Source organism: Mytilus californianus, unplaced genomic scaffold (genome assembly GCF_021869535.1).
Source record: "Mytilus californianus isolate M0D057914Y unplaced genomic scaffold, xbMytCali1.0.p SCAF_3, whole genome shotgun sequence".
NCBI classification, from domain to species: domain Eukaryota; kingdom Metazoa; phylum Mollusca; class Bivalvia; order Mytilida; family Mytilidae; genus Mytilus; species Mytilus californianus.
The window spans coordinates 97,844,553-97,988,731 of NW_026262679.1; the positions used below are offsets into that span (position 1 = coordinate 97,844,553).

Below are 144,179 nucleotides of genomic sequence, written 5' to 3' on the forward strand. Positions count from 1 at the left end.
CTATAAGGTAAATGGGCGGCACGTGTACATCCTGTCATGTGCATTAAGTATTTGCCACTTGACATGAAAAAAAAATAAGAGAATGAGTTTTACAAACAAATAATTATTGTTCCGGGAAACAATGCCTAGGTAAATTGGCCCGTCCTGGATATGCATGAAAAATTTGCCGTTGGATATGAAGCGAACAACAATCCCCGGTACTCTGGGGTCAATTGTATTTGTTATCCTTGTTCACTCTGTTCGTAAATGCTGATTTAACTGAAAACTTTACCAAATTTTGTCAGAGATAAATAAAACCAATGGCTCTTGAGCACTTGGCAATACTTTTCACGTCTATTTCTTAAAATTGAAATAAAGAAAAATTGTCATTTCGACTTTTAAAAATCTAAATTTTAAATTTTAGTATATACACCTATAAAAGTCGATTCATATTAACATAGAAAATAGCGTTTTAAACGAAAACAAAATAAAAAAAACCATGTCTACTGGAACAACTTTTATTCACTTATGTTGATCGAATGAGTGGATCGATCTGTTTGTGTGGACGGGAGAATGCCAGGAATAATATTTCAAAACCAGTTACAAGGGAAGAGGAAATGTAATATATTATGTCCCAAACATTCCCCAAGGCTATAATAGCGTAAATCCATGTTGCCAAACCAATCGAGTAACTTTTATATTTATACAGAGACATATATAATATTTAGGAATCTCTTGTATCATAAGCATTAAATGAATTTTAAAAAGTTTTTATTTGATTTAAACTCGACAAAAATTTCATTTGATACTCATATCTAACCACACAATAAAAACAGTTCTACTATATGGCTCTGAAATATGGAGAGAATTCCTAGTTCAGAAAACCCTGAAAAAATTTATCATGAAAAATTTGGAAATTTGAAACTAAAGAACATTCATCTAAAATTCTGTCAACATGCATTAAGAGTTGGACCAAAGAATGGTTTGAGGAAAACCAGGTTAAATCCACCATTTTCTACATAAGAAAATGCCTGTACCAAGTCAGGAATATGACAGTTGTTTTCCATTCGTTTGATGTGGTTGAGCTTTTGATTTTGTCAATTGTTAAGGGACTTTCCGTTTTGAATTTTTCGGCGTTCGGAATTTTTGTTGTATTTATTTTTACTGTTGCTTTATTTATAATATGATTTAATTTTGTTAAGGGAGTTGCCATTTGATATAGGGGGGGGGGGGGGGGGGGCTAGGATGAAAAATTTTGTCCTGCATTTCTTTTTAGTTGTAAACTCTGTCCTGCCTTTTTATTGTTCACTCTATTCGGTCCCGCCTTTTTTTTTAATTTATCCTGGCTTTTTGACATAAATTGTCATTCTGCCTTTTTTTTTACTCAAAACTCCTGTCCTGCCTATTTTTTTCAAATTTCATCCTAGCCCCACCATAAAAATCAAATGGTAGCATTTAAGACTACACTGGATATTTGTAATAGAACTAAAAACAAGAACGAAGTAAAATGATTATGTAATGATAATAATCAAGATAACACATTTATAAGCGTGTTTTCTTCTTTTATTTTGATTGCTGTACTGAACAAATAATAAAAAGGAACAGAAATAATTATAGCTGATTAATGCCAAGGTCAATATTGTTCGGTGAACTCGATAGAATATAATTGGGCTCTCGAATCTATTTATAAATCAAAATTCTCCTATTTTGGAGGTAACCACGTGTTTCTGTTTTGACAGTTGACCGAACAGGTGATATGGTTTAGAGTTACATTTATCAGGTGAAATTGAATTAAAATGTCGCACATTTTAAGGAGGGCGATACACTTGACACACAAATCATCATTTAAAAGAGGAACACGACTTAATTTTGCTTTTAGGTGCGTGTCAACACTTGACATTAGTGGTGTATATCCTCCAATTGCAACTCCTTTCAATTCAGATGAATCGATTGCATACGACAAACTAGAGAGGAACTTGCAGCAATGGAACACGATTCCTTTCAAAGGTATGCTTTGTGTCAATCAGGGATCGACCCTCGTCGGGCCCTAATAATCCGCTGTCCCTGTTTTTTTTTTATCATAGCCTATGACATAGGGGTCACAGGTTTACCAACTGACCCATTTCTTGAAGATTACTTATCACTATTCAATGCAATATTTTCAAGGCCACACAATAAACTACATGCTGATTAAAAGGAGTACTCTACTATGGCAGCTAATGCAAGGTCTCACTGATCCCAATAAATACAAGTATCCACATCAAACCCTGGCTAAATTCATAGACATATATATATGTATCTGCTAAACTCATTTAATCGCTTTTAACCTCCACAAGTTTTTATAGCTGGAAAATTATGTGTACACTAGACCTGCACAACCACAACAAACATTGCTGGGTTTGATTTAGACTGTCATAATAACACTGGCTACAAAGTGTTTAATGACCAGGGGCGTAGCTGCCGTTAGGCACTTTAGGCACATGCCTACACATAATTTTTTTTCACAAATATTTTTTTTATTAGAAAAAATAATAAACAGGATATCTGTAGATGCATGTTGAGTCGTCAAAACTCTTTGATTATCGAATAACATTTGTACACTAGTCGATCATTCTTAGTGAATCAGTGGAGTATTGGAACTGTATGTCATTATATTCCACCTTATATAGAAGCTATAAACTAGAACTTTAATTGGTGCAGATCATTTCACTTCTATCAACAAATACTTGAATGAACCTCAACTTAGATAAATGATTTTTTTTTTATTAGTTGTTGTTGGCCCAAGTTCAATCTGATGCCTAGTGTAGAGAGAATGCCACCCTCTCTGCACGTTAAGAAAATTGCAACAACTCTTTGAGGGGATCATAGGTCGTCTACTGAAAGGCAAATTTCTGTTCCTATCCAGTAAACCCTCATTTTCCAATGCATGGCATTTCCAAATTTCCAGACCTTCATCCTGAAAGACCCATATTTGTTTTAGTCCTGAACATGCATGAATTATTTGCCGCTGGACGTTTAGCAATCAATCAATCAATCAACTAGCTTTCAGTAACTTCAAGTACTCTCAGATCACCATGTAATGACCATAATTATTCAAATTCCTAAGCAGGTAGGGATTTTACAGTACAGGATAAAAGGAAATATGAATTCCGATTGTACTGCTGGTTAATTCATCAGTCAGATGTAATTATAGAATTATGTTTATTCTTTCAACATTTTTTTCATGTATATTATCATGATAAAATAACCAGTAAATTTTATGTTTTTTTTTGTACACAAAATTTTGCACTAAAATGCTGAAAACCGTTTTCCGTTGGGTGGCTTCACACCCTTGAACCCCCTACCAGGGCTCACACCTGGACCTACTGGGGCCCTTAAGCAGCCCCTTGACCCCCTGCTGCAATTTGTGCCTACAGTTTATTGGATACCTAGCAACGCCCCTGATGACCAGATTTTAAACAAACAGCAATTCCATTTGAAAGCTTGAATGAAACACTGATTTTATCTGTATAAGTTTGACATACTTTAGAAAATGATTTAACCTGAGACTACTATACATGTGTTAAAGCAGTCTCATATTGAACTATCAGGGATTGAATATTGAACTTAATCTATTTTCCTCCAACACTTCATTTGTTGGAAAATAAAATTAGTCTTCCTTTAATTATCAATATAGCTAAAAAAATACGTATACTTTTATGCAGAAAAAAATAGGGTAGGTACATATAGGTAGGTAAATTTGTTTATTTTTCATGGACCGTAGGGACTGTTCTGGACTTGAACAGTGCTTAACCAAACATGTCCTTAAATGTGTTGGGGTAGGCATGGAAATTTAGGATATGTATCATTACAGGAGTCATGAAACAGAACTACCATTTTTGTTTGCCTTACAAAGTTGAAGTTGTTTGTTATTATATATTTTCATTTTCTACATGTGTTAAATGCATTTACAAGGGATTATAATTATAAGTTTACTAGGAAAACATAATGGATCATGTTTAATAAGGAATGAATAGATTATTTAAGGATAGACATTCCAGTATGTGTCTTTTTGTTTTTTTTTGCAGGATATGTGGTGCAGGGGTCAAATGGAGAATATGCATACCTGACCCCAGAGGAAAGAGTAGAATTGATGAAGAAAGTTGTTCAGTGGGTAGGAGACAAAAAACTGATCATTGCAGGTTCAGGATGTGAATGTAAGTGCTGAAAACCTTTACTAAGTTACTGTAGATAAAAGTAAGTCTGCAGTATGTTAAGTTTTAACTTGATAGAATTGACCATTTAAATCTGTACAGTTTTAAAAAGTAGAAGATGTGTATTATATTATATCTGATTTTGTTCATTGAGTTATCATTATGCTGTTTAATTTCTAAACATTAAAGAGAAATATGAATACCAGTAAACTGAAATTAATCTATGTTTCATGTTCTCTTGAACTGAAAACAGAAGGTTTGCACATCTATGCAGGACTATAAATGTATCTTTTTACTGTGAAAACAGATCTCTTCTCATCACACTGAAAAGGCATGACATCTTTAATTCTGTATTGTGTTGTAGAGATGTAGTTTTTTTCTCACAGAAAATTAATTTAAAATGGTTTAAACTTAGTAAGTTCAGTGTTTTATTCAACTTATCTAAATATGTATCTTTGAGAAATTTATAATGCATAATTTGTGTCCTTGCTCGAGTCTTTCATCATAAAGAGACACTTTGTACTTTCACTATTCTGACCATAAATACAATTTACCAACTTGTGTGTAAAGTTGTGTTTACACTATGATTATCTTTAATTTTAGCAACAAGAGATACGATATCTATGACACAGAAGATGGCAGATGTTGGAGCTCAGGCAGCCTTAGTTGTTACACCATGTTATTATAAAGGAGGCATGAATAATACAGCTCTTATTAACCATTACACAAAAGTAGGATTCTTCTTAAATTTAAAACAAGTACTGTGGATTCATTATTATTCGTTGGATACCAATTTTAGTGGATTTCGTGGGTACAGGTGAACCACGAAATTAAATGTTCAACGAAAAACAAATTTTCTATAGGCTTGTATGCAGATTTCGGCAAAAACCACAAAATTAAATATCCACGAACATGCAAGTTTTCCTTAATCCACGAAAATTGGTACCCACGAAAATAAATGAATCCACAGTACAGGGACTAAACTTGGGAATATCAAGCTGGGAGCCCAGACCAGATATTTCATAATTAGTTTCTATATGTTCAACTGAAATTTACCTGAAAGTTTAGGGGCCCAGCTCAAAATCTAGGAGCCATGGGCGACTGGGCTCCCTTTAAGTTTTGTCCCTGCAGTAGGACAGTCTTTTATTCAGATGATAAAAGTATGATTTTATTAAGAAACATTATACATGGCAATCTTCCATAGATATAGCAGCACTCAACTCACTCCAGTGATCATGGTTTTAAGTCCACCTTTTATTCTTAATGTTGTATTGTCAACTTTATTTCTTTAAAAATATATTTGCAAGAACCATGTTTCTTGGAAGCTGGTACATGTGCTCTATGTATCACATAATTAAATACATACAGTCCCTGCTTTGTTTTTGTATTTCAGTATTTGTGTGTATTCATATTAAAAAAAAGTCCTGATTAGATTTGAGGAAACTTGTATTTGAGGATTAAATCTGTAATTCTGTTAAGCTAATTCAGTTCAGCTGGTGCATGCATCTATGAGGGTAGGAATGCCCTTTACTGTCAGGCTTCAAACGGCCATTTTCGGCTACCGTTAGCGTCAAATTGGTCAAAATATCCTTATCTTGGTTTGCAGAGGTCACAAATAATTATCTTTACCGTTATTTTTTGAAAAAATTTAACGTGATTCGTCAAAATCAGTCGATTTTTTTATCGTCTTAAAGAAAGTGTACATTTTATCGTCATGCATCAAAAATTACTGTTAACGTTGTTTGGCAAGATTTTTACCGTTATTCCTCATGAAGGTACCCCCATTACAACCCTCATCTATGTATCACATACATGTACATAAATACATGCAGCCCCTATTTTGTTTTTGTTTTTAGTGTATGTGTGCAATTCATATTCAAAGAAAGTCCTGATTAGATTTGAGGACCGTTGTATTTGAGGATTAAATTTGTAATTCTGTGAAACTAATTTAGAATAACTCTTAAGTATCATAGGGTTTTGAGCATATTTTGTAAATTTCTAAACAAACTACAGCATAAATACCAGCTGAAATGGGAGATAACTCTTACAAAATATGTTACTTGAAAAGACCTGGAATGGCAAATAGTAAGATTTTTACAAATGACCTTGTTTTTCATGTTTGTCAGTATAATAAGATTCTTCATTATTTAGAAGAATATAATTAGCTAAGCAAAACATAAATAGTATGTGTGTTGAGTGTTTTCTTCTTAAGAACAATAGGGTAGGTAGAAATTGAAATTTATTTGGCTCAATTTTTCACCATAAGTATATAGGAAGACTTGCAATTTTCAGTTTTTGTCACAATTCACAGCAAAAGTGCCCTTTTAAAAATAAATGTATGCATTTTCATGCATGATAGAATAGGGTTGGTAGGGAAACATTCAACACGAGTATTTTATATTTTGGCCTTAGTATTATCTCATTAGATACAATGTTCATGTTGTGATCAATAGTATTTAAAAGAAAAGCACCTTACACATCTTATTATAGCTTTAAAAACAACATTTGATATCAATGAATTGAGATTTTACTAGTGAACACTGATAAAGTCCCAAAATTTCATTTAAAATCTGTTATCCATTTAGTTTCAGGCAGCAGATCTCGGTCTAATTTTAGTTTATTGTAAGTATTCCTGGGAAATGGCACTCGTTCTTGGGAGCGGGACAAATGCCACTGCACAAAAACCCCTCTAGCACAAAATATCCCAGTTCCAGCACATTAACCATTGTAACTAAAATTGGTTAGATTTCTGAAACAGGGAAGATAATTTAAAGCAAAAAAGAAACCCTAGACATTGAACTAAGGAACACCTAGCAGAATTTACATATGCCACCAGAATTTATTTCTAAATTATATTGTCCCTATTGGATATGGCAATGGTCTCTGTCCATCCCAAACACATCTATACTCAGAGAGCATTGGACATGAAGCTTTCATACTTGGTCTGATTATCTGTCATTACCATGCTAGATTGTCATTTTGATTTGATAATATTTACAGGAGTTATTGGGCTTTCACCATTTTTTATGGATTCTAACAATAACACTTCATGAATGCAACTCCTTTTACACCATTTGACAGATACTTGGTAGAATTGTTTGCTATCTTGTGTATTATGGACCATATTATATTATGATTTTGATTTGACCATTTTTTATTAGAGTGGTGGGATTTTTACCATATTTTGACTAATGTGCTGCAATGACATAGTGTGACACACAATTTTAATTCCTACTTTATACAGCCCAGGGGACATTTCGCTACAGCCTAGCAAACTTGATATTCTTGATTTAGGTAGCAGATACCAGTCCAATACCAGTTATATTGTACAGTGTGCCAGGAAACACAGCGATAGACTTGGCCCCAGAAGTTATCATTAAATTATCAGAGCATAAAAACATTATTGGATTAAAAGACAGTGGAGGAGATGTAAGATATCTGTTTTATGATATGCTCACATAACAAAATCTAAAGTACAGCTGAAACAGTCTGAAGTCTTCCTTGCTGACGGAGTTTCAAGCTTATTTTAATAAAATTACTTAATATATAAACTGAAAACTCAGCTTTCTTTACATTTTAATTGCATTATGTTTTTATTATTGGAGAAATCTAAATGTCCAGCATGATCAATTGAATCTCATAAAAATAAACCTGACAAACTCTATTACATACTATTACATGGCTATTTGTGTAATTTGAGTAAGCCGTAAATTATCAAATAATAACCTAATCTGCACAGAATAAAATGACTACTTTCACCACATCTGGAAATTTAATTGGTAAGCTGCAAACTTATTTTAGACAATATACAATTATGGCCCGTTGAAAAGGTGAATATCCAAAATTGTCAACACGAGAAGGTTATTTCACTGAGGGCGCAGCCCGAAGTGAAATAACTTTTAAGGGTTGACAATTTTGGATATTCATCGCTTCTAAGGGGCCACAATTGTTTTATTATACCGAACTAACAGTGGAAGGGCGTTTTGAATCATTGTAAAAGCACTTACCCATACTTGAGTCAGTAACAAACACAAGTTGACGTTCAAAAATACATGTAATTTGTGTCTTAGAATTCTCGTATGTACAACAAAGGTAGATTCTTTTTGTAAAATATTGATGGCCCTGAAAAGGACCGTTATTAGAGATATCATCGGCACAAGATGCACGTCAAAAGCCTTATTTCCTCTTCTCTCGATCAATGGGCTTCCTGTAACTTGAATGTTGCCATTTTGTTTATTTACGTCTGTGACGTCATTTTCATGAGTACAAATCAACAAACTAAAAAGGTTATTCGCCGGAGAATAATAGGGTTATTCAACACTGGTGTAAATTTTTAGGGTTATTCGTTCTTCCTTGCAATTGAATGAAAATTAACTGAATTATTCCATGTCACGTGATAACGTTTTACCCAATAGAATTGTTTGAAATATATGTAAGGTATAATAATAGAAGATGTTTTTTATAGCGATGATAGATGTAAATATGTTTTATGATTTAATTTCTTTTCTATAATAGCTTTTTGAGAATGTATAAATATACTAGTTCTTTTTTAATTCATCTCTCATAAATCTTTTTAGAATGGCATTAATATTTTAAAAAGTTTACTTTTACAATGTGCAATGTTAATACTGTATTATTGATGGTGAGAGGTTAATAAATTATTACTGTATTGGTAAGCTGTCAATTGAGTCAGAAGAAACATCTTATAAACCTGTAATATTGCAAATTCAGAAAATCACATGTTTAGTTAAATCAGTGTTGATGACATTTAAATAAACACATTTGACTGAATGAGAAAAAATGAAATTATTATTAAATATTTATTTTTTGCGGTCATATATTGGTATCAAGTCGTCGTCTGCGTCGTCCGAAGACATTTGGTTTCTGGACAATAACTTAAGTTTAAGTGTATGGATCTCTATGAAATTTAAGCAAAAGGTTCAATACCACAAAAGGAAAGTTGGGATTGTTTTTGGGGATGATGGTCCCAACCGTTTAGGAATTAGGGGCCAAAAAGGGGCCAAAACTAGCATTTAGCTAGTTTCAGGACAATAACTTGTTATAAGTATTTTGATTGCTCTGAAATTGTACCGCAAGGTTCAATACCACAAGTAGAAGGTTGGGATTCATTTTGGGGGTAATTGCCCAAACCATTCAGGAATTAGGGGCCAAAAAGGGTCTAAAACAAGCATTTTTCTAGTTTTTAGACAATAACTTGTGTTTAGGTGTATGGATGTGTCTTAATTTGTACCACATTTTACAAAAAGAAAATTTCTTCAAAATTTTTTTTTTTGGAAAGGGGGGGGGGGGGGGGTGTAAAAAAAAATTTGGGGCAATATTTTTTCCTCAAAAGAAAATTCTCTTCAAATATTTTTTTGGGAGGGGGGGGTAAAAAAAATTTGGGGGAGGTCAATTTTTTTCATCAAGATTTAAGAAATTGTCAGTTTTCCAAAGAAAAATATTGGGGGTCACAATTTATTTTGATAATTCTTTGTATATAGTCTGAAAACAGATTTACTAAATATTGCGCAACAGCACAGTGTATTGCACAACAGCAAGAAATCTTCAATTGAATATAAGTTCAAATCATACAACCAATTTCAAGTTCTTTGACACATTTATTCTGTGTCAGAAACCTATAATGTGTCAAATATTTAATTACAATCCAAATTTAGACCTGTATCAAGCTTGAATATTGTGTCCATTTTTGCCCCAACTGTTCAGGGTTGGACCTCTGCGGTCGTATCCAGCTGCGCTGCAGTTTATTTACACTGTAATCACAGAGTTATATTTTTTAAATTCTGTTTTGAATTTAAAAAAACCTAAGAATTGAATGCTTCTTTTTGAACTGCAAAGAGAAGAATTCAATTACATAAAATGATAAAACTAGGAAATAATGTGTTGAATCAAGCTTTTAAGTCTTAAATATTCCTATGCATTGTCAACATACATTTGTCTTTAATATTTCTATGCTTTGTCAACATATAGTTGTCTTAAATATTCCTATGCATTGTCAATATATATATGTTTCTCCTAACAGAAGTTTCTCTGGAAACTTTGTTATAGATAGGGATGTCAACGAGTACTCGAGTACTCGAGTATCGCTCGGTAATACCGAGTATGGAATACCAAAATAATACTCGACTTATCGGTTTCCTGTTAGAATGTTGTTGCCTTCTTAAAGAAAAAAATATTTTTATTAAGAGCACCTCCCGGGAAATTAAATTTTAATCAAAATTACAATATGTTGCGAATATTTGCGCTTAATTGTCTTTTAACATTTCTCCGAAAAGAGGTAGGCTATAACCAAGCGCACCTTTTCAAGGCTTACACTTTTAGCTAATCGTGTCTTAGTCATTCCAACTTTGAACCGTCAGAGCAAATATTTTCATCAGCAGGACTGTTAGTTATACATAACAAAGTTGAGAAATCGACTCATCCCAGAAAAATTTGATAAGATAATATTTCTAAATAAGGACAAATTCTTTGATCCCTGTGTCGACCCGCAGAAAATGGTTAAAGGCATCAGTAAGTTCTAATCATCACCCTTTTGTTGATCATTAAATGTGTTTCTGTACGATTCCCAAATACTTTTGTTTGAGTAATCATTTTCCTATAAATGTTTATTAATTAATTGATTAGATTATTACCAGTTTACATAATTAGTACATGTTGTAAATGAGCTATTAATTATGGAATAAACTTCCTGGGACTATCATCTAGTCCTAGATAATAATGTTGAGGGTTTTACGTCCATAAGACAACGACCCACAATACGTAAAATGGGTATAATTTTGTGTTTCTATTTTGTAGATGTTTTTCCGAGCGAGTACTCTAGTATCGCTCGATAAGTCCAACGAGTACTCGATTAGTTTATCTTCACGGAATTGACATCCCTAGTTATAAACAATGTGAAAATATCTGTTCCTGTTGGAACTCTTTATTCTCTCAGGAACATTAGTACTGTAACATTTTTTCCAGTGGAAATATTACAGGGTATATTTTCCTTTAGGAACTTCTATCATAAAGGAACTTATATTCCATGACAGTTCTATTGTCACACAAAGCATGGAAAGTCATGTATGCTGAACTTTTTAATACCACATGCTTGCTGCCTACTAATCAAAATGATGGAACCTTACATCTATAATGTAATTATTTTGGTTTAGATTTGGTATCACTATTATTACAAGTAAATCTTTAACATGGTGTTTCAGATAGGTAAATTAGGGTCATTAGTGTTTGCTACACAGAAGAATGATTTCCAGATATTAGCAGGATCAGCCAGTTTCTTGTTTCCAGCTTATGCAGTCGGTAGGTTATTAATGGAATAATTTTAGCAGCATCGACTTTATCTCTGCTTGTCACTTCTATACACATATTTTGAATGGAGAGGTGGAGTTCATGTTTAACAGCAACCAAACAACACAGTGATTTCAGGAAATTAAAGATGAATATGTTTGAGGCATATTTTAATGTTTGTTTTCTTCATTATATACACTTGTACACATATTTTTTATTGTTGAAAGCCTTGTGTTATCATTTTTTTTGGTTTTGGGATTGCTGTTTCATTGCATGAGCATTTCTTTATCTTTATGCCTGGGACATTCGTGAAGTATTTCATACTGGTGTACACATTAATTTACATTTAAAAACAGAACTGAAAGAACTGAAATTATCTCTTTCATTAATCTTTCTGTTGAGGGGGAGGGTAAAAGAATTAGGATTTAACCTTTAGACTTGACTTAAAAAATTATGCTTTCTGTTATCAAGACCTACACTATTTTAAAAAATTTATTTCATGAATTAAATGTAGGACTTCTTTTCAGTTACTCATTTGAAAAAAAGGTAAAAGGGCTATTCGTGAAATTCTTGTGTATTGCATGTCCTTCAATGTTATATGTCACATGAACTTTTATTACTAATAAGCCTAACTTGAGACAAAAAGTATCAACAAATACTGATTACCAGCATGAATAATTTTACAATCTATTGTCAAGTAATTTTTGTTTTTACAACCCAATATGGCATAGATACCAAAAAAAGGTATATAAAACTAAAAAAGGGGAATGCCAGTTCAAGAAAGTTCCACTAAACCATTTTGATAGTTTTGAGATGAAAAATCCTTAGAAATATTTCATATTGATCATGTTTAATGCAGCTTCAATAATTTTTGTTATTTTTTAACTGTTAACAGGTTGTGTAGGTGGAGTGTTAGGTTTAGCTAATGTCCTAGGAAAAGCTTGTTGTGACGTAGAACAGTTGTATAAAGATGGTAAAATGGAGGAGGCTAAACAACTACAGCACAGACTCATAGCACCTAACATGGCTGTAAGTGGGCAGTATCCTATTAGAGCCAACTAGGAGATCCAATCAAAATAAAGCAAGCCAGATATTAACCTCATTTATATTATTAACTGTAGGCATTCATGCCAATCAAGGCAACAACTTGCAGTCTAATGCTAAGCATTTTTTTTGTGACTTCACTTGAAAATATTTTTAAAAGTATTACTTAGATAAGTTTCTGTAACCTGGCAGTGCATTCTGTTAATTGTGGAATGTCAATGAGTTTGTGACAAACCCACCAATAAGGAAATAAGAAAATGTGTTATTCCTATACTTGACCTTCGTACCTCAGCAATTGAACTCACAACAAAGAGGTAATACATGATATCCATGTATATTTTCATCAAACATAGGGAAGTTTTCAGTAAGTTTGAATTGTACTTTTTCATGATTATTCTTCAGATGAATACTTGAGACTTATTTAAGATAACAAACATAATTTATGCCTTTATAATCTTAAAGTTAGAGAAAATATCTAGCTGGAATAAAAACGCAAATTAAAGCACAAAATTGCATCTTAAAAACAGTTGAAAGCACTGTAAGGTCTATATCTCTTTTCACGAGATAGTTTGATTGATTGGTAATTCTACTGTATAACAGGAAGAAAAGGGGTCAGTGATGCTTTTTTCAACAATACAAGTCATGAAAAATAGACATTCAAAGGTCAATGTACTTTATTACAACTTCAACTAATACTTTTACCAGTTAAATTTGAAAAATGTCCTTATCTTCTGAATCAAAGGAGATGTGGGTAATATATGTCAATGCGATAGCAACGAAACTAAAAAAAGACAAAATTAATTTTCTCAATGTCTATGAATGTTGTTTTTTTTTTATCAACCCTTATAAACCATACCAGTGTATTGCATAGCTGAGCTAATCTTGGGAGTTTTTTTTCCATTGTTAAATTTACAAATTATTCCACCATCACTTGGCGTCCGTTGTTGTTGTAGTCGTCGTCTGTCCGGTGTTAACTATTTCAAACATCTTCTCCTCTGAAACTACTCAACCAATTCCAACCAAACTTAAGCTGAATGATCCTTAGGGGGTATCTAGAATAACGTTTGTGTTTTATTTTCTGTTTCGTCAAAAAACATGGCCCCCATGGCTAAAAATAGAACATAGGGGTAAAATGCAGTTTTTGGCTTATATCTCAAAAACTAAAGCATTTAAAGCAAATCAGACGAGAAGTTTAAGTATTCATTAGGTCAAGGTCTACCTGCCCTGAAATTATTAGCAAAATAGGGTATCTGATTTTTAGGTTATTGCCCCTTAATTGATGATTTTAAGGAAATTTTGCAGTTAGCGGTTATTATCTTGATATTATTATAGATAAAGATTAACTGGAAACAGCAAAAATAATCAGCAAAGTAAGATCTACAAATAAGTTTACATGACCAAAATTGTCAACTGACCCTTTAAGGAGTTATTGCCCTTTAAAGACAATTTTTCACAATTTGTTCATCTAGTTTGCTTACTTTAAAAAATCTTCTCCTTTGAAACTGCTGAATATCAGAGTATCTAGTATCAATTTTTAGCTCACCTGGCCCGAAGGGCCAAGTGAGCTTTTCTTATCACTTGGCGTCCTTCGTCCGTCGTACGTCGTCAGCGTGGTGGTCGTCGTCGTCGTCCGTCGTCGTTAGCTTTTTACAAAAATCTTCTCCTCTGAAACCACTGAGCCAAATTTAACCAAACTTGGCCACAATCATCATTAGGGTATCTAGTTTTAAAAATGTGTCCGATGACCCCGCCAACCAACCAAGATGGCCGCCATGGCTAAAAATAGAACATAGGGGTAAAATGTAGATTTTGGCTTATATCTCTGAAACCAAAGCATTTAGAGTAAATCTGACTTACGGTAAAACTGATAATCAGGTCAAGATCTATCTGCCCTGAAATTTTCAGACAAATCTGACAACCTGTTGTTGGGTTGCTGCCCCTGAATTGGTAATTTTAAGGAAATTTTGCAGTTTTTATACGACCGCAAAAAAATTTTTGTGGTCGTATATTGGTATGACGTTGGCGTCGTCGTCGTCGTCCGGCGTCGTCCGAAGACACATTGGTTTTCGCACTCTAACTTTAGTTTAAGTGAATGGATCTCTATGAAATTTTACCACAAGGTTCAATACCACAAAAGGAAGGTTGGGATTGATTTTGGGGGTTTTGGTACCAACAGTAAAGGAATTAGGGGCCAAAAATAAGCATTTTTGTAACTTCCAGACATAACTTGTGTGTTAGTGTATGGATCTCTCTGACATTGCACCACAAGGTTCCATATCACAAAAGGAATGCTGGTATTGATTTTGGGGGTAATTGCCTCAAAATTTTAGGAATTAGGGGCCAAAAAAGGGGCAAAAAACAAGCATTTTTCTAGTTTCATGACAATTACTTATGTGTAAGTGTATGGATCTTTCCGAAATTGTACTACAAGGTTCCATATCACAAAGGGAAAGCTGAAATTGAGTTTGGGGGTAATTGCCCTAAACATTTAGGAATAAAGGGCCAAAAAGGGGCCAAAAATAAGCATTTTTGTAACTTCCAGACATAACTTGTGTGTTAGTGTATGGATCTCTCTGACATTGCACCACAAGGTTCCATATCACAAAAGGAATGCTGGGATTGATTTTGGGGGTAATTGCCTCAAAATTTTAGGAATTAGGGGCCAAAAAAGGGGCAAAAAACAAGCATTTTTCTAGTTTCATGACAATAACTTGTGTGTAAGTGTATGGATCTTTCTGAAATTGTACTACAAGGTTCCATATCACAAAGGGAAAGCTGGAATTGAGTTTGGGGGTAATTGCCGAAAACGTTTAGGAATTGGGGGCCAAAAATAAGCATTTTTCTAGTTTCCAGACAATAACTTGTGTTCAAGTGTATGGATCTCTCTGAAATTGTACTGCAAGGTACCATACTACAAAGGGAAGGCTGGGATTGATGATGGGGGTAATTGCCTCAATATTTTAGGAATAAGGGGCCAAAAAGGGACAAAAAACAAGCATTTTTCTAGTTTCAGGACAATAACTTGTGTGTAAGTGTATGGATCTTTCTGAAATTGTACTACAAGGTTCCATATCACAAAGGGAAAGCTGGGTTTGAGTTTGGGGGTAATTGCCCTAAATGTTTAGGAATTTGGGGCCAAAAAGGGGCCAAAAAAGCACATTTTTCTAGTTTCCAGACAATAACTTGTGTTCAAGTGTATGGATCTCTCTGAAATTGTACTGCAAGGTACCATTCCACAAAGGGAAGGCTGGGATTGAGTTTGGGGGTGATGAATCATAAGGGGGTTCAAAAAATTTGGGGGGGGGGGGGGGTGATTTTTTTTTTTTCTTTTTTTTTTCTTTTAAAATTTTCCATTTTAAGTTTGTTATTTCTGATTTATATTTAAAAGCAAATAATAATGATATGGTAGGAGATACACACCAAACAGGATGTGTAAATTATTATATAATAAGTATTGTGCAATAGCAAGAAATTTTCAATTGCGCAGTATTGCACAATAGCAAGAAATCTTCAATTGCACAGTATTGCGCAATAGCAAGAAATCTTCAATTGCACAGTATTGCGCAATAGCAAGAAATATCCAATAGCACAATATTGCGCAATAGCAAGAAATTGTCAATTGTACAGTATTGCGCAATAGCAAGAAATATTTAATTGCACAGTATTGTGCAAAAGAAGATACTTCGTATAAATTGCTTATTTCTTGACCAATTTCAATGGGGTTTTATTCTTGAATTCTTGGGTTTCTTTAATATGCTGAATCTAACCGTGTATTTAGTTTTTGGATTTTGGGCCCCGTTTTTAAATTGGTCCACATTGAGGTCCAAAGGGTCCAAAATTAAACTTTGTTTGATTTCATCAAAAATTGAATTATTGGGGTTCTTTGATATGCCGAATCTAACCATGTATTTAATTCTTAATTTTTGGTTCCGTTTTCAAATTGGTCTACATTAAGGTCCAAAGGGTCCAAAATTAAACTTAGTTTGATTTTAACAAAAATTGAATTCTTAGGGTTCTTTGATATGCTGAATCTAAACATGTATTTAGATTTTTGATTATGGGCCTAGTTTTCAAGTTGGTCCAAATCGGGGTCCAAAATTAAACTTTGTTTGATTTCAACAAAAATTGAATATATGGGGTTCTTTGATATGGTGAATCTAACCATATATTTAGATTTTTAATTTATGGCCCGGTTATCAACTTTGTCCACATTGAGGTCAAAAGGGTCCAAAATTAAACTTTGTTTGATTTCATCAAAAATTGAATTCTTGGGGTTCTTTGATATGCTGAATCTAACCATGTATTTAGATTTTGGATATTGGACCATAATAGGTGAATGTCCAATTTAAAATTTTTAAGTTCTTAGACCACATTCATTCTGTGTCAGAAACCTATGCTGTGTCAAATATTTAATCACAATCCAAATGCAAAGCTGTATCAAGCTTGAATGTTGTGTCCATACTTGCCCCAACTGTTCAGGGTTCGACCTCTGCGGTCGTATCAAGCTGCGCCCTGCAGAGCATTTTATTGGTTATTATCTTGAATATTATTATAGATAGAGATAAACTGTAAACAGCAATAATGTTCAGCAAAGTAAGATCTACAAATAAGTTGTCATGACCAAAATTGTCAGTCGACCCCTTTAGGAGTTATTGCCCTTAATAGTCAATTTTTAACAATTTTTTGTAAATTTTTGTAATCTTTTACAAAAATCTTCTTCTCTGAAACTACTGAGACAAATTTAACCATACTTGACCATTATCATTATTAGGGTATCTAGTTTAAAAAATTTGTCCAATGACCCCGCCTTTGAACCATCATGGCTGACTTGGTTAAAAATAGAATATAGGGGTAAAATGCAGTTTTTGGTTTATATCTCTGAAACTAAAGCATTTAGAGCAAATCTGACAGGTGGCAAAAATGTTCATCAGATTTAGATTTATCTGCCCTGAAATTTTCAGATGAATCCGACAACTCGTTGTTGGGTTGCTGCCCCTGAGTTAGTAATTTTTTATAAAAATTTTGCAGTTTTTTGTTATTATCTTAGATATCATTATAATATCTAATATCTAATACTATTAATTATGATTTTAACCTTATTTTACATGATTTCCAAAGCATCAGTAAATACAGGTGAGCGACACAGGCTCTTGAGAGCCTCTAGTTTATTTTATTTCCTTGTACTTCAAGAAACATAGCCACTATGGCTAAAATGGAACATAGGGGTAAAATACATTTTTTTGCTTTTGAAGAAAATATGACAGATAAAAAGAACATTTAAATGGCATTTTTAAGCCACTCATTAATATATATTGAAAAGCAAAAATAATCATTGATGAAAGATTTAAGCAAAAAATTACAGGTGAGCGATTCGGGCTCTTGAGAGCCTCTTGTTTTATGCACTATCATTATAAAATATTTAATGAATATTTCAGGTTACCAAAAGATTTGGAGTTCCAGGGTTAAAGGTTGCTATGGAATGGTTTGGTTACTATGGAGGTCCCACAAGGTCACCTTTACAACCAATAGGACAATCAGACATTGACATAATAAGAAATGTTTTCAAAACAAATGGATTTTTAGACTGATTTAAATATTTTTATAGCATTATAAATATAAAGGAAACTATATTTCAATATGGGTGATAAATATGATTGCATTTACTGTTAAATGGTGATTATGATTGCATTTGCTGGCAGAAGGTGATTATTCTGATTGCATTTATACTGTCAAATGGTGGCTAACATGTTTGTATTTTACTGTTATATAGTGATTATGTTAGAAGATGATAAAAGTGATTGCATTTACTGTTAGGTGATTATCGTGATTGCATTTACTGTTAGAAGGTGATTATTCTGATTGCATTTACCGTCAAATGGTGATTATCATGATTGCATTTGCACTTACGAAGAAATGATTGTCTTTAATGGAATATGATTGCATTTACTGTAAACAGAAAAAAATATGGAAGTGGTATTTTATCAGATATTCTGCAAGTCCATACAGAACCAGTTATAGATATCTAATCCAGAAATGTTGAATACATTTCCCCCTTATTTATGAATACTGAGGTTACAGAATATGTATTTATATTTGATACTAAACTATAAAAGATTTCATAATAAATTTATCAAATTATACACCATGTTTTATTTTATTAGAAAGGGATAGAATGACAAATGGAATTTGTGAAATGTGCATTACATACAATATATATAATTCTGCACATCCTTGCATTTAACTTGGACGTCCCTTTATCTTTAAGTTTAGTTTTAAATAGCCATGTTTTGCATCCAAATTCTGACATGAACATCTGGGCATATTCTAACACATTTCTTACTTTCTTTTTTAATTAAAAAAATACATTTTATTTAAGGTAAGGTCAAAACTAAGTTCAACTGTACTTTCTATCATATTCAAATACAAAGTGGTGCTTTACTCAATGCTTTGAAGGATATTAACAATAATTGGATTTAGTTTCAAACCACTAGAGGTTGTGTCACAAAGAAGGTTTGAATGTCTGTATCAAGTTCAAGGTAACAAATATATCTTAACAGTTGTGTCTGAGGATATTAATGATACTCAATATTATTGTTGCTAACTACCTAATGGCGGCCATATGGCCTTCAACAATGAGCAAAGCCCACACTGTATAGTAAGATTTAATAGGCCCTGGCATCGACAAAATGAGAACCATTCAAAAGAGAAAACCAATAGTCTGATTTATGCTAGTAGAGAGAGAATTCTAATTCATCTCTGTGAAACTATCTGTTTGAGATGTGCCTGAGTCAATTGCAGAGTCCGACTCATAATCGGGAAGAAGAAACCATCACTCGGACTAAGATACATTTCCATTACAGTATTTCTCAGCAGCAGGTAGGTTTTAGTTCCACTTCCTGTTAAACAAATACATATACAAACCTTAAATGTTAAGTACCAAGCATCATCCATGTACGCTATACATTTTCAGGTCAACTGCTATTTCACTTTTTGCTTGTAGTTTATATGTAATGTTCATACTATGTAAAACTTTGGTCAATTTCTTTTTCTCAGCAACTACACTTCCGACTTTTTTTTCAGACCAATTTGATATTTATTTAGAACAAAACTGACTATGGGTGAGGTATTCTGTGTAACAGGGAAGGGAGATAACAACAAGTTATAATTACTTATAAATAAATACAACAATAACAGAACAACTTTATTGTTATTTGATTATATATATAAATTAATCTACAAAGTATATATCAAAGTATATAACTAAAGATCTAAAAAAACAGTCCTAAAGATACAATTGCACTTTATGATTTATATAACAAATACAAGCATTGTGCCTAATAATATCTGAACAATAAATGGTTAAATTAAATGTGGTAGCAGAAGATATATAAGGCCAAGAAAACTTTATTGGCATGTATTTGGAATTTGAAGATGTAAAGAACAAAAATAAACTTTTGTGACATCATATAAAGTTCTGCCACAGAAAATTCTAGAAAGTTATTTGAACTTGCTGAAATAAAATTTATTTTTAATAATAAAATGCAATTTTTACTTATTTCCTCTTATTTGTTGAAATATCTTTTAAAAAAGTTAAGTAATTGCCTTAATGTTTTTTAAAATCCAACACGATGTGCTATGGTCCACTCCCATGAGTTTATTGTCAACCATAATAAAACAATGAAGTAGTCAAAAAAATGAGCATAATTACAAATTTTGAGGTTTAAGTATGGTTATTTTAATTTTTCAAACAATGAGATATCACAGATTATCAAGCTATGGAGTATTGTATGTGTTAGATAAACTGAAAGCAGGAAGTAAATTATAATTCTGAGAGAAACATGTGTATCCAGCTCTGAAGTATAACAGCACAGCCACATGACAAAAACAATCTCCAAAAGCACCATTTATTAACAACTTTTTTTCTATCTTGTTTAACCCTGCTTAATTCCATGTATTAACAGTAACAATTTCACTCAAAAAATGGTGGTACAAGGACCTGGACCAAAAAGGGCATGTTCATATTTTACTCTTGATTTATATGTAATTTCTAACTTCAAATTGTAAACAATTTCAGAAGAAAAGGTGCATTCTACCACTAAAAGGGTAAAAGAGGATAGTAGTAATACTCACCAAAAGCAGGTGAAGACATAGCTGTGGCCAATCAAATTTGAAGGGGAACCATTTAAATTTCTTGTACAATTACAACAGTAATGTTTTAGACTTTAAAATTGCCATACTTCAAATGGAACATTTATATTACATTTGTACTACTTTGTGAAAAAAATAAAAAAATTAATAAAATAACATATATGCATAGTGAAACTGTCCCATAACAATATCTTCAAAGAAAGACCCCATAAAATATCACAAAATATGAAAATATATTCAAAAAGTTAGATTGTGTATATCAAATATATTTAACAAACACATAACATTATTCGTTGTCATGCCACATATTTCCTCTAAAACAATCATTCAAAAATTCATAAAATAGTAAAAACCAATGCCATGTTTCACAAGAATATTAAAAGCTTTTAATATCAAGAATGCCAATTGCAATACAACAGATAGGGATACTTGTGATTTCATTTTATTCAATGTACAGAAAATACAAGTTTAATATTTTTTGACTAGTTTTCTAAATAAATGTTCAATAAAATCTAAATAGATTTTTTATAGAGTAAATTAAAAACAATTATTATATCATATTAACTGAACCTTATGTATTTAAATAAGGTAATAAGATATACATGTATGTGTAAACAAATTTGATCTGACTTTTGAGAAATATTTTAATAACAGATTTGATTTCTGCAAGTAGTATTTGATGTAACTTTTGATTCAGAATTATTTTGTTTTCTATTAAAAAAGAAAAGAAACATATAAAAATAAATTATCTTATTTAATAAGCAACAAACATTATGTTATAACATTATGTTCAATCGTACCTACATTCCGACAGTGCACATTGATCTTCCAGATTCATTTAAACGAAATATGTACAGTTTACACATAGACTTGTTACATGAGGACAAGTTGATAGGAACAAAATTGAAATACTAAATTTCAATAGATAAGGTCTTTATTTTTTGACCCAGATGGAAAAAAATAAAAGATAAAAATGATAAAAACAATCAATACATAAGCTCAATGCTAACACAAAGTAAGTAGGTAGTTATATACAGATGTGGATCTAGGATTTTGAAAATAGGGGGCTCAGGCCCCCAAACTAGGCAACGTTTGGAGTGAAACAGGTATAGGTTTGCTTTAACCATAAATATAGTTCCCTAATGGGAGGCCCGGGCACCCTGCCACCCCCCCTTATATCTGCCTCTGATGCATGAAAATTTAAGAACTTCAATAATACAATATAAGACTGAACCCCTTTTTAAAAAATCTAGATCCATGGCCTGTACTTAACTATTAAGCAGTCAATCTTTTATAATTAAAAATATATTCCAAATGTATGTTCATTTAAAGGAATACATAAATTTACAATCATAAAGGATCTAGAACAATTCAATCAGTCTATTAAGAGACATATAATACAAGAGATTCTCAACAGGACAAAATATCATAAAATCTCTTGTATTATATGTCTCTGGTCTAATGGTACCATAAGTATAACATCTCACATGAATGATCAACAGCAATTTTTTTTTAAGTAAAACCACATTGTCGTTACAACTAATTGAATAACACAATAGCTGCTTTTCAAATTCACTGTTGTGTTTTACCCATCACAGCACTTGTACCACTTATAACATTTCAAAAGTTCAAACCAAGGTGATTCAGACATTATCATCAATTGCCAATAATCTTCCCAGAAATGTCCCCCTGAAAAAGAAAAATGTACACAATTTAGTTTCTAATCAAATATATATGATTTGTTGAATTTAGCATCAGGGCTTCTACAATAAGTTTGAGCTAGATGGACCTTTTTTTTTCTAACTGTGTTTAACCTCTTTTATTTTTGTAACTTAAGGCAATTGAGCCAGTCAAGGTAACATTGAAAGGCCATCAAAGGTAAGGAATTTGAAAACAGATATTTCATATGTTTATGTTTGTTCCGTTCACTGTCAGTAACTTGTATATTTATATGGATCGGTTAAATATCAGTGATACGTTTGAAGTTTGGATCATCAAAGGACTTAAGTGTGTACTACTAGGAACAACAAAATTATTTATTTTATAAAAATTATTTCTGTACTCCATGTATACCTTACAACAAAATTATTTTTATTTACCTGTGTATGTTATTTTATATGGCGGCATTTTGTCTAAGGTTATGGTTGTCTTTCTGATATTGTTTTACATCTAACCCCCTTGTTTTATTAATTTTGTATTTACATTGTCATATATCAAATTTATTCGTTCAGTGTATGTTCACTTGTTTTTGTTAATATGTCTTTTGATTGAGTTAAGCCATTTCAATTGATATTTTATAGTGTGTCTTTCTATGTTGTGATGTTACACTATTGTTTCAGGTAGGGTGAAGATTGGCGCCTATTAAAACGTTTAAACCCGCTGCATTTGTTTGCACCTGTCCTAAGTCAGGAACCTGATGGTTTGTTGATGTGGTTCATAAGTGTTTCTCGTTTCTCGTTTTTAATATAGATTAGACCGTTGGTTTTCCTATTTGAATGGTTTTACACTAGTCATTTTTGGGGCCCTTTATAGCTTGCTGTTCGGTGTGAGCCAAGGCTCCGTGTTGAAGGCCGTACTTTGACCTATAATGGTTTACTTTTACAAATTGTGACTTGGATGGAGAGTTGTCTCATTGGCACTCATACCACATCTTCTTATATCTATATACTCAATATTAATGCAATAACTTTCTAACGGGAAAGTTAACTGGCACATGTTATCCTTATACCGGATGTTGACTTGACAGCGATAAACCTCGGAACAGAGACAGAATATGTAAAATCCATGTATGACATGTATATTTCTTTCAAACACCTAAAGCTTTGTACCTTTTCATGTTTCTTCAAATAAATACTTTGGAGAAATGTACAATTAGTTAAGCAAGTTATTCCTATATTTTGAAAACCTTTTGAATGAATATTTAAAGTTTCACAAATATGCCAGTATATATGCAAGTTACCATACATGATAATATTTTTTTGGTAATACTTACAGGTAGTGAGTAGATGAACAGGAATAACAGGAGAAGAATCAAGACTAGGACAATGAAACCGATGATCCACCATTTGTAATTACGCCAAATAATATGCTTAAAAGATTTCCATGGTGACGCTAACCAAAAGAAGGAAGTTTCTGGACGTCTGTAAAATAAATTAATGATAAAAGTAATAACTTGCATCTGACATTTTTTATCCATGCAAAAATCATAGTTGCTGCTTGAAATAAAGTTTGATAAAATTCATATTTTTTCAAGTTTCAGCTGTTTAGCTATTGAATGCTTTCATTTCCTTTATTAACTGAATAATTTGTTTTTTACAATTGATATTTGTAACTACAACAATGATGCTGACTGATAATTTCTTCCATCTTTCAGTGAATATATCAGTCTTTAAGTGTGTACATTTAAGTCAACAAAGTTTTTAAGTGTGTAAATTTAGGTCAACAAAGTCTTTAAGTGTGTACATTTAAGTTAACAAAGTTTTTAAATGTTTACATTATTTAAGTCAACAAAGTCTTTAAGTGTGTACATTTAAGTCAACACAGTTTTTAAGTGTTTATATTTAGGTCAACAAAGTAGAAGTGTGTACATTTAAGTCAACAAAGTCATTAAGTATGTACATTTAAGTCAACAAAGTACACAAATGAACTGGACAAACAAAATTACCACACTTGATTGTATGTTTATTGTTAAACGACAACTTACTTTGGTGGATCCAGATGAGGATTCATGTTTGGTTCCTCCTGACCTTGACCTGATGGTCTCTCCTCTGCTTCTGCTTTTGTTACTAACTCTAATTCCATTTCTATTTTTCCCTGAAATTAAAAAAAAGTCATAAATGCTGTGCATCTACTTCTTACAATTTTATTTATTTTCAGCAAATTACAAGTATAATAGCTTAAGATTTATCAATATCTATTTCAAATTTTAAGTGAACCTGAGCATTATCTTAGTTAAATGAAAATATCAAATAATAAATTATGTATAAAAGTATGCGGTTAATACTAATCTTTACTATTGATTTTTGAAGCCGAAACAAAAAATAGTAGCTTCCTACTTCCTGAAAAATCTTTTGCATGACAGATCCTTGTACTAAATAGAACAGGGAATTATTAACAATGCTATAACACATGAGATAGCCCTAGGTTTTTAGTGTTGAATCTGTTGTTTTTAAAATCCTTTGAAATCTGTATGTTAAGTAGATTTTTTATTGTATTTTCTCATGTTTTTTGTCTGTCCTGACTACTCGACAGCTCTCCCTGTATCTTTTTATTTTATAAGACCTGTCCTTTCAGTTATTTTTACAACCTGCAAATTCACTAGACCTAGAATTTTCTTCTTTATGTAAATTCCCTATTGACCAGTTTTCTATTGTAATTTCATACTTATTGTAAATACTCTCCATCTTGTCTTTTCAAAGTAATTTTCTACTTGCTGTAAATTACCTCACACCTGTCATTTCACATTTATTTTATATGCAATGAAAATTAATATAAAAATGACTGTCATAGTGATTCTTACTGTTCCCTTACTGTCTTCTCAGTAATTTTCTTTGAATTGTTAGTACCCTCCAACTTGTCTTTTATAGTAACTTTCTAAATACTATAAACGTCTGCTAGCTTGTCTTTTATAGTAGTTTTACACTTACTGTAAGTTCCCTTTGACCTGTCTTTTCACCGTTTTCTCCCACCTGTTCGCCATAAACAGGCCAGTAACCTTTGAGACGTTTTTGGTCAAACAATGAAACTAGTTCCACTTGTGGGTTAAAGTCTGGAAGTCTGTCTAACAGACACTTGGAACTGGACTTTGCTGGTTTAGGCATTGCATTCAAGTTAAGAGATAATGTTCCTGTAATTTAATCAAAATTTATTTAGCAACTGTAAAAGATGCCAACACATATCAAGATGAAAACACATTGTTATTTTTTTCAAATTTAGATATATTGTGCAATAAATGATATATTACCAAAGATTTCAATGAAAATATATGTCACCAAGTTATTGGTCCTAAAAAATAGGATAATTTAATGAAATAATCTGTCTGGACCCCAGAAAAAAAAACAATAAAAAGAGTGATGTGATGAAATCACCATTTAGATTATGATGTTCACACCAAAGCAATCATTTGTTCATAGTGACATATTGTTTTCATATCATACTTATAGCCAAATAAATGTGCTAGTTATTATTTCCTCTTCAACTTGTAATTAAGTCCTCCATGTCTCTTTTGTTTAAGTTTTCAACAGAAATTGTTGTAAATTGTTAGATAATTTCCCTAACTACACGCAACGCAAATATTTTTTATTGTATTATCAATTTGATGCAAATAAAAACAAACCCTAAGACCATATAATAAACAGCTGTGTCAAGTGCATAAGATACGTCTTGTCACATTGTCACATGCATATTGAAATTGTTCAAGAACAAAATGGAATTTTGCTGAAGGTTTTTACTCAGAACTCAGTGAAATGACCCTGCAGAAGGAGGATATTCTTATTCATATCAAAATTGCCTTAAATTTGATGGTTGAAATGGAAAATGCTCAAAATAAGAGTTTACTTTAACCAATCCAAAAACCAATACATATTTAAAAGTAAATCGATCCAAGCATACTCAAGTAAGTGTGAGACATGTACAAATATTGCCTTAAATCTGACACTTAAAAGTCGCATAACCCTGGAATGAAAAATATTTTTTTTGTTTTAAAAATTCCTAACAATTATGTGAAGCTTTAGGTAAGTCAATCTTTGAATAATTGATTTAGTGGGAGACATGTGAAGCTTTATGTAAGTCAATCTTTGAATAATTGATTTAGTGGGAGACATGTGAAGCTTTAGGTAAGTCAATCTTTGAATAATTGAGTTAGTGGGAGACATGTGAAGCTTTAGGTAAGTCAATCTTTGAATAATTGAGTTAGTGGGAGACATGGGAAAAACTAACATAAACCTGAAGGCTCAAGTTACATAACTCTGAATTGACAAACCTGAACTTTTCAAATTCAAAAGGAAGCTGTATACTTTTACCAATCCGAACAACAGCAAGTGAAAATTGCATTAAAACTGTTTGTTATAAAGTCCTTGAACTAGGATGACCCATTAAGCACATCTTTTAATTAAAAGGTAGCTTTCTTCCATAAATTGCAATATTTCAAACATGTTTCATGCAATTTCATCAAAGTATATGATGTGTGGACTGACAAACAGACAACTGTATATCATAACACATCTGGTCTATGACTGGTGTATGATTAATAATGCATCAATTTTTATGTGGCTTACCTAAGAAGTCATCTGGATTAAAGATATCATTGTCCCAGATTTGCATCATTATAATGGGTTGAAGATGTTGTACTGTCTCATCTAAACTCCAGAAATGTTCCTGAAAAAAATATATAATGAAGATTTATTTTCCAAAAACAGATGAAAAACTAAAATGCAGGCTCTAAACAGATATTTTAAAATAAAGTAATCTTCCCTTGACCAGTTTTAACATTAACCACAAGAACTAAATTTTGACAACAAAAACCAATTTGATATACGTTACAAATAGGTATGTACTTTGTTTTGTAAAAGTAATGTACCTTTTTCTTGATAACCATTGTCTGTTCTTCAGGGATAAACTCAAATGGGAAGACAAATCTCCAGTTGAAGTTTCCCTCCCCATCTAACGATCTGTAATACAAACAAAAGTATCTTTAAATTGATGACAATTTTTATTTTACTGAATGTTGTAGCAAAACTATTTTTGTGAAAACCGAAGGTTCCAGTTTTGTCTAACACATCATATTTTTTTATGTTTCTTTTGTATGATCTTAAAATCATATAATAACTGTTTTAATGCATTAGATATGCATTACTACGAATGATGTTGTAAGTGCTGCCTTTGGCAAACTATCTAAAAATATATATGTTTTCTTTTGTAAAAATGTTTTTGAAGTACAAAATTATAAACTTGCATACTGTGGATTCATTTATTTTGATGGGTACCAATTTTTGTGGATTAAGGAAAAATTGTATTTTCATTGATACTGGTTTTCGTGACAAGCTTATAGAAAATGTTTTTTTTTTATTTAACATTTAAATTCATGGTTTATTGATACCTTAGTAAATCCATAGTAAGTAAAGAAAATGTATTAAAATATGTGCCATCCATTTTCCCTGAACTGGTATACATTATTGTTTAGGGTCCAGCTAAAGCCTGCCCCAAGTGCAGGATTTTCTTTCTGTTTTTGAAGACCCATTGTGGCCTTGGAGTGTTTTCTGCTGAATGGTCGGGTTGTTGTCACTTTGACACATTCCGTTTCTATTCTCAATTTTATATCACAAAATACTTCTTTACAAGCTGGTTTGCAGTTTTATCTGCTAGTATAAATTTCATACTAACCTGTAATGAACATCTGTTTTCTGTTTCTCATCGATTCCAGAAACCCAGCCTTTGACGTAAATATCACTCATAGATTCTCCCACCAGGGATGTCTCATCAAGTTTTACATCTACTGTGTTCCATATAATACATCTTAGGACATATCTAAAGAAGTAAATTAATCAATAAGACTTTGCCTTTTTAAAAATATGAGAATCAACAAGATTGCCACAGTGTAGCCAATGACCCCACCTATATACTCAAATTTTCCATATCACTTATATTTACAAGGGATATAACTCCTATAAAAAAAATGTTCAGTCTTTGGTTTTCTATGTTATGTTTGGTGTACTGTTTTTTTTTCTGCCTTTTTCTTTTTTATCCACGGCGTTGTTTCTAAGGAACATTACTCCAACAAACAAATATATCAGGTATGGATTTTTAAACTCATTCAAATAATTGTTAATGGAAACCTGACATAAATTCAATCAAAATCTTGTAAGAACTTAATTCAATCAAAATCTTGTAAGAACTTAAGAACTTAATGTGGGTTGGTGGGACATCAGTATTTCAATATCTAAAAGCATCAATAGTTATCTTTTTGTTTTTGTAGTTCTTCTATTTGAGAGTTTTGTTTCCCTTTAACTAATAAAATGTACTGTAAGTTGACTTCATCTCAAACGATAGGAAACCCAAAAGCTCGTCTCTCCTGGCCTAAGTAAGAATATCACTATCATGCAAGATAGTTATGTCTATCTGTTTGTTGCAGTCACTAAATCATTGCATATATCTTCGAAATGTACTACATTATTCTTTTTCTGTCCCATTTATCAATGTTTGACCATCCTTTCGAAATAAGGTCTGCCAAAATTCTGATAATAAAAAGGCAGATTGTATTTATCCATCATTGTAAAAGGCCAATATATTGTGCAAGAGGTTCAAATGAAATGAATTTCTTACTCTTTTGCTCTACGAGGCTCTATCTTGAATGGTGGACCAGGTGGTCCAAGTGAGGTAGGAAATATGTCAACAAACATCTGTATTCGTCCCTGAAAATTAATTGACACATAAGTTTTGTCATATATTTAGAATTAATATGGTTTTTTTTCTTCACAAATAAACTTGATATACTGTTGTCGACTAAGAATCTGAATATATATGTGCATAATCAGAATCAACAACAGTATATTTTCAAGTCATTAATTTCATGTACAATATTACAATGTATTTATATGAGTAATTCTCTCCTTACATAGTTTTTAACCATGTTGTATTGGATTCAGCCATGCTCTGCAGTTATTGTGTTCTTTATCTGTATACTATTAGATTTCACTATATTGAGCACTACTATATTCAATGTGTTCTTTACCTGTTCAACATTTATTTGGTTACCAACATATTGGTCTAGTTAGCAGTTACATCTTCCTCACCTTCTAAGAGAAGTTTTATTTCAGTGTGTTCCTAAACCATCAATAAATCTATGATATAATTGAACAGTGTTGTAGGTTCTTAGAGAAGTTTTATTTCAGTGTGTTCCTAAACCATCAATAAATCTATGATATAATTGAACAGTGTTGTAGGTTCTTAGAGAAATTTTATTTCAGTGTGTTCCTGACCCACTAATAAATCTATGATATTGAACAGTGTTGTAGGTTCTTAGAGAAATTTTATTTCAGTGAGCTCCTAAACCATCAATAAATTCATGTTACAATTGAACAGTTTTGTAGTTACAATATATGTATTATCTGAGAACATGAAATTGGACTGGCTTAAAAGTGGATCCATTGTGTTCCTTACTTGTTCAATGTTAGGCTGGACTGGATTAAACAGTGGTCTAGATTCAATGTGTTCCTTGACAATTGGGAATGTATTCAGTACGTGAAGAGCTAGTCTTTCATCCATTGGTCCATCATTTGGATAATCTCTCTTTGATCTGTTTTGGCTTTCTACAATAAATAGTTATTGGTTGAACACAAAATTCAAAATTTAGGTTAGAGTGACCTAATTATCCCTGTAAAAAATGCTTTGTTCTGTAAGATATCTCATCTTGAGAAATAATATGCTTATATATTATACATGAAGGATGCAGTGTATAACAAATCGTATAAGTCAGAGTCATAAATATAAATTTGTATAAGGTCCTTATTCACAAGGTAGCTATCTCTTGAAAGAAATAGAAGTTTTCACCCAATTTAACTACTGTGGATTCATTTATTTTCGTGGGTAGAGAAAAAAAGACGTTTTCGTGGTATACGTAAATTCGTGGATCGCTGATTACAAAAAAAAAAAATCAGATATGTAATTCGTGGATTTCTTTTTGATTTTGGAGATCATATAACCTCCTTGGTTTCATCAATAATAAAACAAACAAAAAAGAAGGAATTCATTGAAAAAGTTTTGAATTGTCAAAATCCTCGCTTGGTCATTCTAGGTTAAAGTGTTCATTGAAAACTTCTATTACAATAATGGACAGAGACAACTAATTATTTGTTTGTTTTACAATTTATAAATTCTTGTCGGAATTTTATAAGGCATTCAAAACTCTATGATTGAAAGCTCATTTCCCTAATCACGATATAATTAACAGTCATATAAGTAAAAGGTGTGAAAATAAATGTTCCTGTCATAAACAAAATTACCTACGGGCAATATCCCCGTACTTAATCCTATTGATTTTTTATCACCAGTAAACCAAACTATGACACGGTAATTAACAACTTGCAGTTATTTTCAATGAACAGTTTTAATCAATTTCAAAAAGTAAATTATTACCGATATTCGATATATTTATTATTGATTTAATCAAAATACTTGTATCTTCTTTCAATAAAAACACATGTTATGTTACAATGTTTATCGCTAGTCAACACTATACTAGAACAGCATAACATAACCGGAAATAAACATCCGACTCCATACACATTTCTCGGGACTATTCTTCGTTGAATTCTTAAATTCGTGGTTCGCTGTGACCCACGAAACCCACGAAAATTGGTATACCACGAATAAAAATGAATCCACAGTATGCTTATTTTGATTAATAAAGTTTGTTGTGTTCTGTTCAATTGCTATTTACACAAAACTTTTATTCATATAAAATTAAATACATGATCTTACACCATACATTACCATACTAGACATATAAGCTCACACCTACTACATCACTTACGGGATTATATACAGTTAACTCTCGTTGTCTCAAACTCGGTTGACTCGAAATTTCGGATGAGTCGAAGTTTTCTCGTGGTCCCGAACTTTGTTCCATATAAATATATGTATTTCGACTCCTGATGAGTCGAAATTTCGGTTGAGTCGAACTAAATTTACGGTCCCAAGGTTAACAAAAGCATTCAAAATTCATTATTTATCTCGAACTAATACACATATGTCAAAACATGACCTCCGGGATTTAAGTGGATTGAAGAGTTAATCTGACAATACACGTGTAATTAAATTTCCGGTCACTGACCAAGGTATTGATTTATGACATTCTATTTCCACGAGTGTTTACCTAAGATTATCTTTTATCACCATGATAAATAATTAGTGATACATTGTTTAAGTTTATGAAAAATTATTTAAAATGTTTACAAAAAAAATTAATTAAATTAATCGTGATTTACACTGATGAGCTTGGATGTGTATAAAGTGGGGATTAAGACTTCCGTTGGTGATCACATAAAAACTACTCAATCAGCGTCTTTTATCTTTTAGTATTTTTTCTTTAAAAGAAAGATTGAGATAAAAGAAAATAAAAATAAATCTAAATTTCTAAAATCTCTTGTATCCGAGAATAAACAATTTTGTCAAATTTAAATGACTTAAATAACGCTAAGATCGATTGGAAATTACTCTCTCGGATAAAAGCCACAGGAAAAAATTGTAACTGTTCAAAGAAATAATTAAATAAGTGAAAACAATGTTATTATAATAATGAAAGACCATAACATACAAATCCATCGATATGAGACCAGTATATCGATCCCATTCCCATATTCATCTGGATTTATTTTAGCTCTACCAAGGTAAGCAAGAGTTGTGTCCCTTGGTCTGTCAAACTTCCGGTTTTCGTTTGAGTGGAACTACGGGTATCTCAAAATATTTCTCTGGTCCGACTGACTTCGAGATAACGAGAGTCGACTGTATATAATATATATATATGTTACCTACAATTGTAACTGTAATTCTGGGCTTAAACACTATGCATGTAGTAATTTGCTTTCAAAATGGCACACTTTTAAAAAGGTTGGTATAGGGTTACCAAAAGTTCTTTTTAGTGGATGTGATCAGTCCTCAAACTTACAATCAAATACAAAGTAAAGGGTAACAAATTATCAAAGTTCATAAATGATCAACAAAATTATAAGTGGTAAGGTCACAAGATATGGAGATGATCATTTTTGGATCATTACAAGTCTCTCCTGAAGTAATAAATCCTTGTTTATTTGCTGTGACAGACATAACCAGAAAGTTCTCTAAGATGTGTTTATTTATATCTTACTTACCAAAATCAGCGATATTGTAAACCTTGCTGCCTACTTTAACACTGTTGTTTCCATAAAACAATGGTCCTATTATATTGTTCTTTTTACAGTACATCTCCAGAATCTCCTTTGGCTTCTGACTGTCACGCCACTGATTTATACCAGCTCTGCAAGAGAACACAGGACAATGGTAAAATATAGATTATCTATTTACTTTTATTTAAAATAACTTTCATATAAAATTAAAAAATTTCCAATAAAATGGGACCTCTTTTTTACAGTATTTTTTACATGTTTTTAAATTGATTTCTCTGATAATCATACACATTGAATCCCAAATGAATACTTCAATTACCAGAAAAAGTTTTTCAAGACAAAAGTTTTAATTCAGTAACTATCAATATAAAGACTCTTGAAGTTTTTTAAGTCCAATATATACTGCACTGCATGACATTTATGTATCTGAACCATATGCTTCTGATGGTCATAGCTAAGAACATTTCAATGGTAAATATAAAATTTTCATTCTTTCACTGACCCAATACTGTAGCAATGTTATCTAAAGCTCTCTTGGAAATTGGCCAAAAAAAAAAGAATTGAAATTTATAGCAGTCCTGTTGTTACCTTTGTACTTTCATCCTAGTCTTTTTAGTATTAACCCTACTACCTTACGAATCCATAAAAATTAAAATGTCAAAAAATAGAAGAATATATTATTGGTAAACAAAGGGAGTAAATTTGGACCTCATTCAAACATCTTTCTTATATTTTAAGCGTTCGGGAGAACAGCTGATAAAAAATTTGATCACATTAATAGTACACTTACATCGAGTAAGTCTGAGGTATACCACATGTTGCCCTCTGCTTGGACAGATATCTGTTTTCAAGGTCAATAACTGTCTCACCAATCAAATCATCGCTACTAATGATGTCATAATCCTTTAATCGAATAGTCAGATCCTTCATCACTGGTAATACAGCATTTAACTCAAACATTCTGAAATAAATAAACATTTTGAAAAAAAAATTAACATTAACCCTATCTAGTGTGTGTTAATTAAACGTTATGCCATAAGTTCAATCAAAATCGAAACTCAAGTACTTTTTACAGAAACTTTGAAAAATTTTCAAGTTATACATGAACATTAAACACTATTCAACCTTCAATATTGGACCAAAAAATAGATTTTGGTGCAATATCAACTTAAAAGAAGCTCGTCATGTACCAGTTAAGTCTTGAATTTTTTCAAATACCAAAAGCTCCCAGGAGTTTAAATCCCTTAGGGCAAGTTTTACTATGAATGACCTAAAGACTATTCAGGTCGAGTCTGCTAAAAAATTATATAAGATTTATAACAAGAATGTGTCCATAGTACACGGATGCCCCACTTGCACTATCATTTTCTAGGTCCATTGGACTGTGAAATTGGGGTCAAAATTCTAATTTGGCTGTAAAATTAGAAAGAACATGTGTACTAAGTTTCAAGTTGATTAGACTTCAACTTCATCAAAAACTACCTTGACCAAAAACTTAAACCTAAAGCGGGACAGACCGACGAACGGATGAACGTACAAACGGACTCACAGACCGAAAAACATAATGCCTCTAAGTGGGGCATTAAAATAGCCTTTACAGGTTAATGTTAACAAAGGGTTCAATCATCAATGCTATATTTATAAGTTTTTATCATGTGGTCTATGCTATTTTATAATAATTCTGCTGAGAAACAATAAGTATCAACAATAAAAACTGTTATCACAGAGATATGTCTCGCCTTTTTGTAATTTTGATAATGCAAATGTTGAAATTAAAATGGCAATACTTTAACATGTAAGTTATGCAAATATTCAAAGTTGATGAACCATGACTGAAGGTACATGGCTAAACAATCTCCATGGAATGAGATGTGCCAATGCTAATACAACTGCATACCAAATACCATTGACTTATTATAAGTGGTTCCCTTTAAACAAACCTAAACACAAACATTAACTTGTAAACTATGTAAAAGTTTCAAGGTCAATGAACCATGATCAGGGGTGGGGCTATATAATCTCCATGGAAACAATACTTGCAAATGCCAATAAATTTGCATACCAAATATCATTGACTTAACATTAGCAGTTCATCTTAAACTGATCTAATCACAAACTAATACATGTTAACTAAGCAAAAGTTTCAAAGTTAATAGACTGTGACTGAGGGGGCGGGGCCAAATATTCTCCAGGGAAATGAGATGTGCTAATGCTTATACAACTGAACACCAATTAACATTGGCCTACCACTAATGGTTCCCCTTGAACTGACTTAATCACAAACTAATACATGTTAACTTAGCAAAATTTTCAAAGTCTATAGACCATGACTAAGGGGGCAGAGCCAAATAATCTCCATGGAAATGAGATATGCCAATGCTTATACAACTGCATACCAAATATCATTGACCTACCATAAGTGGTTCCCCATAAATTGACCTAATCACAAACTAATACATGCAAACTATGAAAAGTTTCAAAGTCAAAAGACCTTGACTGAGGGGGCGGGGCCAAATAATCTCCATGGTAATGAGATGTGCCAATGCTAATACAACTGCATACCAAATATCATTGACCTACCACTAGTGGTTCACCATGAACTAGACCTAATCACAAATTAATACATTGTTGAAGCCGCCGCCGTCGCCGCTGGAAACAGCATACCTATGTCTCGCTTTTTGACTCCGTCAAGGAGAGACAAAAACTATACATTATATGCAACCACAGAAGTTCAGCAAACCCTTTTGGTAAACAAGCCACCTTAAGACTACTTCACAACAGAAAAAACTCCTGATTCATTTCATAAATAATTGTGTTATCAATCATACCTCCCAAAGACAGGATCTGTGGTATTTGGTACATAATCATCTCTGTCGTTTATCTTCTTTTTACCAAGCTCAATTTCTATATATGGATCAGCCTAAAATGGAAGAGAAAAATCTACTTTTATGATATATATAAAAAATACTGAAATATTTTTATTAGATATATACTTTCTGCTTTTGATTTCACCAATTCAAAGGAAAAGTTCTAATCGCATTGTTTAAGAAATAGTAATTTCTGAATCAACAGCCTTTAAATCCATGGATGAGTTGCTATGCATTCCAGACAACCTCTGGCTGTTTTAAATGGCATGTTACTTATTTATCAAGCATGTTAATCTTCTTAATAGAGTGCTTGGCCAAACTATATTTGCTCCTACACTTAATTACTGCATGATTCAGCATAGAAGGGACAAGTATCCAGCAGGAGATCAAATCCATCCATGACTTTTTGCACTCTAGTCTTTTAAAGCATGCACATTATCACAAAATCCACCAAAGTGGGCTTAAATATTGGAAATCATATCTGACACAGTGCAATATTTAGTTTGGAATTTCAGTTTATTCCTCCTATAATGCTTGTTCCATGGTAGAATCATACGCGAAATGAAGCATAATATCAAAAGGGAGAAAACTTTACATACCTTTCCATTACTGTCAGCTGGTTGTAAATCACTGCCGTTGATAACATAGATTCTGATGGTACACTCCTCAGGGTCTGGCTGTGGTAGAGTACTAAACATCTTCTTTGGTATTGGTTCATTAGGGTCTGGGGGAAGTGGATACACCCTAAATCCTCCCTTAAAACAATAACAAAGTTAATCTGATACCAGTAAGAGAAAAAGTAAAGAAAATCACAAATATTAATAATTTATTTCCCCTTCCTTTTGCTTCTGTTTATATAGTAGAGACTGTTTTGAAAGACCACCAATAAAAGAGTTTTTTTTTTAAGTTTATGTCTCAAAACACAGGTTTATGTGATATGAAGTATAAGGATTCTCTAAAGTGATCTCTATATAAAAGACATGTTTTAATGTTTTATACTTTTTTCACTTACAAACACCAAACTAGCGGGTGTAAAGAGCCTGTGTCGCTCACCTGCATCTTCAACGATTGCCACTTTTTTGTAAAAATCATGAAAGGGGAATAACACTATTAAGAGTTTACTGACAATTTCAGCTATGTTGACATATTTGCTGATCTTATCCTGCTGATCATTTTTCTTTTTTAAAGTTTCTATATATTTGTAGGACTCAAATCTATGGCGGGTTCCAAATCTATGGCAGATTCCTAATCTATGGCAAATGTGACGTTACAAACGTCAAACAAATCAAATCTATGGCAGATTTTTGTTTTCTCCAAATCTATGGCAGATCTTTAAATTGCGTAATTATCTGGGGAAAAAAGTAACATAAATGTCACAATTGAATATTGCCATATTAAATCGTCGCCGACGCTAACGATGGTGGAACCTATAGATTTGAGCACCATTTCAGATGAAGGTATTTCCCTCGACGACAATTTGCAGATGGTTTAAAGGAAGATTTGGCCTATTATCTGGATGAAGGACAAAATGTGCTGTACCTGCTGAAACCCGCGTTGAATAAGGGTACCGCTGTTTTCAGTACCGGATATTTTAGAAAAGAGAGTTATAGTAAATATTTTACTGTCTACGGCTGGCAAAGTTTATAAAGTGAAAGATGAAATTACCGGATTCCAATTTGATTTAAATCGTCATTAAATAAAAAAAGATGTATTAACGATGAAAACAAATTTATGTGAAAATTCAAACTGTTCATTTGTATTTATTTCTTTAATATAAAAAAACTGCCTTCTTGTTTGTTAAGAGACTTACTAGTTGGTTTAATGAATGGGTTAAACAGGTACCATGCACAGATAAGAAAACGTTTATTTCAATCTTGAAGTCTGTATTAAGGTATATGAATTCATCATTTACGAAATTTGTTGGTTGCCATCACGATTTGGTTGACCATTATGGAATGTTTATAGACATGCTCCCGTACATTTCCACTTGTTTAAGACAAGTCATTGGTCATATGTACTGCATTGTTTTCCATTTGCACAAAATTTGCCGTAGATTTGGAAACAACAAAAACCCCCATAGATTAGGAAATTACAAAACTTGCCATAGATTCGGATTATAAAAAATCTGCCATAGATTTGGGATGACATGACGTCACATTTGCCATAGATTAGGAATCTGCCATAGATTTGGAACCCGCCATAGATTTGAGTCCTACATATTTATTATAGTTTTCAAGATAATAGGCAAAAAAACGGAAAAAAAATGTTAAAAATTATCATGCAAGGGCATAAACTCCAATAAAGAGTCAACTGAAGATTTCAACATGAAGCTTATTTGTAGATTTTGTCTTGCTGATCATTTCTGCTTTTTAAGGTTTCTATTTATCTATTATAGTTTTCAAGATAATTAGCAAAAAAGATACAAATTTTGAAAAATCGTCATTAAAGGGCAATAACTTCAATAAGGTATCAACTAACAGTTTCCATCATGTTGACCTATTTGTAGATCTTGTCTTGCTGATCATTTTTGTTATTTAAAGTTTCTTTCCATCTATTATTATTTTCGAGATAATGGGCACAAATGCAAAAAATTTGTAAAATTCATCGTTTTAAGAGCAATTACTCCTATAAGAAGTTGTCTGACAGTATTGATGTCAATAGACATTTGGTAGATCTTATCATTCTGAACATCTTAACCCTGTCAGATTTTCTCTATCTTTAACAGTTTCAAGATAATAGCCAAACATTGCATTTTACCCCTATGTTCTAATTTTAGCCATGTCAATCATGTTGGACGGCAAGCTGGGTCAGCGGACACATTTTTTAAACTAGATACCCCAATGATATTCAGGCCAAATTTGTTTTTAATTGGCCCAGTAGTTTCAGAAGAGAAGATTTTTGTAAAAGCTAATGGATGCAGATGACGACGGAAGATGATGACGGGGGCCAGGTGAGCTAAAAAAAACTAAAAAACATAGAATGATGTATGCACTGTTTGTTTCTTTTTAATCAGTAAAAAAAATTCCAAACATTCAAAACTATATGATTTCATGAGAATAAGACTAACAATTTACTTTGTAATTTATCTAGCCTAATTATAATTATAATAACAAATGATTTATACCTTCAATTCTCCTACAATATTGCATTCTTCATCTTCCTCATCTTTCCCTCGACTAAAGTCAAAAGAATGACAGAAATCTGCAAAATCTCCATGCCCTTCAGCTTTCTCCAACTCTGTGTCATAAATCTGGAACAAAAATAATTTAAACAGTAATAAAAAACTGGATAGTTTATCTAGCAATGTTTGCAGTTAACATAATACTTTAAAGTAAACAAGTAGAATTGTGAGCTATTGCTTACTAATGATACCCCAACCTTATGTATTTGGTAAACATAAAGTTGAGGAACAATGAATCTGAAAACACATTGCATGGTAGATTTTTTTAAACTGGTTTATGTTGTTTTTTCAAAGTTCCAAACCTCTGTACTGCTTGGGCCAGACAGAGAAGAGTAGCCTACATCTCCAGAATTACTATTTTTATCCAATTTTAATTTTCAAAGTTTGGATTTGGGCTGAAACTGCTCCTTTAACCCCAGGAAGAAACTAATGAATAACCTTAGGTAGTAATACACAGTTAGGAGTGTGGTTTCGCATTTTGGTCCCTGTGGATTTTTCAAATATGAAAGTTATTGTGCAATAAAATTCATTTTTAGACAGTTGAGTACTAATTTAGCCTTCAAAGGTGGTTTATAAGAACATCAAGAGTATTTTTTACATGTTTTATGGGCTATTTTCTGTTTGACTGTCCGTATTTTCATAGCTAGACCGGCCGTAGGTCCAGAAATTAATGTAATATTTACAAACACTTTGTTTCTACACGATGTTTTCGACAAAATTTTAACTACTGGATATCAAATTCTATGGAAGATACTGATTACAAACGTATGCACATGTATGACACAAACAGTAAGCTTAATTTGTAAGAAAGCAAGGAAAAAGGGATGGTAAAATTTATGAGAGTAAATTTTTAAATTTTTTCCTAACTGTGTATTGCTACCTTAGGTTGAGGGAACATATATGAATTATGTCAATATCAAACAGATAACCAATCAAATTTTGGAGAGCCATTGAAGCCAAACAACATATTTTGAGTACAGGCCATAATATTACAACCCCTACATGGTAATGGTTATGATCTCTGTTCTTGTAAAATGTCATTGTTTTATTATACGTTCAGCCATTGTCTTGTCTTTGGCAAATTGGACACTGGGAGGATTACTTAGAGTAAAAATTTGCCATTCAATAGGTGACCAATTGACATCACTGAGGAGGTTTCACAATAATTAATAGAGCTTAAAATTAATACTGTTAACATAAGTAGAACTCGTTGATATCGATAAATGTCACATCTTGTTTGTGAAACTACATATGCCTAAGAAATCACATGACAATAACTAGTAAAGTTTTCCTACTAATACAGTCATTGGTTGTCTGACAATGTTACCTTGATTTTATCCATGCCTTTCTTAAGGTATTTAGCACATTTGTCCTTGTTTTTAGGGTCACCAGAGGCATAGTATTTAGACCACCAATCAAGGTCAGCTTCTGCTTCTGCAGCCTCAGCCTGAAATGACAAATATTTCTAATTATAAAACTAAACATTAAACTGTTCTGTAAATGTAACATTGTCAGCAGAGTTAACCAAACATTCAGGTAAGCTGCCAGAACACACAATTTTAAAACATTGCAGCAGGTCGGAATCCAGTTGACCAAGTGTGATGTTGACATCAATATTAAATAATAAAACAAGATCCCAGATTTTAAACAATAAATGTCTTCGAATATGACGACAATATTGACAACATTATATTATGAAGATAATTATCACATATTTTTTACAAATGATGAAATGATTATTAAAAAATAAGAATTGATGACTTCTATGTATGAATAAATGACAAAAAATAGCACAAATGACTTTTGGTAATGTTAAATCATCATAGCAAGAGTTATCTTGGGTTATAATAACCAGGATAGAATATATTTTTCACCATAATCAATGATAAGTACCAATAGCTAAACTGCTACTAAAATCACAAAGCACCTCTATATACATGTGGTACAGTTACCTCATTGAATAACCTTTTAAAGATTTAAAACAAAAGGATTACTGCAAACCAACTTATTTTGCGGATACTTAATTTCGTGTTTAGCACTTTCTAGTTCACTCCACAGCGATTTAATTTTGCTATTTTCAAATTTACTTGATGTAGTTAAATAAGGAAAGATAAGTTTTACATAGTCACGAAATAAATCACATGCGAAAATTAGTTGGTTTACAGTAGTTAGTGCATGTTATTAGGTGCTCTTTAAATTTAATTTATCAAAAAAATCTTTCTTTCCCCCCCCCCCCATAAATTTAATGGATAAGAGAATTTATTGTTTTATTGCAAAAAGATTGTACCACATGTATGTTGCAAATTATTGACTGACCAGTCTATTGAATTTTCACAGGTTAAATATTCAGTTCAGGGGGGAAACTTGCAATAATCATTAGCTATCCAGAATGAAGCATAACCACACCACAAACATAACTATCCAAAACTACATGTAGTACTAACAAAAGCAGGTTAATAAATCATGTCAAGTAATAATTAATAAGACATGTGAAAACAACTACTAGTGCTGAAATATTAATATTCCAAACAAACATGAACCTCTATCCAGACTGCCTGAGATGGTGGCAATTCTTCCAAAGTATAGGATACATCATCGAGCAAGGGTTGCTTCAAACAAAACAAAATAAAAATTGATATCCATTTTCAAACCATGCAGGAAATTTTCAACAAAAATTAAGTCATTTTGAATAGGTTAATGACCTGTCTACTGAAATGCCATGCAATTACATGCTACAAAGAGATATGGCTACTTTCTCTGTATTTCTTCAACACAGAGTCATAAAATAGAAAGGTTATGAAACCTAGACTAGAAAATTTAATAGTTTAAATCATAAACTTGAAAATTTTTTCCTTCATTTTTACAATTAATTCTGAAATCTAAATACTTTCTTTATAGAAATAGATTTAAGGACATCTGGAGCCAAAATGAAATAATTGGAAACTAAAAAATACATGGCCTTATTTAGATTGAATTTTTTTATATCCATTTCTTCTCATTTTGCATATTAAAATTTTTTTAAATCTAATAAAAATATAGTTTTTATAGTTTAATCAAGTTTTCAGAAATATTTCATAAAGTTGCATAACCATAGAAAACCTATGTCAAACTATGGGTACAATTTGAATTTCAGTAAAAATTCAAGGTCTTTTCCAAAATGACCTTTAAAAAATAGATATATAATTATCCTTAAGGTACGATATTTTTGAAGATTTTGTGTGTTTAGCTATCTCACTGCTTTCTTATGTAATAGGCAATTGATGGGAAAGAAAAATTAACAACTTAAACATAAAAAATAAAAAGGACATGTTTTCCTCAGCACCTGCCATTCTGATAAGAAAAAAAATCAAATAATTTTAAACCAATTTCCCACTTTGTACATGCTGTCACCTTTCTATCTCTGTAAATCGTAGTAGGCAGTTTAGACTGCACAACCTCTCTAGCTTTAGCCAATATCCCCTGTTAGTACAAATATTACAAACTATTGTTAGTAGATAACATTGTTAAAAGTCAGCTTTACATCAAACATGCATAATTTTATTAATACATTCTATATTTTATACCCCTTTTGAAAAAGGGAAGAGCGAAGAGTAAGGAGGAACATTGTATTACATAACTGTGGAGAAGCTATTTGTAGGCGATTCAAACCCATAATGCTACAAAACTAATATCATTAAAGGGAAATTTCACGATTTTTTACTTATCATCTTATTATGTTCATAATAACACAAAAAACACATTCACCAAGTTTTATCTAAATATGAACACTAATAAAGTAGAAAATGGGAAATTATCAATTTCATTTATTGGAATTGACCAGTCTATTGTGACGTACTTTTAAACTGTGGCATGCCGGGAGTGGAAATAATATCAATTAAAGTCTTGTTCGCTAATCATTTAATAAGGCAATTTAAAGCGCAACTATGACTGTTTTACACATCTAATAACCAACTCATAATAAAAACAAGAGGCTGTCAGAGCGACAGCAAACCAGATTTTTTAACATTTATTTGTGTCCTGGCAGTTTTCAATATCACAAGGACCATAACTTCTGAACGGTGAAAGTGAAAGTCATCAATATTGAACTTGACCTCTATTTTGTCATCAGTAACAACATATTAAAATTTGAAAAGCTTTGGTTAAATGGTTCATGAGTTACAGCACGGACATGACTGGAAACACCATTTTTCAATCTTTCAAGAACCATAACTCCTGAACGGTGAAAGTTAAATCATCAATATCATACTTGACCTCCATTTTGTCATCAGTAGCAACATATTAAAATTTGAAAAGCTTTGGTTGAACGGTTCATGAGTAAATGCACAGACACTGTTTGGCAGCCGCCTGCCTGTATGACCGCCCGCCCGCCCACTGTACATCCCCAAATCAATAAATAAAGGCAACATTAGTATACCGCTGTTCAATAGTCATAAATCGATTTAACTGAAACAAATCCGGGTCACAAACCAACACCGAGGGAAACATTTCAACTATAGGAGGAAAACAACGGAACAACATAAACACTGAACTGCTACAAAAACAAATGCCAACATACATAGAAACGGACTATTTGATAACAACCGATTTTTACTTCATAAATCCGGTTAATAATAAAACGAACAGCCGTGCAACTTTTTAAATTCTTACAGTAACGGCAGATATATATTTTATGGATTTCTAATATGCTTATAGTAATAAAAGTGAATCGTACAATGATATTTTTTTGTAAAATCTTTTTTTCAACAGATATGTCAAACAGATGACAATGAATGTGTGTTTTCTGACCTTTTAATTCAGTCAAGCAAAAATTTCCAAGCTAGGACTGTGTAAATACAATAGTATACTCTGAAAATACCTCGTTAAGGCGTGGTTAAATTACAAGTAATCAAAAGATTAGCATTCTGTAAATCTATTCTTTTGATCTTCACTCGAGGGTATATTAGCCTCCAGGGTTCACCGTTCCAGGTGTGAATAACATCTCATAATGATGATAAGAGAGAAGTGTGAGTTTGAGACAAAAGTTTAAGAATAAATTCAATCATTTGGGATAGGTAGATGGTGACAAAATACCTGGATCGCCATGGTATATTTTTTATATTTTGCATAAGCTATTTAAAAAAAAAGTATTAAATAAATTATGCAAGATGGATATTTTATTGTGATAATAAAATACTGAATTAATCTATATTGAATAATTCTATAAATAAAAATGGCCCCAAAAAGGAGTATAAAAACTAAGTTTAACTGTTTTAAATAAACTGTACACGCTCAATTTGATATTTGTATGATTTCATTATTCATATCTTGTATATTAATTACTTTCAGCGTCGGAAAGTTGTACATAGGATGTATATTACATCTGGCAGCATTTGGTATGGCATAATTCATAAATTTTACCTGTGCACACGTGATTCACTCAGCAGAGAAGCGATCATGCATGGATACCCGTTATGTAATCATATGCCCCCCAGGAATTCGCTAGAATACCCGAATGTGTAACTTTGACATGACCTCTGTCATTAATTTATTTAGCCACACCGATTATCAAATAAGAAAAGAACCCAGAATGAATAAATATATTACATGGAAAGTTGTTTAACCAGAAACACATCAACATCATATTGATATGGAATGAAACTCCAGTATGCAAAGCTTGTTTTTGGTACTTTGTGGTATTTAGATATCACATGATTATTTGTATCCAGATGCTTCCAAGATGGCGACATGTCTAAAATTGATAGTCGGATTTAAAAATCCGATTTGATCACTTATTTAGGAGAATAAAACATTAATATTAATGCAAATATGTATATTTATATCGAATAAACATAATAATATCAAATTTAATTTTTTTGCAAAGTTTCCCTTTAATGCTAATTATTCCACATGATTAAGTTCTGTGTGTCTAATTTGTTACTTCTTTTAAATTGATAAACATTGTTATAAAAATTATGTACACACACTTTTAATGATACTGAAATTTATTTATGCATATTTTTTTCTAATAAAATTATAAAAAAAATAATACCAAAAACCAACACCAAAATAAGTTGAAGCAAATTTTCGGGTATTATTACCAGTTGTGTTAATTGGAATAAAATTGTTTCCAGCATTGAATTACACATATGTATAAAATGATTTTATATCAAAATGGTAAATATTCATAAAAAAGGCAAAATGAGGAGAATCCAAATTCCAAATAATACAATATAAAGCAACATTATAAAGGTTACCATTTCAAATTGTACAACAATATCACCCAATGCCAATGGGTTATCCTTGTTAGCATAAATAAAATAAGGCAATTTATCATCACTTTTTTCAAGTTATAATATAACCTCTATTGAATCAAAGTAGTTCATAGAAACAATATAAATTATAATTGAAATATAATTCACATGATTTTCATAAATACTAACTAATGACACAACCTCCAAATAAAGTAAGAGGGATATAGATAAACTGAAATTTTGATGACATAACCAGCCGGTCAACAGGTATCATGTACTGTAAATTCAAAAATTTGTGCATGTGTGTATTATTGAGATTGTTGAATAATGGACACAAATGAGAGATTAATTATTCCGATTTCATGAGATGCTGAATACCAAAAGTGTTATCGACATTTAAATGTGAGTTTTAATTTTTGTCAAACCTATCCCATCACAATTTTCGTAAAAATAAAAACATCGTAAAAATTTCTGAATTTACAATATGACTTACGCCATCAGGTCTCAATCATCTTAATCATTTAGAGTTTATCTTTATTACAAGGGGAGATAATTTTGATATATCTTAGTGGGGTATAAAAATAAGACATATCTGTCAATACTCTGTAAGTCTATAGAAGTTAAAATCATGTGGCTAGAATAGTGTTGAAAGAATTTAATAATATGGTAATTGGACTGCCAACATTTTCTATCTTATGCAAATGAATATGAAAAGTTAGATGTTTAGGATGAAACATTGATTTAATAAAATGTATTATCCATTAAACACCTACTAAATATACATTGATATTTGACACATAACTACCTGTGTATGTCAGCTAATGATTTTAAACCTGTACTGGTTTTTTTTTTCAACCACTAGTATTTTTTATGACATTTTGTGGATATTCTCTTAACCAGGACCATTCCCTTCATCTGAGTATCACTAAAATGTCAGGTATGTCCTTCACATGCTCCAAATCAATCTGACAATTCCCTTACCCCTGGACCTAGGTCCTTACCACTATACAGTAACATATTCTTACTATCTTGGTAATCTACTAATCCCAAAAATCATGTACCTGTCCTGTCTCCAATAGTACAGATTTCTCTAGCACATACTCTCCATCTCTTATATCATTCTCCTCACTCAAATACCTATACAGCCCTGGTCAAAGTCCCAACCCCCCTTTTTCATTATGAATCAGATCCCTTACCTGTCCTTTCTCCCCACTGTCTGGCATTTCTACCACGTGTTCCCCACCACTTGGGCCATTTACTGGTACTATTGCTCCTGTAAAATAAATAAAATAAAGGTTGATAAAAGTACTATATATGACCAATTCAGAATACAACATATACATAAAATCAATTAATAAAAAGTATTAAATTTGCATTTTTTTAATGAAGTAATGTTGAAAAAAAAATAATAATAAAATAGTTCAATATTACAGCATAGATCAGAAATATGTTTTCAATTTATTTTTCTTGCAATACATCAATTCTCTTATAAAGAGATACATGTATTTACAAAAAAATGTCAGGTTTTGAAACACGATTTGCTATAATGGAAGTCAGGTAAATTAAAATCTTTGGCTTTTGATATCACTATTAATCCTGCCCATCATATCAGGGATAAACTTCTTATGATCCAACTCCGAGGTTGACAAGAATATAGAGAAAGTGTCACCTGGACTTTTCCCAACTAGCACTAAAACTCATGCTAAAGAGGAATATTCATTTGGTGTAAAACAAAATGTGATGGAAAAAATACTTCTCTGCGAGGAACAACTCTCTAATCAGTATTTGTCAAACTGCTTCTTTTTTCAATTTTTCACTTTTTGCTAGACATCTCAATTTTTTTCTTACAGACCAATCAAAAATAAATTGCAGGAATAAACTTGTCCAAATAAAATGAAGGAAAGAAAGAAAAAAAGTGTCACAGGTTTCAAGAGATTAAAAAACAAGAAGCCAGAAGTACATCAACTTTTTTTAGACATTGAAGAAAATTCAATGCTTGGTTAGTATAATAAATATTCAAAGTATTGTCATAAAGTAAATAACTGCCTAGCAGATCTGAAGATTGCTTACACAGTAAAAGTCAACAAATACTGCATATAAGAGGGTGTAAAAACCAGCATTACACAAACTAAGTTGATACTGTAAATTCAGCAATTGTTAAAACATTTAACTTTTACAGAATTATATTTCATGCAGCATTTCCAAAAGTTGAATTTTTCTTATCCCTGATCTTTGTCTGTTGATCAACAATTTTCACATACAAAATTACATGTATTGAACTGAAGTTATCTTTAGAACCACCTTTTTGTTCTAATAGTTCATTCTCAATATAACACTGGTAAATATTTTAAACATGCAGTGTACCATGCTAATCTAATGACACTTTGAAGGGAAGTAAAGAAGCAAACCCATTCGCTCTACACTAAAACTTTTGCACTACCACTAATTAAGTCAGAAATTAAGCATTTCATAACATAATTTATTTAGTCAAGTATTTCTTTGTTCTTTGTTGGTCCTGCACTGTAGTTCAGATTACACAAAAGTATATGAATTCTTGCGCAATTTTCAATTCCTATTTCTGATATAAGATAAACAACCATCACATAAGTAATTAAAATAATTAAACAAAATACACTAAAAATAAAAATCATATGTAATTTTATAAATATCTGGTAATTCATTATATGTAATATATTGGAATGCCTCCTATAAGGCAAATCAACACAAATGATGTCATGTTTGCCCCTATAAACTATAAAATTTAAAGACTGTTACAAGTCCTAATCTAAAAGTACATATTCCAGCTGTGTAGAAGTAAGATATTAGTAGAATAGTAGTGACAAATAAATAACTATTTTATTTAGTAATGAATTCATTAGTAATTGAGTAAAGAAGCCATTCATTAGTACATGTTATTAAGTAAAGAAGCCATTCATTAGTAATTGAGTAAAGAAGCCATTAGTAATTGAGTAATGCAGAGTTAAGTAGTTCAGCACAAAAAGAATCAGTAATTTAGCAGTTAATATGTTTTAGTCATTAGCAGTAAGATTTTAGCCGATTTTATTTTTACTTTGTGAGGAGGAGGATTGCACTCGGCTCACTGCCTCGTCTAATAGCTGAACATAATCTGCATGGGATTGGGTTTCCCCTGTAAAAAGGAAAGAAGACAAATTTCAGAATTTATTGAGATTTTCGTGAGCTTTACTAAGCATAACTAATTTTTGAAGGGATTAATGCAAACAAATTTTTAAGTATTAGTCAGAAATCTAGAGTAGGTATTTAGTACAATTGTATTATATACCTTGTGAATTTCATATACATGTAAAGTAGAGCATTCAGTTGCATACCAAATTCAGTTAATTTACCAGAGGTAATAAAAAGCAGGATATCAGCTAGATATAAGTAAGAAAACAAGGATATATGGAGTATATGCCCATGAGACAGCAACCCAAGGACTACATAAACTGAAAACTCATTAAGAGGTCAACATATGATCTTAAAAAACAAGAGTGCACACGCTGAAATGTCTCGCCTTCTTTACTGACCATTGATTTTATGTTGATAGTCCTAAATATAAAACTTTACTAAAAGTATCACATAAACTTGACATGATCCAAGAAAATGAGGTCAAGGTCAGATAAACCAAACTGGAAATACATGTACACCTTACAATCATTTAAAACACCAAATATAGATGACCTATTGCTTATAGTATCTAAGAAACAAACTTAACCATAAAAACTTAACATTGACCAATGAACCATGAAAATGAGGTCAAGGTCAGATGATACCTGCCAGACAGACATATACACCTTACAATCATTCCATACAACAAATATAGTTGACCTATTGGTTATAGTTTAAGAAAAACAGACCAAAACACAAAAACTAAACACTGAGCAATGAACCGTGAAAATGAGGTCACAGTCAAATAAAACATGCCAGACTGACATGTACATTGTAAAATATTTCCATACACCAAATATAGTTGACCTATTGCATAAAGTATTAGAAAAAAAGACCAAAACATAAAAACTTAACTTTAACCACTGAACCATGAAAATGAGGTCAAGGTCAGATGACACCTGCCAGTTGGACATGTACACCTTACAATCATTCCATACACCAAATATAGAAGACCTGTTGCTTATAGTATCTGATATATGGACTTGACCACGAAAACTTAACCTTGTTCACTGATCCATGAAATGAGGTGGAGTTCAGATGAAAACTGGCTGACCGGCATGAGGACCTTGCAAGGTACGCACATATTAAATATAGTTATCCTATTACTCATAATAAGAGAGAAATTAACATTACAAAAAAATCTTCATTTTTTTTTCAAGTAGTTACTGAACCATAGACGGAAACTTCATAACATAAGGCATCTATATACAAAGTATGAAGCCGCCGCCGGATCACTTTCCCTATGTCAAGCTTTCTGCGACAAAAGTCGCAGGCTCGAAAAAACCCAGAGTATATACATTATGTAAAATTCCAAATTGTCCCCAATTTAGAAAAAAAATTAATAAATTTATCAGAGACTATCAAAGACCTGCCTCCAATACTAAATAGTCTTCTTTGATTATAGGGCCCCTAGTCCCATGAGCTTCTTTATTTACTTTCATTCAAAAACTATCAACCTCTCATAAAATCACCTCAATACATAAAACAGGGTACCCCTAAAGTAAAAGAAGGCCCCAAATACACCATGTAAATAATTTATAAAAACACGTCTAATTCATTAGAAACAATCCTCTTCTCACTAGCTTTAATTCTACAGAGAAACACATGCAAAGATACAATGTAGTGTTAAAATGACATTAAAACATTAAAATGTTAAAAAGTATATAATAAAACAATCTAATTAAAATTCAGATCCTGTGACCACACTACACTTACAAGGAACGGACAACACTGTTCTATTTTCTGTTCCAGTGATTATTACAACAGCCAATAAAATTTCTACCTTCAAATTTTTGAGGGTGTGTATGATAAAGACAAAACCTGAGGATCCTCAAAGGTCTTTAAAACAGAAAGTAGACTGAAGCGTTGTCAGATCCTTGTAAGTGTAGTGTGGACATTGGATCTGTAGTTTAATCAGATTGGTAATAAACTCTCATTTGGATAAATAGGCTATAGATTTTTGCCAAGCACAAGTGATCATCTATTTGTGTAAACTTTCCCATAGAGTGTAAAGATACACATGTGTGTAAACATGACAAAGACTAGATACAACAATGACAACAAAATTATACAAGTAAACATGAACTTGTAAGATCTTGGATTATACTTCAAAATGAGATTCTGCTGTGTAGTTATCTTCAAGAAAGGTTAAGATATCAGATGCTAAATAATCCAAGACTGTCAGAAGCTATATAATGTGGCAATTTCACATGATTTCATGTTATGTTCAAATTAAATCTTTAAACTGAATTTCACCTAAAATGAGTAATAACCTGAAACTAAGGGGAAAGTTTTCATGCAAGTTTTTAGTTTATATTTTCATGAAACTTTTTTTTAACTTTTTTGCATAGTATTCTGGTCTGCAAAGAACACCATAAAAATAATTTTATCAAATAGTCATGAAAACTTAATTTGAAATCTATGTGAAAGTCATGTTAAATTTATATTAAATAATTTGAGTTATATTTGACAGTGTAAACCATTTTCTAAAATCTTTTTTATCTCAGCTGAGAAATGATTTATCCAGTTTGTTTTTAAAGGAATGAAGTTGTTTAAACTAATCATTACAATAATCTTGTATACTGTACTCCATTAACACAATTATTTTCATTTTATTTAATGAAAATTATATATGAATGTCTCTATTAAAGTAATAACCTAAGATTGCAATAAAAATGTCTGTCGTATAACACTAGCTATTTACTGTGAATTCATTATTATTCATGTTTTTTTTATTATGAGGGTATTCAGAAAATATTACAATGACTTAAAGTGTTCGAAAATAAAAAGCAATAAATGGGGAATGTGTCCATGGGACACAGATGATGCCACCGCTTGCATATCATATAAAGTTATAAAGGGACATAACTAAAGAACGGTAAAAGTGACGCTACCCAAATTTGTACTTGATCTGAGTTTTGTGGTAATAGGTATAGTGTATAAGTTTCATAACATTTGGTTGAGGCAAACTTTAGTTAGAGAACGGAAACGAAAAATTCAGCAATTTTTCCATATGTAAAGGGGCATAACTCTAGAACAGTAAAAGTGACGCCACCAAAATTCAAACTTGATCTGTATTTTTTGGTAATAAGCATTGTGTATAAGTTTCATAACATTTGGTTCAGGTAAACTTAAGTTGGAGAACAGAAACAAAAAATTCAGCAATTTTTCCATTTGTAAACAAGCATAACTCTGGAACTGTTAAAGTAACATCACCAAAATTCAAACTTGATCTGTATTATGTGGTAATAAGCATTGTGTATAAGTTTCATAACATTTGGTAGAGGCAAACTAAAGTTAGAGAACGGAAACAAAAATTCAGCAATTTTTCCATTTATAAAGGGGCATAACTATAGAACGGTTAAAGTGACACCACCAAAATTCAAACTTGATCTGTGTTTTGAGGTAATAAGTATTGGGTATAACTTTCATAACATTTGGTAGAGGCAAACTCAAGTTAGAGAACGGAAACCAACTTTGGGACGTACAGACGTACGGACGGACATACAGACGGACAAGGGTAAAACTTAATGCCCCGTCCATGGCGGGGGCATAAAAAAGAAATACGAGTGGGATTTCGTAATTTTTCTTCTACTTCATGAAAATAAAGTAGATATTAGAGAGAATCTCATTTCAATCTAAAAGACCCAAAGCAATTATGGATACATGACTTAATTCCACAGAAAATCAGAATTTATAAATAGGGATAAGCAAAAGTGTATTTCAATAATGCAACCCTTTCCTATCTATAAATGTATTAAACTGAAAATAAATTTGAATAGCAGCCTGCATAAGCCTTGTCCTTGCAATTTGTATTTTTTATTAGAATGTCCAAGGTTACCTTGAACTTCCCTCTGTTCCTCCTCGCCAGGCATGATGGGATTACAACGGAAGGCCTCCAATGATTTAATTACATGTATACCGACAGTTGGCTTTCTTCCAAATTCACGATGATCTTTGATTCTTACATTCATAGGTGGCATGTACAGTTCTTCTCTTGGTAACATCTGGAAAATTATATATATTTACATCATAATTTTAAACATACATAATCAATATACTTTCTGTTTCTTCTATCATGTCGCTCCAAGATCCTGCAACAAACTAATCCACGTCTTTGTAATACTGAATACATTAGATCTTTCTTTTTCTGCATCATAAAACATTTCTCCAAATATTTGATGTTTCAGGTTCTCAGCAGGTGCAGATACAGGATTTGAAGTAAGTCATGAGAATTAGAAATTAGAGGACTTTATTTTGACACAAAATTAGCTGTAATTTACACTTTATTAGATGTTCAGACATCATGGCTTTCCATTCCTAAATCGCTTTGGCTCATCTATATGCACAGATCTCACATATGTTTTTTAATGATAAACTTACCACATCAAAGAATAGAATTGGTTCTTCAAAGTTTGGATTCTTTTTGGTATTTTTTATGATCTTTGATTCCAAAACATGTCCTCCACATTCAAACTCAATACTAGGGGAAGTCACTGATGAAAGCTGGAACTTCTTCATGTTTCTGACACCCCAGCATAGAACCTAAAATGGAAAGTAATTGTAGAAACCAATATTATACCCTGAAAACAAACGATTGCCATTAAGGAAATTTCAAACAGACCTGTAACTTATATGAACCATTTTACTTTTACAAAAGTGTTTTAAGTGGGGTATATTTGACTTATATTTAAATAGAAAAGAATGTATGTAAACTTAATTATCTTGATGAAAAATACTACCTCAATCAATAAAAATATATATATTGATGTGTTTGAATTTGCTGCAAGCTTTTAAAAGTGAGGCGAAAGATACCAAAGGGACATTCAAACTCATAAGTCGAAAATATACTGACAATGCCATGGCTAAAAAAGAAAAAGACAAACAAAGGTGGGAGGCACTATAGTTTGATGTTTGGTATATTTAAAGTTCAAGTTTGAGTTTGAATTTTTTTCTTAGTCACTTAATTTATTTGCGTTATGAAAATCTGGAATAAAATATAGTATTAAACAAACCTCAATACCAGTTCTCTGCATGACTGGTCTGATACCATTAGGGACAAGGTATAGCTGTCCTTTCTTTGGTGGCAAGAATGGCAAGTCTGCTCCATTTAACTACAAAGATTTAACCTTCATCAATTTTTTTATCCTTCTATAAATAATATTTTCCAGCAAATATAGATAGTCATTTTTGTGTCTAGTTAACAGATCCTAATTGAAATTTCAGAATTTTTAAAAATCCTGTTTTATGAATGATTGTGGTGGGTTTAACTTTATTTCAATGAAGAGTTAATTCTTTCATTTTCTTGGCTAATATTCAAAACAAACCATGATGGTTTGAATATACTGCGCATTATTTCATTTTCATGGGTACCAATTTTCATAGACATAGGAAAAACCACTTTTCCCTGGATATTTTATTTTGTGGATTCAACATATACTGCACGTAAGCCTATAGGAGATTTTTATTTATTTAATAAGTGATTTCATTGTTCACATTAACTTATGAAACCTATGAATATGGTACCCCACAGATAATAATGCATCAACAGTATTGCTTACCAGTTGTACTACAATTAAATTCAAAAGGTCAAAGTTTTTGTTAAAAGTACATGTCATAAGTTTTTGTTTAAAGTACATGTAATAAGTTTTTGTTAAAAGTACATGTAATAAGTTTTTGTTAAAGTACATGTAATAATTTTCTTTCATAAGATCACATATTATCAGTTACAATTGATTATCAATAAATAATCAGTATTATCCATTGAAGATAAGTGGATAACCCTGCAAAAAAAGAGAATTAAAAGCACAAATCATAAATTGAAGTACCATTTTCTTTTTACATACTTCTGCCAATTTAAGAGGGTAGGAATGCCCTTTATCGTCAAGCGTCAAACGTACGTTTTTTGCTACTGTTATCATCAAATGAGCCTTATTTTTTTATTGCATTCGTCAAATCTTATTCTGTAGCTACCCTTAGCATCAAATGGAGTAAAAATATTTATCGTTAACATTATTTTAACAAATATTTTACCGTCATTTGTCATGTGGGGTACCCCATTCCTACCCTCATCTATATGTAGTGCAAAAGAGAGGAATCCACACAAGCAGTTGTCTGAAGCAATCACATCTTTACATAAAGGTGACCTTCAAATCATGATTACAGTCAACCATTCCAGAATCTAAAGGATTAAGGGTAATTTCACTGAGTAGACCAACATGAAAATATCATCATCTCATTGAGTATATATCATGGGTTTATGATGTTTTCAATCAATTACAACTTTTTGTTGCTCTGTGAAAACATCATTAAAGGAAGAAATAGATTCTGAAATAGCAAATTAAAGGACACTTGCTGAGGAAATTGATTTTCCCACATGAATAATAACTTTAAATAAGCATATACAAATTTTCATACTCCAGTATACATTCAGCCTCACTGCAAAGTTTTCACAGCAAAAACAGAATACACACAAATCATCCAAGTAGGAAAACAAATAGTACATTCTAGTTCATTAAATAAATTACTTTTTTAATTTGCATAAAGTTTGTAGACATTTACCTTAACATCAAACATATAAAGCAAATTGCCTTAACTATCTAAATAAGTTTTTTTATTTTGCTGATTTTTTTCAAATATAAACATGATTTTACTGTTAATATATCATATCATCTATACCTCTAAAAATATATAAATAGAACAAGAATGTGTCAATAGTATACAGATGCCTCACTCGCATTATCATTTTCTATGTTTAGTGGACCGTGAAATTGGGGTAAAAACTCTAATTTGGCATTAAAATAAGAAAGATCATATCATAGGGAACGTGTGTACTAAGTTTCAAGTTGATTGGACTTCAACTTCATCAAAAACTATCTTTACCAAAAACTTTAACCTGAAGCGGGACAGTTGGACGGACGGACGGACGGACAAACAGACGCACAGACCAGAAAACATAATGCCCCTATACTATCGTAGGTGGGGCATAAAAAAGGTGGGAAAGATTAGATTCATTTCCCAAGATAAACAGAATAAGAAGAGGAATATGTACAACACCTGTACAAAGCCTATAATAATAAAAATAGTAAATTCTCACCTCCTTTGAAAGTCAAAAATAAGAAAAATATACATATTGATTTAAACAAACAAATGAAATATTGTATAGTATGTATGCACAAATTTACAACCATTTCTCAAATAAAGTTATTCACTTATTTTTATGCTTAAGATAGAAGGATTGAAATACAAAGAACAACATAATGTTATAACAACCTATAAACCAAATCATCATTTTACAACTTTTTTTTGAAAATGACTAATAAAATTTCTTCTTTCTTTTATACAAGGCACAGCATGGAAACAGTTAAACATTTCAACCAAAGAATCCTTCAGCTATTTTTGAAAATGAAAAAAGACATTTCTCTTTTAAGCATCATTTTGGCAAATTCACATCATTTAAATGACAGTTTTTCCCATGAAGGTTTTAGGAATTTTGACCCCATAGCTTTGATATTGAATATGATTCACCTACTGATCATAGGAACCATTACTATTTGCCTTTTTTTGGCCAAAATTAACAAGAGGTAAGCTCTGCAAGGTCTACATGGTTTTTCCTTAACAATATCAGGTGACCTTCACCATCTACCTTTGACCATGCTACTATTTCTGGTTAATCTTTTCTCATGGGTTATCATTTAACCCATTCTTATGAAAATTGATCGTAAGAAGCAAGCTTTATAGTATCAACCATATTTTTAGACAATACTATGTATAGCTACCAGATGACCCTTATGTTTTAGGATGTCTGAACTTATTACATATATTTGATCTTCCACTTACACAGAAATCATTTCATTCAGTCAGGTAAAGATTGAATGTGCATATATGATAATCTTGTTTGTGTTGAGGTAAGTCTGAATCAAGGGTCGGAAAACGGTCATATTTGCCAGTCATGACCTTAACTGGAAGCTATTTGTCCTAAACGGCAGATTGGGATTTAGGACAAATTTTATTTTTTTACAGAAATAATTTCGGTCATTTCATTGAGATCGGGTTTACTAATCGCCATTTTACACTTGTTTTTGTTTTGTAATCCCTTTCCTGTAATAAAACTGCCACTCCAGTATAGTATGATAATCCTGAGGGCCCTCCTAATAACTATGTTAATGCCTGCAGGAAATATTGGCTTATGATCGCTAATCACTTTTTACCTGTGTTTTAAATTCACACCTGACATTGACCACAAGCTCACAACTAATTTAATCATAAAGAAATTAAAATTCCATGACAAATGCCTTCATTATTTAATTACTTTTCAGCAAAGACATTTGTCAATTCTGATTTCAATATTAACACTTAATTTAATTTACGTAGAAAAAAGTAATTTTTCACGAGTTACATGTGCTTTATTTACTGTGTAATATGCATGCGTGCATATTGTCTTCAGTAGATGAGACACTTAATCGTAAAATGCAAAATGATTTCATGGTAAATTATACGAATGCAGCTATTATCTGTAATATTCAAACACTTTTAAAGGTAATAAAATAAAAAAATCGGTGATTTCCTGTCAATTTGATAAACAAAACGAATCCCAGAAATGAATCCGGAATTACTCGTACTTTAAGTATTGTCTCAAAACTTCCGGTTTTAATTTCGTCTTCAAAATTGAAAGAAACGTTAGAGATGTCTGAGAAATTTACCATTTTGAGTCATTAAAATCATTTCAATTTTAAACTGTTGCCTTCCCTAAACTGTTCTTGAATGTTTTTAGAAAAATGGTAAGAAATTTCATGAAGTAAATGCGATGAAACAGTTGATGCTATGCGTGATTTCGACAATTTGAAAAAAGGGCACCAACTTTAAAGTCATCTCAAAATGACCGAAATTGTGTGAAAAAATTTCCGGATCCTTGGTCTGAATTACTGAAAAAACATGTTCCTTTATTCCTTATGAAACTTCATTGCAAGGGGGATGACGTGTTCATCAAAGCTGAGTTTACAATTTATGAAATCAGTTATTTAAATCGCCTTCAAAATCTGTAGCAATCTATCAAAGACTATAAAAGTAGGAAAAACAGTAAGTTTCTTTAAAAAAAACCATCAACAAATGAAGATTCATATTTTGTTGCTGCTTTGTTCTAATTAATTCACAATTTTTTCTGATTATACATTATACACATTTATCATCTATACCTCTAAAAAAATTATAAATAGCAAAACAGGTTTGGTAAATTTTGTTTCATTTTTAACAAGAGTGCACATGCTGAAATGTCTCGCCTTCTTTACTAATCATTGATATTATGTTGATAGTCCTAAATATAAAGCTTTATTACAACTGTCACATAAACTTATTATTAACCAAGTAAACTAAACATTGACCAATGAACCATGAAAATGAGGTCAAGGTCAGATGAACCATGCTAGGCAGGAATGTACAGCTAACAATTCTTCCATACAACAAATATAGTTGACCTATTGCTTTTAGTTTAAGAAAAACAGACCAAAACACAAAAACTTAACACTGAGCGATGAAACTTGAAAATGAGGTCAAGGTCAAATAAAACCTGCGTGACTGACAAATAGATCATAAAATATTTCCATACACCAAATATAGTTGAACTATTGCATATAGTATTAGAAAAAAAGACCAAAACTCAAAAACTTAACTTTGACCACTGAACCATGAAAATGAGGTCAAGGTCAGATGACAGCTGCTAGCTAGACATGTACACCTTACAATCATTCCATACACCAAATATAGTAGACCTATTGCATACAGTATAAGAAAAACAGACCAAAACACAAAAACTTAACTATAACCACTGAACCATGAAAATGAGGGCAAGGTCAGATGACACCTGCTAGTTGGACATGTACACCTTACAGTCCTTCCATACACCAAATATACTAGACCTATTGCTTATAGTATCTGAGATATGGACTTGACCACCAAAACTTAACCTTGTTCACTGATCCATGAAATGAGGTCGAGGTCAAGTGAAAACTGTCTGACGGGCATGAGGACCTTGCAAGGTACGCACATACCAAATATAGTTATCCTATTACTTATAATAAGAGAGAATTTAACATTACAAAAAATCTTAACTTTTTTTTCAAGTAGTCACTGAACCATGAAAATGAGGTCAAGGACATTGGACATGTGACTGACGGAAACTTCGTAACATGAGGCATCCATATACAAAGTATGAAGCATCCAGACCTTCCACCTTCTAAAATATAAAGCTTTTAAGAAGTTAGCTAACGCCGCCTGATCACTATCCCTATGTCGAGCTTTCTGCGACAAAAGTCGCAGGCTCGACAAAAAAACCATCAACAAATGAAGATTCATATTTTGTTGCTGCTTTGTTCTAATTAATTCACAATTTTTTCTGATTATACATTATACACATTTATCATCTATACCTCTAAAAAAATTATAAATAGCAAAACAGGTTTGGTAAATTTTGTTTCATTTTTAACAAGAGTGCACATGCTGAAATGTCTCGCCTTCTTTACTAATCATTGATATTATGTTGATAGTCCTAAATATAAAGCTTTATTACAACTGTCACATAAACTTATTATTAACCAAGTAAACTAAACATTGACCAATGAACCATGAAAATGAGGTCAAGGTCAGATGAACCATGCTAGGCAGGAATGTACAGCTAACAATTCTTCCATACAACAAATATAGTTGACCTATTGCTTTTAGTTTAAGAAAAACAGACCAAAACACAAAAACTTAACACTGAGCGATGAAACTTGAAAATGAGGTCAAGGTCAAATAAAACCTGCGTGACTGACAAATAGATCATAAAATATTTCCATACACCAAATATAGTTGAACTATTGCATATAGTATTAGAAAAAAATACCAAAACTCAAAAACTTAACTTTGACCACTGAACCATGAAAATGAGGTCAAGGTCAGATGACAGCTGCTAGCTAGACATGTACACCTTACAATCATTCCATACACCAAATATAGTAGACCTATTGCATACAGTATAAGAAAAACAGACCAAAACACAAAAACTTAACTATAACCACTGAACCATGAAAATGAGGTCAAGGTCAGATGACACCTGCCAGTTGGACATGTACACCTTACAGTCCTTCCATACACCGAATATACTAGACCTATTGCTTATAGTATCTGAGATATGGACTTGACCACCAAAACTTAACCTTGTTCACTGATCCATGAAATGAGGTCGAGGTCAAGTGAAAACTGTCTGACGGGCATGAGGACCTTGCAAGGTACGCACATACCAAATATAGTTATCCTATTACTTATAATAAGAGAGAAATTAACATTACAAAAAATCTTAACTTTTTTTTCAAGTAGTCATTGAACCATGAAAATGAGGTCAAGGACATTGGACATGTGACTGACGGAAACTTCGTAACATGAGGCATCCATATACAAAGTATGAAGCATCCAGACCTTCCACCTTCTAAAATATAAAGCTTTTAAGAAGTTAGCTAACGCCGCCTGATCACTATCCCTATGTCGAGCTTTCTGCGACAAAAGTCGCAGGCTCGACAAAAAAACCATCAACAAATGAAGATTCATATTTTGTTGCTGCTTTGTTCTAATTAATTCACAATTTTTTCTGATTATACATTATACACATTTATCATCTATACCTCTAAAAAAATTATAAATAGCAAAACAGGTTTGGTAAATTTTGTTTCATTTTTAACAAGAGTGCACATGCTGAAATGTCTCGCCTTCTTTACTAATCATTGATATTATGTTGATAGTCCTAAATATAAAGCTTTATTACAACTGTCACATAAACTTATTATTAACCAAGTAAACTAAACATTGACCAATGAACCATGAAAATGAGGTCAAGGTCAGATGAACCATGCTAGGCAGGAATGTACAGCTAACAATTCTTCCATACAACAAATATAGTTGACCTATTGCTTTTAGTTTAAGAAAAACAGACCAAAACACAAAAACTTAACACTGAGCGATGAAACTTGAAAATGAGGTCAAGGTCAAATAAAACCTGCGTGACTGACAAATAGATCATAAAATATTTCCATACACCAAATATAGTTGAACTATTGCATATAGTATTAGAAAAAAAGACCAAAACTCAAAAACTTAACTTTGACCACTGAACCATGAAAATGAGGTCAAGGTCAGATGACAGCTGCTAGCTAGACATGTACACCTTACAATCATTCCATACACCAAATATAGTAGACCTATTGCATACAGTAAAAGAAAAACAGACCAAAACACAAAAACCTAACTATAACCACTGAACCATGAAAATGAGGTCAAGGTCAGATGACACCTGCCAGTTGGACATGTACACCTTACAGTCCTTCCATACACCGAATATACTAGACCTATTGCTTATAGTATCTGAGATATGGACTTGACCACCAAAACTTAACCTTGTTCACTGATCCATGAAATGAGGTCGAGGTCAAGTGAAAACTGTCTGACGGGCATGAGGACCTTGCAAGGTACGCACATACCAAATATAGTTATCCTATTACTTATAATAAGAGAGAAATTAACATTACAAAAAATCTTAACTTTTTTTTCAAGTAGTCACTGAACCATGAAAATGAGGTCAAGGACATTGGACATGTGACTGACGGAAACTTCGTAACATGAGGCATCCATATACAAAGTATGAAGCATCCAGACCTTCCACCTTCTAAAATATAAAGCTTTTAAGAAGTTAGCTAACGCCGCCTGATCACTATCCCTATGTCGAGCTTTCTGCGACAAAAGTCGCAGGCTCGACAAAAAAAACCATCAACAAATGAAGATTCATATTTTGTTGCTGCTTTGTTCTAATTAATTCACAATTTTTTCTGATTATACATTATACACATTTATCATCTATACCTCTAAAAAAATTATAAATAGCAAAACAGGTTTGGTAAATTTTGTTTCATTTTTAACAAGAGTGCACATGCTGAAATGTCTCGCCTTCTTTACTAATCATTGATATTATGTTGATAGTCCTAAATATAAAGCTTTATTACAACTGTCACATAAACTTATTATTAACCAAGTAAACTAAACATTGACCAATGAACCATGAAAATGAGGTCAAGGTCAGATGAACCATGCTAGGCAGGAATGTACAGCTAACAATTCTTCCATACAACAAATATAGTTGACCTATTGCTTTTAGTTTAAGAAAAACAGACCAAAACACAAAAACTTAACACTGAGCGATGAAACTTGAAAATGAGGTCAAGGTCAAATAAAACCTGCTAACTGACAAATAGATCATAAAATATTTCCATACACCAAATATAGTTGAACTATTGCATATAGTATTAGAAAAAAAGACCAAAACTCAAAAACTTAACTTTGACCACTGAACCATGAAAATGAGGTCAAGGTCAGATGACAGCTGCTAGCTAGACATGTACACCTTACAATCATTCCATACACCAAATATAGTAGACCTATTGCATACAGTATAAGAAAAACAGACCAAAACACAAAAACTTAACTATAACCACTGAACCATGAAAATGAGGTCAAGGTCAGATGACACCTGCCAGTTGGACATGTACACCTTACAGTCCTTCCATACACCGAATATACTAGACCTATTGCTTATAGTATCTGAGATATGGACTTGACCACCAAAACTTAACCTTGTTCACTGATCCATGAAATGAGGTCGAGGTCAAGTGAAAACTGTCTGACGGGCATGAGGACCTTGCAAGGTACGCACATACCAAATATAGTTATCCTATTACTTATAATAAGAGAGAATTTAACATTACAAAAAATCTTAACTTTTTTTTCAAGTAGTCATTGAACCATGAAAATGAGGTCAAGGACATTGGACATGTGACTGACGGAAACTTCGTAACATGAGGCATCCATATACAAAGTATGAAGCATCCAGACCTTCCACCTTCTAAAATATAAAGCTTTTAAGAAGTTAGCTAACGCCGCCTGATCACTATCCCTATGTCGAGCTTTCTGCGACAAAAGTCGCAGGCTCGACAAAAATAAACAGAATAAGGAAAAAGAATGTGTACAACACCTGTACAAAGCCTACAACAACAAAAATAGTAAATTCTCACCTCCTTTGAAAGTCATTAAGAAGAAAAAAAATGCATATTGATTCAAACAAACAAATAAAATATTGTTTAATCAGTATCATAGTCGACTATCAAAGTCGAAATTCCAAATGAAGTTTTACTATTGAAGTCAGAGCATCATGACCCTAAATAATCCCCCACATAGACATCCTGGCTTAGGGCCTGCCCTTTATCCAAGAAACAAATGAGGACACATATAAGTATCTGCATGCTTAAAAATAGAAATTTTCATACAGAAGTTTTAGAAAAAAGAAATATTTGTGGTTGAATGTGCTTTTCTCCTTTAAAAAAAAAAAAAAAAAGATTTATTTCAGATAAAAATAATTGTGTTAAAATATCAGAATGATTCATATACTTTGATAAAAGTAACTTAGTCTACAGCAAATACCAAAATTTGCAATGAAGAAAACAAAAATACAGTCAAGCCTGTATATAAAGATCACCCCTAGTACCAGAGAAAATTAACCTTATAACATAGGTGGCCTTCAAATTTAGAAACAAAATACATAGGTATTACTACAAAGGGACAAGAAGAGGTTAGCCTGACAAGACAGGTTTTTGATTAAAAGAGGTGATCTTTATAGCAGGTTTGACTGTACAACAGATTATTATAAAAACATGACCAGAATTTATTATGTTATAATTATTTTATGTTAAACAAGCATAAATAAGAAAAATTTCTGATACAAAAATACGGGAAAATATACTGTTTTTTTTTTTTTTATTAAGTTTGATAAAAAAAAAACTTTTAAGATTAACAGATCAATTTTCAATACAAGATATGGAATTTACAGGTTGAAAACTCTTCCGAATTAAAGAATTTAAAAGTCTTTACTGGTGTATCATGTGAGAATTAAAGTAAATTTAGATTATAGTTAACTACAAAACTGCTACAATGCAAAACTTCAACCATGAAGTTAAATTATAATATCAAACATGATGCAAACTACTTGGTACTAACCGACTCTGATTCAGATGTACTACTTTGTTTGGTTGGGGCCTATTGAATATGCATTTAACAGTATTTTAATCAAATGATAGAAATTATTGAGCAGATATTTTCTGTTCTGTAAGAAATTATTTTTAATGGTCAAACTTCATTATCATATAAAAAAAATAAAACTATTTTTTATTATTATAGTTATTATTAGAAATCATTTGGTCTATGAATGATTTATTGCATGCCCATTTTAGTAAATAAAAAAATATATACTATGAAACTATTTGTCTATCAATGCTTTATTATATGCCCATTTTAGTAAATACCAAGTTATATACTATTATGTTCATAATATATTTCATCAATAAATTATGTTTTTTTTTCTGAAGTTTTACAACAAACTGTACTTTCTCTTACCAAGAATAATTCAAAAGCTGCCAGAAGTTCTCCTCCATGGTCATTGTTACGTTTTATTTCGTACCACTGTAACACTGGCATGCGAGCATCTGCAGGATCAAGTTTGACCATTGGTTGTGCCACACATCTTCCCAAAAATTCATTTGCCCCCTGAAATAGAGTTTCAAAATATAAGGACTTTATATTAAAATGAATATTCAAAACTTATTTCCTTGAAATGTGCAAATGATCAAAGGCCGCAGTGATTGTGATAAAATATAATGACAGGAGGTGACTAACTTAAATGTCTTGCCAGCTGCAATATTGGATTTTGTTAAATGCTTAGAACTAAAGAACGAGTAAACTCACTGGTCAAATAAAATCTGTTCAGTACACATGTTCAAGTACATGTATTCAATATACATGAATAAAATTGAGAATGGAAACGGGGAATGTTTCAAAGAGACAACAACTCGACCAAGGAGTAGAAAACAGCTGAAGGCCACAATGAGTCTTCAACAAAGGGAGAAAATCTTGCACCTGGAGGAGGGCTTTAGCTGGCCCCTAAACATAAATGTATACTAGTATAGAGAAAATGGATGTCACACTAAACTCCGAAACATATAAATGAACCATAATTAAAAAAACATACAAGTCTTAACAAAGACCAGAGGTTCCTTACTTGGGACAGGCGCAAAAATGCAGCGGAGATCTCAACCCTCCCCTATACCTCTAGCCAATGTAAAATAAATAAACACACAGCAATACGCACAGTAAAACTCAGTTTAAAAGAAGTCAATAGTCCGATGTTAGAATAGGTAACAGAAGAAACTAAGCAAAATGACAATGACAAAATAAATTAACAAAGGACTACTAGCAGTTACTGAAATGCCAGCTCCAGACCTCAATTAAACTGATTGAAAGATTATGTCTTCATCATATGAAAATCAAGCACAATCCCTCCTGTTAGGGGTTTAGTATAAGAATACTTTCAAACTATCATGTATAAATTCTGAGCTACTAACTTTATCCACAAAATTGAATGACAGGTAGAAATGAGATCAAGGTCAAATGATATGTCAGACAAACATATACTCTTTGCAACAAAACCACATACCAAATACAGTTGCACTGTTGTCATGCACTGAAAAACAAACCTGACTCTGAAATACTTTTCCTGATAACTCGTTTGCTTTGAAGTCAAAGCCATATGAAATATGTAAGATTTATTAAAATATATAATTTTAGAATATACATGTATACATATGTACTTACAAATTTATCATGATCATATATCTCTATAGTAATATTTGGTGGCTGAGCCTCAATTACTCTAGGATCTCCATAAATATCAAGTTCTTCAAATATCAGTGTTTGATCCCAGCACGGACAAAGAGACTTTTTCACTTGTTCAGTTACCATACTGTTAGTCAGGAATGATACTCTTGCATAGGGATCTGTTTTAAATAGAAATTAATATGAATAAACATGATGTATATTATTAAACAGATGAACTATAAATAGCATTTACAAGGAAGTTTTGCTTCTTGCTATTGGACTGTTAACAAAAGTGGACCAGCCTCATACAACAAGATATGCAAATTTATTCCATTTACCATATGCTTAATCTATTCCAAATTAGCTTGTGGTAAATTTATTGGAATATGTCATGCTAAGATAAGCTTAATTTGATTTGCAATATACCTGTACAAAAATAAATAATTCATTGGATCCATTTATATTTAACATATGCTGAAACAGCCTTTCAGCATGTTAGTAAGCTAGATTCCTATACTTCATAGACACGAAAAATATAAGCTGCTTAAACAAAACAAAATTAAGATACTGGAATGATTTTTTATTGGAAATTTTCAGTTAGTAAATTGTGCAACTTTGGCAATTGTTATTTCTTTTGATGCTCACAAACAATCTATTTGGTTTCCACCAAATTATTTTTGACTTGACTATACCTGATTGCTATCCGAAAACATGAGTTAGACTTACACGAACTAATATCATGCATTTATATTTTATACATTGTTCATTATGAAAACCTAGTTACCTGATAATCCTGTATCATCTCCTGCCAGGAGGTCTCGGGCCTGGTATATATAACATCTCAACTGGTACTTGTATGGTTCTATAATTAAGGCAATTTATATTTAAGGTAATCCATATCATATAAAGTCACACATTACTGCTTTCAAGTTTTTTTTAGATGTCTCCAGAAACTCACTAAGTCTTTTAGATTCATCTTTTTGTTTTGTATTTGCATAATGTTTTCTTGTTTGGATATATCTTTACTTATGTGATTAAACTCACCAATGCTGAATTTTGCTACTTCATTGGCTAAGTGTGATCAAATGACCAAGCTCTATTTAACATCATTCTGTTTTCCCCAAAATAGAATGGACCAGTAAAATTGTGCTGATTTTTTTCAAGAATTCAATGCCAATCAATTTTTTTAAAATCTACTCAAACTATTTTATAAACCTTAGGAAAAACTATTCACAGTTTGCTTTAACCATCATTAATTTTAAACCATTAAACCTTTACAATTTGAAAGCAATGGAGATGTAATCACAGTGATATACCATTCCGCTGTTGCATGATTTTCTACCCTCCTCTTTAGCACTAAAACCTTAAGAAATGAGCACTTTGTTAATACATTTACACAAAGAGTCGCATAATCAAATATGTAGTACAATGTACAAGTGATCTCTTGATACACTTACTATCAAATGTTAGAAACATCCTAGGTGCTGTAAGGTTGGATTCAATATTCTCCTTGTCGTCTTCATCCTACAACAATACAGTACAATTTGTTTATTCCAAGTCCTTCAGAGGGGCGATGTCAAAGATACAATCATAATTGAGCTATATCAACATATACATACTAAACTGTACAAAGAATACAATGTATATAACCAGTGTTATACTTATAATAATAATATAGACAATTTTAAATGTTCAGTTTCCTGGGTTGTGTAGTGCACAAGGGAAGCTAAATTTTGATTAGATTGATTGCTTAGCTTGAATAGACAATTCTCCATGTGTCTACCAGTAAACCAGCAAAGCAAGCAGTTCAAATATATACACTGGTATATACAAAATACTCAAAGGATTTATCATGGAACACTACATGCCCACAAAGATTTTTTTGTTTTCAAGTGTTCTGTGTTTTTGTCTGTTTTTTCTATTGTCTGTATCTTTTGTCTTGTTCATGTATCATCCACTAGATTTCAAAGTTGTATTCCCCTTTTGATCACCCCAGGTTATGATGGGGTTTATGTTGGTCAGTCTTTAGTTTTCTATGTAGTTTTTAGTAGAATCTTATTTGTCTTTTCATCATATTTCTTTTTTGGCCATTGTGTTGTTAGTTTCTCTTTGACTTCAAAGTTTTGATTGTCCATTGAGTATGTTATGCCATTTTTTAATATACTTTCAAATGGTTTGGTATCATCAACCCAATATGGTATGGTAATTTAATGCCACCATAAGTGTTGATCAAAAATGATAATCTTTTAAGAATGCCTTTAATCATTTTGACTATCTTATAACTATTCTAAATGATAATCTTTTTTACACAGATTTCATAAGCAAAAAATTGTGAAATAAAATTTTAAATTCAATTGTATAATTATTCTACTATAGTTTTCTTTAAATAATTCACCTGTGTCTGCAACTCAAAAGAAAAAGTCAAACTGTAGCATACCTCTACTTGAAGGCTAAAGAAACAAGGGGCCCCTAGTGTTTCTGCCACCATCTTTCTGTGCCATCTTCTTCGTCTGACCAGATCCATTGTTCTCTCTTCCAGATGAAACTTCAAATTGAACAGGGGAGCATACTCCCATCCTTCTTTCATTTCACCCATCTTCTTTGCCTAAAACAATTTAGTACAAAAATATAGATTTCAAAATGATCTTTTACATTCATTTCAAGATCTTTTGTAAGAGTTCATGCTCAAGTCTGCTCATGATTTAGAAGATACCTTAAAGTGTATAATAAACTTTAAATTATCAAAATGAATTGATTCCAGTATAAAGGTATTACATTTTTAAGAATGCTTTAAATGGATATTTGTTTTCCTATGATATTCTAAAATTCAAAAACAAAAATTTTGACATATGAATTCATGAACTGTTAAGTCAAAACTACTTTTAAAAAAAAATAATTTAAATTCATATCTAAAAAAATAATGTCAATTTTTTTAGAAATCTGATCCACAAAATTTTTATTTTTCAATGGTTCTAAAATAAATAAGTAAAACATCAACTTCTAAAAGATAAATATAGAATCAAAACTATCATTCAATTTTGAGACATAAGAACTAGACAAAGCTTTCATGCTGGTCAAGATGTAAAAATGCTTACTGTTAAGTTCAAAAAGTTTAAAACAAAAAAAACTTCAATGAATAATCTTGAGTTACGAGTCATGCATGGAAATAAAAAAATTCCTTTTTAATTTCAATTTTTAGATTGATCTAAACTTTATGAGAATCTAAATTCAACAACATGCTAACAGATAGACATTATCAGGATGTTTATCATTTCTATGTTTAAAACAGTACCATTCAAAATACAGTTCTACTAATGCAATGTTCAAATTTATACATAATTAGACATTAATCAATCTTAAAATCTCGTTTTCATCTCCATTCATCCACTACTAAAGAACCCTGCACAAATTCCATTGAAAATTTTTTCCAATGCATTAGAATATAAACGCAACTGTTATTCATGCTAACATCAATCTTAAAATTTACTACCACAAATTGAGGTTTTCTGGCTAATTTGGCATACACCAGAAACTTCAATTTATGTTAAAAAAAATAATTTTGATGTTTACTAATAATAGATTATTTCCTAGAACAAAATGACAGAAGAATGACTTTAAAGAAAATTGGTAAAACTGACTGAAAAATATACCTTATTTTTGTCACTGGTTTTCTACACAAAAATGGTTTAAATATATAATGTTATGAATTATTAAAAAGACATGCAGAAAACACTTTCTAACATTTCCTGGATTTATAAAATTATAAAACCTGGACAAGGTGAATACCTTATAGCCCCTACCCCTGGAGTTGAGGGATGAGTACACACAATACTTAATTAATTAGCAGTGTAACAAAATATAAAACAAAGAACATTTATTGGATACAATTTCTTGCGCCAAAAGATGCTTTATATGTCTAGTAAATGTATGCAACAAAGCTTCATACAAATAAGCTTTATATAGTCAGTAAATGAACTGATGGCTGAATATAATTATATTTTAACACTGTATTAGTATAATGTATGCTGAACACTTTGTGAACACCAGTATGCTACATTAACTTAATTTATTATGAAGCAACCGGTTAAGTTCATACATTCATGCAATTATTTTTAAAAGAAAAAAACAACCACTTGGAAGCGCCTTTTCAAACATTAGTAATTCAACATCACTAAACAATCAGGCCTGATGCAATAAGAGGAAAATTTTCATCACTTCAATTCACTCACTTTAGCTTTAGCTTTAGACCTAATCTGTAATTTGTAATTAATAAATGTATGGATTTTTTTTCACCAAAATAATAATAATATCTAATATCAGCCATATGAAATATTTCATATTGTTTTGTTATTTGTTTTTTGTTTGCTTCATACTGATCTGATCTGTCAAGTCCTTTTCAACCATTTTTTAAAGTTTGTCCTTACATTGTGATGTTACACCACTGTCCCTGACAAGGGGAAGGGTTGAGTGTAAATAAACATGTTTTACAGTATAGAATAAGGGTTTTGTTCATTGTTAAAGGCCATATATGTCATTTGTTCTTAAATGGATAGTTGTCTCATTGTCAAACATACCAAATCTCTATATTTTTATATTTATAAATTAATTTGACAGGAATTGACTGGGGCTATCTTGTGTAAAAACAACATCAATTTTGAATATATTTATCCTATTTCTAGACCAGCAAGACCACAAAAGTACTAAGCTTTGAGGAAAACAGTTCTGTGTATGGCAGTCTTCAGAAGGTAGAATTTAACCAATAATCCAGACCTTTGTACTTTTCCTAGATTTTAGGCTATACCAGGACTTGCAACTGAATATATTTATTCCTAAAGTGTATCTATATTACAAACAAATTAAGGAGTTACATTCTTGTACGTTTTGGTAATTCTCAGGATTTTCAGACCTCTGTTCTGTGTAGACCGGATAGAGAAGGATAGCTCATTTCTAAAAATTTGCCATTTTTCACCAATTCAAATTTTCAAAGTTAAAATTTTGTCTAAACAGCAATTCAAATATTCAAAATCATCAATAAATTACCCAAGTTGAGAGGACATGACTGATTTTGAAATATATATCAAACACCTAACCTCTAAAAGTATGGAATTCAATTGTAAATGTCAAAAGGGTGTTAATTCTTATATATAAACCTTGAAAAGCTGATAAAACAAAAAGGACTAAAAGTATAGACAAACCAAACCAAGGAGCTAGAGCTATGCATGAGGGCAATACATTACTTAATCAATAAATAGATAATTTAAACCCAGTAGCACTGGTCATGAAAACAAGAAAGATAACCTGCAGACTGAAAAACAATATTTAATTTGAACTGAAAAATTTAATACAGATAAAAGCAGGTCATTTACAATAAGACTATATCCTTACTTATGAGATTTAAAAACAATTGGAAATATATCACATGGCAATTCACTTACTTCCTGTTTCTTTTGTTTTGTTGAGTCAACCAGACGTCTGTTACGAACCCAACGTCTCCTACGACACAAATGGTATGTTTTCTCTACTGGCCCATACCCACCAATGGTAGCTTCTACACAGTATTCGAAACCTGTTAGAAAATACCAAACGTAGAATTTAACACTTTATATTATAACCATAACCAAAAACTCAATATGTTTGTCAATCTACAGCCATTTAAAAGAAAGAATGACATCCAAACTACTAGGTATAAACGATTGAAAACATGGACTTTTCAATAATATGAAAGAAATAATAACCATTGTCCCCTCAAATAGACCCACCCTATCATCAGTATGAGAGTGGCCTTATAATAAGAGTCTTTTTTCTGAATTGGAGTGTGTACCAGTGGAATAAAAAAGAATGATATCACCATAATCAGGTTCAAATGATAAGAAACACTGACCCTTTTAATTTATAGAAAAGAAATAATATATCATAAGTCCCCTCTCATAGGACCACTCAATCACCAAAATGGAAGTGGTCTTACAAATGCGAGTTCTCTTTCTTAATGGGTCTGGGCATACCAGCAGATTTTGTACATTATCTGTACAAGCAAATGTTTGAAGTCAGTGTAATTTATTGTTTGCTCTTTGTTTGTCCAAATATGTTGATCTGCTTATACTTTATTAACATTTATAGTTTATAAATTTTAACCCGAATAAGAAATAAGGACCGTTTTTTAATGGAATTGATGGAGTAGGTACATCAGCTTATGTGAAGACTTGAACAGTAAATACTTGAGGTAGCAATACACAGTTAGGAAAAAAACTTAAAATTGACACTCATAATTTTTAAACATCCTCTTTCCCTTCCTTTCTAACAAATAAGGCTTAATATTTGTGTTATGCATGTGTATATTTATAGAAAGAGAATCTTCCATAGATTTGATTTCTAATGGTTATAATGGTGAAATATAATCTCTTTTGGGTGTAACCATGGCAACAATCTGCATTTCTTTGATACAAAATATTGCATAAAAGGGGGGTGAACATGTCACAAAAGTCTCCAAAATTTGGTCCAAAGGAAAATTTCAATCAATTACAGTGATACCTTTCCTGAATCCATAGACATATATCTATCAAGAGGTCCAAAAAAAATCATATGCATTTCTGCTCGTTTTTCCATAAAATTGAATTGAAAAGATCGAGCGCAAAATCTTTGTTGATAAATACTACAATAATTTATGAACCTATGGGCGGTACGGATAGGAAAATACGGACTGTCAAACAGAAAAATTGCCTATAAAACATGCTAAAAACAATCTAAATGTTCATATAAACCCACTAAGAAGGCTATATTATTCTTCAATTATCTAAAAATCTATTTTATTGTACAAAAACTTTCATATTTAAAAAATTCACCATGGCCATAATGCGAAACTAAACTTCTAACTGTGTATTGCTACCTTAAGGATAAACATTTTTTTTTCCAATTCCACTTTAAATGGATTTCTGTGTTCTGCTAGCTTAAACGAGCAAATTGGCCTGCTAGTTTTGAAAATTGGTTCAGAAATAAATATTTTATGAAGGTTAGCAGTTGACACTGAAATGCAACAAAAAAGTGATTTGGTGAAACATGCCATGTCGAAGTGTAAATTCTCCTTTTTTAATCAAATTTCTAAAACTATACCTTCTGTGCTTGTCTTTTCTTGTTTAAAAACTTAAATTAACCTTAACAGTAGACAAATTTTACAAGTTAAAGCTATTTTAAGGCTTTAGAATGTCAATTTTGTTGTGTATTAGCATACCAAAGCCTTGGTTAAAATTTAGCAAATACTGAATTAATTTATAACAGCCGGAACAAATTTAGACTTAATTCAAGCTAAATTGTGACTTTATACTTGCTAAAATAATAAATTTGATTTAGTCGCATGAAAAAATATAAAGCGTTCCCTTCTGAGGTTTCTACATAACGCGCATTGTTTCTTTTCCAAGGGTAGCCAATAAAGTATCAATTTATGACCGAACCAAGTCTTTGTGTCAAAATGTCTATATTGGTTGCTAAGGACAATAAACAACAAAAGTAACAATACATTGTCATACTAAAAGATGTTTCTCCCTCATAATTGTATCTATAATCTAAATATCAATAGATTTGTGGTATGATTTGTCTAAAAATAAGCAATTCTGTGATTTGTCAAATGCCATAAGGTAGCAATACACAGTTAGGAAAAAAACTTAAAATTGACACTCATAATTTTTAAACATCCTCTTTCCCTTCCTTTCTAACAAATAAGGCTTAATATTTGTGTTATGCATGTGTATATTTATAGAAAGAGAATCTTCCATAGATTTGATTTCTAATGGTTATAATGGTGAAATATAATCTCTTTTGGGTGTAACCATGGCAACAATCTGCATTTCTTTGATACAAAATATTGCATAAAAGGGGGGTGAACATGTCACAAAAGTCTCCAAAATTTGGTCCAAAGGAAAATTTCAATCAATTACAGTGATACCTTTCCTGAATCCATAGACATATATCTATCAAGAGGTCCAAAAAAAATCATATGCATTTCTGCTCGTTTTTCCATAAAATTGAATTGAAAAGATCGAGCGCAAAATCTTTGTTGATAAATACTACAATAATTTATGAACCTATGGGCGGTACGGATAGGAAAATACGGACTGTCAAACAGAAAAATTGCCTATAAAACATGCTAAAAACAATCTAAATGTTCATATAAACCCACTAAGAAGGCTATATTATTCTTCAATTATCTAAAAATCTATTTTATTGTACAAAAACTTTCATATTTAAAAAATTCACCATGGCCATAATGCGAAACTAAACTTCTAACTGTGTATTGCTACCTGATGATTTCTCCAAAAGGATATATAAATAAATGATATAAAAGAGTAACTGTTGAGGTCAGTTCAGCTTTTTAAGAAAAGTTTAAAATTTAAATGAGATAGAGTGGTTTATCATTGGTTACTCCATGCTGTGGTTAAATGTTCTTTTAAAAATGCTTGGAAATAAAGATAACTGAATGATTGGTGATCTTAAAAAGCCATCTGACTGTCACCTTTTTCACTTGAGTACATAATTTGCTTTGATTAGGCAATAAGTCAATAAAGGGAATGGTTTGATTAAATTTCTGATTAAATCTGATAGTTGTTATTCAGGTATTAATTTCATTTTCTCACCTCAAAATTAGGGGATTGCTGGTCACATTTGGAAAGTGATTGTTTTTGAGAGATGATTTTACATAAAAAAAATTCCTGTTAAATGTCCTTTTACATAGGGTGACTGTTAGTGTGTGGATCGTAGAAAAGAAAGACTAATGTATTTGTTTACCTTCTTCATCCACAGCCCTACTAAGATCTATCTCCCATTCATCTTCCCAGGTCCAACCTACAGGTAACTGGATCTCTGTTCTACTGGCAAGAGGATCACCTTTCTGTAAAACAATTACAATAATTTGTGTAAGTACAAAATCAGAAACAGTACATCATGTAAAAGTCTTATTTGTGTGACAGCATCACAGAACCTTCCTGTTCTTATTAAGAGGAGTTTATATAACCTATGCTATAAAAAAAATCCTTGCTTTTTTAAAACTAGAGGCTCTCAAGAGCCTGTGTCGCTCACCTGTATTTACTGATGCTTTGGAAATCATGTAAAATAAGGTTAAAATCATAATTAATAGTATTAGATATTAAATATTATAATGATATCTAAGATAATAACAAAAAACTGCAAAATTTCTGTAAAATTACTAACTCAGGGGCAGCAACCCAACAACGGATTGTCAGATTCGTCTGAAAATTTCAGCAGGGCCTAATCTAGGATTTTGAAGAGGGAGAAGTGACTTCTCCTTCCAAGAGAGAAGGGAGAAGTGGTCAACTTCTTGGAGAAGTGAGATTCCATTACCGTTTCGGTTGCATCGTGTTTTCAAGCTTATCACTAAGGAAATTGTTTTTTATTCAATAAAAGATGTACTTGCAGTTTTTTCATATGTTATTGTACACAATGTATATATAGAAAGTTCTTAATTAAAAGGTTTAGACAATATATAGTTGTTATTTATTTATTGATACCATAATGTGTTCTAAATAAAATTTGTTGATTGGGACATGAGGGAGTAGCATAGTAATATATTCAAGATTATGATGCATTAAATTCATGTGCATCTGCCTCAATTTATTTTTAAAACTCCAGAAAAATATGATGAATTTCACATGACTGGGAATTTAATTTATATCACCACTTGTCATTGTTTTGTAAAACATTATTGAATGTCCAGGACATTTATGTTAGTTGTAGTAAATTGAGATTATCGTTAAAGATTGTAAGTCTATAAATGAAAATATATTTCAATCTCAAGTAAATTATCCGATAAAGAGCTAATTTCTATCATTTTTTAAAAATATCATCCATATCAACGAAGTGGTCATGAGAAAAAATCCACTGCTGATCACAATCTGGTCGAGTGTCGTACGTTTGCAATCACATTATCCATCAGCTGTCTTTCTACCTTTTATATTTCAATTTTTATTCAATGAACATAATAAATCTGCCGTGAATTCCCACCCTTTACCTACCGAATAGTAAAATTGATCGACTCGTGTAGGTAATAAAAATAAAACAAATCAGCTGAGTGATTACGCAACATCCTCAGATGAAAATCATCGTAAAACGATAACTTAAACAGACGGTCAGTTTTCCGTTTGAACAGTTTTGAAAGTTATATCCGAGGATGTTCAAAGTTGCCGTTGTATTTATTTAATTTGATCGTTTACAGTATTAGTCCTGGGTCGTTTCGAAAATCTCGATTTTCCTTGTCAGCCGCCATTTTTTTTACCTGTGAGACTTGTCAATCACAAGTTGTCTCCCTTTTACCGATTTTGAGAGCGATTTGACTTCGCTATGAAGTCAGTCGGCCGGCGAGATTTAGCGATTTTCAAAATTCTTTGGCGACTTAAATCGTCATTTCGCCGGCCAGATTATGGCCTGTTTCAGGGCAGATATATCTTAATCTGATGAACATTTTTGCCACCTGTCAGATTTGCTCTAAATGCTTTAGTTTCAGAGATATAAACCAAAAACTGCATTTTACCCCTATGTTCTATTTTTAACCAAGTCGGCCATGATGGTTGGAAGGCGGGGTCATTGGACAAATTTTTTAAACTAGATACCCTAATAATGATTATGGCCAAGTATGGTTAAATTTGTCTCAGTAGTTTCAGAGAAGAAGATTTTTGTAAAAGATTAAAACGTTTGTAACGAAAAATTGTTAAAAATTGACTTTAAAGGGCAATAACTCCTAAAAGGGTCGACTGACAATTTTGGTCATGATGACTTATTTGTAGATCTTACTTTGCTGAACATTATTGCTGCTTACAGTTTATCTCTATCTATAATAATATTCAAGATAATAACCGAAAACTGCAAAATTTCCTTAAAATTACCAATTCAGGGGCAGCAACCTAACATCGGGTTGTCAGATTTGTCTGAAAATTTCAGAGCAGATAGATTTTGACCTGATAATCAGTTTTAGCATATGTCAGATTTACTCTAAATGCTTTGGTTTCAGAGATATAGGCCAAAATCTACATTTTACCCCTATGTTCTATTTTTAGCCATGACGGCCATCTTGATTGGTTGGCGGGGTCATCAGACACATTTTATAAACTAGATACCCTAATAATGATTGTGGCCAAGTTTAGTTAAATTTGGCCCAGTGGTTTCAGAAGAGAAGATTTTTGTAAAAAGCTAACGACAACGGACGACAAGTGATAAGAAGGGCTCACTTGGCCCTTTGGGCCAGGTGAGCTAAATAGGGGAGTTGAGAGGTTAACATCAATGAGACAGCAACCCAATGACACAAAAACTTTATTGTAAATAAAAAATAGATTAATATTGAGAGAAAGGTGGGAAGTTTTCTGACAGACGCAAACTCATAAACTGCAAAAATCAAACACAGTACAACATTTTATCAGTCCATTCTCTTTTTCAAACTATAAAATAAATCTGTAGTTCTACTTGTTCTTGTCTTGAATATTGCACAGTTAGTGTCAACTTGATATTAAACACCCCAAAATCAATCAACGTCTGTCAAAACTGGAAACCAGTGGTAACTAAATCTTTAAAAAAAAATACTAATTTGCAGTACATAATTCTCTATTCTACTTACAACATCTGTCCATGGTCGAGAAGCCTCTACCCAGCGAGTTCCTGGCAATCGAGATTGTACTTCATATACATCCTCCATGAATGTTTTGTGTCCAGCATCTTTGTCATACAACATACTACAAATCAAATTCATCCAATAAAACATCACATAGTTAAATATCATTTCAGTGAAACTCAGACATGCAAAGTTATTTTATTTATAATGAGGGAAATGTTTCAAGTTGCAGAAGAGATGTAGTTAATTAATTGACCATCTGAATGTATGTAAAGACCATCTTATAGGCACATTACATCTGATCACTACTTTGGATTCTATGACATTTTACATACTGACATCATACAACAACCACATTCGATAAAAAGTGGCGGAAGATACCTAAGGGACATTCAAACTCATAAGTCAAAGATAAACTGGCACAGTAATACCATGGCAAAAAAATGAAAAACAATGAAAGGACAAACAACACTTTACAAAACACTTCTTAGAAAACTATAGACTGAGTAACACGAACCACAAAAAAAACAATGAAAGGACAAACAACAGTTTACAAAACACTTCTCAAAAAACTAAAGACTAAGTAACACAAATGAAAAATAACAATGAAAGGACAAACAACAGTTTAAAAAACACTTCTCCAAAAAACTAAAGACTGAGTAACACAAATCATAAAAAAAACAATGAATGGACAAACAACAGTTTAAAAAACACTTCTCCAAAAAACTAAAGACTGAATACCACAAACGACAAAAAAACAATGAGAGGACAAACAACAGTTTAAAAAACACTTCTCCAAAAAACTAAAGACTGAGTAACACAAACGACAAAAAAAACAATGAATGGACAAACAACAGTTTAAAAAACACTTCTCCAAAAAACTAAAGACTGAGTAACACAAACGACAAAAAAACAATGAAAGGACAAACAACAGTTTAAAAAACACTTTTCCAAAAAACTAAAGACTGAGTAACACAAACGACAAAAAAACAATGAAAGGACAAACAACAGTTTAAAAAACACTTCTTCAAAAAACTAAAGACTGAGTAACACAAACGACAACAAAAAAATGAAAGGACAAACAACAGTTTAAAAAACACTTCTCAAAAAACTAAAGACTGAGTAACACAAACGACAAAATAACAATGAAAGGACAAACAACAGTTTAAAAAACACTTCTCCAAAAAACTAGACTGAGTAACACAAATCATAAAAAAAACAATGAATGGACAAACAACAGTTTAAAAAACACTTCTCCAAAAAACTAAAGACTGAGTAACATAAATGACAAAAAAACAATGAAAGGAAAAACAACAGTTTAAAAAACACTTCTCCAAAAAACTAAAGACTGAGTAACACAAACGACAAAAAAAACAATGAAAGGACAAACAACAGTTTAAAAAACACTTCTCCAAAAAACTAAAGACTGACTAACACTTAGACAAAAAAACAATGGAAGGACAAACAACAGTTTCAAAAACACTTCTCCAAAAACTAAAGACTAAGTAACACAAACGACAAAAAAACAATGAAAGGACAAACAACAGTTTACAAAACACTACTCAGAAAAGACTGAGTAACATGAACCACAAACAACAAACATATGTAATCAAACATTTTTTTTTGTGATGTCAAAAATTTATGGGAGTGTCTAAGATGTTTAACAATTGTGAAAATATAGAGATGAGTTACATAGAGGTTACCATCTATAAACAATTTTCACCAAACTTTGTACTAAAACATAAGCACCATTCATTATCAAGGTCAAATGTTAAGGTCACCTTGTATTTGTTGTTGCATGTAAAAGCTCTGCTTTGTGGGGCTCTTTGTTTTGTTTTTTTGCATCCCATATGCAGTTGAAGGAAAACATTTTAGAACAGACAGAAAAAATAATTTTTTTTTTGAGTAAAAGATGATATGAGGTATATGTCATTGAGACAACCACCCAAAAACACCAAAAAATCAAAAGAAATCTAGAGATCAGCATACATTTTTTTTAACAGTAGATAACCATCAATTAATATGTACAGTTTTAAATCATCCAGAGTCAATACTAGTGTGCATACACATACTACTTGAAGTCTGAAAAATAGGCGTTTGAACCAGTAAATTGATGAAGGTCATTAAAATTACCTTAATTCTGGACTGATATACCATTCACTGTCCCATCTCCATCCAGGTGGTGGTTCAAACTTATCTTTTGGAGATTTGACCTATAAATAGAACAATTTAAATACTTATCTTGTTTTCTAGATATAATAAATATAAATATTCTCTATAGTACACAACAATAATAAATTGCATTGAGTAAAGGGATCAATCCCTGTCAAATGCAGGTTTTTGAGGGACTTCTTTGATAATAGTAATCAAATGGGGAATCTTCACAAGTCGACTTCTTCAACAGTTAACACCAAAATGTTTCATTTTACTGAAAAATACCTCCATTTCTTTAACTAGCATATTTACTGTAAATAATATTCTGAGAAACATTTTTTAAAATAAGATTACAAGACATAGGTTTCCTTGCATTAGATAATACCAATCATTTTTTTTTTCAACAACATTAAAATCTTACTTTTCCTTGACTGTCTGACCACTTTGGTCTGTTTAATGGTCCCTTGTTTGTCCATCCAACAATTGGTAATGTCAGTTGATTTTCATACTACAATTATATAAGGTATCAATAATAAATTGAGCTGATGTTGTTATTTCATTACATTTTCAGAAAGTATGAATAGTGGTTTTATTGAATAACCGAAATCAACCACATTTATATAATGTATCAATGTCATTTTATAATACTCTATCTAGGACTTTTTTTTATCCACAAACCTCAAACTCAACACAAAAAAAAATCAAAAAAGTAAAAAAAAAGTTCCTTTCTTATAATATTCTTCTTTATCTTCACATGTCTGCCATACGACCAACTCAATGTCATTTCTAATTGGTGATTTGTGGTAAGTCTTCATACATAATTTAGATTTTTTTAAAGAGTCCAGAAATGAAAAGGTAATATAAGTAAAGAGGAACAAAGAGGTCGAACAAATTTCCTTGGCAATAAAATAATGTCAAATAATATTACTCTGCTATAAAAACATCAGATAACTCTCTTAAATAAATCTTTTAACTTCACAACACATAAAGCAACCATTCAATGCTATTTTTGTAGTAAATATTGAGAATTAAAAAGTCCAAATACAAGTGTCCTATAGGTATGAAATCTAAGTACTAAGACTATTTTTCTTACATGAATGCGACATAAAATCATTAAAATTTCTATACTATAAAATTCTTTGATTTCAAAATAAGAAAAAGCACAATGGCATGGGATAAATTTTGCAGGATTCCAATCTCTAATCTTACTTATTACTTACAGTTTCAGCATATACTGCTAGTTCTCCTTCTGTTTGCATTTTGTGCCATTCTTGCTCTTCATTGACTAGACCGAGCCAGATCTTACATCGGACAAGAGCAGGAACTTCAGGTTTCTTGTTTTCATCACCCAGACGTCCAGGATACTTAAATTCAAAGAGAAAAAAAATAAATGAAAGACTCTAAATCTTTGCAGAAACAAAATATTTGCAAAATATATAATGACCTGCATTTAATTTCTATAAGATTAAACATATTTTATCAATATTACCCTCCTATCCCAAAACAGAAGATCATTCCAAAACCAAGAGACATAATAATATCATATATGTTAGCACTCTCTTTTCTCAATTTCCTGTTGTATTTACCAAGATCAGTATATCAATTTTTATAGCACAACAATGTATGTATTCTACCTTCATTTGAATTGACTGTATTTTGCCACATTTTCTACCAATATAATCTGGATGTGAGGAATATAAGACTTCATTGGCAGGTATTCTATAGTAAGCTATCCTCTTTTCACCACTAATCATCCATAATATCACATCTGGCATGCTGTTTTGAGGCTGAAATTTAAACAAGTATTGTAGCAAATGCAATAAAATTAAAACCTACACATAAGTCTCTTAAGAAACATTAGTAAGTGAGCATTTGTATCAGTCAGTTGTTGTATGAAATAGTAAACTTTACTGGAAGTCATGAACTTTTAAAGCTGATTTTTTTTTTTACCTATAATTTAGTAGTCATCCAATGTTTCCTAAATTTTTTATTTGTAAACTGCACAATGCATAAGGTATTCAACTCTCTTAAAGAAATCAATTCTTCAAATATAATTGATATTGTAAAATGCATTCACAAAATCTCCTACCTCTTGTGCTAAGTTCTTGAGACGCTGCAATATTCCTTCCACTTCCGATATGGCTTCATTGATGTCTGTTGCATTTTCTCTCAGATTGCTTGCCTCTTCTATAATATACTGTAACTCCTCTTTACGATAAGAACGTAACAATTTGTCTAGATTATTTTCCACATGTCGACCTTGTTGTGGTAAAGCCACTTGCTTCCTATCAAAAACAGAACATAATAATTTTAACAAGCTCGTTTTTCGACAGATTTTGATTATAGCTTGTGTTTTTATTGATGAATCACAAACAAAATCACTGCATTTCTTGTACACATTCTTGTAAATATAACCAGTAAAAGTTATTTCTGAGTTCAAAGTATTCCATACTTAATCACAATAAATTTGGCAGGTTATTTTTTATTACATTTTCCAATTAATCTGGTATTAAGACGACATGCCATAAAAATTTAAGTACCATTCAGCTAAACTATAAAAATTTTAACCTACCAAATTTAAAGATTTTGCGGTACTAATGAAAGTAGCAACATTACTTGGTATTTAGTTACAAACCTGCAGTCATTGACTAGTTGTTCTAACAAGGACATTAACAACTGGGCTAGTTCTGGTGTTGGTAATTTGGCTTTGGTTCCTATTTTCACTTGTTCAATATTTCCTTCCTAAAATAAAACAAACATATTGTATTGCAAAAATGATCTATCATATATTCTGTTAACACACAACCTTTTTAGATTATTTTTAAGTCCTGTTTCACATCAAGTTGTCATTTCTCAGTAGATATATAAAAAGTCCCTTTTGTGACCAAATTCTCAATCATTACCCCAACAAAAAGTTGCATGCAATGTTGTGCAATGTAAAGCACCACTGGCTTCATTGACGAAAAATTAAATGTTAAGTGGTTATAAAAAAAAATTCAATGTATCATCAAGCAGGAAGTTACTGCCCAGCATATCTGAAAATTACTTACATGGTACAAGTCAACATTATAAAATATCAGACCAAATATCAATTAGTTCCATAACCCAGAGGCAGAGTAATATGTAACAAAAGTAAGATGGACAGACAAGGTGATTGCAGTATTAAATACCACCTACTCTGCAATTCGGGGGGTGAATTAAATGATTATAGGGACATATAGAATTGTTTACAAAACAGTTGCCTCCAAAATGTTTGATCTTGACAGTACTTGATGCAGTTAATTCTATAAAAATGTTCTGTGGGCACTGAAATTGGTACCAGTTATCTTTTTATTTCTCAAATTCATATCTGAAGCATAGAACAAAATCTTCAAATCATACCAGATTATCAACAATGGTGAGAAGCAAGTTCAAAGTTTCCAATCGGAAACTAATATCTTCCCATGAGCAGTCAACCACAACACATGGCTTTGTTCCTCCCCATGGCAGATAATAATAATGGCATCCATCAAATACTGCATTTGTTGGCTGAGTTGTAGAAGAACATGGTGGTACATTATCGTCAAGTTTGTTGCCATAGTTACCTGTCAAAATAAATAGATATTCAGAAAAACAAACCAAAATATTTTTGGGGATTTTTTATATTGTTGAGTCCTGGTTTAATGTTATGAGTTTATTTATCAAAATGATTCTAATATTTTAAAATCTATAAAATATCATATATGCAATAGAATAACTATATTTTACTTGTAAAATAATTTAAAAATAATTCATTGTGATATGAAAATAAGAAGATGTGGTATGGATGTAAGCAACTGTAAGGCCTTCAACACTGAGACACTGTTTACATCTTACTGTAAAAAGTTCATCACTATTAATGTATAAATTGCATACACTTTTTCACTCAGTAAATTTTGGATCACTATTAATGTATAAATTGCATACCCTTTTTCACTCAGTAAATTTTGGATTTGAATATTTATCAGTAATTATAACGATAAGACAAATGATTAAAATAATTTAGGATTTGAAAAGAAATTGGGTTGCTCGCTTCTGTGACAGGACCATGGATAGCTGTTGTACAAGTAGCATGAACTTTTGTCTTTTATTTGGTCCTACCTATGCTAAGTTCAAACTCGACAGGAGCATCAACAGCTGATACCATAGTAGCATTAAGGAAGGCAGCATGTAATTTAAATTTCCTTCTCCTCATGAATTTCTGTACTCTTAACACATTGTCACTTTCTATATCTGTTACATTTTGATCTGGCATCTGACCCAATGTGGTTTTCAGTTCTACTAAAGCCCTTCCTCGGTATGCCACACCTTCTCCCTGGAAAAAAAGAAGATGTTATTAAAAAACTTTCATGGGTATGCTCGATTCTAACAAATATCAGTATCTTAACAACAGCAATGAAATGTAGGTAAAACTATGTATGAAACTTTGTCTAAAAATGGCATTCTGGATTTAATTCTGTTAAAAAACAATACTCAGATTCCGGTTTTCATAAAATTTTTGATAAGTTATATCAGAAATTATGATTGTATATTTAAATATGTCTGTGCCACTAAGAGGCATATTTATAAAAATAAGCAACTCAGTGGCTTAGGTATAAAAATAAAAGTTTTTCACAAACCTTTCCTAAGTTAAGATCTTCATAGTCATTGGGAAGTTCTGAGAATTCTCTGGTTGATCCATAGAAATTAACATAACATGGTCCAAATGTTGGTAAGAAGCCTAAAGATACACAGGATATTTTAAACTTTTTGGTATATAATGTCAAGTTGAAATTCAACTGTTTTTGTTCTTTGTATATCATTTTGAAATTCAACTCTCTATTCATTTTTTATATTCATAACAAATTACAATTAAAAAAGATTAAATACTGATATTTTGTTGAAGAAATACTTTATATTCCAAATACACAATTGTTAATCTTAAGCTCTAAAAGTTGAAGTTGACATTACACTTCTGGTCTTATAGTTTTGTCAAGAATATATTAAGTATTGTATTTTATCCTATACGGAGTAACTTAGTACCACATATATATTTGTTAGTAACTACAACAGATACAGTTATTACAGATGTGCCTATCAAAATCATGTTTCCATCTTCCCTGTTCACTTAAGCCATGCCATCGTGTTTATGCTCAATAAAAGAGGGGAAGGTGTGATAATAAAACACAAAATAGTGATATCCAACTTAAGAACGACTGAAAATAAAGATGACATCATAATCTACTTTCTTTAAAATAGTCTTAAACCTGAACGGAAAAGGCCATAAAGACAACAATCAAGGAAAAACTAAAAAATTGTCTTTTTTGGGGTTGTGGAAATAGTTTAGGGAGGAGAGGTGCTATATTTAGAATGATACCAAAAACTATTAACATGTTTAGCAAATTTTCTTGCAAATGGTCTACATTAATATTATCAAATGCCATTTAAAACTTTTTCATTGTTGAAATCAACTCTGATAGGCTGAATTCATAAAGTCATCTGATTTAAACGAAAAAACTCAAAAAAACCTTTGTCATAAATGATTACCATTTAACAGGTGTCCTTTATTCAAAATATTACAAAAATGTATTAGAAATATCATTGATAAATGAATCTTAAGTCATATACCTTCAACTAAAATAAGCTTGTTTTCTATCAATCTTGTAACTTATTTATTTAATTTTATTCAAACGTTAAATCTAACTATGATTTACATGGGACAGGACTTTGTTAGCCATGCAGCATAGTTATAAATGTATATGATAGGATAAATTCCAGGCAAAAAATATGCCTATATTATTCAATATAAGATTCAATATAAGAGAACAGATCATCAAGTATGTACATTGTATGCTGAAAACAATTCCTAAACTTAAATACTGCAGTAGAAAGGTTCTCCAGTTCTATGAATTTTTAAACATCAATATATTTGCTGAAGACCTCTGTCTTAAATGCCTCTTTTTGACAAGAAAAAAATTTAAAAAATCAGTGCATTTTTTTTTAAAGTGCAGACCAAAGAAATCTGAGCACTCAATAAGGCTGTAGCATCATGAGGGACATTGCACTTAATAAAAAATTAACTCAATACATGAATTATTTAGCACCATTAAAATCAAACTCAATTTCATAGTCTAAGACTACCCTAACCTTTCAATGCAAATTTTTCAATCTGATGGATAAAAAATAAAGGATTAATCTGATTATATCACATAGACCTGATAAGATATGTCACTTAAAAAGGATATCTAATATCAAGACGGATTAGGAGAGTGATTCATATATTTTTATAGGGTTAGTATAAAGAAACACCACACTAGTTTTGGGGAATTAATAAAGTAAACAACACAAAAACATATGTGTAATCTGTGATATTAAAAACTTTTCAAACCTTAGCCCAACTTCCACACCAAATTTTCAATATACTAAATCAATGACAAAATCCTAATATTTTGAAATAATATTCTATATTTGAAATAGTAAACAATACTTTTTGATTAAATTGAACCTCGTAAATAGGTATTTTCTATGTAAAACTAGCCTTGTTGCAAATTAATAAAAACATAGTCCATATAGGCAATATCATACTAAAAATATAAAATAACCTTTATAATAAAAAGGGACAATTTAAACCATGATAAATGTTATATTAACTGAAATACCCATACCAAAATTAAATTTCTACTTTCAGTCTAATTTCTTTAATGATATATCAAACTCAGTTACATATTCATGCGTTTTAGCAAGATTATAATAAATGGAGAATGCGTTCATGGGGACACAGATGATGCCCCCGCTTGCATACAACATTATAAAGGGATATAACTCAAGAACAATAAAAGTGTATTATGTATAGGTTTCATAATGTTTGGTTGGGGCAAACTTAAGTTACAGAATGGAAACTAAAAATTTTGCAATTTTTCGATTTATAAAGGGGCATAACTCAATAATGGTTATAGTGACACCACCAAAATTTAACTTGATCTGTGTTTTGTGGTAATAAGCATTGTGTATAAGTTTCATAACATTTGGTTGAGGCAACTTAAGTAAGAGAAAGGAAACTAAAAATTTTGCATTTTTTTTTCCATTTATAAAGGGCATAACTCGAGAATGGTTAAAGTGACCCCACCAAAATTCAAACTTGATCTGTATTTTGTGGTAATAAGCATTGTGTATAAGTTTCATAACATTTGGTTGAGGCAATCTTAAGTTAGAGAATGGGAACTAAAATTTTTGCATTTTTTCCATTTATAAAGGGGGCCACCAAAATTCAAACTTGATCTGTGTTTTTTGGTAATAAGCATTGTGTATAAGTTTCATAACATTTGGTTGAGGCAACTTAAGTAAGAGAAAAGAAACTAAAATTTTTGCAATTTTTCCATTTATAAAGGGGCATAACTCTAGAACGGTTAAAGTGACGCCAAAAAAATTCAAACTTGATCAGTGTTTTGTGGTAATAAGCATTGTGTATAAGTTTCATAACATTTGGTTGAGGCAAACTCAAGTTAGAGAACAGAAACCATTTTTGGGACGTACGTACAGACGGACAAGGATAAAACTTAATGCCCCCTCCTCTATGGCGGGGGCTTAAAGAAGCTATGTTCCATATATATGATAGGCTATTTTGGCTTGCAAGTATGCATATAATAACCACCTTGCACAAGTTCCTAAGACTTTTTCATTTCGGCATATTTTAACATTCAACTTATTCCTGTTTTCATAATTCAATTTCAATAGGAGTTAGATTCCTTAATGGTAGAAATTTAAATGCAACATGAACATGTACAGTCATTTTTTACATATCAATTTTCAATATATTTCTCAAATCTCAACTCGTTTGGCGATTGTAAACTCTATTCAAGTTACAGTCCAAAATCTTTGCTGAAAATTTTTCTATTGTACTAAAATCATACATTTCAGAAATGAAACATACAATATAGAGAGACAAGGCTTTAAAAAAAAACCTGTCGGAATTATGAAAACAAGGAACATATATGTATAAAAAATGCTTACATACTACACTTCTAATTATGAAGAAGACAAGCACAATTACAAAATACATAAAAAGCAGAATATAAGTAAACTAAGAGATGAAAATCTTACAGCATTATTTATTTAAGTAATCGCAGATTATATAAAATATAAAAAAATTACAATATGAATTCACTTGTTTGTGATATAGAGGCATTATTAGGGAAGATATATTTGGCAGAAAAAAATTAAATAAACTTTAAGTTATTAGAAGCCTATGACCCACAAAGGAGGTAAATTATCAGATAATTTCAATTTGAAATAGGTATACATGTTTAAAACCTTTGATGTTTCACAAAAGCCCATTAAATTTTAGCTAAATGAAATTGCTAAGTAAGACTTCATTATAGAAATTTGTCATTGATAAGCATTCAAGTAGCAAAATACCAGTGCACAGATTAATAGTGAAACATTCTAATAAGAGAAACTAAAAAAAAACTTGGTACCCTCGCCACCCGGTGAAGAGAGAAGTGATAATGGTAACATATAGGTTCCGATGATATCATCCTCCGTCACACGATCCCTGCAGAAATTTTAATTCAAATATAATATTAATACATATAAATAACTATACATTAATTCATAACTGTTGATAAAATATTAAATTTACAGATCACAAGTATTGTTTACAAGACAACTACATGGTCATGTATTTTGAGAGGTTAATGGTTCTAATACATTGAAAGGATCAATAGAAACAAATTTTTCAAATTTCATCAAAATCTTTTCCACTTAACAAGTTTTCAATATCAGTTGAAACTATAAGTAAATATACCTAAGCCACATTTCTTTTTAAAAATACAAGCCAAAATCAAGTTGCTTTGTAAACAACATTATGATGCTAGACCTACCTGTTGTGTTATAATGATATGGATTGTATAATTGTTGTCTGGATAAAAGTAAGTGTTATCAGGTGTGCAGAAGCGTGTGGACTACAGCAATAACCATTAAAATATTTTAGATCCAAAAGTTTGAAACACTTACTAATTAATTATTTATCATTTTTAAGTATTTAAACTATCTGAAATTTTGTGTGGCAACAGAGTTGTGAATTTCTTACTACAAAATTCTTAAAAAATATGAAAATATATGATATTTATTTCTTACTAAACATTGAAGCTTACAGAGACCTTGTTTAAAATTCAAATATACTTTTTCATGTATTGCTGTCTCCCCTTTGGATCTAAGAAACTGAACAGAAAATAATCAAAAATAAACAGCAGAGAACATGCATGAATTATAAGTGATAAAACCAACCAGTTTCCCCAGCAACAGATAACGTTGGTATCTCAAGTCTGGCAGATGATATAGGGTCATCCTCACTAACACGATCCCTAAAGCAAATCGGCAAAAGTTTTAACTACCAAAAATATCAGGTTTTAGGGAAGAGTTCTTGACAATAAAGCTTTCAAAACAAGAAAAACTGTTGAAAATAGTCTAACTATAAATAAATGCATGCATTGGCAGATGTTGAACTGCAGATTCTGATACATGTATTTATTTGTAAGAAAACATGAAAATAATGTGTATCCACTTCATGATAAATTACAACAGTTGTATTGATATTTAAAATGTAAAAGTTCAAGCAGGCTGTAGTTGTTTGATGCTTCTACTAAAATTCATTTTAACCGACTAAATCAGTTTACAAAAAACCTTACGTAATTTCATTTTAAGACATCAATGAAAAATAAAAGCCAGCTGATTACTCACAGTTAAATGCTGTGATAGACATTACTTCATTCAAAATGACAAAAGCACCTTAGCAGCAGCTGTTATAGATATAGGAAAATTATGTAGAAAAGAAATCCGACGAAAGTGTACAAAAAAACCTTATATCAGCAAACAGTCAGCTACAAACTGAACTTTTTAATTAAATGAAATATTTTTGTTACTTTTTCTGACAATTGCCATTTTGTCAATTTATTTGTGGTTTGGATGTTCAAAATTGTTCAAAATTCAATTATGCCACCAATTTTTCTTGCCTTTCTCTGATTTTGTGACACTGATTTCAGGTAAAAAAGATGAAAATGTCTGATGATATTTCACAGAAAGAAAATAGGTTTTTTACAGATCTTTGAAAAAGAAAGATAAAAATTGCATCCATATCGTATGATAAATCTCATGAGATATATATTTTTCCATCCTAACATTTAAATTTCAAATATTTAAAATGTTTGGCATATCTTGCATTTTAATTTAGAAAATTTTATTTTTTTCAAGCAAAGAAGCATTGTATAACAACCAGTGGTAGAATCTATGTAAATTCACATTGTTACAATTTATATAGCTTAAAAGTGATCGTTAAAAAAAAAAGAGAAAAAAAAAGAAAAGGATTTTTAAATTTCTAAATAAAAGCTGATGAAAAACAAAAAATCATAAACTGCTAAAAATCTAAAGGATCATAATCTTGAACTACATAGCTAAACTTAAACTGTATGGTTTCTATAAGAATAAAGACCAAGCAAAGAAAATGACACTGGATAACATTATTTAAAAATAATACAATTTTCCGTTTTTTTCATAATCTTAAACTACATAGCAAAACTTAAAACTGTATTGCATCTATATAATAATTTCCAAGCAAAGAAAATGACACTGGACAACATCATTTAAATACAGTGTAATACCATTTTCCTTATCTTTCTGAATATTGAAAGGAATAAAAATGTACGTCTAAATCAAAAAGTTTCTTTCACTTGAATAAGGTAGAATTTTTTTACAGTATATATTTTCATTAAAAAAGGACTTAAAGATGTAGAACATTCAAAGTATATGGCATATCACTTATCAAAATCATTATTTACATGAGCATCGTGGCCAGTACCACAAATTTTTAAAAGTTTATTAGTATAAAAATAAGAAGATGTGGTATGATTGCCAATGAGACAACTCTCCACAAGAGACCAAATGACACAGAAATTAACAACTTTAGGTCACCGTACGGCCTTCAACAATGAGCAAAACCCATACCACATAGTCATCTACAAAAAGCGCCCCGAAATGACAAATGTAAAACAATTCTAAAGAGAAAACTAATGACCTAATTTATGTACAAAATAATAGGGTGTTATGTTAAATATAATATAAGTTTACTATGTTTCTCTCTCCCTGATACAACCCTTGTGCAAAATTTAAAAGAAAATTTCACGAAAATAAATGAACTTTTTGTTCAACTGTTCAGGCTATCTATCTGCTTGTGCAAATCCAAAGTTATTGACATGATTTTAAAAGTAATTCAAAATTTCATAATATCTTGTTTACAGAATTTTAACAAACCTACCTCAGGGACAAATAATAAAGCAATAATATAGGATAACATCACATGTTTATTTCATTTATATGGAGGAAATCAGATTTCATATGTGGCATATATAATTCAAGTATATTTTGGGGTTAAAATTTCAACTATGAATTTTCTAAATATTGTGCAAATATTTTTTGACTAATTGTGCAATGTTTATGTTGAATGAATCGTATTTTCATTATGATTACATAATTGCATAGTTAAAGAGAATTTAAACAAGTATATGAACTCTTATTTAATATCTAATTGTTGTACAGTGTTAACAAGAACATTATGAGAAAATGTCACAATCTGTGCAGCAATGTGAATTAATGATCCTTAAAACATATTACTATGGATTCAATATTACTCGTGGGATACCAATTTTCCTGGATTTCAAGTATACAGGTGAACCATGAATTTAAATGTTCAACGAATTACAAATTTTCTATTAGCTTGTATGCAGACTTTGGCAAAACCACGAAATCAAATATCCACTAAAAAAAGTTTTCCTCAATCCACGAATATTGGTACCCACGAAAATAAATGCATCCACAGTAACTACTCAACTATAAATTGTAATTAGCTTGATCATATAATAAACAAATATCAATAATATGTTCTATAAATTCATAATATGCCTTCTATTTTTCATATATTATACACTGGACATTAAGCAACAAACAATCAATCAATCATATATTATAGGACTATCCACTTTTCACAAGTATCTAATTGATTTCTTGTATGATTGATTCTCGTCCTGAATATGTATGAAATACTTTCCACTGGACGTTAACCAAACAACTGTCAATCAATCATATATCATCCTGATGATATTTCTTGAATAATTAAAATTTTATGTACTGGATTTAAAATTATGTACAATCTATGTCATGAACTTTTGAAATTTTAGTTTTACAAGCTCATTCAAAAAATAAAGTTTTTTAAGATATCTGTCTTTATATGGAATAAATGGGAAATTTTTGTTTATAAATCTATGATCAATCAGTGATTTGTTGAAGCTTGATACAAATTTTATGACAAAAATTTTACATGAAAATTTATTTTCTTAAAAAAGATTTATAACTAATAAATTATCTCAAATAAGGCTTTGTATCAAACTACAACTTTTGACAATATCAAGTGAATTAACAATAAAATTACTCTAAAATCAAAATTTAACAAGTTATTTCCAATCCTGGGAAGTACATATAGAACTGGTTCCCTACAATAAAGAGCCAACAGTAAGAAGTAGATAGATTTTTGTGTTACTTCAACATACACATACATGTATTTACAGCTGTATGATTGAGATTGGTCAAAATTATGTTGAAAGTAAATACACCTATAAATATGTTAAATATAAAATGTAGTTGAGTAATTTATATAAATTAAATATTACATGAAGATTATGTAACAAGAAATATCTGCTTCTCCTTGTTGCTCCTCACTGCATCAAACCAGTGCTAATTTTATGGATTGATAACAACTTTTATAAAATTATAATTTTTGAGTCAATTCAAGTTTTCAGAACAGACTATAGACTAAAGGCACACATAACTGGAATACATAGTTCATGGACTATTTCATGTAATCATTGACAAAATACTTTCTACCTAAATGTAAAATAGATATTGCTTTTAACCAAAATATTTTACACTATTGCAACATATGTGTATGTTATGAATCAAACAATGTTTCTTAAACTATCTTATTAGTGTAATACATATTAAAGTGAAAATTCATCTTTAAAAACTGCACTTTCATCAACGTTGCATGGCCTTAAGATTTTGAAAATTGTTTAAACATATCAATGATTTTAAGTTTTTTCAACTTACCAATCTTTTATAATGAACTTGATTTTATCACACATGGATGGGAACTAGAAAAATAGAAAGAGATCATCTTCTAAAATTAACTTTATCATTTCACAAATGGAAGGGAATTAGAAATGTAGAAAGAAAACTACAATTAATAAATTTAATATAATGAAGTACCAAAAAAACTATTAATTAATCAAGGATTTTTTCAACACATACATTGTTTTCTGCTCTTTGGTCTGGTTGTTGTCTCTTTGACAGATTCCCCATTTCCATACTCAATTTTATTGACCTTAATTTTATTTACAGGAAAAACTCATCATGTGTTAACCAATTTTCTTGGTCAATTCTATATCAACTCTAAAAGAAATGCAAGTTGAACGATGAGCTATTACTCTCCAATGATCGATACCCCCTGCTAAAATGTTTTGGTATAGAAGTAGTGGATGAGCCAATAGATGTGAAAACACATCACATGGTTTAGCATGCTCACATAAAGCTAATTACCAAATTTCAGGAAGCTCTGTTTAACAATTCCTGAGAAAATTGCCAGGAAAATTTCATACAAGGCCATTATATGTAAGACCATATAAGTATTTGGAAGATGATTAGCAATGAACACATAGTATAACATAGCCACATGAAGCTTGCTACCGTATTTAAAAAAAGCTCTGGTTTGTAGTTCATGAGAAAAAGTAAACATCCCCACCCTCCTTAGCCCTCTTCTTTGTTACATGGGTAAAGTAATAAATATGTCAGGGCTATCCCTATGATATTTAAAAGTTTATTTCCGACCTACTTGCATTTATTTTCATTTAAAAGACATAATCAGTTTACCTGTATTCCAAGACTTAAGGCTTGATTCCAATCAGGGTGGTCATTGTTATACATAATCTTTGATTGTGCCTGTAATAAAAATAACAACAAAAAACATGTATATAGTCTCATAGAAAAATTCTGTGATGGTGCATTTTTACCTTATATTCAAGTTGTTTTTGTTGAATTCACAATGTCATTTTTGGGGTCCAAAAAACTATTTTGCTTAAACCACATTAAATCATAAACAGTTCAATTATCTATTTCATGACAGTTACTTTTCTATTTCCATGTACATTGGCTTCCTCCACCTGTATAAATGGCAGTCATGATATAACTAAGTGTGCTGAAAGTGGCATTATAAACACCAACAATCAATCAATCATTAAATTTCAAAACATTCAAAAAGGTTTGTCAAAACCTCATATTTTAAAATTTAAATGTTTAACTGTATTGAATGTTGATAAAGTTCAATCTAACAGGATGTAGATGAACAATCATTCAGAACCAAAAAATTACAAACCTGCTTTCCAGCAAATGTCAACACAAAATAAGGATCAACTAACTCCTTATTGTCATCTGAACCAAACAATTTCTTTACTCCTTGAAGGAAGTTAGAGTCCACTGAAAATAAATATGTATGTTATTATTTGCTGTTAATACTTTCAATTTATTGTAAGATGCTTTCAAATAAAAATTCTACGATCATTTCCACGATCATTTATATACATTTTTTACCCGGGAGGGAGGAGACTTTTTTAGGGAGGGGTACACATAATGCATTGTTCTGTATAATTTTCAAAACCTAAGAAACCAAAGAAATTTGAGAGACCACACATTCAGATAGTGGTGAATCTCCATAACAAATGTCATCAATTAACTCCATCAGGTTATGAAGATAGAAAACACACAATATTAATGAATATATTTAACCATGTTGATGGTCTGGTGAATGCCTGTTTGCCTGGAGTGTGGGAGGTTGTGTTAAACATCCGTCCATCATCTTTATGATACCAAGCTTTATCAATTAACCCAATGGGTACTAATATAATTGTGGTAAGTCTTTTCATCATTTTTTGTTTTCTTGCCATGACTTTGTCTGTCTCTCTTCAACTTATGAGTTTTAATTCCCCTTTTGGTTCCTTTCAACTCTTTAAACCAACATACTTATTCCTGAATTATTTTTTTTTAGTTTACCCCTTTACAACCAACTTTGCAACAATTAAGTTTTATAATTAAAAAAAAATTGTATTCATATATTCCAAATTCGAATTACTCTAGATTTATAGTATAAATAGTTGATTTACAGTTAAAAGTTAAAAGTGGACACAATGTGCTAGGTGGGCAACTATCAAATACATTAGTAACCTTGACTTGTAAGCCAGATATTCAAATATTTTGTGTGACACAACATCAGGCAGAGTTAAACGCTTAAACAAATATCAATAATCTATTTCAAGAGGAATTTAAGATATAGACTGGACACAACTTGCAACTAAATATGTAAACAGTAATTTAATTGTGGAATAATTGCTCTAATTCTTTGCTGACTGCTTTTTATAATTCTGATGCCACTTACTTCTTGGTATATCTTCTGCCCTAAACAGATTCACTGTAAATGTGGCAGGTTGTAACTGGACACCTGCTGGTCTCAGTAGATTACTGTAAAGAAAAATATGATATGTCTCTTAAATTACTGGAATTCTAATCATCCCATCAGATGACTGCAAGAAAAGGTTATGGGTCAAATAAATAAGTTAATTTTAAGTAATCTTCAATAATTTTCTACAAATGTGAGTGGTGGTGTAGAAGGGGCAATTTAATCCCTTAATTTAGAACTGTCTATTTCATAGACTATGCATTAAACTTTATGAAACCTTTGCACTTCTTGAAAACCAATTCAAAAATATGTTCTTTCTCAGCTATGAAAATATGAATTTTTATCATACAGATAAAATCAAGAGCCATTTAAAATTTGTCATTATCAAAAATAATTTAAAGAAAAACTAAAAAACATAACGCTAGAAAGTTCAATGATTTTAGCAGTTAACAAAACATACCTTTCAATATCATCCTCCCCTTCTGCTGGTAAACTTTTAAAACTCTAAAATAAAATTATTCTAACACTATTATATAGTTTTTTATATATACTTGTATACTTACATACTGTAAATTCAGAAATTACTGCGTGCATTTATTATTGCGATTTTTCAAGAATGGACAAAAATGCAAGTTTAATTATTGCGATGTCAAACTCATCTGCTTACAGGTCTATGTTTCAGTTATCAGAATACGAGTTAATATTATTGCGATACTCAATCAGTCGCATTATTCGCATTAATAAAAACCTTGCAATAATTTCTGAATTTACAGTACTATATACTATCTTATTTACCCTACTAAATAAAAAATCAGATAAAAATTAGTGCAATTAAAACACAATAAATTATTATGTGGAAGAGAGTCCATGCTTAAAACTACAGTCTAAACAATAAATCATTGCTGTAATTACCTAATAACATTAACTGCTGGATGTAAGTTGAATGAAAATCATGTCTTTAGGTTATAAATCATACAATGAAAGATGTTTATGTTAAAAAAAATTTAAGTTCATTTGACATATATTGAAAATTTCAAAGTATCCTCAAACAGGAAGTAGATCTGTAAAGTGCTCACACATTACAACGCATCACTGTCAAGCTGCTATGACCAAATATGAAAGAGGTTCTGTTCAGTAGTTTCACAGAAAAGTGTAAAGAAAATATTTGTTGGACAAAGTGATTGAAATATAGGTATCACTCATAGAAAGGGGGTTTAAAAATCTGACCATACAGTTTAAATCAAAATTTATATTGGAAATGTAAATCACTTCACATCCCCTCTATGGAATATATCAAGCTACTAGGGATTTTGAGCATGAGATCTTATAAAATCTTATGCATGAAGAAAAGGTTAAGAAAACTTATTGAAAATTCTACTTTTCGATTATCGACGGTTTTTCCAACGAGAGGATGTTTCTCATCTACAATTGCCCTGAGATGAGATGTAGCCGAGAAACATACTCAAGTTTAAAAGACAACTCATAATCTGTTTATTGCTGTTTTCCTAGGTAACATCAATGACGTAGGCTTATGACATCACACATTCTACTTGACTGAGAAAAACCAATATCGGTCAAGAAGCGTGCTATGTTATCATCAAAAAAGAACAAATGGAAAATTTGAAAAAATAGCGATAAATATATATTATAAATTGAAGATAGCAATATTTATGAGGAAGACACTACATTCATTTATTTTATTTTATTTTTTTATTTTATTTTTTTGCACAACCCTTCTAAGAATAAGGAGATTAACAGCAGATATCTGATTTTGTGTAATGCAGATTACATATTATAAATACTGTTTAATAAAATGAGCATACCGGAGCATCATCTCCTGGTCCTACAATACAAACACACATCTTAAGGTAACCTTTGGCCCCAGCCATTTCTGCTTCTTCATCACTAAGTAGCAGCCATTTGTTCATGTAAGCATGTCGGTTTTCTAAATATACCTGACCTATTTCCATCTGTTGATAAATAGTGGCAAGCATTAAAAACATTCTACAGTGTTGAAGCAATGTCTAAACTACAATTTTTAAATAACTGTCATGACATTATCAAAGTGTAAACTTTTTCAACAATTTTTTTTTTTAAATTTAACAGTAAGAGTGGTTTTTGCATAAATTTAAAATACGAATATTGAAAAACAATAAAAAAAGTAGATATTTTTAACTAATTTCCATGTTTATGACAAACAACTTAGATATTATTCAAACAGATAAAGAGTAGATTCTATACAAGTTTTGCTAATTTTATTTGTTGCATGATGAAACATTTTTTTCAATAAAAAATTTACAATAGATATAAATACATCATTAAATAAACATATATATGGGTACATAAAATAGTGAACTTTTATCATTATGCAAAAGTGCTCATACGGCAGAAAATTTAAATTTCAAAATATATCTGAGATTAACTTTTACTACAGTCTGTACCAACCTTGAATGATCCAATCATTGAATCAGATCTAAATGTTTTGGCATTAAACACCTGAAATACAAATTGATAAGGAAATAGAGTGACAATTATATAATTGTAGTTATTGTAACTTTTTAAGAAGACACCACTACGATATGAGTTTGAGACATTCATTCTTCAGACTTATTCTGTGCATCTTTTCTGCATTGACATGAAACATTTAATTAGCATGTGTATGTCGATTCATATAGTTTCATATACTTACAAGATACTGAATTAAATTTAATCCCCAAATTAGTACAATTATAATTAAAATCATCCATGTCTTAACCCATTTTCTTGCAGTTGCTGAACTATAAAAATGAGGTCAAAGACTATGGACACATGACAGATGGAAACTTCATATCATAAACATGTAAACAAGGTATGAAGCCACCTGGTTTTCTACCCTCTGAAATATAAAGCTAAGTAGAAATAGTTTACACAGCCGCAGATACCACAGGATTGTTATCATTATGTCTCGCATTCTGCTTCTTACGTTGCAGGCGAGACAATAAAACCTTAAATGTCTTAACCAACTTTCTATGTAGTGGTCAATTTGCTCACTTGAGAAATTAAAATAATGTCAAAATTCTGGTTGCACTCCCCTTGTATATAACCTTGATAGCCAATCTCAATGATTTGGTGTATACTTTTGAAAATAATACCCAGAACACATGAGATTCTATAATGGCAAATTCATTAAGAGTTAGTTCTTTTTTTGGCAGCCCCATATTTCTTAATCTGATTTCCGATCCTTTGGTCCTTTGAATGTTAAATTTGCCACATGTCATACAAAATTGACTTAGATTTGTTATCAGAGTATATTCTGTGAAATTATATGGCCTTACACTTAGACAGGCACCATGTTTAGTTTATAATTAAGTGCTTGTTGTCTGTTAATTAAAAAAAGATTGAAAATAGACCAAAATCATAGAATTTATATGAAATCACTTAGAAATGTAGTTTCTGTGATGTCCTAATTGATTACTCTACTACATGGATCATATGAACACATTTTTTCATTTTTTATTTTTTCATAACATTAATATAGATATCACTAGAAATCTTAAATAGAAAGTACAAATTTCAGTGAAAAATTAGATAAAATTTTAGTGACAAGAAACTGGCTTGCACAGGGACTGGATGTCTGTTCAATATCAATTTTATGTTATTGTTGCTGCTGACAAAGTCAAGAAATATGATCCTCCTGTATATATTTTTTGTAAAATCTTACCTTAAATTCTATATAGTCTTCAAATAGTTCTAATGGTGATATATGGAAATTAAAAAAGAAAGGTTCATTCCAATAAGGACTGTTTGTTGATTTTTTCACTCTGGTTGTTTTTGTTTGATTAGCAACTGTTACTTTGGCACATGGTTGTATGTTGTCTCCCTGTAACTGGCGAGCTTCAATGATCTTCACTCTTATCTGAAAATAAAGGCCCATATTTTTTTTTCAGTTTTGTCAATTACTGCAGAAACAGTCAATTTTTTTTTAGCAAAAATATCTAAAGGGCATGATACAGTCATCAACACAAGACAGGTATCTATACAAAATGTCAAGAACTAAATCAACCACAATATTTTGCTTTTATTAACTATATATGGAAATAGTATTCAACTTAAGTTTGGGATAAATCTTTAAATATCAAATAATATTTGGAACTTTGTTTCAAAAACTAGTTTTGAGACTTGATGTTATCATCAGAATAAATTGCATCAAATTTGTTGTTAAAATTAAGTTCCGACCCAGAATATCTATCTTCAGTAATAGCTTTAATCTTGAATCTAATCTGACCAAAGCCATCAAAAGGCCAAGTCATAATTTGTTACCTTCGAATTTCAATTTACAGATTTATCTTAAATATTTATTGCTTTGTTTTAGGGTTATTTTTACAAGTAGAAGATTCTATATTTAATTTTTTTGTGTCAAATATAGCAGCTGTGCATATTTTTTGTGTTTTTTTTCTTCAACAAGAGTGCACACACTGAAATGTCTCGCCTTCTTTATTAATCATTGATATTATGTTGATAGTCCTAAATATAAAGCTTTATTACAACTGTCACATAAACTTAACATAAACCAAAAAACTAAACATTAACCAATGAACCATGAAAATGAGGTCAAGGTCAGATGAACCATGTGCAGGCAGACATGTACAACTAACAATTCTTCCATACAACACATATAGTTGACCTATTGCTTATAGTTTAAGAAAAACACACCATAACACAAAAACTTAACACTGAGCAATGAACCGTGAAAATGAGGTCAAGGTCAAATAAAACCTGTGCGACCAACATATAGATCATAAAATATTTCCATATACCAAATATAGTTGACCTATTGCATATAGCATTAGAAAAAAAGACCAAAACTCAAAAACTTAACTTTGACCACTGAACCATGAAAATGAGGTCAAGTTCAGATGAAACCTGCCAGCTAGACATGTACACCTTACAATCATTCCATACACCAAATATAGTAGACCTATTGCATACAGTATAAGAAAAACAGGCCAAAACACAAAAATTTCCCTATTGCATACAGTATTAGAAAAACAGACCAAAACACAAAAATTTAACAATAACCACTGAACCATGAAAATGAGGTCAAGGTCAGATGACACCTGCCAGTTGGACATGTACACCTTACAGTCCTTCCATACACCGAATATACTAGACCTATTGCTTATAGTATCTGAGATATGGACTTGACCACCAAAACTTAACCTTGTTCACTGATCCATGAAATGAGGTCGAGGTCAAGTGAAAACTGTCTGATGGGCATGAGGACCTTGTAAGGTACGCACATACCAAATATAGTTATCCTATTACTTATAATAAGAGAGAATTTAACGTTACAAAAAATCTTAACTTTTTTTTCAAGTAGTCACTGAACCATGAAAATGAGGTCAAGGACATTGGACATGTGACTGACGGAAACTTCGTAACATGAGGCATCTATATACAAAGTATGAAGCATCCAGGTCTTCCACTTTCTAAAATATAAAGCTTTTAAAAAGTTAGCTATTGCCGCTGCCGCCTCAGCCGCCGCTGGATCACTATTCCTATGTCGAGCTTTCTGCGACAAAAGTCGCAGGCTCGACAAAAAATAGGATATTGTTGTTAGAATGTGTGCTGATAAATCATAACCTTTACCTGAAAATCTGTAGCCTTTGTGGACAGATTTCCCAACATTCTTCTTGCCATGGCGCCCCTTGCTCGCCTCCTTTTCTTAGGTCTAGGAACAGGTTGTCCAGTGGTAGGGTCAATTTGTGGAGGTCCAGTTTCTTCCTCTTCTTCTTCCTCTCCATCTGCCATGTCCATCATATTTCCTCCAACAACATCCCCTGTAAAATAAAAACAAAATTTTAATGAGAGACTGCAGACTTGCCTATGTTAACAAATGTATATTCAAGTTAAGAAATGATTTAATGGCAGACAGCAGTTTATAAAGATTTCAACACATACACTTTACAGAAGTTAAAACTCATATCTTCTGTGTGTCTGATGGATAAAATTGAGGATCAATTGATTGATTGAAGGCTGCTTAACATCCAGAAGGAAATATTACATGTATATTCAGGACAATAATATGTTAATGATAGATGAATCTAACCTGCTTTGTGCTAGAACCAACATGCTGAGTCAAATTTTAAAATTGAGAATAAAACAATCAATCCCACTCACTTGAGGTCAGGGTGCTACCACAGCCATGAGGAAAAAAACTATCAATCCCACTCACTTGAGGTCAGGGTGCTACCACAGCCATGAGGAAATAAACCAACAATCCCACTCACTTGAGGCTAGCGTGCTACCACAGCCATGAGGAAAACCTGATTTCTACCAGCACTAAGACATTTTGTTTGTGGTTACCCGGTAACACAAACTAAACTTGTTTGTTTGTGTTGATCCTGGTTTATTGAAAATTTTACAATGGCTTAATTCATGTAAAGGGTACAACATCCAATATTATAATTATACAAAATCCTTTTGTCAAGATGAATATCATAATATCCAGTATAACCCAAGTTATCCTGGTTTTATATAATTCCCTTTCCTTTTTTGGCTTAAAATATTTTGTTATCTTGTAAATAAAAATTAAAATTTAAACAGAATCATTTTACTCACTTACATGAATAATACAGTCTCTTGGTCACAGGTTGTCTATTCCAACTAGTTTTATTTTTTAAAGTAACCATTAATTTATTAATATGCTTATTGTATTTCAATGCTATGCGAATACAAGTCTTTAATGTGTTCATCAAAAGAAATATTTTGTTTTATGGTGTATAACTGGAGTGATATATATTGTACAGTGTGCAAATGATTACTTGTTGTACTTAGAAATAAAATCTTCATACTACATGTATGACGATAAAAAAAAAAAAAAATATTCACTGTTCACTAAATAATTAACATACCAGCCAGTATGTAGTCTGGTTTCTTCTCCCCCTTTTTGGATTTAATTTTTTTTATCATATCCATTTTAAGCTGAGAAATTTTACACTGCAAATTTTTCCAAACTTTAGAATTTTCGTAATTTGTTCAAAATATATTCCTACATATCCTATATGCATGTACAAAAATTTCAACGCAACACATGTTATATTTTCCCTGACTAAACTGACACTACATGAATTGAATCAGGTCTTAAAAATGCACAAACAACCCTAGGATAATACATAGCTTGTGATCCACATGAACTGTTAAAGGAAAATTCTTAAGGGGAAAAATAGCAGTCAGCAAATTATGCTAAAATTACCATCAATAAACAACATGAATGAAAATTTATTTGAAAGAATAGTTAGATTCCTGATAAATGTACTGAGACTGAGCCACAAAATGGAATTTAGACATCAATCGTAATCATTATTCCCACCAATAGACTGTTAAAGTGTTTTCCATAATAGAATTATTGCACTTAGGTTCTTATTTTGTTGTTGAAATAGTTACATTCAAATTCTAAGCATTTTCAATCTGTATCAGCAAAGGTCATCCTGAATATGGCTTTATATGCTGAGCAAAGCTGCCAGTTTGGTAATAGAGAATTTACTAAACCAGTTTGGTCTAGCAGAAAAAATGGACTAACCTCCTTCTTGATCCATCTGTCCTGAGGCACCACCAGATGGAGCTGCTGGTTGAGCAGACGGCGGTGGTTTGTAGTTTACTTTAATATTCAGTTGACACTAAATGAAAATGAAAGCATGTTTACACAATACTGTTGTACATTATTCACTTGAGTAGATTAGGAAAACTCACAAAAACAGCGAATAACAGGCTATTATTTGAACTTGGAATTATTTTTAATTATGGAATTTGCATAATTTCTTGTGCTTGAAATTTTTAATGAATTCCATGTTTATTTTGTATTATAATGTTTTGAGTGGTGCATAACACTTTCCATACAATGTATTCTGTATAGATAGTGTTGTGCGCGGCACAACACATTCTATTGAAAATGTGCTATATTCTTTGTAATAAAAAGTGTTGTGCGCCGCACAGAACATTAAAATACAGAATAAACATAAAATTTATTAAAAATCTCAAGCACAAGAAATTATGCAAATTCCATAATTAAAAATAATTCCAAGTTCAAATAATAGCCTGTTGAATATAGAAAAATATTATACATATCGTATAATTCTATAAAGAACTAGGTTTCTGTGGATTAATTTATTTTCATGGATATCAATTTTCATAGATTAAGGAAATATTATATTTTCCAGGATATTTGATTTCATGGTTTTGCCCAATTTTGCATACAAGCCTATAGAAAATTTGTACTTCAATGAACCTTTAATTCGTTTGATATCAATTTTCATGGATTTCGTGGGTACACGAAGTTAAATGTTCAACGAAATACAAATTTTCTATAGGATTTTATGCCGACTTTTGTGAAACCACGAAATCAAATATCCCTGAAAATGCAACTTTTCCTTTATCCACAAAAAATAAATGAATCCACATAATATCATGAAAAATACAAGAACACTCATGTACCAAACACTTAATAATCTATGACAGGCAGACCAAAAAGCTTACATAGTTGTGTCAGTGTATTAAATATAGGACTGTATGCTGAAATTTTCCAAAGGGCCTATCAAATTGGTAAAACATTAATTATGTTTCCTGTATTATGTATTAGGAAAAAATCCAATACAGCAATACCGAAAAATTCCGAGCAATACTTGAGTATCCAATTCCACATTATACATGTTATAGAAGTTCTTTGAAAAAACTAGGAATAGACTTTAGGAAAACCTTTTTTTTTCAGTTACAACCTGCAAATTCCTTCTAAAAAGCAATGGGTGAAATTTAATTAAGGAATGATTTATCGATTAGTTCATTGTAAAGATGAGGTTTTTAATTATCTCAAGAAATTTGTCTTATCCTGTTCTATTTACTACCAAATAATAATTGAATGTATCAAGTGATACACATGTATGTGTACTAGAGGGGCGGTACTTGAGTACTAATTGATATCCCTAGTTTTTTTACATGATAAGAATTTCTGAAAATAGCAGTCTGTCTAAATTGTTTTCCAAAATAGAAAGTTTCAAATCACTTAATCATAAAAATATTAATATTCAAAATACATTATTTTGACAAACTAGCATTCTTATCTGTATTTATTAGAAATGCATGTTTCTTTAAAAATGTTTAGGCTTACTACATAGTGCATAGTATCAAATATACTGCATAAGAAACCTCATTTGAATTTTACAATAATTTGAATAGGTTTGTGTTTTTTTTAGAGATATCTATGTCAAAACCAGCTGGACAAGAATTATTCTTCAATTCAATTGATTAATTGATTGATTGTTGGTTGCTTAATGTCCAGTGGCAAATATTTTATGCATGTTCAGGATGAGAACAAATTAACAATAAACACAGCAGGCAGGTCCGGTAAAAGAGATCAACTGGGTTGCAGGTCTGGTAAATTTGGACTGCCACGACAAAAATGAGGGTATATTGGATAGGGAAAGAATTTTATCCTTACAACAGGCCACCTACGGACCCCTCAAAGAGTTGTTGCAAGGGTTCTTATTGTGCAGAGTCTTCAATTCAAACCTTTATTTGTAAGCAATCAATTGATTTTTCCTATGAACCTTTTTAATATTTATACTATAAATTAGAACATTTAGACTGACTTTGAACAATGATAATGATTTTATAATACGTGTATAGCCATATGTTGAAATTTATTTTCATATGATATGCAATATATACGACTAATTCTACATCAGTGAAATTTTATATAAAATAAAATGTACTACACATATATGGATATATTAAATATAATTATTCATTGTATGCCTAAATTATCTATAATTAATATCTATTTTCTTTATTAATCGAAAGCAAAATTATGAAAATCAATTGTCACTTCATAACAAAATTATCTCCTTCAGGATACATATCATAATTGCTGTTATCCTTTCCTACTGTAGGCATTACAACATAATTGATAGTTGTGTTTCCGATAAAAAATTAAAGATTTGAGGATCGGTAATATTAGGTTTGATATATTTTAAATCTTAATTCTTTCCTTTTATTTTAGATAAGATTGTTAGTGTATCATAAAAATTTACATTTTGAGACATATAAATTCACAAAGTTACAAATTCTTTGGCCTCTAACAAACTTTTTAAATAAAGAGGTCCCCAGACTAAAGTTTTCAAATATTGGTTTTCTTTTTAACAGAAATGAAATAAGAATCATCTAAGTATCAATTACCAAATATTGTTCTACAAAGGTCTGTAATAACTATTTTTTTAATTCATGCAAAGATGTAACAGGACATTGTAAGTGATAAAAACAATTATGTTCTAAAAGTGACATTGTTTAAAACCACATCAATCTTCTCACACTTGATAGTTGTCAGGGAGTTGTGATTATCTATGCATCTATTAATTTCTGACAAGTTTTTTTTTTTTCAAAAATATGTGTTGTGTACAAGAGAGTTCCTGATAAAAGATTAAAATTACAATATGACACTAAACTGTCAAAAGCCAGATGGCCATGAATCTCCAATTAATACATGTAGATCCCAATTCTTAATTATTTATGTTTTTTTTAAAGCTCATATTCTTTATCCATGTTATAAGTTAGTTCGAAATTAGGGCAAACTTTTCTTCTTTACAAATTTAACAAAATGGAACAGATAATTCGAAATAGGACAATAATAATGCCTACTCATCTATACCCTTATATGTGAAGGTTCTAAAATTTGCAAATTAAAAAAGTTTTTAAGTATCACTTGAAGTATTATTTTATAGAAAAGATTTTAAATTTATGTAACAATAATACACTACATATCATAAATATTAAGTAAAGTCGCAACTGGAGTGCGGGAGGTCGTGGGTTCGAACCCCCGCTGGGTCAAACCAAAAACTTAAAAATTGGTATTTGCTGCTTATCCACTAAGCACGCAGCATTTAGGATTAAGAGCAAAGACTGGTCAGCTCGGAGTCAGGATAATGTGTCCAGGTAAGGTGACATGTCTTCCTGCTGACTACCTTGTGAACTAGCAGGTTAAAAAAACCGGCTCAGCGTGTCGGTCTAGTACAAAGCAGGGTTAATATTCATATTACTTTCACATGTTCTCGTCCTAAATATGCAAATTAATTTGACGCTGGACGTTCAGCACCCGTTCATCATCATCATCATCAAGTCGTAACTGGATAATAATACAAAACAGTACTTTAAGGCATTCATCAAATACTTGCATTAATATTACTGAACCAGCTTATAGTGGTCAGGATCAAAACCAACATGTTTTTTTCCTTAGTGTAATTGGACTATGCTTAATTTGAAGGACAAAGATTGAGCTGCACCTTTTTTGAGATTTAAATTTGCCAACTGAAATTTCAGATTTTTTGGGGGTAAAAATATGGAGTTGATAAATGTTAGGATCTTTAAATTGGAAAGATCTGCAAATAACCTTTTTTGCCAAAAAAATATCTGCATGCATAACCTAAAAAATCTATAAAATAACGACAGTTGGTCAAGTTTCAAAGAGAATCTGTTAATTTAAATTTATTTAAGGAAAAATGCATGTAAGTGTTGCATTTCTGTTGCCACTCAATATATTATAGATAACACTTTCATTCATATAATATGTATTGTAGTAATAATAATAATAATGTCCAAAAAAGACAATGTCTTATGTAGAGATAATTTCATTCATAAAATCAAAAGGAATTTGTTATAAAATCTATAAAATCTATGCTTATTGTATGGGTCTATGATACATACAGCTGCCTTTCCTGGCTATACGATATAAATCATTATATAAACTAAGAGAACCTTATTTTAAAACATTTTTACTAGATCAGTAGCCTTTTTCACAAAATTTTTTTTCTTTAAGTTCTACTTAATTTTCACTGTTAAGGACAGTCATAAGATTTTTGGAGAAAATGGCTAAAGAGTTTTAAAATGTCAGTCTTATCGTTAATCTTTATTCAGTAAAATAGTTTTGCACCGATTTTGAACAAATTCAATTATAAAGGCACTATTCATTGCATAACTAGTAGAACCTGTATGTCCAAAATACTTGTTTTAAATGTAACAAAAATTTCCCTATCATTGAATGCAAGAAAAATCTAGAGACTTGTCATATGAAACTCCTTTGTTCAATTCTCTTAGTGATATATGTATCTTATCTTATCAAGTTTTACATTACTGAAAAAATAGTCACTTAAATAGTGTTTCAATTTTTGCTATTTTGAGATTTTTTTTTATAAAACATGCAATATTAAGACAAGGGAATATATCTAACTGTGAAAATGGGGTATAAAAAACTAAAAAAAAGAACCAAAGTACAGTAAAAACTGATAACTGAAAATGTTATACATGTAGTTAATGTTAGAATTCAATCCTATATAGTCAAATGATCATGAAAACACTTTAATTTCCAATTAACCATTGAAAATTTTTCCTTGAAAGTTAAGTGTTCAGCTGTAACTGTGTCTTATCAAACTTTGTATAGAACTTTTAAACTATACCTGTGTTGGCCTCCCGTTGCCATCCTGCATGGTCAGATTCAAATTTTCCGATTGAGCTCCACCTTTCAGTAAATTCCTTAAAGGTACTTTGCATTTTGCTAGTAATCTGAAATTAAAAATATAATTTGATCAATACTTTCTATTCATAAGAATATGTCTTACAAAATCAATGTATCAATTTTTACCTCTTGTTCATTTTCCATCGCTAAAATCATTAGTACAAACTATGTTAGAGATTGAACATTTCCCATCTATAAGTAAAGGATTTTAAAACCAGATGAATAAGATCAACACGTAAACCCCAACCCACTGCAGTTTTATCATGATGAGTTGGTTAATCTAAATGGAGCACAAACTAGATCTGTAAGACAACTTAAAATATTCATTTACTAAAAAAAAGTCCAGTCCAGTACTATTTTCATGAAATTTTCTATGTCTAAGGGATAAAAGTATGACAAAAGTCAGTTAACCTGAAATAAACTGCTCTGCTGAGCGCAGCTGGATACGCCCGCAGAGGTCTAACCCTGAACAGTTGGGGCAAAAATGGACACAATATTCAAGCTTGATACAGGTCTGAATTTGGATTGTAATTAAATATTTGACATACATCTATTATAGGTTTCTGAATAAATGTAGTCAAAGAACTTGAAGTTGGTTATATGAATTGAATTTATATTCAATTAAAGATTTCTTGCTGTTGTGCAATACACTGTGCTGTTGCGCAATACTTAGTAAATCTGTTGTCAGACTATATACAAATAAAATTTATAAAATCCTAAAGGGAGCTTACATCATTAGATATAAACAGTTTACCAAAGTTTCATACGAATTGCTGAAAGCATTTTTGAGTTTTTGTCTGAAAACTGGAAAATCCCCCCTTTTTTAATGAATAAACCCCATAATTCGGAAATGTAAAATCTAAAATTTATAAAATTTTAAAGGGAGCTTACATCAATAGATATCAACAATTCATCAAAGTTTCATGAGAACTGCTGAAAGCATTTTTGAGTTATTGTCCGAAAACTGGAAAATCCCCCTTTTTTTAATGAATAAAACCCCATAACTTGGAAACGTAAAATCTAAAATTTATAAAAATCCAAAGGGAGCTCATGTCAATAGATATAAACAATTAACCAAAATTTCTTCCAAGTTGGTGAAAGCATTCTTGAGTTATTGTCCGAAAACGGGCAAATCCCCCTTTTTTTGATGAATAAAACCCCATAACTCGGAAACGTAAAATCTAAAATTTATAAAAAACGAAAGGGAGCTCACGTCAATAGATATAAACAATTCACCAAAGTTTTAAGCAAATTGGTTAAAGCATTTTTGAGTTAATGTCCGACATGTTGACGACAGACGGACGGACTACGTAAACGGGCGTATAAAAACACTAGCTTGATCTGTAAGTCATCATCATACACTTTTGTACCAAAAACCAGATCAATATAATGTTGGCATAACGAAAATAAAACATAGCATGGACAACAGTGATTTTAAAATGACTGAAGGACAGACATGATTAACACTACAAAAATATTACTCCCTGCTACAATTTCATTCATATACTAATACAAACCTGTTTCTTCCTACTCTTTCCCAGTCTTTGATTTCTACCGATAGTTCATCACTACCGCCCAAGGTTTGACCTTTTAAGTCAAAATCAAATGTCTGAAAGATAAAAACAAATTCTTTTAATACAGAACATGTATATTTTGAAAATTTTAATTTTATACCAGTGTTAACCCCTTCGCCCCCAATCCCGCCTGTAGTCATGATGGCGACTACCATTCTTTGATGGCCCATACTTTTTTAGAACTACCCCAGCTGAACTGTCTTGACAGCAGGGACTTCAACCATGCAATTCATAGTCCATAAACTCTCAGATGTGTGTTTATGAAAATATGACAACTTTAATGGCCTTTTTAGAGTTCAAAAACGGAAAAACGTAAAAAGTAGCCAAAGTCAGGTGGGGGTGGGAGTCTTTTGATGGCCACTTCGTCACTGGTATGGGCTGTAGGTATAAACTATTATCATAAATACATGCATAGGTGGTACAGGAACACAAGGAGGTATAATATGACCAAAAGAAATCTGGTCTGTAAAATCTAGGTCACCGTTTTGACAGAAATCTGTAAAAACGAACATTTAGGCAGACCTGGCTTGCCAATAATAATTCCCCAGCAAGACACTCAAGTCACATTTACTTCCAGTCAGTATGGATGGACTGCTGTAACTATAAGGTAATACCTGAATGACAAAGAAACACAGTTTGGTCAATGTTCACCTCTCAAGGTCGTATTAAAATCGAAAAATAGACTGAAAATGACAATTTTTCAGTAGGGGTGGGTTCAAACCCACCACAAAAGGAGAAGTATACTGGTTTACCTCTCTCAGCTGGTCCATCTGTTACATATTCCTGTTACATTTTTCATAAAGTCAAACCTTTTTAATTTAAATCATCAAGCTGCATCTGGTTATCCCATACAGCTTGACTTGTTTTCAGTTCCATTTATATTCTTCTTAGTGTCATGCACATGTATGGAATTTTTATCACATTTCTTATTGAGCCTGGGTAAAATTATTGAGCAATAACTTATAGAATACAAATAGTTCTGTCAACAGAGGGAGCATCAAAAGAAGAGTCTTTCATCCTATTTAGATATAATTGTACAGTATCTACTACAAATAATTAATATAATAAAAAAAAATATAAGAGATTCTGTCAATCTGTACATTGTATATTTCCTTTAGTAAGCAAATTGAAAGAATGTTTATGATATCCTTTTTTAACAGTGGAACACTAAAAAGTATGGATTAGGAGAGATGAAGAATAAAAATATATCTATAGTAACATTAAGTGGAGACTCTGGAAAAAATGGAGAAGCTTGAGAAACAAGAGTGCACATGCTGAAATATCTCGTCTGTTTTACTTATCTTGAATTAATGTTGAAAGTTTGTAATATGAAGGTTTTACTGCAAGTATCACATAAACTTAACATTATCAATGTTCTATGAGGTCACGTTCAGTTGAACCATGCCAGACAGACATGTTTGGTCTCTTGTGGAGAGTTGTCTCATTGGCAATCATACCACATCTTATTTCTATATGTCTTTACAATCATTCCATACACCAAATATAGGGGTCCTATCTAATAGTACCTCAGAAACAGATCAAACAACAAAATCTTAACATTAACCAATGAACCATGAAATGAGGTCAAGGTTATATGAACCCTGCCAGATAGACATAAAATTGAGAATGGAAATGGGGAATGTGCCAAAGAGACAACAACCCGACCAAAGAGCAGAAAACAGCCAAAGGCCACCAATGGGTCTTCAACACAGCGAGAAAATCCCGCACCCGGAGGCGGGCTTCAGCTTTACAATCATTCCATACACCAAATATAGCTGACCTATTGCTTATAGTATCTGATAAATAGACCAAACCACAAAAAATAAACATTGTCCAATGAACCATGAAATTGAGGTCAAGGTCAGATGAAACCTGCCAGTCAGACATGTACATCTTACAAACATTCCATACACCAAACATAGTTGACCTAAAGCTTAGAGTATCAGAGATGTGGACTTGACCACGTAACTTTAACCTTGATTACTGATTCTTCAAATGAGGTTGAGGTCAGGTTAACCTTACCTGATGGACATGTAGACATTGCATGGAACCCATATACCAAATATAGTTATCCTATTACTCATAATAAGTGAGTATTTCACTTGACAAAAAAACTAATTTTTTTTCAAGCAGTCACTGAGCCATGAAAATGAGGTCAAAGGCAATGGACATATGACAGACAGAAACTTCGTAACCTAAGGTATCTGTATACAAGGTAATAAGCATCCAGGTCTTCTACCTTCTAAAATATAAAGCTTTATACAATTAGTTTACACCGTTTGCCATCACTGCCGGGTTGTATAGGTGCCAAAGCCAACTATCTACCAGAGACCAAATGACGTAGATGTATAGGTCACAGTTCAGTCTTCAGCAATGACCAAAACCCATACCCCATAGCAAGCTATAAAACTTAGAAGGCCCTGACATAACAAAATGTCAACAATTCTAAAAGTCTAGGAAACTAACGAAACAATGAACAGAAAAGAAATATTATAGACAGCAACCTGCAACAACCACCTGACTTTGGACAGGCACAAATGGAATGTGGCAGGATTAAGGTTGTTCTTTTGTGAAAAAAGGGAGCAATTAACCCTATGACCCCAAAAAAAAATCTTTTCACCTATCCTTGTTTATCATCAGTGTGAAGGTTTGCAACTGTTGGTCCCTTTCATAATGAAATAAAAATGTATAAAAAAAATTTTAAATTTACTGAAGCAAAAAATAAATATCATGTATTGATCCTAATTTTGAAATCCTAATACATGTATAAGGTTACAGATGATATAATGAACAATTCTGTCCCCATTTGAACCTCAGTTGAAATGATTATATCTGGCTCAGCAATTTTTCTTCTGATCCTATTTTAAAAATTTAAATCTTTATCAATCAGGCAATAGGATGTTCTTGACATATAGTCGAACTTTTAAGGATCATATATGTGAATATAAATCCTAAAAACAACAACATAAAATGATATAACTTTTTTGTTCACATCCTATTGAATCAATACCCAATTTTTAACAACATTATTTCAAAATATTTTTTTCAAGTTCACAAGGTATGAATAAAATATTTTTCTACAATAGATAGATCAAAGGCGGACAGGTAGAAATCTGTCAGGTAACATAGGTGTGTGTCGATTATGTACTTCCTTATATTTACGTGGGCAGATATAATGAAATTATTAAATTTGTATAGTGAAACCTAGTCTCCATTCAACTTTTATGACAAGGACATTTATATCTCCAAATTGCTTCAAATATTAATGATAAATAGGACATATAAGAACATTTCTAACTGTCATGTATATATTTTTAAGGTATGAAAATACATGTATATAAATACCTTTAAATATCAAGGTCACAGTATAATAATATTATCTTTGTCAATTATTAACTGTCAAATAATCCACAAAGGTATTTGATTCCACCAGAAAACTTAAATATTGAAATAAATCAATATTACTTGACAGTATGTTTTAAGGAATAGTAATGGGGAGACTGTATTTCCTTCTGTAACAAATCTCATCTTCATATTTAGACAATACAAGTTAATTATCATGCATATATCATATAACATCCCAGAATTTATAAAAAAAAAATTCTCAATATGATACTTGTAAAGGGAAATATTTTCTTTCAGCAACTGTTGATTTAAATAGATAGTAGATTATCAGGTTTTCTACACACTGATATAGTAAAATATCAGCCACAAGCCAATAATGTGAACCTTTTTATGGCGAGCGAGCTCAGAGAACAGGCAGTATAACTTCCCATTGTGTTGAGTGGCTGATATTTTATGAAATCATTGTGTAGAAAACTTGATAATCTATTTGTCGTTCTATTGCTTGTCTTCCCCCTTTCATCAGACAGGTTTACTCTTGAGAAAAGTTAGCTTGATAACATCTCACAAATTGTGATGCCACTGATAACTTCTCCTCAAACATTGTGATGTCACTTCTAATGTCTACTCATGGATCAAAGCTGTGATAAAAGAGTTACAGAGCGACTGATCAGGGTGATATAGGCTAAGGGAAGGAAGAAAATGGGCCTTAAAAAGTCGCAATATAATGTGGGTCAAAAGTTTGGCTTCCTTTGCAGTAATTCATAGGCACAAATTTAAAATCTTTTTGTTGTTCCACCCTGACTTTGTCTTTTTAATTAAAATCATTCAAACCCTCTACAGAAAACATCTGTATTCGAATCAATGTCTGAAAAATACACTAGTTTAGTAAATACTAAAGAATTGCAAACTTGCTTTAGCTTTTCTTCCTCTTTTCTACAACTCTCTCTCTTTCTGTTCCTCTCTCTTAGGGTTCCTTTACACTCTATCTCTGACAACAAAGGGTTGACTGAGGTTTATAGATGGTCATCTAGAGCTTCTTCAGTCCAGCAGTTAGCCTCATACTGAGAAGGTGTCCATTTGGCTGTATGGGTTGCATAAAGCTTACTCTCATCCTGTAAGCATGTGGATGTAAATTCAATGCCTCTTGTTGGGAGAGTGCTGTCCTCTTTGCACGCAACAGATCCACTGCCAGGGTAAATTTTAGCCTTACCCAGCTTACCCTAAATTTTGTTAAATGGCAGTCAAAAATTCCTATCCTCTGTTTCATACAAATTACTCTGCAGAACCTACCTATCTGATTCATCGTTACTGTAAATGTGAATATTTTTGCAATTTCAATGCATATTTTATAGTGTGTCTTTCTATGTTGTGATGTTACACTATTGTTTCAGGTAGGGTGAAGGTTGGCGCCTATCCAAACGTTTAAACCCGCTGCATTTGTTTGCACCTTTCTCAAGTCAGGAACCTGTTGTTCAGTGGTTGTCGTTTGTTGCTGTGGTTCATAAGTGTTTCTCATTTCTTGTTTTTTAAATAGATTAGACTGTTGGTTTTCCTGTTTGAATGGTTTTACATGTCATTTTTGGGGCCCTTTATAGCTTGCTGTTCGGTGTGAGCCAAGGCTCCGTGTTGAAGGCCGTACTTTGATGGTATAATGGTTTACTTTTACAAATTGTGACTTGGATGGAGAGTTGTCTCATTGGCACTCATACCACATCTTTTTGTATCTATAAACTTTTTGTGTTATGGTTAATTTCTTGCATCAAACTATAAGTTTGCCCTTCTCGCTAATACTGCCATGACTGTATCTTTATACAAACTATTTGTGCAGGGGATATTTTCGTGCATTTAATGTGATCCTGAAATCAGTGAAAATTTCCAGAAATCAGTACAGATGACTTTCAATCAGACTAACAAAAATAATTGGAGATAACAGGACTACATTTAAATATATAGTGCAAATCTTTCAATTTAAATTTTACTTTGCTATTAAAGGGATTTTGAGATAACAAAGGTCAACTGTACACTGTATTTGACAATGGATGGGAAACATTAATCATCAATCACTCTAGAGACTTGTAGAAAATTCTAAACAAATTTTAAAAATTTTGACCACAAAACAGTATGGAGATACTACAGTTTTAATACAACCATGAAAATTAGACCACAAAGTTTTCTACACAATTATTTTTCCTTCTCTATCTCAACAAACATTGACATAGGTTAAAATGCATGAATAAATGAATAAAATGTTTGTTTTAATGTTGTCAAAATGACAAATGAAAAAAAAATTGAATTTTGATAAATATACTTGTCAATAATTATCATTTTGAGAATTATATATATGTATTGGGACACAATAATACAAAAGCAGGGACACCTTTACTCTGATATATTTTCAACTATATAATTTATTCACCATCTAGGCTTGCAAATTATTGAAATAAACAGGTACATGTCTGAGTGGCTGACCTAAGATTGTGTAACTCTTACAAAATTGCATCACACATTTTTTTAATTGTGAAATATAATCCATACAGGATAAAATATGTATGAGAATTTATAAATGCTAATAATTAGGCTGATGGTCATGTTGGTTTTCTCCTTTTATTCATTTCACATTAAATCATCCACAGGAATTTTAAAGGTTACTATATTGTGTGGATTTTGCTCATTGTTGAAGGCACAACAGTGATCTGTAGTTGTTCTCATCCTTGTCCTTTGGTCTTTAGAGAAATGATTGTCTTAATTAATGGCAATCATACTTCATATCCTTATCTTTATATATTGTAGGAAAAGTAGTTGACATGACACATCTCACACCCTGTATTCCCTTCTTTCTCCCAGTATTCAACAATCCCTTGCTGTTTTTTCCTGTCCCAATTCTTTGATTTTATCACATTTTGTTCTGATTATATAAGAGGTTACACCCTGCTTTCCCTCCCTTTTTTTCTCAATCTACTGCTACCCTGCCTGCCCTCTCAAAATATATGTGTACACTAATTGAAGATGAAAATGACATGCATATTTAGTCATTATCAAATAATCACTGACAATGATTACACATACATGTAAAAGCATATCACTTCAGGCTAATGATGAATGTACTACTGCTATTTGTGTGAAATATTACAAACTGTCCTTTCATGGACACTATGACTGTCAAAATTACCAAATATTTCATAAAATGACTAAATACAAGTACATTTGTACTTAAAATTGTATCATTCATGTGCAATATTTTTTTAACATTTTTATGTGATTAAACAATGGTGAAAACTTTTACTTCTTAACCTACAATACACTTTACATGTTCTATTTGTTATGTAAGAAATTTGTCTGTTTTTAGTACATGTATATTATATGATTAACTACACATTTAGTTTTAAAACATGTGTGAAAGAATGTAATTTCAGAAGGGGAAGGAAATTGCTGTTGCCTATTAACTATTGTAAATCCATTTGCATGTTAAAGTATCTCCATTGAAAAGAGTACACAAGGAGGCTAAAATGCTGTTCTTTCACAAATGAACTTGAATAGCTTGCTAGATTTGATATAATAAAATAATGGTAGAATTGCTAATGAGACAACTATCCAACAATATGTATATATATTGTTCACTTGATGTTTTTGTTCTAATAAACAGGAGATGTGGCACATATGTCAATGAGACAGAAACCCAACGACACCTAAAAAACATCTAGAGTTCAACACACGTCCTTGAAAAATAGACAACGGTCTGTACACTGTGTGAAGCTCCAAATCAAAAAAAGAATATCAAGAGTACACACGCTGAAATGTCTTGTCTGTTTTACTTATCATTGAATTCATGTTGAAAGTCTGTAATATGAAGGTTTTACTACAAGTATCACATACACCAAATATTATCAAAGTTCTTTGAAAATGAGGTCACAGTCAGACGAACCATGCCAGACAGACATGTATACCTTACAATCATTCTATACACCAAATACAGTGGTCCTATCACTTATAGTCTCTGAGAAACAGATAAAATCATGAAAATTGGGTCAATGTCATATGAACCCTGCCAGACAGGCATATACACCAGTTTACATAGTCCATACACCAAATATAGTTGACCTTTTGCTTATAGTATATAGTATCTGATAAACTGACAAAATTATCAAAACTTATCATTGACCAATTAACAATGAAAATGAGGTCAAGGACAAATGATCCCTGCCAGACAGACATGTACTCTTTACAATCATTCCATACACCAAATATAATTGACAAATTGCTTATAATATCTGAGAAAAAGACCAAACCACAAAAACTAAAGTATCCAATGAACCATTAAAAAGAGGTCAAGGTCAGATGAAACATGCCAGATGGACATGTACACCTTACAATCACTCCATACACCAAATAAAGTGGCCCTATGGCTTACAGTATCTGGGAAATAGACCAAACCACAAAATCTAACATTGTTCAATGAACCATGAAATTGAGGTCAAGGTCAAATGAAACCTGCCAGTAGGACATGTACACCTTACAATCATTCCATACATCAAATACAGTTGATTTAATGCTTATAGTATCTGAGATGTGGACTTGACAACATAAATTTAACCTTGACACTGACCCATGAAATAAGGTTAAGGACAGGTGAACCCTTACTGACTGACATGTAGACATCGCAAGGAACCAATATATATAGTTATCCTATTACTCATAATAAGTGAGAATATCACTTGACAGAAAAACTGTTATTTTTTTTCAAGCAGTCACTGAACCATGAAAATGAGGTCAAGGACAATGGACATATGACAGACCTAAACTTCGTTACATCAGGTATCTTTATACAAGGTATGAAGCATCCAGGTCTTCTACCTTCTGAAATATAAATCTTTATACAACTAGTTTACCCCGTCGCCACCACCAGATTGTAATCCTTTTGTCTCGCTTTCTGAGGAGAACAATTAAGAGATAAACCAAAGACAACCACAGGTATATGAATATTTGGGGGGTAAAACATGTTCTTGAAACACTCAACCCCCTTGTAACTAGCAAAATATTAATAGGCACATTGAAGATCATACAATAAAAAAATCTGTCAAGTAAAGGTTGTATTCCAATACAATATGTACTTCTTTTTTTTTCTTTATAAAAGTTGATTTATTTTATATGTAATGCTAGTTAATATGTCTACAGGTCCACATAAAACTTGTGACCTGTATTTTTTTTTTTTATTTTTTATATGAAATTCTGAATCCTATTGGTGCATGATACTGCATGCTACCATTTCCGGTTGTACTTATTTTTTACTAAACAATACTTGTAGGTTAAAATGAAAGAAAATTGTTATCAAGGGTGTGATTGAAATATCAATGAATTGTAGAGATATTAGATTGAAGTATAAAATGCATGGGTGTATTTACACAATTATCTACAGTATTTACAACCCACACTTATGTAAATTTAATATATCACAGATTACAATTCAAATCTGTTGACTTATCATAAAAAGTAAACAATATCCTTCATAGAAATATTATTTGAATTGTCCAGTTTTAAATCAAATGTGGCCATTAAATCATTACTGCTAAAAAAAAAATTATCAAACTAAATGACCAAGCCTGAGTTTCAAAAAAAAATCTTACTTGGGAAAAAATTTATCATTAGTCATGAACAACCCAGTATACTTAGCATCAATTTTAGTTGTAAGATTTTTTGTAAAATGTAGGCCAGAGAAGGAATGTATTCATTGTATTTGCCTATTTTCAGAACAGGCATTCACAACTGGCCAAAAATGGTTAAAGAATGCTGCAAAAGTTAAAGAGCCCAAGGATCTAAAAATTAAACATTTCATGAATTTATGAATAAAGGAATATTATCTTTAATATTACTGGAAAATTGCTATGGCCTCAACACAATTATACATAACTTGTATGTGAATTTCATTTCATTTTATGCTTGATTTCAGGTACCTAATACTACATGGTTACAAGATAACTTTCTATCATCATGATCATGTTTATGTTACAATGTAAGCTGCAATAGCTGTGGTATTTACATTGTAATAAGGATTACATATATAAAAGAACACATGAATCTACATAAAATTGACTAGACATGTTATATGGAGGTATCTACAGATATGTAAAAGATACTTATACATATAGTGTCACACCTGAGTTGAGATGATGTCATTAATAACAATTTCACAGGTAAATAAAGCAAAACTGTTTCCTTTGGCCAACACGCCAAATTTAATGTAAAAGTAATGTTCTTGAATATTTATTATTGGAATTACAATTTTAATTTTAGTTTTTCCCACTGGAGCAACCCAGTAGAATACCCACACCAAACTTTTTTTATTTTTTCTAAATGTGAAAAGAATGTTTATTCTTTAAAATTACTTGTTGACATTGATGAAAATTTAAACTATATGATTATCACATCAAAATATCACTTTTGTATAAAATTAAAGAATATTTGCCTATACACATAATGCAACTGTTTTATAATTCATATATTCTACCATTCAAAGACTATTGTAGTTCAGTTTGGGTAAATGTATTACAAAAAGATGCCGATAGAATTACGAAACTAAAAGAAAATTTTACACTTAATCCATTGGATGTGTACATAAGATGCATCCAAGTAGTGAAGGATTTATACATGTATATCATACATATTTAAATGATAAACTTGAATGATAGTTGCAATACCAAGTGCATGAAAGTATGCACCTTGTGTACACATCCAGTGGATTAAGTGGGGTAACCCCTGCATGAAAGGGTAAAAAGGGTTCAAAGGGGCACAACTCATTACAATGCCACATCTACTTCCTTTAACCCTAAACTAAGTCAAAGGGCAAATTAACAACTTCATGTAACAAGGTGAACTTGAAAATGTAAACAATTAATGCTAACAGGGACTAAAATCAACGTGACACAAAATTATAAAAGACTTATAGCATAGTTATAGGTACCAAAGTATGCTTTGTGGTCACAGGAGGGGGGAGGTAGGACCTTTATCGGGACTCCCGGATCGGGTGTTTTTAAGCTCGGGATTTCGGGATTGATCCTTTCAGGATCCAGGAATTCTTTTTTCGAATTTCGGGATGTCGGGATTTAAATTTTTTTAAATTCGGGACCTCGGGATTCCATGTTTTTAAGCCCGGGATTTCGGGATTAGGAACCCTCCTACCCCCCTCACAGGACAATCATCCCTTTATTCAAAGTGTTACATGTATGTTGATCACTATCTCAATATTATCTCTACCCCACTAATTTTTTTTCTCCAGAAAACCATCCAAATATTTTTGCATAAAATTTTATTTAGCAACAACACACTCAAGTAGAGAAGCTGTGGGTTCCATCCCAAAAAAGTCATATCAAAGACTAAAGTTGATATTTGCTACTTGTTTGCAGATATTTAAGAATAAGGAAAAAGACTGATCAGCTCAGCAGGGTCAGAAGTATGTCAGGGTAGAGGACAGTTTTTTTCTAAAGTAATGTTAACTTTTGAACTAGCATATAAAAAATCTGACTCATCATGTTGGTCTAAAGTCAAGATTGGTAAATTCTTCTGTCTGCTGTGTCATGTAAATCTGTGCATTTCACCAGAGACATATATATTGTACAGTATATAAATGTCTCTGATTTCACAGACATAACTTTAAATTAATATAATAATAAGGACATGTGGTATGATTGCCAACTGAGAAAACTAACGGCCTAATTTATAACTAAAAAATTTACGAAAAAAAAATATGACAGGCATGAACCAACAAACAACCTCTGAACTACAGGCTCCTGACTTGGACAAAATAATTTCTGTCTAATATTGTGGAAACAGGTAAAATCCTCTACATGTATTTGAGATTTTTTGCTAACATATAATACAAAATATTGGCAACTCCATTTGAAGGAAGCTTACAGGAATCAAAGATCCATATGAGGAAATCTGCATAAGCATAGAATTTAGTGCAACATGATCTAAAGACTTTTTTATCATTTCTTTAACATAGCTTATATTTAATCCTTTTCGCTGATTAACAATATAAATTTTAATTAAAAGGCAATTTTTAATGACATCTATATAAATAATGTTAGATCCAAGTACATGTATCCTCGTATTATGGGTTTTCGTGCTATTAAGAATGCATTGTAACGTCACAATTTCCATTGAAAAAGCATGCATAGTACAAATTCATATGACGTACTAAATCATATGATCAGCATGATCTGGCCATATTTTATTTTATTTTTTCATTTATCTATTATGTTTGAAAATTCTGGGCACCATGATTAGCAAAATAAATATTTGTTGTTATGGATCCCCCAGATTCCCCAGCAATTCTGCAGTTTATGATGAAACAAGTACACCTATAACATGTACATAATGTCACAACAAAGATGTACATAAAGAATGACAAGTAGGAAACTAAACAGGAAAACATGAACTATTGTAGCTTGTTACTTAATAATACTGTTTTCATTTACCTCTCCCCAGTTAGGATTTAATGATGACTTTTGAACTTCAGTTTTTTTCTTTTCACCTGGAATATAAGAGTAAAAGTATGCATTTTATCAGGTGCACTTTCCATGTACTTTAACAATGCACCATGCAAATTAACGCAACCGTTTAATATGACATTTCATTTTTTTTACACTACCGGCATTTTACGAATGTGTATGTACTGTAGGTAAACAGGTGTATTCATTTTGGTTGGATGCACTCGGGAAATTTAACAAGTTTGCAACTTACTCACCTTTAAATTCGATGGAGGTATACGGGTCGCTTTCTCCAAACTTTTCAACGTTCGGTACATTAGTAGCACCTACTACAATTACTTGAAGCATGGACATTTTGTATATCCTAAGAATTCACTACTTCATCTTACATCGAACGTCCACACCCTCGGTTGTAACGGTCTACACGAACCAATTTCCTGATTGTTTATTGATGAGTGTCATCCGAAATATTCCGAATGATTCACCCACACAACTTCAAATGCCGCGAAATTTAAAAAGCATTAGCACGAAGTGAACCTCTATGAACGCACCACTCAGTGAGCGTGGGCGTCACTGAAAGCACCATTTATTGATATTTAGACTGGTGATATTATTGACAGTATTTTTTACCCGCGAGACGAGTGACCTGGTTATTATTTTTTTCAAATCATAACGAATAAAAATAAATTTACTTTAGAGAAAGTATGGTCACCAACTACAATATACATATATAATAAACTATACATGTTCCTCTCGTAGGACTCTTTAATAAAAAAAATAAATAATATAAAGCGGGTAAAGAAGGAAAATCATATCGAGATAAAATACAAGTGTTTCAAAAAGCATAAGTGGACCATTGGTATATAAAAAAAGGTAAAATCACAAAAATACCGAGCTCCGAGGAAAATCAAAACGGAAAGTAAAATTTTCTATCATTCCTTCATTAAAAAATTACTATTTGAGTTTTCCCCCCTTAAATGGTATAAATTTCCTCAGATAGAATTTTCGCGGCATTAGAAGTATAAATTTCCTCAGATGGAATTTTCTTATGTTTGCCAGAATGTAGATTTTTCCATGCTTTTTTCAAACATATTAAAAAAGGATGGGTCAGACTCACCGTACTATTTTTCAAGCTACAAGTCATGTAAAATTGCCCAAATTTGCATAATATTGTTCATGAAAAAATACTTTTTTGTGAATAAAAAGAAATCTATGAGATAGAATTTTTAAACAAAATATGAGAAGATAGGTTTTAGAATATGCTTTAAGAAATTGAAAATAAAAAATAGTGTCACCGACCTTGTTTTCTTGGTACAAGTTAAAATTGAAAAATATTCTATCATTCCTTAACAAAAAAAAAATACTATTTGAGTTATCTCCCCTTAAATGGTTAAGTTGACAATTTGATTTAAACAAACACAAATATTTAGTATTTAATAAATCAGTCTGAAAAATACAATAAATACCTTATTTTTTCTTTATTCCAATAACAGTCTAACCCATTACTTGCCAATCTGTCTCACCAATTTGCAGATTTACGCTAAGAACTATCCTATTGTGAACTGCTATTTTACAATCCAAGATACAGTTAATCTACCTAAAGACATATGATTTTTATGCAGTTTTACTTCAAACTCCTTTCACAAGGATGTTGGAGTCTGGAAAAAGGGGCAAATGCTCCGATTTTCAAAATTGGGTTGGCTATGTTTAAGAACCCTCCTCCCCACATACAAACTTTCAGTTGGAAAGTTTGTTTTATTGAAAATGAAAGACGACACTGACTAACTTCTAGACTTTTAAGACTATAGGGCATTTTTTTGCTTGTCCCTTTCAATTTTGGCTTCCATCTGAAACCGTACTGAAACACTTAATATAAATAAATCGTCAGGTTTAGATGGAAAAGGTCCTGAGTTATTTAAGCTTAGCGGAGGAATAATATCTCCTTCATTGACTGTTCTGATAAAGAAAAGCATAACATCTGATCGTTTTCCTGAAAATTTCATACGTGCTAGAGTAGCAGATTTACACAATGGAAGACCAAAAGATGTTCCCTCTAATTTCTGTCCAATCTTAGTTTTGAGAACCATATTATTATACCTTATCTAAGATTTTTTAAAGACATTTTATACACAATTATACGAGTTCTTGAATAATAAAAATCCTATATAAAGCTTAATCAGGTTTCAGACGAGATTATTCATGTCAAACCGATCTGACCAAACTAAATGACGAATGGATTTAGAATACTGGTAATGCAGAAAAAGTCGGTACCATGTTTTTGGATTAAGTAAGGCTTTCGATTATATTAACCATAAGATGCATAAACTCAGATTTTATCATATCGCAGAACACATGAAAAATTGGATGAAATATTATTCATCTGACATACAACAAAAAGTTAAAAACATATAAATATCAAATCTGAAAAGGTTTATATAATATAGAATGTCTCATGGTCCCTTTTTAGTCCTCTTTTATTTTTAATTTATATCAATGATTTACCTTTTATCATTAAACAATCCAACATCGATATTATGCTGATGATTCCAGATTGCATGTTCATGACAAGAACATCGACAATATCAAAGCATATTGCAAAATGGAGTCAGTATTGTACATGTAGAACCCTGGTGTGAAAATAACAGAATGAAAATTAATGAACAGAAAACAAAGTGCATGAAACTTATTTCGTACAGAAAATCCCACAGCTATCAGAATTGTTTAGTACCATTGATGCAACCTGTATTGATAAATTTCATTTTTTTAAATTACTTGTGGTTGACATTTATCAAAATTGAAGCTAGAAAAAAAACAAGTTGATCGTATATGTTAGATTATGTTATAAAAATATCACTTTGTATAGAATTAAAGAATAGTTGCCAATGCACAAAGAGCAATTGTTTTATAATTCAAATATTTTCCCATTCATAGACAATTCAAGTTCACAATTCTAGTTCAATTCGTCTAAATATAATATTATAAAACGATTCCTATAAAATAACAGAACTAAATAAAACTAAGAGCCGCAGCAACGATTATTCTTGAATATAAAGATAATGAGATGTGGTATGATTGCCAATGAGACAACTATCCACCAAAGTTCATATGAATTGGATGTCATCTTCTTTTTTTTAATTTCTGCAATCAAGGTATGGAAGGATTTACCATTTACCTGAATATACAAAAAATACCATAACACAGAATCATTGCAGCCTGAAACATTGTTAAAAACCATTCGATGAGAAATATTATGCCGTAGACGTTATACAAACTGACGATTTACCAATTTTAGTTAGAATATGAAATATTAGTCTATTGTAATTATTTTAATGTATGAACATCTTTGAAATTTAGCACCTATTCTTGCCATCATTTGGTCTGACATTTCCACCTAATAAAGGTGCCCAATAAAATAGTATTTTACAACTGCCCAACTTGATGAGATTTTCTGTCATATGCATTTGCTCTGCAAATTAATGATTTTTGTAAGATAATTCAACAGTTTTTCCATTCATTATATTTTATGATAAGACTTGAGTTCGAAATTGTGTAACAATGCTTTTGTTGATTTTATATGTGTTGCTGTAGACTGTGTACTGACCGTATGTATGTATTTGTTTGGGGATCTCAATGAAACTTTAGATCGCTGAAGGTCTTATTGGTCTAATATATCGTTAAATAAAGAATTTTTCTTTATGACTATAATTATTATTAATATTCTCTTTCCCCTATATGATGTCCATCGATGGATCAAGCATACACGGGGTATATTACTTGAAGAAAACACGTGAAATCATCGGTTAAACAATTAAAATGGTTTTTTTTCTCGCATATTTAACAATTAATTCCCAAAAACTTATACATTTCACGTATATATGATCCGTTCATCCTATTTCGACTCTTTTAAAATTAAAGAGTCTATCCTAAATTGAGGTAAATTGTGTGGCCTTCCAAATACCGTTTCGACCCCTAACATCACTGAAGGGACATTAATTGTCGAAATCCGGATATGGTGTACAAATTTTTGCACCTCATGTTTGCGGTATACCATCTTCTCCGCAAGTTTATTGTTTTCTGTTTGGTATTAAATTAATAATTAAGATCCATGTTACATCTCGTGATCAATTTATTTGGCAATCGTCAATGGCAGTCAGCAGGGTTTAAGAACATCAGTTGTTCGACCTGTTAGTCAAATGCGATTTGTTAAAATATACTTTGCACTTTTTTGGTCTTTGGAAAATGTTGTTTGTGCTGTAATTAGACCCCTAATCCAAAAAAATTGTTTTACATGCAAACGTATAAAAATTGCGTTTTTTATCCAACGCAATCATAGGTTTGAACGTTGTTTTCAATTTAGACTTGTTTATACCTTTTCGTTTGGGCTTGTATTATATTTTCCTTCGGGTTTATATGATCCGTTCATCTTATTTCGACTCTTTCAAATTCAAGAGTCTATCCTACATTGAGGTAAATTATATGACCTTCCAAATACGGTTTCGATCCCTAACATCACTGAAGAGACATTAATTATCGAAATCCGGATATGGTGTACAAATTTTTGCACCTCATGTTTGTGGTATACCATCTTCTCCGCAAGTTTATTGTTTTCTGTTTGGTATTAAATTAATAATTAAGATCCATGTTACATCTCGTGATCAATTTATTTGGCAATCGTCAATGGCAGTCAGCAGGGTTTAAGAACATCAGTTGTTCGACCTGTTAGTCAAATGCGATTTGTTAAAATATTCTTTTAACTTGTTTGGTCTTTTGGAAAATGTTGTTTGTGTTGTATTTAGACCCCTCTACCAAGAAATTTGTTTTACATGCACACGTATAAAAATTGCGGTTTTTATACAACGCAATCATAGGTTTGAATGTTGTTTTCAATTTAGACTTGAATATATATAGAACAAAAAATTTGCGAAAGCAAATTTACAGATCTAACATTGTTCGGCTGATGTTAAGACGAGTTGTATATACAGAATGTACACAGCCATGGATCACCAGCACCATCACTGCTGGTGATCCGATGGATAACTCTGTTGTAGAGTTGTCACTGGTTCAGACGTACTTATAACTATAATTATTTATATATATGATCCGTTCATCCTATTTCGACTCTTTAAAATTAAAGAGTCTATCCTAAATTGAGGTAAATTGTGTGGCCTTCCAAATACCGTATCGATCCCTAACATCACTGAAGAGACATTAATTGTCGAAATCCGGATATGGTGTACAAATTTTTGCACCTCATGTTTGCGGTATACCATCTTCTCCGCAAGTTTATTGTTTTCTGTTTGGTATTTAATTAATAATTAAGATCCATGTTACATCTCGTGATCAATTTATTTGGTAATCGTCAATGACAGTCAGCAGGGTTTAAGAACATCAGGTGGTCGTGTGGTCTAGCGCGTCGGATCGTCTAAACATCAGCCCAACAATGTTAGATCTGTAAATTTGCTTTCGCAAATTTTTTGTTCTTCCCTCGCCGGGATTGGAACTCATGCTACTGAGATATCGTGACACCAAATCGCCTGCACTAGACCACACGACCACCTAGGCTTCACTTTCGGTGGCCGGGTGTTACCTTTCCTCGTCAGTTTTAATCTAGCGTCGTAATACAGTACATGATATATAAGGCATGAAGATGGAATTGTTACAGATCAGCTGAAATATATATAGATTGCCTAACAATGTAATTTTAACACACTATTTAGTATGTAAATATTAGAATGTTTAAAATATTTACAAAACAATAAAAATAAACGCAATATTTCGCTAGACAAACTAGCTTTATCGAGCGTGCATCTATCCAGGTGAAATCGGATGTAGATGAAAAGAAACTTTTGCAGCTCAATGTACATGTTGCACATGAATTTAGCTGCCTTGTAAATAATACATAATGTGGATGAAGTTCAAGATTATATACAAAATTTGTGGTTGAAATTTGCATCGTCCATTGGCCAATATTACAGGATAAAAAAGACGATGATGTGTATTAAATTATTCTTTATCTTTCCTGTATCTCTTCTCGTTTTTTTCGTTAAGACTATCCGGTTCTAAAGTGTGGAGCTGGTGGATCCAAAAATTTTCCCTTCTCCTTCTCGCCGTTTTGTCCCACTCGGTGTTTACTTCTATGATTTGGAAAGTAACATTATCAAAAGGATGTTTCTTTGAGCGAAGATGTCTGGTGAGAGGACAGTTTTTGTTGATTTTGTACCATGAACGATGGTTATTGAGCCGAATATTAAAATTATCCATTGTTTCTCCCACATACTGAATGCCACAAGTGTTACATGTTAATATATAAATTGAGTTCTCCGTTTAACAGTTGGAATTTGAGTAGATGGTATAATTTTGTTTAGGAACGGAGCTGATGAAAGAACTGCTTGTATTGGCAGCTTTACAACATAAGCAATTCCTTCGACCACATTGTTTGTAGCAACCGGGAGGTGGAGTAGGCTGCTTTGCCAATACAGATGTCACTAATTTGTCACGGATGTTTTTAGGTGTTCTGAAGGCCATGACTGGTGGTGAGGAAAACACTTTCTTTAGATTTATAATTTTCCAATGCTTCTGAACAATGGATGACACATTTTTAAAATCAGGATGGTAAGTGAGTACAAGAGATGTTCTGTTGACTACTTTATTCTTATCCTTGTACTATAGAAGTTCTTGGCGACTAGTTTTGTTTGCTCTATCGAAAGCTGTATCAATGATGTTGTTATTGTATCCTCGAACAACTAGATGTTTACGTAGTTGTCCAAGTCTAGCATTTTGCTTATTTTTAGTAGAGCATATTCTCTTGATTCGCAATGCCTGGATGAATGGGATACCACGGGAGCAGTGTTTAGGATGGCAACTTTTAGGAGAAAGGAATTGATGTTTGTCCGTTTTTTGGTATGAAGGTCCGTTATAATGGTTCCGTTCTGGATGTAACTCGTAGTATCAAGGAAGTTTATTTTCTCCATAGATTTTTCGTATGTAAATTTAATTGAATGGTGGAAAGAGTTACAGTGTTCTAGAAATTCATTAAGATGGTCTTGCGAATTTGTCCATTTAAAATCAATATCGTCAATGAATCGAAACCATGATAATGGCTGGTATGGAGCACTAGCCAAGAGGCGTTTTTCAAGTTTCTTGAGTACGGAAGAGCAGCACACATATGTTGCAGCTTCCAACATAACATTGCCTTATAATAATTTCAGGATTGATCAATACCGAAACCGAACATCTACATAAGGTTAAAGATCTGCCAGGTATAGTGTAGAAAAGCTATGCGGCTCCCTCTCAAACCATAGACTTGGGAGTTATATGACCCGTCTCTATTGACAATTTTGATGGAGTAATAATTGGTAAACTTAATTATCCAACGAAATATAAATCGGCATGTACAATTTCGTATACTTTGCGAGTATGGCACAGTATTCGACAATCGATTGTATCGACAATTTATTTTTTATGGTATAAATATCTTGTCAACTGTATTCTACGTTTCATTTTGTCGACTCAATCAATTGTTGTACCAAATTAACATACTTCTTTCGTGTCAGTATATAGCAACTCAGTCAGCTGTGCGATCATTACTATCAATTCTGTCAACTGTATCTTCATATTATGAACGGAGCACGATCGTTTCGATCGTATTCAATCGATACGATTGTCCCATGGTTGATCAATATAATCAACTCAGTCAACTCTATATTTATATTATGAACCAAGCACGATCGTATCGATCGTATTCAATCGATACGATTGTGTCACGGTTGATCAATGTAATCAACCCAGTCAACTGTATCTTCATATTATTCTGGTGTAACACCAGTTTCTGTGTACAGATTAAATAAGATTTACAGTAATTGTTTACATTCTTGCCTCTTTTTGGATAGTTGTATCATTGGCAATCATACCACATCTCCTTATTTGTATATTATTATCAGTAATATACAGGAATTATATCAAAACTACATCCTAGAGCTATCAGCAGCTGCTTATGAAATTATAAAGGGGGAAATAGACATATACTTTGAACAACACTCTACATACAAGCTCTTGCCAAAACACCAGCATGATAATCAAGGGCTATGCATCAGAACATCACATTCGGTCAGAAATAGAAGTAGTAACAGACAACTCTATCGTCTCAATTTATTCCATACTACATCAAAGGTAGAGGTTAATGGCCAAGGTATGGAACACTTCCTGACACACATTGAAGATATAAAAGAAGGATGAAATCAAGAGGGAATTATAAGATATATAACAAACAGATAGAGGAACAGATAAACATAATCAAGAGAAATGAAGCCGATATAGAAATAAGAGCAAAACAGAATGAGTCACATGTAAAAACAACAGCTCATCAGCCTAAAACCAACCACAGTAATAGAATACTAGTATCCAAAGGGGCAGAATGTATACAAAATACTGACGAAGAACTTCTAAGTAACTGGAATAGAGCCGTTGAATGGTCAGAAGATGAACCAACACCAAGTCCGGACACAAGTGCAGTCAGCATGTCTACTATACATAACTACTGTGCCACATGCAATCAGACAGCACAACCAGAAATATCCATAGACTGTATTGCATGCGGCCAACTGTTTCATTATACATGTGAAAACATTGATCCTGTAAGGATAAGCCAAACTGAAGAAGAACAGTATTCATGTAGGAGCTGCTCTATTATGGACATGGACATGGTTAATATATCAATGAGAAGCAATAACTCAATTATAGATACAGAAGAAACAATACCAAAAGTAAGTCTAGAAGAACAAGGCTCGACAAAGGAATATAGAGAAATGGCCCATATAGTTAAAAATGTGCCAGACAATACATCTAAAGACTGTCCAACTAAAAATGATGTTACGAAGGAAGAAGCAGGAAATGCAAACACAGAAAAATTAGAAATGAACAAAATGGCTACATACAAACAGCCTAACCAAATATTACAGAATGGCAGAAATGAACAAATAGAAAATGTAGATGAGCCAAAAAACATGAAAGCAAAACCGAAAAGGCAATATAAGTGCAAAAATATAAATGAAACTACTCAACAGCTGGAAGATCAATTAGCACAATGCAGAGCAAGACTAGTCATAATGGAAGATACCAATAGAGACTATAGAAATACAATCAATTTACTTAGGATGCAAACAGAAGAAAGCACCATTGACAAAAGTAATTTAAAATCCTATCAACCAAATTGTAACTGTAGCAACAACTCGCAGGAGCAGACTATAAACAAAGTAGATATGATGCTGAACAACTTCAGGCTAGAAATGGAAAATAGAGACCTAAGAATTAAACATCAAATGGAAATGAATGAATTAAGAAATAAACTGCAAATAATGGAACTACAGAAAGAACTAAGAATGTGGCAAAGTCATGAATATTATCCTTATAACCAGAATATGGATAATACTAGGAACACAAACCAACACCAAATGAGTGATCAGCATACTGGCGTACAGCCAACAAATCAGCAATCCAGGATTCCTAATCAAGCCAATCCACTATTCATGAATCATTTGGCACCTCCACACTATAGCCAGATACCAACAGAGCAGAGCAGAATAAATCATGGCCATATACAAGCGCCAATGTACCACAATAGCAGAATACAGGCTATACCTGCAAATGGCCAAAGCAGCCACTATTACACTGGCTATAGAGGTATACCAACTGGCAGTATCAACACTAACATGATACAAAATGCACATTTATACAAACAGCAATATAGGATAGCTCCACAACCTATACCACAAAATATAAATTACCACCAAGGATATAGTCAACAACAGACAAACAGAAAGGAACAAAGTCAAAGAAACATCAATAAAAGATTCTATGACCAAAGAACAAACATGCCAGTAATAGCTAAACAAAGTCAGGCAGAAAAAATTGAAAGACAAAATCAACTACAACAACAAACAAATCAGGCTGATAATATCAACCAAGTAGATAAAGAACCAACAGAAGAAGCTAGAATGAACATCAATCTAACAAATTCAGCTGCTTTGACTACCGCGAAAAATGATGAAGATAAAACCCATACAGAAGTAAACCATCAAGCAGAAGTCACTTCCAGAACTGGTCTTATAACAACGGCTTCTAGTGGGGACTCCCCGCTGGAAGCGGACTGCCATCAGAAGTTTCCCTCTCAAAGGGGGGCTAATGTTGGTGGTCCTAAGCATCTAAAGGGACTAGTTCAGGCTGACAATCTAGAAACAAAAGAAGATGGGAATAGAAAGAAACCAAATCATTTTTTAGGCAGCGGCCGATCAAACAAGATAAAAGGGAGGATATCATTATAGGTACACTCAATGTACAAAATGTGAAGTCAAACGCTCTCTATGTCAAAAACTTGTTAAGGGATGTACAGGTGTTATGCATTCAAGAACACTGGCTCTTCAATGCGGAAAAGAAAATCATAGCTGAAGTTGCTGGAAATAGCGGATACATAGCTAAAAGCGTTGACGATAATGACGACCCTGATTTCAACGTATCAATGAAAAGAGGATATGGTGGAGTAGCCATAATCTGGAAAAAAGAAATTAATGATAATATAAAGGAACTGATAGACGGTGGAAATAGAATACAAGCCATACATATTCAACAAGGAGACAAACCAATATGTCTTATAAATGTATATATGCCATCAGATAACAAAAATGCAGATATCGAATACAAAGACACTTTGGCTCAAATTGATGAAATGATAGAGAAATATAAAGATACACACGAAATTATAGTATGTGGAGACATGAACGGGTCACTCCATAGAAGCTCTACACCTCATGATAAAATTCTACAAACTTTCTGCAAGGAAAAATGTATAGGAAATACTGAGAAATGCCCATTAAAAGAAACATTTTATCACCAGAATGGTAAATCGAAAGGACAAATTGATTACTTCCTCTTCAAAAGTAACTCGGAAATAATAAATAAAATCAGACAAATTGATGTCCTTGACACTGACCCAGAGAATACCTCGGACCATGTACCTGTTATTCTGACACTGAATAGCCAACTGAAAAAAGTAAGGGAAAAAGCAACAACTATCATAGCAAAACCTAAATGGACTGACTGTGACCATCAAATTTATAAGGAAATCATCAATAAAGATCTACCAAACCTCATGCAAAAATCAAAAGGAATCATTGAGCAAGATATAAAAAATCTAGAAAAATTGCTACATAAAGCCGGAGAAGCGGCAATCCCAAAGTATAGAAGAAAAATCAAAATCAAATCAAAGGGAAAGGCGATATGGAATGAACAAATAGAAAAGGCATCAAAGCAATCAAAAAATGCATATAAAGTATGGAGGCAACATGGAGCACCTCAAGAAAGAAGTAACGAGCTCAAAATCAAAATGACAGCTGCAAAAAGAATACTTCGAAAAGCACAAAGACAAGCTTATGCCTCTCAGAGAGAATCAACAGCGGGAAAAATTATGAAAGCTTCAAATGCAGACACAAAACTTTTTTACAAGCTTATTAACATGCAAAGAAAAACACCACTTACTAACACCAAGATACTGAAACTGAATGAAAAGACTGCAGAAGATGGACCAAGCATAATGAACATTTGGCAAGAACATTTCCAACAACTAGCTACGCCAACATTAGAAGAAAATTTTGACACTGAAAAGCTAGAGCTTGTAGAAATACAAAACAATATAATAGAATCCATAGAAAGGGAAAAAGGTCAAGGCATTGATCATGTCAATGTAAAGGAGGTTGATAAAGCTATAGAAAAACTTAAAGCAGGAAAAGCACCAGATGAGGATGGAATTTCGGCAGAACACTACAAATATGGGATGGATGAGTTAACTCCCTTTATAGTAAATTTGCTAAATTTAATTTTAACATATCTGGATGTACCAATCTTCCTAAAGACAGGGATTCTTACACCAATCCTAAAGAAAGAAAAAGACAAAACATTACCATCTAGCTATAGAGGAATAACTGTGACTAAAACCTTTGCAAAAATATTACAAAGTATACTGAAGGATAGAGTTGACTCTGTATTTAATAACATACAAAACCCCTTGCAAAGAGGCTTTACAGAAGGAGTATCATCACTATGCGCAGCTTTCCTCACATCAGAAGCAATCGAAGAAAGTACGAAATTAAAGATACTGATGATTTTAATAACTCTTGATGCAGAAAAAGCATTTGACAAACTAAACCATGAAATACTATTCAACAAGTTATACCATTATGGAATAAAAGGAAAACTCTGGATACTACTGAGAAACATGTATAAATGCATGAGCATTAAGGTCAAATGGGAAGGTCAATGTACAGAAGATGTAATGGTGTTACAAGGAATTCAACAAGGTGCAAAACTATCTACAACGCTATATAAATGCTACAACAACGTCATACTGGATAGCATTTTAAAAAGTGGACTTGGAGCATGTATTGGTAATATACAAGTCCCTGCACCCACATGTGCCGATGACATTGCTGTCCTGGCAAATAGTACTGCAGACGCACAAGGAATATTAGACATAGTACAACACCATACAAGCAGAGATCTAGTTAAAAATCAATCCAACTAAATCTGAAGCGGTTTTATATAATGCAAAAGGCTCAAACATAACAACACTGCAATTCGAAGACGATGACATCAATATAACCAATGAAACCAAACATCTAGGTATCAAAAGAAACGAGCAAAACCGGGCAAATATCTCTGAAAGAATAAGAACCGGCAGGGCAACAATATACAGCCTTCTCGGAGCCGGTTTACATGTCAGAAGGGGATTCTCACCCATGGTCGCATACAAGCTATGGAGAACATATGCAGTACCAAGAAGCATCTACGGACTTGAGGTGATGAACTTACTTGCAAAAGAAAAGGATATGCTAGAACTGGCAGAGAGAAAAATCCTCCGACAAATTCAAGGGCTTCCAAATAATACAGCAAATATGGCTGTCTATACCCTGGTAGGAGCAGAACCTATTGCCATCACATTAGACAAAAATCTACTTACCTTCTTCATGAATATTGTTCGAAATTCAGGAACCATAGAATGTGAAATTCTGCGTCGACAAATAGCATTCTCAGACCAAAGAGGAAAAGACTTTATCAACAGAGTGGAAAAAACTCTATCAAAATACAATTTGAAATCTAGTAGTTACTACATAGAAAAACCACTTAAGAAAATCGAATGGAAAAGACTAGTAGGAATAAAGATCAAGGAATACTGGAAAAATGAATGTCACTATGAAAAAATGGAAAAAACATCACTTAAATACATAGAGATACAGAACAATCCATTAAATGAAGCACACAATATATGGAAAAGCGTAAAAAACAATAGTAAAGATGTAAAGGCAGGAGAAATAAAAGCAAGAATAATTAAGTACTCAAACGTACATATTACAAGCCAAAAGAGCTAAGTTCGATCCGAAAGTTAACCCGATATGTACAATCTGTGACCAGGAAAATGAAGATCTGGAACATTTTATTCTACGCTGCAAAGAATTGGAGCAAATAAGATCTAAATATTGCTCAAAAGTAGAACAGACAATGGATGAAATCGATACCTCAACATACAAGAAGATCATACAAGAAGGGAATTTACTGCAGCTCATAATGGACTGTACTAGCAAGGACATAAACTGTTACTCAACTGTGTATGAAAGCATTGAAACTCTGGCTAGAAATATGTGCTACGAGATGCACATGCTGCGCACAAAAAGTTTTAAAAACTTGAACACAAGTACAGTATAAATAAACTTTTTTAAAATAAAATAGTTCCCAACTTTTCCATCTTACTATTTAATGACGTATTAGGACCTAAATTAGATAAAAAAAATTTGCAAAGTTTTAAGATATCCAGTTACCTTTAAAGAATAATGATAAGATCCGAAATAAGGTAACTTTAAACTGTGAAGGTAAACTTATGTATATATGATGAATTGTTCTAAACCCCAACCCTTTTACATAAGTCCTATAAAATAACCTTCTCATTATAAATTCTGATGTACGTATAGCACCTTTAACTAACAATTATAAGAAAGTTTAATTTAAGACCACTTAAATTCTAAATTCTTATTTGTAAATATATCCAGTTCTTACTTAAAGGGAAACTCCGCAAAAAAATGAAAAATTGATATTTTGTTCTTTAAGCATAAAAAACCACATGTTCATAAATAAAAAACTTTTATTCTCTATGTAAAGAGATCAAAATCGATTTTTGAAATTCACTATCAGTTCTCGACATATCGCCATCTTGTCGGCATGTTCGATCTAAAAGTCACGTGATATCTATAAACCACAAAGAACAAAAAGAATCGGGGATTTAACGACCGTGCGTTAAAAACTCCCATCATCAATTGGGGATTACCGTAGACGGTTATTCAGTGTCAAAATGTCTTGTCAGGCGTACGGTTGTTCTGTCAGACAAGGTTATGACAAAAGTCTACATAGTTTTCCCAATCCCACAAAAAAAGAAAGAATTGTATCAGACATGGTTGTACAACCTTAAACTAACAGCAAATAGTTGCATCTATAGCAAGCACAAGTTGGTGTGTGAAGACCATTTTGAACAATATTGTTTCGAGGGAGATTCGATGGTAATTATCCTTTTTTAATAACAAAATAACCTAGCAGTTCTGATAGCTATAGTTATCAAATCCTTATATGATAAGATCTCGTTGAATAAAAAAATATAGATTTGATGAGGAAGAACAGTTTCAATTATAAGAAAGACAAATGCAGTGTTCTTGTAACAATCACTTATTTACAGAAGATTCATTAGTATTCCTCTTTTATATAAAGTGCATTGATTTGTATAAAGAATAGTTCCGTATTTAGACAAGATAATTTTTCAATTAATAAAGTTATACGATATAAAATAAATTTTTTTAATTATGATATGTAACGGCTATTGACAAGGATCAATGTTAGGAAGAGGTTTTAGCTGGGACATAATATGTTGATATAGTATAATATTCCCAGGTTATAGATATGTAAATATCGAAATATCGGACATCTCAATTTGTTTTATTAAAAGTGTTTTTTTTTAACTAATCTTTAAATTATATCAAATTGATACGGGATCAATTCGGAAGGGTCACTTATGAAGACACTTAGCTTTACAGTTAAATGTGGGACTCTATCTGGTATGTTCAGTGAAAAATTTATAGGTTTTTTTCTTTTTAAATTTTATTTACGTTATCTTATTATATATATTTTTTGGCCTCCCGAATTGATAATAGGTATGTCAGAATTATTGATAGATGTTGTGTCAGAGCGACACATTCAGTTAGGTATTCCAAGGACGTATATTAGATACACGTCCCTGGGTATTCCAGTGACATCCTGTCGACTAAAAATTCGTATTACACAATTATATAATACAGGTTCATGCATGGCCTCTTTATTGAGGTACCCGGTGTGCACAGGTAACATTTATTGAACCATATATTTGTGTCTAACGTTGTTTCTCTTGTGTGTGTTTGAAATTATAATTTCACCTTTTAATGAATGATGTTCTGATAATAATATTATCCACTATTTTTACTGATAATAAGTTTAAAAAAAATGATAAACATGACCTTTGAACATTTTTGTGAAATGAATATTGTTTTGTCATGATTCTGGACCATATTTTTGAAGAAAAAAAAATCTTCACGCAAATACAAGCTTTTGTCGATTGGCAAACATGCAGATATACAAAGTAATGCAGCACTTATAGTCACTTCAATATTAATTCATTGAAGATAAGAGAGCCCCTTCTATGTCTAATGTTCATATCTTTATAAAGATTAGGACGACAGGGGGAAAAGGAGCGGAGATAGAGTGGCATAGTGAAAAAAAAATAACCGAATAGAGAATAATATAGAGAATGATCGACGAAAAGCGAAATAGTTATTGTAAAGGAGCGGAGATAAAGAGAGGCATAGTGAAAAAAAATGTTTGCTTGACAAAGTTATTGCTCGCTTTGATATTTTTAGTTATACTAAATCACACACCGTGTTCCTAATTGGTATTCACGTGCACTAACTTGATGCTGGGAACAGTATATTAATATATATGTTCCTGCTTGATGTGTTAAGTTTCTGCATAGCATGGTTAAAAATAATTAGTATCCCATTTGTTATATCGTAGTGTCACGGTGTTACTTTGTTAAATTTGTTTAGTTTGTTAATGATTTTGTAAATAAGAATAAATCTGTATAAAAACTTCATACCATTTTAGTGATTGCCTATAGGCGTTTGATTATTGTTACATTTGAGATATATATATTTAGAACCTTTCATACATCTTAAAGGGAAAGTCCGCGATTTTTTACTTATCATCTAAATATGTTCATCTTAACATAAAAAACACATTCACAAAGTTTTAAATTTATATTATTTCTAATAACGGAGAAAATCAAGTATTTGTAACTTTTTTGGTTGACCTACGTCACTGGGTTGTGACGTTTTAACCCGATTTGTTGAATCATGGGAAAAAATAAAATCTGTTAAAGTCTTAATTGCTTATAAAAATTTTACGTAATTAAAAGCGCACAGATGACCGTTGGCCGTAGTTAATAACCACAATATAAAAACAGAGACATATAATACAAAATAAAAATGAGAGAAAATGAATATGTGTGTACCGTTTTGTAATGATTGAATAAAACTTCCTATATGAAATTATCTAAATATAAATATTTTCGAATAAATTTCATAAATTATTGGGATTTTTTCACAAAATATCTATAGAACATTTTTACTGATATTGAACTGAAAATATTTTAAGTTTTATTTACCGTTATAACTTTGATTACCATTTCAATGCAAAATATTTGTGAACAGAGTGTGTATATTATTTTGTAAAGTCATTGTTTATTTCTCGATTTGAGGAGCATTCGTTTGAACTTTACCTTGCAGCAATTTAGCCTCAGGCGTACACAGGTGTGAATTCAAGCGAACACAGCTAGGTGTGAATATTGTCATTTTGAATGGATTAACAGAAAGAGTATAGCGTGTTTAATATACCCAGATGAAATACCCGATGACAATAGAGAAACAATAAATAAATTGTATAAATTAATTGAAAATTAATTCCGGAAGTGTTACAATATTAAAATGGAACAATTTTCGGTTATGTTCTATGCAATTAGCATAAAGTTAAGATATGAAGTTAAAAGAATAGTACTTTTAATCTTAAAAATTAAATGTTACATTTCCCAATTAATAATCATTGCACATCTGTTTAATTTACTTTACCGGAATTCTTTAACTTGTATTTAAATCTGGCGATGTTTAAATGCTATAACAATCGTAAAACTATCGCAATTTTAAAGTTTTTAATTGAAAAAATACAACAGTACAACATGCATGATTTTTTTTAATTTTCTTATTAACATTTCATTCTTACATAATTAATTCATTTGACAATCCCTTAGACAAATTATTTGTGAAAAGAATACCAATTATCGTTTATTTCATTAATGAATATACATACATTATAAATCTAAGCTAATACATTAATTTGTTTGAGGATTTTTTTTAGGATAGCCGTCATTAATCCAAATTAGTAATACAGTTGTTGTAATTAAAGGCATATCTTAGTAATGTATTACTGATATTGACGATTTTAGAACAATTCGTTCCAACCTCGTTGTTCTTGAAAAAATCTTTACTAGTATCCTTGTAAGTTTCCTGACGTATATGCGCCATTGAGGATGAGCTCCAGAGATAGCAGACTAGTAGCGTATTTGTTTGTTGGGGCAGGAGAGGCCATGCAACCACTTGTACAGATAAACAAGCTTATGTTGTCAACACTACCAGAAAGAGTTCCCATCGTCGGATGGGGTATATGAAGGTTCCAAGAATGAACTATTGACATGTCTGACTCTGAACAGTTAGTAAACGGACTTAACAATGATTTATAGACATCGATCGTTTGTTTTTGATATTTGAAACTGCATGCATATATACGTTTATGAGAGTGATTATTTATCTTGTGACTGACGAAAACTAAATGCCTGCATGGTTATATCTTGCCATACGTTTGTGTTGGTTTGGTGGGTGTTCACTCAAAATCGTAATTCAAAAATTGTGTTTGTGAGATGTAGATTCACTTCAATACCGAATTTCGTCTATATATTTCACAAGTGTATACCACGGAAAAGATCTGAAGGTATATTACTCCCATTTTGTTTGGGTGTGAACCATCGATGTTTACAGCAATATTTAATGAATAAGATGATGATGGTAGAAAGAACTATGAGCGTCATGTGGCAAATATTACATGCATGTCGGACCATGAGTTGTCAATCTGTATGAAAAGATTTCCAATACAACCATATTGAGTAGGAATTTTTACATGCTATACTCTCGTACTAGTATTACAGGGTTCTTGTGTCGTTTAACTCGGACACACATCTCTTACTTTAAGATGTATGAAAGGTTCTAAATATATATATATATCTTAAATGTAACAATAATCAAACGCCTATAGGCAATCACTAAAATGGTATGAAGTTTTTATACAGATTTATTCTAATTTACACAATCATTAACAAACTAAATAAATTTAACAAAGTAACACCGTGACACTACGATATAACAAATGGGATACTAATTATTTTTAACCATGCTATGCAGAAACTTTACACATCAAGCAGGAACATATATATTAATATACTGTTCCCAGCATCAAGTTAGTGCACGTGAATACCAATTAGGTACACGATGTGTGATTTTGTATAACTAAAAATATCAAAGCGAGCAATAACTTTGTCAAGCAAACATTTTTTTTCACCATGCCTCTCTTTATCTCCGCTCCTTTTCAATAACTATTTCGCTTTTCGTCGATCATTCTCTATATTGTTCTCTATTCGGTTATTTTTTTTTCACTATGCCACTCTATCTCCGCTCCTTTTTCCCATGTCGTCCTAATCCTAATAAAGATATAGACATTAGACATAGAAGGGGCTCTCTTATCTTCAATGAATTAATATTGATAGTGACTATAAGTGCTGCATTACTTTATATATCTGCATGTTTGCCAATCGACAAAAGCTTGTATTTGCGTGAAGAATTTTTTTTCTCAAAAATATGGTCCAGAATCATGACAAAACAATATTCATTTCAAATGTTCAAAGGTCATGTTTATAATTATTTTAAACTTATTATCAGCAAAAATAGTGGATAATATTATTATCAGAACATCATTCATTAAAAGGTGGAATTATAATTTCAAACACACACAAGATAAACAACGTTAGACACAAATATATGGTTCAATAAATGTTACCTGTGCACACCGGGTACCTCAATAAAGAGGCCATGCATGAACCTGTATTATATAATTGTGTAATACGAATTTTTAGTTGACAGGATGTCACTGGAATACCCAGGGACGTGTATCTAATATACGTCCTTGGAATACCTAATCCTTATAAAGATAGAGACATTAGACATAGAAGGGGCTCTCTTATCTTCAATGAATTAATATTGATAGTGACTATAAGTGCTGCATTACTTTATATATCTGCATGTTTGCCAATCGACAAAAGAATTTTTTTTTCTCAAAAATATGGTCCAGAATCATGACAAAACAATATTCATTTCAAATGTTCAAAGGTCATGTTTATAATTATTTTAAACTTATCAGCAAAAATAGTGGATAATATTATTATCAGAACATCATTCATTAAAAGGTGGAATTATAATTTCAAACACACACAAGATAAACAACGTTAGACACAAATATATGGTTCAATAAATGTTACCTGTGCACACCGGGTACCTCAATAAAGAGGCCATGCATGAACCTGTATTATATAATTGTGTAATACGAATTTTTAGTTGACAGGATGTCACTGGAATACCCAGGGACGTGTATCTAATATACGTCCTTGGAATATATGGTTCAATAAATGTTACCTGTGCACACCGGGTACCTCAATAAAGAGGCCATGCATGAACCTGTATTATATAATTGTGTAATACGAATTTTTAGTTGACAGGATGTCACTGGAATACCCAGGGACGTGTATCTAATATACGTCCTTGGAATACCTAACTGAATGTGTCGCTCTGACACGACATCTATCAATAATTCTGACATACCTATTATCAATTCGGGAGGAAGCCAAAATATATATATAATAAGATAACGTAAATATAATTTAAAAAGAAAAAAAACTATAAATTTTTCACCGAACATACCAGATAGAGTCACACATTTAACTGTAAAGCTAAGTGTCTTTATAAGTGACCGTTCCGAATAGATCCCGTATCAATTTGATATGATTTAAAGATTAGTAAAAAAAAAACCCTTTTAATAAAAAAAATTGAGATGTCCGATATTTCGATATTTACATATCTATAACCTGGGAATATTATACTATATCAACATATTATGTCCCAGCTAAAACCTCTTCCTAACATTGCTCCTTGTCAATAGCCGTTAAATATCATAATTAAATTTTTTTTTATTTTATATCGTATAACTTTATTAATTGAAAAATTATCTTGTCTAACTACGGAACTATTCTTTATACAAATCAATGCACTTTATATAAAAGAGGCATACTAATGAATCTTCTGTAAATCAGTGATTGTTACAAGAACACTGCATTTGTCTTTCTTATAATTGAAACTGTTCTTCCTCATCAAATCTATAATTTTTTTTTTTATTAAAAAAGGATAAATACCATCGAATCTCCCTCGAACCAATATTGTTCAAAATGGTCTTCACACACCAACTTGTGCTTGCTATAGATGCAACTATTTGCTGTTAATCTAAGGTTGTACAACAATGTCTGATACAATTCTTTCATTTTTTGTGGGATTGGGAAAACTATGTAGACTTTTGTCATAACCTTGTCTGACAGAACAACCGTACGCTTGACAAGACATTTGACACTGAATTACCGTCTACGGTAATCCCCAATTGATGATGGGAGTTTTTAACGCACGGTCGGTAAATCCCCGATTCTTTTTGTTCTTTGTGGTTTATAGATATCACGTGACTTTTTAGATCGAACATGCCGACAAGATGGCGATATGTCGAGAACTGATAGTGAATTTCAAAAATCGATTTTGATCTCTTTACATAGAGAATAAAAGTTTTTTATTTATGAACATGTGGTTTTTTATGCTTAAAGAAAAAAATTTCAATTTTTCATTTTTTTGCGGAGTTTCCCTTTAAAGGGAAAGTCCGCGATTTTTTACTTATCGTCTAAATATGTTCATCTTAACATAAAAAACACATTCACAAAGTTTAAAATTTATATTCTTTCTAATAACGGAGAAAATCAAGTATTTGTAACTTTTTTGGTTGACCTACGTCACTGGGTTGTGACGTTTTAACCCGATTTGTTGAATCATGGGAAAAAATAAAATCTGTTAAAGTCTTGATTGCTTATCAGAATTTTACGTAATTAAAAGCGCACAGATGACCGTTGGTCGTAGTTAATAACCACAATATAAGAATGAAAGAAAATGAATATGTGTGTACCGTTTTGTATTGATTGAATAAAACTTCCTATATGAAGTTATCTAAATATAAATATTTTCGAATTAATTTCATAAATTATTGAGATTTTTTCATAAAATATCTATAGAACATTTTTACTGATATTGAACTGAAAATATTTGAAGTTTTATTTACCGTTATAACTTTGATAACCATTTCAATGCAAAATATTTGTGAACAGAGTGTGTCTATTATTTTGTAAAGTCATTGTTTATTTCTCGATTTGAGGAGAATTCGTTTGAACTTTACCTTGCAGCAATTTAGCCTCAGGCGTACACAGGTGTGAATTCAAGCGTACACAGGTGTGAATATTGTCATTTTGAATGGATTAACGGAAAGAGTATAGCGTGTTTAATATACCCAGATGAAATACCCGATGACAATAGAGAAACAATAATTAAATTGTATAAATTAATTGAAAATTAACATTCAACTTTTTAATTCCGGAAGTGTTACAATATTAAAATGGAACAATTTTCGGTTACGTTCTATGCAATTAGCATAAAGTTAAGATATGAAGTTAAAAGAATAGTACTTTTAATCTTAAAAATTAAATGTTACATCTCCAAATTAATAATCATTGCACATCTGCTTAATTTACTTAACCGGAATTCTTTAACTTGTATTTAAATCTGGCGATGTTTAAATGCTAACAATCGTAAAACTATCGCAATTTTAAAGTTTTTAATTGAAAAAATACAACAGTACAACATGCATGATTTTTTTTAATTTTCTTATTAACATTTCATCCTTGCATAATTAAATTCATTTGACAATCACTTAGACAAATTATTTGTGAAAAGAATACCAATTATCGTTTATCTCATTAATGAATATACATACATTATAAATCTAAGCTAATACATTAATTTGTTTGAGGATTTTTTTTTAGGATAGCCGTCATTAATCCAAATTAGTAATACAGTTGTTGTAATTAAAGGCACATCTTAGTAATGTATTACTGATATTGACGATTTTAGAACAGTTCGTCCCAACCTCGTTGTTCTTGAAACAATCTTTACTAGTATACTTGTAAGTTTCCTGACGTATAAGCGCCATTGAGGATGAGCTCCAGAGATAGCAGACTAGTAGCGTATTTGTTTGTTGGGGCAGGAGAGGCCATGCAACCACTTGTACAGATACACGAACTTATGTTGTCAACACTATCAGAAAGAGTTCCCATCGTCGGATGGGGTATATGAAGGTTCCAAGAATGAACTATTGACATGTCTGACTCTGAACAGTTAGTAAACGGACTTGACAATGATCTATAGACATCGACCGCTTGTTCTTGATATTTGAAACTGCATGCATATATACGTTTATGAGAGTGATTATTTATCTTGTGTCTGACGAAAGCTAAATGCCTGCATGGTTATACTTGCCATACGTTTGTATTGGTTTGGTGGGTGTTCACTCAAAATCGTAATTCAAAAATTGTTTTTGTGAGATGTAGATTCACTTCAATACCGAATTTCGTCTATATATTTCACAAGTGTATACCAAGGAGAAGATCTGAAGGTATATTACTCCCATTTTGTTTGGGTGTGAACCATCGATGTTTACAGCAATATTTAATGAATAAGATGATGATGGTAGAAAGAACTATGAGCGTCATGTGGCAAATATTACATGCATGTCGGACCATGAGTTGTCAATCTGTATGAAAAGATTTCCAATACAACCATATTGAGTAGGAATTTTTACATGCTATACTCTCGTACTAGTATTACAGGGTTCTCAGACACACATCTTTACACTTCAGCACATCATGAATATTATTTTTAAAATTTCATGATGACAATCCTATGAATTAATTATAATATTAATTTTTAGTAATTATTATTGCCTAAATTCAGTCATCTGTACATAATTAAATGCTTCCTTATGTTCTAAGGTGTATATAGTTGCTACAATACCCTATGGGTAGTGCTCCACAATTAATGGAGGAATATACAAGAAACTGAACTGAACTGATCAATGTAATCAACCCAGTCAACTGTATCTTCATATAATGAACAGAGCACGATCGTATCGATCGTATTAAATCGATACGATTGTGCCACGGTTGATCAATGTAATCAACCCAGTCAACTGTATCTTCATATTATTCTGGTGTAACCCCAGTTTCTGTGTACAGATTAAATAAGATTTACAATAATTGTTTACATTCTTGCATCTTTTTGGATAGTTGTATCATTGGCAATCATACCACATCTCCTTATTTGTATATTATTATCAGTAATATACAGGAATTATATCAAATATACAAAAAACTCAAAAACATGTATATTTACAGTTGATTGGAACCCAAAAATTATTTAAATTTTTAAATTTTAATTGTTTTGTACATTAATGGATCTGTAATTGGCAAGTATTCAACACGGTTGATCAATATAATCAATTCAATCAACTTATCTTCATATTATAAACGATGGTATCAGATTAATCAACACACTTCAGTCAATTCTGTTTTGTGTAAGACAACTGTACGGCAAGAAACCAAGGACACAGCCTACAGAATTACATGGCATATTTGATACAGCCATACCATAATCATAACTCTATCTAACTCTATCCCTGACATAACTCTAACCCATGGACACAGAGTACGGCACTATAGGTTGCACATTGACATAGCCTACGGCACAAGAAGGCAAACTGACACAGACTACGACACAAGAAGGCACATTAACAT

At 31.6% G+C, this 144,179-nt stretch overlaps 2 protein-coding genes and 1 long non-coding RNA gene across 11 annotated transcripts; 1 reads left to right on the forward strand and 2 right to left on the reverse strand.

Moving 5' to 3' along the window:
* The first annotated feature begins 1,688 nt into the window (after positions 1-1,688).
* LOC127733312 (4-hydroxy-2-oxoglutarate aldolase, mitochondrial-like) lies at positions 1,689-18,658 on the forward strand. The gene is made up of 7 exons (XM_052242686.1): positions 1,689-1,986; positions 4,047-4,175; positions 4,776-4,903; positions 7,467-7,601; positions 11,390-11,486; positions 12,370-12,503; positions 17,954-18,658. The coding sequence occupies exons 1-7, from the start codon at positions 1,776-1,778 to the stop codon at positions 18,104-18,106; spliced, it is 987 nt and encodes a 328-aa protein (XP_052098646.1). The 5' UTR covers positions 1,689-1,775; the 3' UTR covers positions 18,107-18,658.
* A 1,048-nt stretch (positions 18,659-19,706) lies between these two features.
* LOC127733285 (myoferlin-like) lies at positions 19,707-120,429 on the reverse strand. 9 transcript variants are annotated; one of them, XM_052242625.1, is made up of 56 exons: positions 120,235-120,429; positions 119,966-120,021; positions 108,093-108,184; positions 106,517-106,622; positions 101,599-101,695; positions 99,666-99,856; positions 97,738-97,932; positions 96,483-96,533; positions 95,861-96,007; positions 94,498-94,541; positions 94,017-94,099; positions 92,961-93,061; positions 92,459-92,527; positions 91,640-91,683; positions 86,962-87,038; positions 83,128-83,228; positions 82,610-82,823; positions 81,872-82,074; positions 81,126-81,232; positions 80,580-80,775; positions 80,125-80,277; positions 79,711-79,854; positions 78,912-78,998; positions 78,470-78,549; positions 76,343-76,457; positions 73,507-73,609; positions 70,167-70,297; positions 68,961-68,984; positions 67,169-67,336; positions 66,189-66,255; positions 65,516-65,593; positions 64,729-64,910; positions 63,475-63,624; positions 63,079-63,117; positions 53,025-53,123; positions 52,393-52,554; positions 51,851-52,016; positions 47,894-47,971; positions 46,020-46,096; positions 44,827-44,871; positions 41,984-42,052; positions 39,921-40,040; positions 38,537-38,662; positions 36,012-36,167; positions 35,374-35,465; positions 33,336-33,506; positions 32,531-32,676; positions 29,823-29,971; positions 28,986-29,074; positions 28,047-28,190; positions 27,244-27,334; positions 26,942-27,041; positions 25,313-25,512; positions 24,370-24,479; positions 23,659-23,806; positions 19,707-22,355 (listed from the first exon to the last, which is right to left on the reverse strand). In XM_052242625.1, the coding sequence occupies exons 1-56, from the start codon at positions 120,329-120,331 to the stop codon at positions 22,323-22,325; spliced, it is 6,363 nt and encodes a 2,120-aa protein (XP_052098585.1). In that variant the 5' UTR covers positions 120,332-120,429; the 3' UTR covers positions 19,707-22,322. The 9 variants fall into 9 exon arrangements, with proteins under 9 accessions (XP_052098585.1, XP_052098584.1, XP_052098586.1 ...); XM_052242624.1 differs by lacking the exon at positions 86,962-87,038 and adding an exon at positions 87,773-87,849; XM_052242626.1 differs by lacking the exon at positions 68,961-68,984.
* An 18,684-nt stretch (positions 120,430-139,113) lies between these two features.
* On the reverse strand, positions 139,114-140,241 carry LOC127733335 (uncharacterized). Its single transcript, XR_007997085.1, has 2 exons — positions 139,885-140,241; positions 139,114-139,252 (listed from the first exon to the last, which is right to left on the reverse strand). It is a non-coding gene; the product is annotated as an uncharacterized LOC127733335 (long non-coding RNA).
* Positions 140,242-144,179: the final 3,938 nt, after the last annotated feature.

Coding starts and splice junctions, on each gene's coding strand:
- LOC127733312 (XM_052242686.1), top strand. CDS start 1,776: ATGTCGCACATTTTAAGGAGGGCGATACACTTGACACACAAATCATCA. Junction 7,602..11,389: donor TAAAAGACAGTGGAGGAGAT/GTAAGATATCTG, acceptor ATGGTGTTTCAG/ATAGGTAAATTAGGGTCATT. Junction 12,504..17,953: donor TCATAGCACCTAACATGGCT/GTAAGTGGGCAG, acceptor TGAATATTTCAG/GTTACCAAAAGATTTGGAGT.
- LOC127733285 (XM_052242625.1), bottom strand. CDS start 120,331: ATGTCCATGCTTCAAGTAATTGTAGTAGGTGCTACTAATGTACCGAAC. Junction 82,075..82,609: donor CGAGTTTGAACTTAGCATAG/GTAGGACCAAAT, acceptor TTATTTTGACAG/GTAACTATGGCAACAAACTT. Junction 78,550..78,911: donor GGTCAGACAGTCAAGGAAAA/GTAAGATTTTAA, acceptor TTCTATTTATAG/GTCAAATCTCCAAAAGATAA.